General features: G+C 40.2%; 2 protein-coding genes across 2 annotated transcripts; both read left to right on the forward strand.

The window, feature by feature from the left end:
- The first annotated feature begins 8888 nt into the window (after positions 1–8888).
- On the forward strand, positions 8889–11172 carry LOC149298582 (protein ZNRD2-like). Its single transcript, XM_089487422.1, has 3 exons — positions 8889–9029; positions 9118–9202; positions 10853–11172. Exons 1-3 carry the CDS (start codon positions 8970–8972, stop codon positions 11170–11172), a joined length of 465 nt encoding a protein of 154 aa, XP_089343548.1. The 5' UTR covers positions 8889–8969.
- An 8732-nt stretch (positions 11173–19904) lies between these two features.
- LOC149298583 (EH domain-binding protein 1-like protein 1) lies at positions 19905–81303 on the forward strand. The gene is made up of 17 exons (XM_089487326.1): positions 19905–20008; positions 52121–52178; positions 53303–53398; positions 53565–53618; positions 59476–59654; positions 63416–63546; positions 64717–64776; positions 64880–65075; positions 65747–68972; positions 72530–73501; positions 73632–73695; positions 73849–73931; positions 75095–75215; positions 75593–75692; positions 77677–77750; positions 78080–78194; positions 81216–81303. The coding sequence occupies exons 1-17, from the start codon at positions 19905–19907 to the stop codon at positions 81301–81303; spliced, it is 5721 nt and encodes a 1906-aa protein (XP_089343452.1).
- The last annotated feature ends 62876 nt before the right edge of the window (positions 81304–144179 follow it).

The raw sequence follows: 144179 nt of genomic DNA on the forward strand, positions 1-144179 counted from the left end.
ATTGTGAGGATCACGTGCAGGCGCTACATCCATCTCAGTACATCCCTGCAACTTCTGCAGACTCTCCTCCTGTGTCAAGGTACGGCGGGGAGACTACAGACCAAGTAGCAACCTTAGTGTCTTCTTCCTGCACAGAAATCTGCGGACAAGACCTTTGTGACAAGTCCTGTGCTAGAATATGTTTAGTTAAAGTATATCCAAAGGGTCATCCAGAAAGGTCTCTTAAAGCTTATGCCATCCTAGATGACCAGAGCAATCGATCCCTTGCAAGATCGGAAATCTTTGATCTTTTCAACTTAAAGGGAGACGCCTACCCTTACACTTTGGGTACATGCAGCGGCATTACAGAGGTCTCTGGAAGAAGAGCCAGTGGACTCATATTATCTTCTCTCAAGGGCGATCTGGAGTTCCCTTTACCTACACTTGTCGAGTGCAACCAGATCCCATCCAATAAAGAAGAGATTCCCACACCGGAAGCTGCTCTTCACCATCCTCATCTGAGGGCTATAGCTAAAGAGTTGCCTAGCCTTTGACAAGAATACAGATATCCTACTTCTCCTGGGCAGAGACATTCTCAGAGTACACAAGGTACGTCAACAAATTAATGGACCACATGATGCTCCATTCGCCCAACACCTTGATCTAGGTTGGGTTATCATAGGCAATGTCTGTACAGGCAAAATGAAGATACCCACCAAGATTTCTTCCTTCAAAACACACATATTGCCAGATGGCCGCAACACCTATCTTGAACCATGCCCACACCACTACTTGGTGAAGAAGAAATACAATGACAGTAAGTGGCAGAGCCACAACCAAGATAATATGATCCCCCTTCAATCCTGGGATAATACCCTTGGATCAATGGTGTTTAATTCTACCAGTGATGACAACAAACTGGCACTCGCAAGAGAAGACAGGGAATTTCTCAGACTTATGGATAAAGAGTTCTGTCAGGATGATGCCAAAAGCTGGGTAGCACCCCTACCTTTGCGTTTTCCAAGAGAGAAGCTACCTAAAAACCTACAGCAAGCAGCTGCCAGATTTTCTTCTTTAAAACACACAGTGAAGACAAAACCGGAGATGGAAAAACACCTTTTTGACTTCACACAGAGCGTATTCGACAGAGACCACGCCGAACCTGCACCACCATTAAAAGAAGGAGAAAAAAGCTGGTACCTTCCATCCTTTGGCATGTATCATCCTCGCAAGCCAAACCACATTAAAATGGTCCTCGATTCCAGTGCTCAACATCAAAGTGTTTCTCTCAACAACCAGCTTCTTACTGGGCCTAACCTAAACAGCCTCATAGGTGTCCTAATCCACTTCAGACAAGAGCCTGTTGCAGTAATGGGTGACATCCAACAAATGTTCCGCTGTTTTATTGTCAAAGAGGATAATAGGAACTACTTCAGGTTTCTATGGCACAAAGACAACAACGGCGAGAAGGAAGTCATTGATTCCAGGATGAAGGTGCATGTCTTCGGCAACAGCCCTTCTCCTGCGGTGGCCATCGACGGATTGAGAAGGACAGCCCAAAGAGGAGAAAAGGAGTAGGGATCTGATGCCCCTATAATTCTGGCCCCAGCTACACTACTCACCCAAAAGGTCGGGACTGCTGCATTTCCTCTTGGGAACTTTGATTGTAGCAATATTTTCAGACGCCAATGGCAACAGGTACAACATCTGTCTAATGTATTTTTGCATCGTTGGAGGAACGAATACTTGCACATGCTTCAGAGCCGTCACAAACGGCAGACATCTAAACCTGACCTTCAGGTAGGTGACCTTGTCCTTTTGAAGGAGAATGAAATTCATCTCAACGAATGGCCAATGGGTGTTATCACTCAGGTCATGCCCAGTGGTGATGGGAAAACCCGCAAGGTAAAAGTCAAGGTGACTAAGGGAGGTGCTAAACACTGTTTCTTCCGGCCAATCACCAAACTAGTACTTCTTCTGCCAAGGGAAGAAATCACTTGACAGTCTATTTCCCAGGTCTCAGCTGGACGGAAAGCATTTATGAACTGCCAGCTGTGTCACTCAAGAGCATTCTTGGAACATTCCATACACTGGAGTATAACATGGGTTGGTGGAAGTTTTGGCCTAGTGCGGCTTCCCTAACTTGAAGTTCTGTTCCACTTGTTAGGGTTCTGAATCCTGTCATCTTGGACTATGGCTCACATCCTAGATACAGGACATTTGAGACTTTCGGCTCAACTTCATGTTTATTCTGTTTATAATTGTATTATTATATGTTCTTCCACTCTGCATTCCTCGTTGCAACATTTCTTTCACTTGTGGACTTTAATAGTTAGATAATTTTGAAATCTAAAGATTTCAGGTGGGGAGTGTCATGTCTCATGACTCATGGTTTATTTTGCATTTTTCTTTATATGCTGTTTGCTACTGGCTATTATGTTATTTGTCCCTGCTGGGCTCCCTTAGTCAGGTTGTATCCAGCTAACCCCTCCCCTTTCCGGTTCATTCTGGTGCTGATCATTATACTGTCTGTTAGCAGCTGTTTTATGTGATTTGTTAGCAAGAACTACTGTCTTTTCACCTGCATATCTGTACATATTTACAAGGATCCTCTTCTACATGTCAGTTTTGCTGAGTTGACACTGTCTGCTAAACTTTCATTGTGTGAGTCCTGGTCAATACAGACTTAGCAGTTGGTCTCAGGAACCCATATCTCACAGCTTTGTCAGTGAGGCAGAATATGGCATAAACCATGAAAATCATATTCTTTTTATCTCTGTGCAAACACCATAAAAAGAATAACTTACTGAGGATACCAGAGTAATGAAACTGGTGGAAATGGTGCACAATGCTACACCTTGGACACTATATATTTACCGGCATAAGAAAAGGATTAAACTAGGGCTGCAACTAACGATTATTTTAATAATCGATTAGTTGGCCGATTATTTTTTCGATTAATCGGATAAAAAAAAACAATATGCAAACTTTTCGTTTATTTAAAATTTAATGAACTGGATGTTAAAAAAACAACTTAAAATTTACATTAACATTCTTATTTTGTTACGAGAACCCAAACACAATATTTATCAAACTAGTTTTAATACCTAAACCACTCACTTTGCACCCTGCACCCAGCACTTTGCACCCCTCACCCAGCACCCAACACTTTGCACCCAGCACTTTGCACCCAGCACTTTGCACTTTGCACCCAGCACTTTTCACCCAGCCCTGGCACTTTGCACCCAGCACTTTGCACTGTGCCCCCAGCACTTTGCACTGTGCCCCTGCACCCAGTCTCCAACTCTGCCCTGCACCCAGCCTTGCCCCCACATTCTGCCCTGCCCCCACACTCACACCCTGCCCCCACACTCTGCCATGCACCCACACTCACACCCTGCCCTGCATCCCCCCACCCCCACTCTGCCCTGCACCCACACTCACACCCTGCATCCCTTCCCCCACTCTGCCCTGCACCCAGTCTCCTGCCCTGCCCCCCACCCCCACTCTGCCCTGGCCCCCCACCCAGCCCTGCACCCACACTCACACCCTGCATCCCCACCCCCACCCTGCACCCAGTCTCCAACTCTGCCCTGCACCCAGCCTTGCCCCCACATTCTGCCCTGCCCCCACGCTCACACCCTGCCCCCACACTCTGCCATGCACCCACACTCACACCCTGCCCTGCATCCCCCCACCCCCACTCTGCCCTGCACCCACACTCACACCCTGCATCCCTTCCCCCACTCTGCCCTGCAACCAGTCTCCTGCCCTGCCCCCACTCTGCCCTGGCCCCCCACCCAGCCCTGCACCCACACTCACACCCTGCATCCCCACCCCCACCCTGCCCTGCACCCAGTCTCCTACCCTGGCCTGCCCCTCCACCCCCACTCTGCCCTGCACCCACACTCACACCCTGCCCTGCATCCCCTGAAACCCCACCTCCACTCTGCCGTGGACCCCCACCTCCACTCTGCCGTGCACCCCCACCTCCACTCTGCCATGCACCCACACATTCGCACAGAGCGATTCGCACATAGACATTCGCACATAGACATAAAGAATACTTACCTCCACTACGGACTCGTTCCACTTCCAACCTTCAAGTTTAAAACTTTATTGAACTCTTGATTGAAGCGCGTCACATCCGTCACGTAGCTAAAAGAAGGCGGAGACTGCAGAGCGTGTAGCAGAAGCGGGGAACGCTCGCGGAGGTAAGTAAAAGGAGCCGAGTGCTCCAACAACGAAACACTCGATTTCCGTTATCGATTATTATCGATTTTATCGATTCATTGTTTAAGCCCTAGATTAAACAATCCGCTTTAGAAGTGATGGCTTAATGGCCAATTACATAGAAAAATATATCAAAACATCATAGTGCAACATCTCATGAAAAGAAAACAGTCTGCGATAAGAGTTATAGAAAATACAGACGCGCTTTTTCATGAGTTAGCAGAAGACCATCAGGTTTTTGTATACCCCATGAAGTAATACTCAATTCCAACACAAAAGTATAAGGAGTCCTTACATATAAAACACCAATCAATGCCCCAAAATGAAGGTAACAATACATGACTAATCCTACCTTCCCTATATGAAAGCTTGGTAGTCTATCAGTGATTCCCATATATAAGAATCATACCCAACTATCCATAAAAAAGGACAGATGTGTTATTTGGCATGTGCAACCATGCTATTTCACCATAATCCCCATGTAAAATAATTATAGCCATATTTCCATCAGAAAAATCTCCAGTGTGTTCCTTGCCATGATATTGCACCCATAATCCCCATGTTGAAAAATATCCATATTCTTATCAGAAAAAGGCCAGATATATGATTTAGCATGTGTATCCATGATATTCCACGCATAATCCCTTTATATGAAAATAATTATACCAATTTACTTATAAGAAACACATCAAATATGTTACTGGGCACGTGTAACCATGATATTCCACCCATAATCCCCATGTAAAAAATATCTATAACTATATTCCTATCAGAAACAGGTCAATTGTGTTATTTAGCATGTGTAACTATAATATTCCACCCATAATCCCCATGTAAAAAAAAAATGATACCCATATTCTTATCAGAAATGGGTCAATTGTGTTACTTAGCATGTGTAACTATAATATTCCACACATAATCCCCATGTTTAAAATATATATTCCCATATTGTGCCAATCAAAACAGGTCAAATATGGTGTTGCACATACATGTACCATATTAAATAAATATTTTGATTACATAACATTTTTCTATTATGTCTATAGAATTTACCATGATTCTGTTATAAAACTGTATATATTTCAGCAAGTAAATAGTTAAACATTTGCAGCTTCTTTTTGCAATGTATTCATTGCAACTTAGTATCAAGAACTACCTAAAACAGGGGCGTCCAACATGCGGCCCGCGAGACCTCGAGGTGCGGCCCGTGTAAGATCGGCAGCCAGGGCAACCGATCTTACACGAGCCGCACCTCAAGCCCTGCTACTTACTTGTGGGAGGGTCTTCTGGACTGCACAGAGGAAGCGGAGTTCACGTGACATCCTACTTCCTCTGTGCTTTAGCAGAGAAAGCAGAGGGAGGCCGCGTCCCCTGCTGAAGTCTGTGAGCGGCATTGAGGAGCTGCAGAGCAGGTAAGGGGGTGGGGAGGGTGTTTGAATGAGTGTGTGTGATTGAGGGAATGAATCTGTGAATTAATGATTATATGAATAAATGAGTGTGTGTGTGTGTGTGATAGCATGGATGTGTAAGTGCTGGAACCTAGGCATTGCTGTTAGCAATCACACTCCTATCATGCCAAGTCAGCCAGTACATGCTGAAACCTGGCCAGCTGCCCCCCTTGTGTAGTGATGCTGCCAGCAGTATGGGGTCTGCACTTACAGCCACCCTGTACCAGCGTGTATTGGCTGACTTGGCATTATAGAACCTAGGCTGTTAGCAATCACAGTCCCATCATGCCTAGGTTCCAGCATTTACTGGATGGATGTGGAAGTGCTGGAACCTAGGCATGATGGGACTGTGACTACTGTTAGCAATCACACTCCTATCATGCCAAGTCAGCCAGTACATGCTGAAACCTAGCTGGCTGCCCCCCTTGTGTATTGATGCTGCCAGCAGTATGGGGTCTGCACTTACAGCCACCCTGTACCAGCACGTATTGGCTGACTTGGGATGATAGGAGTGTGATTGCTAACATCTAACAGCAATCTGCTAACAGCAATCACAGTCCCATCATGCCTAGGTACCAGCATTTACTGGTTGCCTGGGTATGATAGGAGTGTGATTGCTGTTAGCAATCACACTCCTATCATGCCAAGTCATAATTTTGTCCAATTGTGTGTTACCTACTTTTATTAAACATGTGAGTTTTTATTATTATTTTTAAAGGTGGGGGTCATTTTCGTTTTTGGCTAAGTGAACCCTGAATGTTTTGGTCCAGAATTTTCATTTTAGTTCATCCCTAGAATAAATCTAGGGAATCCTGAATTTGTAGTCGCAAAACTTTCAAGGCCCAGAAATCAGTGAGAGGAAGAGTAAAGGTTTTGTGTCATTTTTTGTCATATTTTTTGTCACAGTGAAAAATGAGTGCGGCCCGCGCATGTATACAATTCTGAAGTGGCCCACTGCAGAAAAAACCTGGACACCCCTGACCTAAAAGAACCTACTTTCATTTACCATGAGTGTAAAATGTGTACCGACACCTATTGATAGTGCTGAGCATTGCAGCCAATCATCCCAATATGCTGTTTAGTACGTCCCCTTTTGTCCTTCCACACATTGTAGTATTTTAGTGTGACTAATCAATGATCAGTGACCAAATGTATAACTAATCAGCTATCAGATAGTAAATAAAATTGCAATAAAAAATACAAAATAATAAAAGCCTTATTTTTATTCATATGTGCTGTGGTTTTTCTTTTTACTGTATGAACTAGATAACCCCCTTTAGGAGCACAGCATTGACTGTGACTGGGTCTCCACAAGAAACAAACATTAACCTCTTCAAGCCGGCAGTTAATTGCATTTGCATCAAAAACACGATTGTGACATTGCATGAGGTAAATGCTGCAGGCTCGTTTTCATCAAGTAATCATGGAGCAGAGAATGGTCAGAGCCGGTCTCCACGCTTGCGAGGGGACCAGAGATAACATTATCCGTATCCATTCGATCCCCCACCGGTGAACCACTGATTGAGGGATTAACAATGCACGATCACTCTTATGGTCCTGTCAGTGTAGTAGGGTTTTGTTCGAGCATGGGACGGAATTCTGACATTTAAAAATGACTTGATAGTTAAAGCTGCATTCACAGCATTTAAACAAGCGCACCAAGAAGCTTGTCAACACACCGTAGAAGGCTACGGAAAACATCCTATCGGCTTCTACGCGCGGCAACCCCGAGGCGGAATTGATACATAGTTCTTCCGGTTTATGCTGACTTGTTGTCGAGGGAGCCTTTTTTGGGTAACACAGAAAGAGCGTCTCCTTCCGCTTGTGTTTTCAGCATGGCTTTACAGGGTAAGAAACATTTTCTTAATGTATTAATGAGATACGATGGGATAGCAATGCGTCGCTTATAAGTATTATCATTAATGATTGAGATTAAACGATACACACGAGGCGATAAAACTCGGTAAGATGCAGTTCCCTGAACAGTTGTGCACACAATATTAAGCAATACAAATATAAAGTGCAATTTATTATTCTGCGAAATATTCGCTGTGGGAATAGCCATACGATTGTACAAAAAAACGCGATTTCTAAAAATATAACAATCTAAACAATCTCTATTCCATCACTATCACACATTCTGAAACCATATTGGAGCGTTACTGGTTTATTTCTGTTACTTTTAGTGTTCAAACAACAAAAATATGGCAATTGGTATATGTTGTAAAGGTTTTTTTTGCTTACTATGTATGGTATTCCTGTTAATGCACCTTGCAACTTATTTAAAATAGAATGATTTATAAACCCCACTGCAACTTTCAGAATAACAATATTAATTTATTTAAATAAATACAAATGTTTCATTTGGCGATTTATTTTTTATTTTTTTTATGTATCAAAATTACTGTACTCTATCATTTAACATTAAAGTAGGACATGCTATCATCCTATAATGCTCAGGCAACATGCTGGAAACTGGGCATGGTAGGAGTGAGATTGCCAGGACATGCTGGAATCTGGCTATACCTGGGCACGATAGGAGTGTAATTGCTGTTAGCAAACATATTTAATATAGCAATCACACTCCTATCATGCACAAGCAGCCAATGCATGCTGAAACCTTGTGTATTGATGCTGCCAGCACAGATAAAATGCTGCCCTGCAGGATGTGGTCTCCACATCACTTACAGCCGCCATGTGCCCCCCCCCTTACACATCTATGCTTTTACACACATTCATAAACACAAATTAATTTACTCATTCAGATCCTCATTCATTCCATCATTTAGAGATACTCATTCATTCTCTCAATCACGCATACTGTTTCATACATTTTCCCCCACCCCGTTAACCAGATTTTCTGGTGCCGTTCGCAGACTTCGGCAGGGGCTGCTGCTTCTCTCAATTGTTCCGCCCAGGGGAAGCAGGAATGGAGAAGAGTCTTGTGACGTGAGAGAAATTTGCGTGACTCCGCTGGGTTCTTGCTTCCCCTGGACAGAACAAGAGATGTTACTCGCACAGTGTTAACAACGCAGAGGGAAGCGGCAGCAATTGCTCCCCAGCCCGCAACCTAGATGGAGGTTGATTGGTTGTTTTCAGAGGAGTTTTTTTTCGGCCGATATGTTTCAGCCACCGATATTTTGGTGTATCCCTACTATCCAGAGATGATTTGATTTCTACATGGCACATCTGGCAGAAATATTTTTTCCATCTCTTCCAGGTGGTGATGATGATTCGTGGTCTCCGTCTGAGTCAGACTTGAAGATTATAAGAGCACGACGGGAACGCCAAGATCAGATTAGTCGTCTAATGGGTGATTACCTGTTAAAGGGATATAAGATGCTTGGAGAGGGCTGTGATACATGCGGGGTGAGTGTTTGCTTTTGAAGAAAATCTAGAACTTTGGATAATATGCAAATATGAATAACTAACTTTCTCCCCTAACCTTTGTCCACAGACTATCTTGTTACAGGACAGACAGAAAAAGTTGCTTTGTGTTTCATGCCAAGAGCTTGATTCTGACACTGAAAAAGACAATCCAGGTGAGAACATTTGAATCAGGTATCCTTTTAACTTATTCCTTAACTAATGCATGTATGGCTCAATTTCTTTTCGTATCATGATAAAATGAACCTCTCTATTTATTGTTTTTGCTAGAGTCAACTTCCCAAAAAAATAACTACCAATAAAAAATATATTCCTGGCTACGGTTTGAGTAGTTTAACAATAGTAGTAATGATTTTTAATGTGCTGCATTAGTTGGCAAATGTGTTAACTTCAGCACAGCTTTGTTCCCTTGAATTTAGCAGAGTAAGTGGAACAGCATCCTTTAACCCTGACTCCAGGGCTGGTGGTGAAGCTAAGGGGAATTTGAAAAGTCTACCCTTAATAAGGCTTCCATTCCATACTAATATAATTCATAGCCAGTGGAGTTGGGCACACATACCGTATTGGCTCGAATATAGGCCGCACCCTAAAAGTTTGGTGCTTTTTTAAAGAAAAAGATTTGCAATAGATATGCTGCCACTCTGTGTCCCCCCCCTGGAGGTATGCTGCCACTCTGCCCCCCCCCCTCGAGATATGCTGCCACTCTGCCCTCCCCCCATCGAGATATGCTGCCACTCTGGCCCCCCCCCCCCCCCCCCCCCCCGACTTACCAGAGCAGACTCCCGGGTGTCTTGCGGGGCCGGCGTGGGACATCTACTCAGCGGAAGTGCCGGCACCGGAAGTTGTATACACGTATTGCGTAGATGTCCCCCGCCAGCCCCGCAAGACACCCGGGAGTCTGCTCTGGTAAGTCTTGGGGGCAGAGGTAAAACGCATCGTGCGGACGTTCACCGCCTGCGGCGATGCACGTACACAACCTCTGCTGCCGGCACGTCTGCACGATGTGCTTTAACAATCTTCCTTGCCGGGAATTCCTACGAGGGGAGGCTGTTTGAGCGTATCGGATAGTAGGATGCAGGTCCCCTGCACCCCTGTGGGGGATCTGTATCCTAACCCTGCTGCCTGCCCGGAACTGCATGTCCCGGGCGTCGGGCGCTAGACCCCGAATATAGGCTGCACCCCCACTTTAAAGACTTAAAGCTGGGGGAAAAAGTGCGGCCTATATTCGGGCCAATACGGTAATTAACAGACATTGCTAGTCATGTTTTGATGCCAATGTGGCATATTTTGCTTCTTTAACATTTTTAATTTTTGCTTATGCATAACTACAAACCACAGCCTTTCCTGTATATATACAGATTATTTCCCCACTCGATTTTTTTTCAATGCTAAGTCAAACTTGAAAAAATAATGTCCAAAGTATTCCTGCACATACTTATGCTACAATCAGTAAAGCAACCAAACAAAGCTTTATTAGGGCAAAATAAATGTTTTCACTCTTCAGAAGTCTCAGTACACTAATAGTTTTTTTTTCTGTTTGTTGCTGTCTGATGATCAGAGTGGCAGCATAGAACGCCATTGATGGCAATGTTTTTTTTGTGTGTTTTTTTTCTTCTTCTTCTGAACAGCTTAATAAAACTCACGTGCCTTGATATCTGATAATTCAATGCAGTCCACAAAACATGTACTTTACATGCCTGAGGAAACTGTCTACCTTCACCATCTAATCTTAATAATGAATAATATGCGGATAAATTGTGTTTTGGCCAACTCATTTTTCTATTTATTTTCTATTTATTTTGCAGCCCTGAACCATCAGGCAGCTTTGTCTCAGGTGAGAGAGCATCAGATGTCTCTACAGCCTTGCCATGATAATACTCCTGCTCCACAGCTCCAGGCTCCACCCATTCCTAAGAGTACTTCAGATCACGTAGCCTCTAGCTCGGATCCGATGCATACAACCCCTGATCCCATACAAACTGCTGAATCTGCTCTTCTGGACAAGATGTGTTGGGCGTCTCAGCAGTTGCAAGGGACTCCCTCTGTGGAATACAGCTCTCAGCTTTGTGCTTTGATTGGCTCTTGTGCACAGAGCTTACGTCATGTCAGAGACCTCCACAACTAAATGCTTTAAATGCACACAGTATTTCCCCCATACTGTTCTTTTTTCTTAATAGTGTTAATTATATAGACAGGAGTATAGCGAAAATGCTTCCTGTGCTTATCTTGATGCTATGGTTTCTGATTGATTTTGTTCTAGCTAGCCTTTTACAGCTCCATATTTGTAGGGCCAGTTATGACTTGGCCTGCTGCAAACGATACTTTGCAGAAGTATTCCGAATGTTCTGTACAAGCTAGTGGGATCATGTAGGGCAGCACTGATTTTTTTTTTTTTTACTGAATGCCTGCAAGCTGACATATTCAGTAACCATCCCTGAATACAGGAGTCATCTAGTCACCCGATTATAAGAGAGATGCAGGTGAATGCACTCTTCGAGCGATCAGTCAGCAGGGGAATGTTGTGGCAGGTCCCAACTTGTGTGGGGACTCAATAAACAAACTACCCCTTTCCCTGAAGCTGCCTGTGGTTTACCGGCAGTTTTGAGCCTACAGAATTGCTCCGTGGGAATGATCGATGGCTTGGGGTGGTTATGCTGGTCTGCCTACCTGGGCAGGTAGCAGCAGCAGTGACCCCGCGATCACCATTTCTTTGGATGACGTACCTGGTACGTCATGGAACGGCTTGTACCTTGTCCGCATGAAGTACCAGGTACGTCTGTGGTCGCAAAGGGGTTAAAATCAATAATAATAATAATGCAGGTCATTTCAAAATGGACTATCATATCTAAACTGCAAATCTTTGTTGCTGACCCCTGGCTACTTTGACCTAGCCACTTCCAAGGTTTGGTCTCGGCGGTCACTAAGATTTCCTGCCTGGGATCTGGATGTAATTTTGTCCCGGATGGTGTCGGCTCTGTTTTCCCAAGACATCTCCCTTCATTTCCTCATCTTTAAGCCAGAAAATTCTGAAGTTCAGTTCGTGTTTCCCTGTGTCTACCTCTGGACTTTGGAACTTAGGTGGTGTAATTTCACCTGGATCAATAGATTTATTTGCCCACTTTCTGCCTTCTTCCAAATAATAGTAAGAAGTAAGAAAGTCTCCATCCTTTGGACATCAAGGGAAATGGTCTAAAAGGTCTCTTAGAGCTACAATCAGGATTGTCTCTACAGTAAGGGAGGCTTATATATCATCAGGCCTTGGCCCTCGGTCTTAGTCACTCTACATGTTCCTTTTCTAGGTGCTGGGCACTAAAACATACCCCATTACACCTTGATCTATGAAGCAAACCTCACTATGTGAGCAGCAGCAATATTACTGTATTACATCATGGTTGTTGGATAAGCCTTGTTTGAGGAACTGCAGGGGGCTCCCTCCCTACCCCTGGCCTGCATTTGCAGTTTGTAGACCTATGTTCTAGTCAAATGTACCGAAAACCTGTATACGCAACATGACATAACACAAGCTCACATGCTACAGCTCAACAAGCAGTCTGAATAATCATTAATATTGGAGTTACTCCCAAGCAGATGCATGTGTATGCAAATAAAATGCTTCAACTTTAACCCCTTGATGACAATTGCCGGTCCGGGCACGTCACCGAAAATCGTGACGATTATGACAATTGACGTGCCAGGACCGGCACGTCTTTAAACGGGTGAAAAAATCGATCCGTGATCGATTTTTTTCACTCAAACGGTGTTGCTCTAATGCCTCGACATCGAGGCATTGAGCAACACCAAAAAAAACATTCCCGGCCCCCCCCGATCGCTCCTAGGAGCAAATAAAAAAACATGTTTGAAAGACTGCACGTCTTTCAAACATGGCGGCGCCCGCCGCCGAAAAACGGGTTTAGGAAGCGATCGCGAGTCGCTTCCTTTGCTTAGCTGGTGTTGCTAAGATGCCTCAGTATCGAGGCATCTTTGCAACACCTGTTTAGCAAAGGAAGCGACCCGCGATCGCTTCCTAAATGCTTAACTTACCTTCCCGGTACCGGCGTCTTCAAAACACACGCGGTGTTTCAAGATGGCGGCGCCCATCAAGCCGGGGGCGGAGCCTGCTGTCATCATCGGGTGGGGGGGGTGTTGCTGGATGTCATGGACATCCAGTGAATAACACCCCTAGTGGTCAGATCACTCATAAGAGTGATCATGATTTGCTAAATCAAAGGCAATGTTTTCTAAACATTGCCTTTGATCAGTATTGGATCTGCCCCCCTCCTTCACTTGCTTCTAGTGAGGGAGAGAGACAGATCAGTGTGTTTTCAGGTATTCTCAATAATATATATATATATATTGATCCAAAGGCTCTTATAAGAGCCACCCATTTAATATTAACCCCTTCATTGCCATTGATCACTGCATAAACAGTGATCTTGCATAGTGGCAATTGTTTTGGGGTTCTTTTTTTTTACATTTTTTTTTAGGGTTTTTTTAATTTTTTTTATTAGAGCCATTAACCCTTTCCTTCCCCACTATTTTTGCTGCAATTGTTGCCATGCAGCGGTATACGGCTGAGGAGGCATGTTCCAAATTTGGCCCTTTTGCCCCCAAACAATCTGACAAACCCATGCATGTGGGGTATCAATGTACTCAGGAGACGTTGCTGAACACATATCGGGTGTTGTGGGACAGTGACATATACCAGGAGCTGTAATTTTACACCTGAAGTACAAAGTATGTTTAAAAAACAGCAAAAACAATTACTATCACAAACTTTGACAAGGGTTGGTGGTAGGATTAGTGCATGGAAAGGGTTAAACTATCAGCATCTAAAATACCCTGGGGTGTCTAGTTTTCAAAAATATATGGTTTGGTGGGGTAAATTTAATTTGCTGGCTTCAAAGATGCCCCAAATACCACATGGAGACAAAATTACCAGATTCAGAGAAAAATGGTTTTGAATTAGCAAAACGCTACTTGTACTTATTGCCCCATAACGTGTAGAAGAAAGCAAAATAACATAAAAACATTGGGTATTTCTAAACTCGGGACAAATAGTAGAATCTATTTAGCAGGTTTTTTCAGTAGTTTTTTATGATGAATAAAAGATTTTTCAAATAAAAGTGAGAAATTTTTTTTTTTTTTTCAATTTTTCGTCATATTTTATTATTTTTATTATAGAAAATTACATCATATATAAAAAATTATGGTGTCTGAAGAAAGCCCTTCTTGTCCTGAAAAAAACAATATATAACTTGTGTGGGTTTAGTAAATGGGTTAAGAGAAAATTACAGCTAAACACAAACACCGCAGAAACGATAAAACAGCCATTGTCACGAAGGGTACAAAAAATAGAATCAGCCTTTGTCATGAAGGGGTTAAACTCACGTAAAGTAGTCTGTAAAACTTCATCTTGGCAGGAATTAACTACAACCCTACTCATAATGTTTTTAAACGGTGGATTGGAACATTGCTGAACCGTGTGCAGGCACTAGGTGGTGCTAGTTAAGTCAACATATCCAAAACACCTTCTGCACAACTAACAGGCATTTTTGATGTGAATGAAACTTTTATTAGAAGTATGTGCGGAGGTTTTTATTTTACCCAGCCACCTCACCATCTCATCTCAGAGGCTATGCGTGTGAAGTATTTCCGTAATTAAGAGATGCAGCTGAATAAATCACTTTGGCAGTGATTGGTGTCAAAATGGCTGCATAAAAAGTGTCAAAATGCTATATATTTTTCAATTTTTGTTTTTTTTTCTGAAAGGGGGGGCTATTTTTATCACTCTCCTCCTCCTGATCTGTTTGTGGTGATCACAATGTGATCAGCACGCCGGGCTCTGTAGTTCTGCATTGCTGATTGCAATAATTACAATCAGCCAGCAGCAGGAGCAATGGGAGACCCTGCTGAGGCTCTCCTGTCCTCAGGTGAGCTTCCGATGGGTGCCATCAGTGACACGTCCTGGAAGGGATTGTCCAATCAAGTGATCGGTCATTCCCTGAGTGACGCAGTACTGGCACTTGTGGTGAGCGCCACTACTCCCGATCAGTAGGCATGACGCCAGCCATACTAGCTTCTGCAGCCAGAGGAAAGTCCAGGCTGCCATGTCCCTGCCGCAGCAACAAAGTCAGGACTTGCTTGTACGTCCCAATGGGCTTCATTCCACAAGTTTTGAGGATGTACAGGTACCTCTAAGGACCTAAAGTGAATAACACATATGCAGTGTTTGAAATCTATGTTTGTAAGCATTGAATAGTTCTGTGTTCTGATGATTTGCCGGGAGACGTGGAACTGTGATGCATTATTTCCCATTCTCGTACAAGCAGTTTTCCCGTTTGACCAGTGATCTTTTCAGCCGTGGTTAACCCTAAACAGCATTTTTTTTCATTTGTAATTGGTATTAGTGTTGGTAATTAGTAAGGAATTTTTTAGGATTGAAAGAGAGAGAGCGCACAGTCCCCAGTGACAACACCCAGTACCTTCGCAAAGATGAACCCAAATATGATAGGCTTTTTAAAAATTGTCCGCTTATTACTCACTTACAAACAAAATTTGCAGAGGCGTATAACCCCACCACACAAACAATTGTATTGATTAATTACTTATGAAGTACAAAGAGAGATACTCTATGTATAGAGTAAAATGTTATTCATTCTTTGAGATTGCCAGTGGATACACCATGATAAGGCTGGCACCTTCTGGTCCCATGCCCCCAAACATACATACTAGCATACACACTTACGCCCATTTACATTTGTTCCTCTATCCCACTTCAATGCTCTATCACACCTCACATATCACAGATCAAACCATTACCTTGCCTGGAGCTTGTCTTTATGGCTTTTATGCCTAGTTTTCTACTTGTGTGAACAGCAATGCACAAACCACAGGTTTGTGTGACATTGCATTATGTGGCCCCACTGTGCTTCAGCCTCCTTGAGTGTTTGAATCATTTTGCACCAGCCATGAGGGCAATTCCCCACTTGCACAAGCCACTCCTGGGATACACACACACCTTCTGAGTATACGAGGGCAAGGAATGCCCCCTTCACCCACCAAGTTCCCCTGGCTACCTCTTCCCACTCCTGTATTCAGGATTTCACCTGCACTGCACCCCTCCTGTGGAATTCCCGTTCCCTCAGACTTTATGCCTTGTATGCAAAACCTCTCTGAAAACCCACCTGTTCAGGGAAGCGTACAACATTCCTTCCCAGTATTCCCAACCATCATCATAATCAGACCATCTGAATAGTCAACAGCTTCAACACATCGTCGGAACCAGATCAACTCATCCCCATCCAAGCAGTCCTCTCCTATTGTCTCCCTTTCCCCTCAACCACTGACTAGATTGTAAGCTCGCAAGAGCAGGGCCCTCTTCTCCTTTGCACCAGTTTGTTATTGTATGTGTTTCTAAATTGTTCTTCTGACTGTAACAGCGCTGTGGAGTCTGCAGGCGCTTTATAACTAAATGTAATTGTTAACCTTAGACCTTGCTTACACCTTAATGAATAAAACGAGCCACTTGTATGTGGATAATTATTACCTTTGTTCAATCTCTCTTTCTCTGAACATTGTGGCTTGGGGTACCATAATGCGAAAGGTGAGTAGGGATGAGATAGAGGGAACTTAAAGGATCAGGGATATGTGGAGGGGCAGGTCAGAGCAGAGGGCACAGCATGTATTAGAGCAGATGGGGGCAGGAAGGGGCTGGAGGATCAAAAGGGAGGTGCACTGGTGGGCCAGAGCAGAAGTGGTGGAAAGGGGTAGGTCAGACGAGAGAGGGGCAGAAAGGGGCTGGGAGGATCAGGGGGAGGTATAGGGTGAGGTCAGAGCAGGAAGTGAAGATCTGAGCAGAGGTGCTGAGGGCAGCAGAGGGACACAAAGGGAACAGCAGATACTTGCTCTCCTGGAAGCTGAAATGACTTTAAACCCCACCAAGTGTGACCGACAATTCCCACTGTCATAACCCTATTATACACATTAGATGTGTAAACATTGCAATCTTTGGATGAAGAGTTAACATCAATGCAAAAAGAAATGCATGTATTCACATGCAGTAAAATGCACTTAAGGCCATGCAAAAATGAACTAAAGTATGAGTCTGCACATGCACAGACCATTTAACTACATGCAAATTCATGCATGCGTACTGGAGCTGAAAAACTATAGATCTCTCTTATTTTCCTTCCCCATGCCTGCTCCTGCTAAAAGCTACACATACATGCATTGTAGCACACCACACGTCCACTGCCATACTTGCTACTTGAACCAAAAACAATATCCCGGCTGTAGGTCCCATTTTCCAACTTGAGTAAAAATGAATGTATTTACTTGTAGTAAAATGCAAAACAGACTTCAATATAACAAAACATGTGTACATTTTGTTACTTTTTTTTTCTTTAACCTCACAATAAGCCTACACTAATTGGGGTATGTGTTCAGTATGGTATAGAATGTAGTGACTATAACATGTTTACTTCATGTGTGCTTAACAGCAAACAGTGTTACCGCACTTGAAGATATTACTGCCGTTGCCATTTTAATGACTTCTTAGTTTAAACCATGACATCACCTTGGCCAGTTGTTTGGGACACGCCTTTTCTTAAAGTGGCTAAACCAGCTTTTTCTATAACTTCTCTTTTTCAAGTTACAGCAGGAAAGGAAAAGGAGGGGCCTGGGCTGCAAGCGGCTGTTGCTTACTCCTCCGCTCTGTGACCTGCCTTTAGAAATTCGCCTTTAGGTGCTTCTGTCATTTTGAGTCATCAAGGCAAACTCACATTGGGACCTGCAAACTTTGCTTAGATAGATATCGGTATTCTGCAACTGAGGTGTTGAACTACAGGCCTTTACGAAGGCAAGTAAACCGGGATTTTTGGATATCACAATGTGGAAGCGGGCAGAAATAGTTGATTAAATCACAAAAAAAATTATAGAATACTCCTATTCTGTTTGCGCCTTTTGCTCCCCTGATGTCGCTCGGAATATTTGGTGGTATGAATGTATCACAGTGTGCTAAAGCCAAGCTAAATTAAATTGTATAGATACACATATACATAATGCTATTGGTGAAAATGCCATTTAGTCTAGGACTCCCCTTTTAATGCAAGTTAATTGCTTGTTAATTAGACATGTCTCAATGCATGAGTAAGTCTGTATCTCACAAGAAATGGATTGAGTAGAAATGTGTTATGGGATTAGCATATGTGAATAGTGAATGGACTGACAGTGACTTAGCAACTGTCACATCTAGAAATATCTCACACCTGTTACTGTGTGTTATATACAGTGGCAATGACAGAGGGGACAGCGAGACAGCTGAGCGAAAGGAGATGGGGGAAGCGATTAGAATACAAACCAGCGTAACACATCCAAGGCAGAACAAATACATTGGACCTAGCTTTGGAACTACTTTTCGGGTTAAAGTAGCATCCAGTAATGTTTGTTGGGCCGAATGCTTCTTATCTGCCATCGCTTTCCATGTTATTGTGCCAGTGGATTACTAGAAATATAATTTGTAGTTTATTTTTTACAGACTGTCTAATCCCCTTTGCAGACATATCTGAGCATCTGTCAGTGATTTTGCCATCACAACTAAAATTCTTGCACAGTTAGTGTTTTATTCCTCCGCAAGAGGTCATAGTCTAAAATTAGAGGCTCAGAGGCTTATACTTAAGGAAGTTTTACTTTACCGAGTGGGTGGTAGATAAATGGAATATAGCTCTTAACAAGTTACGCAGTCCATCTTACGGTACATACATTGAAAGTGTGTGACAAAACAAGAATTTACAAAGACCAACTGGTACGTTAGGTAAACAAGGCCCAGCTTGCAAGCTAACAATTTAGGAGGGATGTGTTGCGGAAAGCCATAAGGAGCAGAGAAAGAGATGGTGCCATAGATGAAAGTAGAAAAGAACTAAATTGATCTAGTCTGCATGTCTCGTGGTAACCGAGCACTTCTGACCTATTCAAACTTTGAGGGTTTATTGGAGGTCAACGTTTCTCCAATTTAGCGCTTACAACAAACAATGTATTATCATGAACCACATAATGTTTATAGAACACAGAGATACGCACTGGTCTTAATTATTTTTTTTGGATATATTATGTTTTGAATAAATTGATTACAAATATAAGCAGTTTTATTATTGCATTTGAATACATTTTCCTAGTTCCATAAAGTAACAGTAGAAAACATTTCTGGTAGTTAATCCATCTAACAAATGATCAGACCATCAGTGTTAGTTAATGCTTTTTAGCAAATATACCCTAGGCAGTAAGCACATGTTTTCTTTGACATGTATTTGGTGTGTGCGTTAACCGTGTATATTAGTATGTTGGACCGATATATAATGCATGTGGCTTGACTCATGCACATACACAACCACTTGAATTCATACACATCTAGTCACACCCTCTCTCCTCCCTCTGCCTTGACAGAAGTTTTACTTCTGTAAAAGCAAAGGGGAACAGACCACATCGCGCAAAGTACGATAGAGAACGAGACAGAGGTCTAAGAAAAAGAAAGCCGAATTAGGAAAGAGACAGCTAGTTATTAAAACAAATACAGAAGTGACTAGAGGGGAAAAGCTGAGTGAAGTAGCCCAGAGGTTCAGTTCAGGAAGAAAGAGTGAGAGAGCATCAGACAGGAATAAATTAGACTGCCAGGCAGTGACAGTTTGCATGACTGTATAGAATGACATGCAAACACAGAAATAGTGAGACAGCCTAAGTAGACATACAGGAAGGGAGAGGCAAAGAGAAAGCGCAAGACTGAGTAACCAGTCTGGACTGAGAGCGTTTCGTGCTGTCCCATAATCATGCTGGATTGTACAAGAGAAATTCACTGAGACAGCCATGACTTCGGTATGGAAGAGACTGCAACGTACTGGAAAGAGAGCGTCCCGCTTTCAATTCGTGGCCTCTTACCAGGAACTGATATTAGAGTGCACCCAGAAATGGTGAGATAGGCGATTGAAATATGGAAAAACTGTTACGATATGTGTATGAGCGTGACTGAATAATGTTATTGCGATTAGCGTGTCCTTTTCGTAGGTCCTTTTCACGAAGGACGATTTTCCGACCAATTCAATTTGACGTCTCCGTGTGTGAGTTCTGAAGTCATAAGATCACTTTGTAGGCAGTATGCGTTGCGAAACCTCTCTGTGTTCACGGTCTAAGAAATGTCTGAACTTACTCGAAGTTGTCTCTACGTCACATTTAAGACGTCTTTCCTCAGACCGGAATGTCATATAAATTGCCCTCTCTCTGTAAGGGTGTCTCTGCGTGAGATGTCGCGATATGGAATGTCGCACCTATGAACGCTCTCCTCTTGGAAGGTGTTCGTTTATTCGCTTTTATGTGGCTTTACGTTATAACGTTTCTTGAATTGTTCGTTTATATGAATGGAGTGGGATTGTTGAAAGCGTTCGGCAAACGTTGACTATGCTTATTATACCCCACCAACGTGGTTGCCAATAGCATATTTTAATTATATATTAAGTATGTGACCCTTAATGAGAGGCAATTAATGGCGTTTGTATGGCCTTGCTGTGTGAGATAAGAAAAATGGCCATTATTGGTTTCGCTTAAAAATTATCACTACCAGACCAGCACCATTCAATTGCTAAATGTTTGTTTTGGTCCTGAAACACAATTTAGTTTAGTTATACCAAAAAAGGCAGGAACTCTATGCCTCAGTACCCATCCTAATTATTCCACTTCTGCAACAGCTTCTCTGTCAAGGCCTCAAAGCACAAAGCACTATATTTATTAATACACAGCACCTAAAATAGCATTTGCCCATTATCCTTATGCAATAAAGCCAAGGGGTGGGGGGGGGTCTCCATCTTTGAACAAGCTAATGTGCCGGTGCTGCCATTTATTTAAAGAAAATAAAATAAAATGCATAAGTAAATGTAAACATTATTTAGAGAACAGCTGCTATTTATTTACTCCTAACAACCAGAGTTCCAATGAATTCTCCGTTGCATTTCCAAACCACCAGTCCGATGTGTAAATGTGGCACTGACAAATGTACTTTTTGGCTTTTGCAACTTTTATGACTCACTTTAGAGCAGGGCCCTTTATTTAGGAATTAATGCTTTAAGTTTTAAGCTGCTATTCTTCAAATCAGAAGCTATGATCCAAATCCGTTATCCTTAACCCTCCACTTCCCCAGTAATCAAATTCAAATGTTACCTATATATTTAGAACTTCACTGCAGTTTTCATAGAAGTTAAATGGAACATTTTATAATGTACTGTCATGGTTTAAAATGGACAGGGTCCCATATTATGTTAAAACATAAGACCCTCTTAACAAAGGCAACCAAGGAGGGAAGCGCTAGATTTGGACTAAGCGGAGAACTCCGGAACATTTTGATACTTACAGGTTCAGAATGGTCCACTAGGAAAATGCCTGGTGGGCCACTGGCCAACGCTACTAGAGTGTCCACCTTTAAAGTGCCAGGGCTGCGTCATCATCCCTAGTCTGGCCCTGGGCACTTCTCATGAAGCCGTTTGGCCACCAAAGTTAATTTTTCTGTGTTATTGTGGTCAAAAACACTTTCACATTAGTTTTTTGAACAGGTCATGTGGAAGACCACAAACATTCACCAAAATGTTTTCAGCTGCATTGATATACCGTATTTGCTCGATTATAAGACGACCCCCCAAAATCTGAATATTAACTTAGGAAAAAAGAAAAAGCCTGAATATAAGATGACCCTAAAGGAAAAAAGTTTTACCAGTAAATGTTAATTCATGTAAACTATTTTTTTAAATAAAAGCTATGATTGAGAAAAATATTTTTTTTGTTTTTATTTCCTTGTATTTTCCAACCTGTCCCCCAGTTACGCACATCTGCCCCCAGGCTTGCCACACCAATATGGCACTGTGGCCCATGATATGCCTTTTAACCCTCTATATGCCACTGTGCCCCATGGTATGCCTTTTGACCCCCTATGTGCCACTCTGCCTCCAGAAATGCCTTATACCCCTTAGGGGGTTAAAATGCATATTATGGGGCAGAGTGGCATATAGGGAGGTATAATGAGGTATAAGGCATTCCAGGAGGCAGAGTGGCATTAAGGGAGTTAAAAGGCATTGTATAGAGCACTCTGCCTCCAGAAATGCCTTATACCCCTATATGCCACTCTGGCATTTAGGGGGTTAAAAGGCATATTATGGGGCAGAGTGGCATATAGGGAGGTATAAGGCATTTCAGGAGGCAGAGTGCTCTATTAAATGCCCCCTTAACGCCACTCTGCCTCCTGAAATGCCTTATACCTCCCTATAAGCCACTCTGCCCCATAATATGCCTTTTAACCCCCTAAGTGCCAGAGTGGCATATAGGGGTATAAGGCATTCCAGAAATGCCCTATGCCCCCATTTAACACACACACACACACACTTACTTTCTTACCGGTGCTTCCAATTTCCTGCTGTATTGCCGGGGCAGCGGGTTGACGTCTCCTTCCGCTGCAGGCGGAAGGAGGTGGAGTTGGCAGCGGGGGTTGTCTGCGTCCGTCGCGCATACCTTCCCCGGCTGTCAGAGATCAGAGTTCCCCGCACCGGTGCAGTCGGGGAAGGTATGCGCGACGGACGCAGACAACCCCCGCTGCTAGCCACACCTCCTTCCGGCTGCAGCAGACGTTGTCTACGCGGATCGCGTAGACGTCAACCCGCTGCCCCGGCAATACAGCAGGAAGCACCGGTAAGTGTGTGTGGGGGGGTGTTAAAGGGGGGGGGGAACAGGAGGATCCAGGTCCCCTGCAGCGGTGCAGGGGATCTGGATCTTAGTCTCATAATCAAACCTCTATTTGAGGTCTGATTAGAAGACGACCCCGATTAGAAGACGAGGGGTATTTTTCAGAGCATTTGCTCTGAAAAAAACCTCGTCTTATAATCGAGCAAATACGGTAATTGTTTTTCTCTAAGCTCATTATCGTGTATATATTAGGGATAAGTGAATCCTTTAAAAGACCTACTTGATAATATTTATCTTTTCTATGTTTATATGGGGCTGATTGTCTACTTGCAACTACTTGAGGTTGGTCAATTTTTAGAAGACAGGTAGCCCAGGCTCCTAAAGTGTTACGTTATCTGATTTTTTATAGTTGTTCATGAAGAACAGGCTTCCTGATTAGCTCCTAGCTCCTAACTTATAACTTAGTCCTGTGTTGTTAGATTTGTATTTTAAATGTTTATATTAAAATGTTTGGTTTTCTGCTTCATACTTCCGGTACACATAACATCTGTATACACTTTGTTATTATGTATCTGTTGCGTTTAAGTGTATTAAGTGTATTACACCTTTGTATTATCCTATAAATACAGATTTTTGTCATGCTAAGGCGCATACAAAATCTTCGTGGGGCACATGGGCTCCCAATTAAGAAGCCTGCAGTAGTTATTGCATGAGTTCCATTTTATCTTGACCTACTGCTTTACATGAGCACTCTGCTTCTTAATTTTTAGCCCTCTGCTATGGTTTAAACCTTCACGCCTGCTTGCATCTGATGTTTTGTTTTCAGTTTTCTATCCCATAGTTGTTCTAAAAAGTCATATAGGGCTTCATTTGCCATTTTAAATGGTTTATATGTCAGTACTACTATTCAGGGTTACACTATTTTGTGTATGAGTTTTCAGGAGAGTTTGTAAGATGGTGATGTCTTCAACTCATTGACTTCGTTATACATTATGAAGGTCTAACCCCAATGAGCTCCTGCTACAGGAAGAACCTGACTTTGTAATACATCATAGTTATGTTAATAAGTATCCTTGCCCATTGAACTATGCATTGCTGGAGAAACCTGCCAGTGCTGGCCCTTCATAATAAATATTCTAGTAAGGGAGCTTAAACCACAACTCTCCTGCAAACTCTCATGACATTTCTCCCTTTAGTAAATTAACTACATTTTGTTTTTCAAAATGACATAGTTTTAGAAAATGAATGCATAAAATAGAAGTTTTTTTATTTTTATTTTCAACACGTGGTGATGTTCCAAGGGGAAAAGGTCCACCAACCTTAAATTATGCATTATTTCTGCTTCCAAATCAATGTGCAGCAAAGGCTGGGGTACTGAGAAATTTTGATGTGTGAGCTTTTTCCAAGTGAGTGATATACAGTATATATATATATATATATATATATATATATATATGACTACTTGACTTATGTAATCAGCCTTGCTGTAAGCAGTGGATCCATGTCTTATGTCATTGATGCTGAATGATGCCACTTCAGCCAATGATCTGTTGTTAATTTGCAAATTGAAGTTGGACACTTAACGGTTCAAGTCTCTTTCCAGGAAGCACTTTTACTTTCCTGTATTAAAATACATTTACAATATATGGACACAAGTATTGGGATGCCTGACCATTACACCAACATGGACTTTGATGACATCGCATTCTAAATACATTAATATGCAGTGGGTCGCCCTTTTGCAGCTATAACAGCTTCCTCTCTTTTGATAAGGGTTTCCAAAAGATTTCGGAGAGTTTCTGTGGGAATTTCTGCCCATTCATCCAGTAGAGCATTTGTGAGGAGGCCTTCGTCCCAAAGGTGTTTGATGGACTCTGCAGACCAGTCAGATTCTTCCATACTAAACTCATCCAACCATGTTTTTATGGACCGTGCTTTGTGCCCTGGGATACAGCCATGCTGTTCCCCCAAAATTTTGTATGCTGAAGTGGACAATATGCTTCCAATTTTGTGGAAATGGTTTGGGGGAGGTTTCCATTTATTTATTTATACCTCATGAGAATGCGGTTGTGTGTGGACATTCTATTAGCTGACTACTTTGCATGATGGTTCCCCCTGGCTTTGTCTGTGGTTCCCTTCTTGTCTCCTTAAATATAATGAAGTAGCAGTCCCAGGCTAAACTATGCTATGCGTAAAAAAGTGAAATGCATTAAGCCTACTGAGCAGCCAATGGCTTGATATTAAACTGTGTCCATACACATTATATGACTAAAAGTATGTGGACACCACTCCTACTTATTGAAGTTTTGGTGTATCAGCCACACTCAATAATAACAGGTATATAAAATCAAGCACAATAGGCATGCCATCTCAATAGACAAAAAATGGCAGAAGAATAGGTTATAGAGCCCAGTGACACTGTCATAGGATGCCACAATTTCCATAAGTTAGTTGTTGAATTTTATGCCCTGCTAGACCTGTCCCGGTCCACTGTGAAAGCTATCATTGTGAAGTGGAAGCGTGTAGGAGTAGCAACAGCTCAGCCATGAAGCTGTAGACCATGCATGCACTATAAAAATCGCCAGCCCTCCAATCGAAGGAGAGGATGTCACCGGAACCACCACCATTTTTGCGGGAGTTCACCAGGAGTTCATGTCTGCGGAGATGCGAACAAAAAGAGAAGGAGATGATGCTAGAGAATTAGTGTAGCTGCGAGACACGGAAGAAGTCAGCGGAGAAGATAGGGAACCATTTAGAGAGTGAGAGAGATAGACTGAGAATGTGAGAGAGGTAATGTGTGAGAAAGTGAATATGGGCGACGAACAACGAATTTTGTTTCCGAAATTTAAGAAGCCTGCATTACAGCCTAGAATTAAAATAGATTTGTTGGCAGTTTGTATCATTTGATTTACACAACGTGCCTACCAATTTTGTAAATGCAAAATATTTTTATTTTGAAACAAGAAATAAGAGTAAAAAAATAATAGAAAAATGAGCGTGCATAACTATTTATTTCTTGCAGAAGAAGAGAGGAGGCTGTTATAGCTGCAAAGTTGAGGGCAACACCATGTTAATGCCCATGTTTTATGTATATTTTGAAAAGCAAATTAGTGCATTCAATACTTAATTTTGAACAACAAATAGAATAAAAGGCATTTACAATCAGATTATATTATCTGAATATTATTGACCAATAAGTACACAATACAGAGTAAAATTCAGTGCGTACCATTCTAAAAACACCTATCTAAGGCATTAATATTGGGGATTCTGTCATACGATTTTTTCATATATTGCTTAGCCCACCAATACATCAAAGTACTTTCATTGGGTCCCATGTAATTTTGCATGGCTATATTGCGTACCAAGGAGGCGAATCGTTGTGAGGGCACTGTATTATGAATCACAGAGACTCATTTTATAAGGGGTACAATGCTACACATTATTTTTTTCATTTTAAAACAGGTTTGAAGTCAAACCCAGTGATTATATTCACTAGTTTTGTCATTTGAGCTGTAACAGCTTTGGTTATCACAGAGATCACATGACTGGGTGATAGGCGGAATCAGGTCTCCCAGAAAAGATCTCTGCACTGAGTGTGCCTGTTCATTGTTCTATGGTCTAACAATGGCACTTAAGAAACATTGTTTAACCCCTTAATGACAATTGCCGGTTCTGGCACGGCACGGAAAAACAAGTCGATTATGACAAATGACGTGCCAGAACCGGCACGCCTTTAAACGGGTGCAGAAAGCGATCTACGTTCGCTTTCTGCACCCAAACGGCGTTGCTGTAATGCCTCGACCTCGAGGCATTCAGCAACGCCACGATCGGCACCAGGGGCCATGTCTGGCCCCTCCCCGGGGCGTCAACAACCGCCATACATTGTATGGCGGCGGACGCCCGTTTTAAAAGCGTTTAGGAGGTGATCAACGATCACCTCCTAAACTTAAATGGTGTCGCTGGAATGCCTCGATCAGGAGGCATCCAGCGACACCAAACACTTACCTTTGGATGGGCTGTGACCGCTCCGGAGAGCGGTCACAGCCGCAGCTGCCGGTGATCTTCGCCATCTGCAAGATGGGGGCGGCCCTGGAAAAAAAACAATAAAGGTGAAAAAGTTCGCTAGACGGTCTCCTGACCCTCTAGAGAACTCTGGCTCCACTTGCTGGTTGAATACAGGTACTGCATTCAACCATGCAAGTCAATGGAGCCCAGCTTTCTAATCACAGTGTGATTAGTAAAAATAAATAAAAAAATAAAATAAAATTTATAATAATTAGTAAAAAATAGTAAAAAATTTATAATAATTAGTAAAAAATAGTAAAAAAACCAGTAAAATGTAAAAATAATTTCCCACTGATGTCACTATCAGGGGAACCTTCAAGTTGAAATTTTTTTTTTTTTAAAAAAAGGCAAAAAAAAATAAAATATATATATAAAAAAATATATTTTTATGAGCAAGTCCTAAAATTAGCACATTAGCTTAAAACAATTCTCGCATGGAAAGAGTTAAAATACTGGCATATTAAATGCCCATGGGGTGTCTACTTTAAAAAAATGTATGATTTGATGGGGTAAATTGAATTGGCCGGGTTCAACAATGTCCCAAATAACACGGGGGGAAGGATGGCCACACATCTAATTTCCAATTAGAAAAATGCACACGTACCAAATGTGGCCTTTTAGTTCCCCCAAAAAATGACAAACCCATGCATGTGGGGTATCACTGCGCTCAGGAGATGTTGCTGAACACATATTGGGGTGTCATGTGACAGCGGCATAAACCAGTAAATTCATACATAACGTAGGTGTGTGGGGGAAAAATACACACAAAAAAATACTACTGCAAACTTTGAAAAAATTCTGGTGGTAAAATGTGTGCATGCAAAGAGTTAAAATACCAGAATTTAAAATACCCTGGGGTGTCTAGTTTTCAAAAATATATGGCTTTATTGGCCACACTGAAATGGCCCGGCTCAAAGATGTACCAAATAGGGCATGGGCAGTGGATCCCCAAATGCCAAAGTTCAACATTGAAAAATGCGCATGCCCCAAATGTGGCCCTTTTGCCCCCAAACAACCAGGCAAAATCATTCATGTGAGGTATCGCTGTACTCAGGAGATGTTGCTAAACACATATTGGGGTGTTTTATGATAGTGACATATACCAGAACCTGTTTATTCATACCTAAAGTAAAATGTGTGTGAAAAAACAAATGCAAAAAAAATTACTACCATAAAGTTTGACAAAGGCTGATGGTAGAATTAGTGCTTCAAAAGGGTTAAAATACTAGCATTTGGAATACCCTGGGCTGTCTAGTTTTAAAAAATATATGACTTGATGAGGTAAATTGAATTGGCCGGCTTCAAAGATACCCGAAATGGCACATGGGGGGAAGAATTACCAGATTTGGAAAAAATGGCTTTGAAATAGGAAAACGCTACCTGTACTTTTTGCCCCATAATGTGTAGAAAAAAGCAAAAAAACATAAAAACATTGGGTATTTCTAAACTCAGGACAAATAGTAGAATCTATTTAGCAGGTTTTTTCATTACCTTTTATAGATGAGTAAAAGATTTTTCAACTAAAAGTTAGAAACAGTCATTTTTTTCTAAAATTTTCACCATATTTTATACTTTTTTTAATAGTAAATAATATGATACAATCAAAACAAGCCCTTCTTGTCCTGAAAAAAACAATATATAATGTGTGTGGGTTCAGTAAACGGGAAAGAAGAAAATTACAGCTAAACACGAGCAGCGCAGAAATGTTAAAACGGCCATTGTCACGAAGGGTACAAAAAGTAAAATCACCCTTTGTCACGAAGGGGTTAAGCAATGGCATGGGCCATCATGTTGTACAAAGGTTTCAAGTTATTGCTTACCTATTGTTAGTTTGTTGATTTTTATGGAGTTGGGTCAGCTTTGTAACGGTGGGACAAGGAAAGGAGAGGTATAAGTCAATAAATTAATAAGATATGCACCTATGACTATATATCTCAGCCTCCCTGAGTTAAAATAATCACTATTCAGTTGTAGTGATGGTTAAATCACAACCACACAATCGAAAATAGTTTATCTGGTGAATATATACACCTATCTGCCATAACATCATGACCACCTGCCTAATTTTGTGTAGGTCCCACTTTTGCAGCTAAAACAGCCCTGACCCGCCGAGGCATAAACCCCACGAGACCTCTGAAGGTGTGCTGTAGCATCTGGCACCAATACGTTAGCAGCAGATCCTTTAAGTCCTCTAAGTTGCAACTTGGGTATATGCATTCTGGTGCCATGTAAAAATTATGTAAAATAAAATCAGACCAGACCACCTTCTTCCATTGCTCCCTGGTCCAGTTCTTGTGCTTATGTGACAATTGTAGGTGCTTTCCTCAGTGCACAGGGGTTAGCATGGCCACCCTGACTGGTCTGTGGCTAAGCAGCGCCATACGCAACAAACTGTGATGCACTGTGTGTTCTGACACTTTTCTATCCGAACCAGCTTTAACTTTTTCTTTAGCAATTTCAGCTGTAGTAGTTCATCTGTTGGATTTGACTACACAGGCCACCCATCGCCCACCACGTCCATCAGTTAGCCTTGGCCGCCCATGAGCCTGTCGCTGGTTAACCGCTTTTCCTTCCTTGGACCACTTTTGATAGGTACTGACAACTGCAGGAACACTCCACAAGTGCTGTCGTGTTAGAGATGCTCTGATCCAGTCCTCTAACCATGACAATTTGCCCCTTGTCAAAGTCACTCAGATCCTTATGCTTGCCCATTTTTTCTGCTTCTAACACATGAATTTAGTGGATATGTTCACTTGCTGCCTATTATTATTGACAGATGCCAGGATAACAAGATTATCAGTGTTATTAATTTACCTGTCAGTGGTCATAATGTTACTGCTGATCGGTGTACATCATAGTGGGTCTTTGAGAGAAAGTGTCACTGATTTTAGAAAATGCCTAAGTTTGTTACCATATATATGTACAGAAATTGCATAAATACCGTATTTGCTCGATTATAAGACGACATCCCAAAATCTGAATATTAATTTAGGAAAAAAGAAAAAGCCTGAATATAAGATGACCCTATAGGAAAAAAGTTTTACCAGTAAATGTTAATTCGTGTAAACTATGTGAACAATTGTTTGTTAATAAAAGCTATGATTGAGAAAAATATTTTGTTTTTATTTCCTTTTTTTACAACCTGCCCCCCCAGTTATGCACATCTGCCCCCAGGCTTGCCACTCTGCCCCAGAAATGCCTTATACCCCCTATATGCCACTGTGCCCCATGATATGCCTTTTAACCCTCTAAATGCCACTGGGCCCCATGATACACCTTTTGACCCCATATGTGCCACTCTGCCTCCAGAATTGCCTTATACCCCTATATACCACTCTGGCATATTATGGGGCAGAGTGGCATATAGGGAAGTATAAGGCATTTCAGGAGGCAGAGTGGCGTATAGAGGGTTAAAAGGCATTTCTGGAGGCAGAGTGGCATTAAGGGGGTTAAAATGCATTTCACAGAGCACTCTGCCTCCAGAAATGCCTTATGCCCCCCGTTTAAGACTCCCTCCCCCTCCCTTCTCCAAACTTACCGGTGCTTCTTAGTCCGGGCAGCGTGTAGAGCTGCAGCGGAAGTTGTCTATGCGAATCACGTAGAGCTCTACACGCTGCCCGGACTAAGCACTGGGGACTCAGAAGCACCGGTAAGTTGGGGGGAAGGATCCAGGTTCCCTGCATCTGAGTCCCACACTGCTTAGTCCGGGCAGTGTGTAGAGCTCTACCCGATTCGCGCAGACAACTTCCGCTGCACCTAAGCACCGGGGACTCAGATGCACCAGTAAGTTTGGGGGGGGGGGCATAACACAGGAGGATACAGGTCCCCTGCATCGCTGCGGAGGATCTGGATCTTAGTCTCATAGTCAGACCTATTTGACCCCGATTATAAGACGAATGTTTTTTTTCAGAGCATTTGCTCTGGAAAAAACCTTGTCTTATAATCGAGCAAATACGGTATGTTCAATGTTTTTAATTTTTTTTTCTTTCTTCCCTCTCTCACTCCCTCCCTCATAAATATTATTATCGTCTCTCATTCCCCTCATTTCATAAATCTGTCCCTTCATTCTTCCTCTCTGCCCTTCATACCTTTTATGGATGTTTTTCCCTGATGTTTACACAGTCTGAATTTTTCTTTGGAAGGGAGTGTGTGCAGAGTTGCTAAGCATGTCTCTGGCAGGGGATAGGTTAATGAAATGTTATTTTAAGTCTGTGCCTGGGTAGCATTTAATTGACTGTAATATGTGTCATTCTAATTCCCATCTTTGGTGGCTTCTTTTCTAAGAACAAATATTTATATTTCTAAATTTCTGTTATAATAAAATCCAATAACAAGTACCGGTATTTCATTTTACTGTTCCTTCCAAATCTATTTTAGCATGCAGGGGATTTTTATTCTAATCTCATTAAAGATAAAGGTGATGACACTCATCACCATAATTTCACTTATCTCTTAAACAGAACAAAAAATAATAAAAATAATATTATAAAAATAATAAAATAACTTGCATGCTGACTATGTCCTACCTATGATTTTCTCAATGTGTTTGTTAACTTTATTCTATTCAATAAATTTGTTTTTGGCAGGACTGGATAGTGTACATTGAACATGTGTCTGCCTGCCAAAAATAATTTGGGCTTTTTTAAAACAGCTGCTTGGCTGGATTTACAGTCTGGGGTGGACATTAAAAGCTATCCCTTGATTATACTGCAAGGATTCTGGGACTTGTCATTTTGCAGAGATTGAGAATGTACCTCAAAGCACATCTCCTTGCAACCCCCTCTGAGACAAGTGTTAATCATGCAACCATATTGAAAGCTATATGAGATTACATTGTAATTTAACCTTCATACGCCCAATTAGAATCGGTTGTGTCTCATGTAGGGCTGCAACAACTAATCGATAAAATCGATAATAATCGATTAGTTGAATCGATTATTATCGATTATAAAATGAGGGTTTTTTCAGAGCAAACGCTCTGAAAAATACCCCTCATTATATAATCCGTTTAGTCTGACTCACAGCAGCAGCTCCTACTTACCAGCCCCTCCCTGTAATCACTGTGACAACTTGCCCCGCCCCCTTCCTTCTCCCAGAAGGCCAGAACCACATGGCTGTGACACTCATATAACTGTAAGTATAAAATTAATATTTGGGCTGCTGAAAGTTAGGGGAGGTGGGAGTTAATTTATGGGCAGTTATGGTTAATGGGGTGTTTAGGGTTAATTTAGGGGAAGTTATGGTTAATGGGGTGTTTAGGGGCAGCTATGGTTAATGGGGTGTTTAGGGTTAATTTAGGAGCAGCTGTGGTTAATGGGGTGTTTGGGGTTAATTTGAGGCAGTTGTGGTTAATGGTATGTTTAGGGTTAATTTAGGGGCTGTTGTGGTTGACAGGGTCTTTAGGGTTAATTTAGGGGATGCTGTGGTTAATGGGGTGTTTAGGGTTAATTTAGGGGCAGTTATGGTTAATGGGGTGTTTAGGGTTAATTTAGGGGCAGTTATGGTTAATGGGGTGTTTAGGGTTAATTTAGGGTAGTTGTTTTGATGGGGTATTTATAGTTAATTTAGGGGTAGTTATGGTTAATGGGGTGTTTAGGGTTAATTTAATGATGAGGACTGAGGGTTAATTTGATTAATTTAATAAAGTTAACTTAAGGTGCAGTTAGAGATAAAGGGGGGCCAAACTAAGGGGAATCTAAATCCTGGGGACAGTGAAGATTAACCCAGTACTTATTTAAAAAAGTATGATGTCAGTGTGATGTGAACAGGTCTGTGACTCTATGAGGGCACCATGAGATATCTGGGGGGTATAAGGCATATCAGGGGAGGACGGAGAGACATATCCGAGGGTATAAGGCATATACGGTATATAAGGCATATGTGGGGAGGGCAGTGTGGCATGTCTGGGGAGGACGGAGTGGTGTATCAGGGTGTATAAGGCATATCTGGGGCCACAGTGGCATATCTGGGGGTAGACTGGAGTGGCATATGTGGGGAGGGCAGCGTGGCATGTCTGGGGAGGATGGAGTGGTGTATCAGGGGGTATAAGGCGTATCAGGCACAGTGGCATATGTGGGGGTGGAGTGGCATATGTGGGATGCAGCGTGGAATGGCATATGTGGGAGGCAGTGTGGAGTGGCATATGTGGGAGGCAGCGTGGAATGGTATATGTGGGAGGCAGTGTGGAGTGGCATATGTGGGAGGCAGCGTGGAGTGGTATATGTGGGAGGCAGCGTGGAATGGTATATGTGGGAGGCAGCGTGGCATATGTGGGAGGCAGAGTGGAGTGGTATATGTGGGAGGCAGCGTGGAGTGGCACATATGGGAGGCAGCGTGGAGTGGCATATGTGGGAGGCAGCGTGGAGTGGCATATGTGGGAGGCAGCGTGGAGTGGCATATGTGGGAGGCAGCGTGGAGTGGCATATGTGGGAGGCAGCGTGGAGTGGCATATGTGGGAGGCAGCGTGGCGTGGCATATGTGGGAGGCAGCGTGGCAAGCCTGGGCTCAAACGTGCATAAATTGGGGGGGGCTGGTTGGGAAATAAAGACAAGAAATGTATTTTATCAAAGTTTTTTTTTATTCTGATGTTTGTATTTAACAATTTGTTTATTAAATTATTTTAAATAAATGAAAAATTTACATTCATTTTTTTTATCCGATTAATCGAAAAAATAATCGGCCAACTAATCGATTATGAAAATAATCGTTAGTTGCAGCCCTAGTCTCATGTCAACGTGTAATGAAGTGTATGCTGTTTGTATATGTTCATAACTAAGGAACACCAGCAAATATAGGTGCTGCTTAACATCAAAGCCACATCCAATCCTGGATTGACAAATGCCTGTTGGGCCACTAGGTTTATCTTGACATTTACTTTGATTGTGGCCATACTGATCCAGTACTGCTCCAGTGTATAGCTGCTGCTTCTATGATACAGTTATTACTTAAATACCATAACTACAAGAGCAGCACATATGCGGAAGAGTCATTGCTAAAGAAGGCAAAGTTTTGGAGTAGCCTATTTTAAGAGTTTTTTTTCTGTCTTTTTACAATATGATAAATTATATAATTTCCCAGCACCATACATCAGGATAAAATCTGATTAAAATTCTTTTCAATCCAGCAAAAGACCCTCGAACATGACAGTTCAAAGGAATGTAACTTAAAATATTGAAAAGATGGAGGCTGTGAAATAGGGGCATTTTTGTCATATTATGCAGGGCATGACTTAGGGAAGACAATTTATATTGATCACTAACTTCACCCTCACTACCAAATGACTTTGGTCTGATAGATTTCTGATTTGTATACTCTATCTGTTTTCTATGGTCATGCTGCCACCAGTGCCTGAATAATTGAAATAATGTAACAGAATGTGTTGCTGTGTGTGTGCAGGGATACATTGACATAGGTTGTGATGCAATACATGTGATACTGTAGGAATGTATAATGATGGTTGTATGGTCAGGGTCAGGTGTTGAAAATAAATGCAGAAATAATCTAATAGGGCACTTTAATGCATATATATATATATATATATATGCATGTTCCATTTACATTTTCATTTATGATTCTCAGATTTTTGGGGACAAAACTGTAAGTAAAGAAGGGGTTATATTATGTACTTAGGTGAATAGATGACTTAGATGTGGCATTAAGTTTTTATCTGTTGTTGAAATTTGATTCTGTGGCGATTTGGTGAGACCTCCCCACCAACAGTACATTTCTGTATTTGATGACAAGGATACTAATAATAAAGTCTAACACTGAGCTGGAAATAAAGTTCCTAATTTTGTCCCATCCAAGATTCCCACCAAACTATGTGGCTATTTACACATAGTTAAAGAAACACTAGGCTAAATATAAAAGGAGTTGAATTTGCAACTAAAAATAATTCAGAACGTTTTTACATTATTGCCTTGTTTGTTGCTCTGATTCTCTGTAGTTCATGCATTACCACACCCTAGTCCCTGTAATAATCTGTATTCACACAGTGTTAAACTGAGATATATTAAAGGTTATGGAGTCACAGTTTATCATGGAATGGTGACTCATATAATGCCTGATTATTTCTTACAACAGTGTGCACATAGGGTAAAGTCAAACCTCAATCATGTAATAAATCATTAACAACATCCATATGTGGTACCGCCATTAATATGTATTCATGATTATACCCTCTAATCTTGTTGTAGTGGGTGATTTAGAAAAATAGAATTTGACAGCAAATAAGAACTGTTTAGCCCATCTAGTCTTCCCATTTTCCCTGATCTAAGGGGTTTAAACCCCTGACAGTCTTTGTCCTGGTCCTACAGTGAGGGTAGCTTTATGCCTGTTTAAATTCTCTCACCGTATTAGCCTCTGTCACTTCTGCAAAGAAACTGTTCCATTTATCCACCACCCTCTAACCAGGGGCGCACCTGGAGTATTTGGCACCCAGGGCTGATCCTGTATGTGGCACCCCACATACACAAAAATAATGTTGGCAAGAATATTTATTTCACAAATTTGTAAACTGTATGTCAACTGGAAAGAGTAGAAATTTGAATAAATAAATTATTGACTGCCTGCCTGTGCCAATGCTGCCCCCGAAACAGCCTGTCTGTGCCAACTCTGCCCCTGAAATAGCCTACCTGTGGCAACTCATCCCCTTTAGCAACCTGCCTGTGCCACCACTGCCCTTGAAGCAGCCACCCTGTTCCACCTCTGCCCTGGAAACAGCCTGCCTGTGCCAACTCAGCCCTGGAAGCAGCCTACCTATGCCACCTCTACCCCTTTAGCAGCCTGCCTGTGCCACCTCTGCCCCCCAATCAGCCTGCCTGTCCGTCCCATTTCTGCCCCTAAACACTCACTCACTTTTTTATTTCACTGGTCCGAGGTGTGACAGAGCATCACTGGGTCCATGCAGACATCTATACGGCCAGACAGCTGTCTAGCTTACTGATGTGGCACCCACCCGCTGTGACAAAACTGTTTTCCTGCGCAAGGAAGGCAGGATGCTGGACCGTGTTAGGTGACCGTCGGGCCACCGGGCACCTCTTTGATGAGTGGCACCCAGGGCTGACTGCCTCCCTGCCGCCCTTTAGGTATGCTACTGCCTCCAAATAAAGTAGAACTTCCTTACATTACATCTAAGCCTCTGACCCTCTAGTTTTAGATTTCTCTGTAATGTATAAATATCCTTCTGGAGATGGAGTCTCCTGAACTGTACACAATTCTGAGGCCTGACCAGGGATCTGTAAAATGACATAACCACTTCCCTCTTCTTGCTACTAATGCCTTTCCTTATGCAACCCAATGCTTTATTGTTTGTCTACTTACTTTTAAGTCATCAGAAATGATTACTCCTAAGTGCTTTTCTCCTGTTGTCACTGACAGAACAGCGATCCAATATTCTGTGTTGCATCCCAACTGAACTATTTTACATTTATCAACATTAAACTGCTGCTGCCACACTCTTGACCATTCTTCTAATTAAATACAGGTCCCAATACTGATCCCTGGGGTACCCCATTAGAAACAAGTTCTTCCTCTGAATATACACCATTAACCCCTTCATGACAAAGCCAGTAATGTATGGGCTCACAATGCATTGCATTAGTGACAATGCCCATACATGTACAGGTTGCTTTAAAATTGCTGTAATCGCCGCGAGTGAGGCTAGCCAAGGTAATTGAGAGGGAAGCCCTACCCCCCAAAAGAAATGGCCGCAGCTAAACCGATCAACATTATAAAGGACAAGAGGTTACCCGCTAAGACTTGAAGAAATTAGATTTAGTCTATGACAGTGGAGTGGTTTTTTTACAGTAAGGATAATACGATTATGGAATTCACTGCCTTAAGAGGTGGTGCTAGCAAATACATTAGACGCCTTTAAAGGGGGCCTGTATACTTTTTTAATGAAGCAAAACATAGAGGGCTATGTATGATAGTATAGGATCCAAGGAGAAATCGGATTGCCATTTGGAGTCAAGAAGGATTTTTTTCTCATTGAAAGCACAATTCAAAATTGCTGACATAAGGGGTTTTTTTGTAAACAAGAAATAGGAAAGGGGTGGAGCTTGATGGTTGCAAGTCTTTTCTCATTCTAAACTACTATAAATGACTACTATAAATGACTACACAATGATGGGTAAAATAGCTTAAGAAACGATCAGCAATTGCTTCCTAAGTGTAATCGATGTTGCTGAATATATATATATATCTATATCGAGGCTTTCTGAAGAGCAACCACAAGCGCCATCAGTGAGTGACATTGCTGCCACTCACAAGATGGCGGCACCAACTAAAAGGCTAATAAGTTCACAAAAGGTCTGTTCAGAGCGTCTCCCCTGCAGGTTAAAAACATTCAACCAAGTCGAGGGGTGATGACGTGACGACGCTATGCTGCGTACGTGCGTTTAGGGAGGAGCCGCGAGGTTCAGATGCCGAGATCTCCATAGCCGGTTGTTCCGCCCGGAACCTATAGCGGATACGACGCTGCCAACGCCGACAGAGACGCTTCCAGGGACGCCGCTAGAGACGCCACCATAGTAGCTGCTGTTGCTATACAGCACTACCGCGCCGCACCGAGGCTACCGGCAGCCGCGGTAGTTATCGAAGCGGCTTGCCGGTATAGCTACCGAAGTGGAAGGTAGCTGCGGTAGGTGCGGTTGCGATTGATGTGGCGGACGGCCGTGGATGGGCGCAGAAGCTGCAACGGCCGTCTTTCTCTTTGTGGACGCTGCTGCAGACGCTGGTGTTGCTCCTACAGATACTGGAGAGTGTATTGTGGTTGCCATCATAGCAGGAGCCGCTTTTTACCTTGCTTCAGAGGAGTTGCTGTGCCGTGCTGTGTTGATACTTTTCATAGGAGAAGAAGGTGAAACTTACAGATAAAGAGACGCTTTCATAGAGAGATGTCTGAAGATTCTATATGAGAAGATTCGGTGATGTATATTTGAAATCTTCCTAAGACACATCCATATTAGTGACTAACGGTTGATTTATGATTCACTATCTGGAAATACTGTTTGGAAACTCTATCTTAGTATATTATATCACCATTAATTTATTGAACATTGCTATTGGGGAACATTCTGTTTATACCCTAAGGAAGATAATTGGAACAATAGTATATACTAGTATATACTAAAACTAATTGAGTAGACGGAATACATTTGTAATTTGGAAAATTTCTTGCTGTCTAAATATTGAGGACTTTTTCTCCAAAAGATTGAAGAAGCTGATCTAATAGAGTGAAACCATTGAAAGTTTGACTGGCTCCAAAGTACCGTATTGATCCTATATATAGATTTTCGTAGATTTTTTGAATAATAATCATAAATATACCTGGCCCTCAATAAGGACTCTATTGACATATTACAATACTATCGTTTAATAGCTGGCGAACTGTGTAAAATGGCTACCAGGAAAATGGCCGAACAAAAACTTCTCTCTAAAAGAGACAAAGATAAAGATAGGAAGGATAGACAAGATAGACAAGGAAAAAGGATGTCTAATTTTTTTTCACCACAATCTGACAAAAGTTCAAGAGAACAGTCTCAGATTAATACTCCGGAAAAAGAAACTGAGCATAAAGATCTACAAGAACTTGTTGTGCCTTTACCAATTCAACTGGATATGGAGGATCAGGTGGTAACAACGCAATATATTAAATCGTGTTTTGAACAACAGCTAATTCAAATTAAAAAGGAAATCCAGGATAATACATTAGATCTGAAAAAAGATATTGGTGATATCACACGAAGAGTTAAGAACATGGAAGAAAAGACGACGAACTTAGACTCTATACTACTTACACAAAAGGACTTAATTTCTAAACAGCAGTCCAAATTAAGAGATATGGAGCTGAAAATAGCAGAAATGGAAGATAGAAATAGACGCAATAATTTAAGACTCCGGAATATACCTGAAGATATTACTCAATTAGCTTTGGAGGACTATATAATAAAATTTTTCAAAGAATTAGGGGTTCAAGTAGATGAGGGGGGCAAGGGGTTGGTTAATTATTACAGGTTGGCTAAATCACCATCTGCCCCGCCTAATGCTAATAGAGATGTTATGATAAACTGTAACTCATCTAAATTGAGAGATAATATTCTTAAAGCTATTAGAACCTCTAAGCTTAATGAGGGTCCATATCAAGATATTAAAATATTCCAGGATCTATCATTTCAAACTAGGAAAGATAGGAAGGCCTTTTCTGAGGCTACTTTAATGATGAGAAAACATAATATAAGTTATAAATGGGGGTTCCCAGTTAAAATTATTATATTATTAGATGGTAAAAGGGAAATCTTAGATTCCCCGGAAGCAGCCAAGGAATGGTTAGAAAAGCGGGCATTCTTCTGAGCTGGTTCTTTTTAAGACAGGCGGAAATTAAGGTTCTTTTTTTTTTTTTTTTTTTTTTTTTTTTTTTTTTTTTCCTCTTTCGTGGAAGGCTAAGATAAAAAGAGAAGTATATTAAGTTAATTTAAAATAGAAACACAATAATATAGTTATATACTTATGGGATTGCACAGGTTATTAAAAATAAAATAATTAGGTGGATTCTAAAGGAAATAGAATTTGAAAATAAGGCAGTAATTTGGAATGCCTTATAGACACGTTATATGGTAAGGAGAAATATATTAGGTTAATTTAAAATAGAAACACAATAATACACAAATCATATAGGCACATACCTAAGGGACTGCACATGTTAATAAAATAAATTTGGTGGGCTTTAAAGGAAAAAGAAACTGAAAATAAGGTAGTAAATTGGAATGCCTTATAGACACGTTATAAGTAGAAACTAATATATAGAGCATATAAACTAATCGGAAAGTAGATAAGTTCATTTTTTTTTTTTTTTTTTTTTTTTTTTTTTTTTTTTCCCTCTCGAGCACGAAATGAATAATGAATATATATATCATCTTGGTAGATCATCTTTAGAAATTCACGGTAATTAAAGAATAAGAAGGAATCGGGACTGCTTTACAATAGGACATTCCCTTATAGGAATAGCTCGGTAGCGAGACACATAAGGTATAGAATGGGTTACACTATGTATACATTTAAGCACGTATAATTTAGAGAGATATTGATGTGTGTGTAATATGGTTTATAGAGATTACATGGTATATGTTTTTTTTTTTTTTTTCTCTCTCTCGGACAATGGCCTCGCGACTCTACTTAATATCATATTCTAACGGATCTTGAGTATGATATGTGTTAACCGTGGTTGGGGGATGTATCCACGGATTATAGAAGGGAATGATCTTCTATTTTTAACATTATGTAATGTATATGTCTTCTTTAATGTATATTATGTCTTATATGTATTATTTGAGATGCGCAAGGAAGGAAAATTTAAGAACCAGAGAAATAAGGAATATGGTTAAAATCATCTCTATTAATACCCAGGGCCTGAACTCTCCTAGTAAGCGTTCATTATTATTTGATTATGTTAAAAAAGAAAGAGCTCAGATTATTTTCTTACAAGAGACCCATTGGAAAAGATCAGATTGCAAGAGATTTATCCCTAAGAAGTTTAGCCACGTTTTTCTTTCCTCGATGGAGATAAATAGGAAAAGAGGTGTAGCAATTCTTATTAGTGAAGACCTAGATATAAAAATAATTTATCATGAGGCAGATGAAGAGGCCAGAGTATTAATATTGATAGTGGAGATTCAAGGAGAAATATATACTTTGATAAACGTTTATGCACCTAATGGCTCTTCTAACTCCTTTTTTAAAAATCTTTTTAGGAAAATAGATAAAATAAAACAGGGCAAATTACTTCTAGCTGGGGATTTCAATCGTATAATAGATCCGATACTGGATAAAAAATCTGCTAGAGGTAAGATTTTGGATAGAAATATAAAATCACAGGCGATCCAATTTAAGAAAATCCTTAGAGGTTACGGGCTTTCGGACCTTTGGCGGCTATATCACCCTGAGGAGATGGATTTTACTTGCTTTTCAAAGACTTTTCTCTCCTATTCTAGAATCGATTTATTCTTGGGAGATGATGAGATGATTAAGAAAGTAAAAAAGGTACTCATACAAGAAATAACTTGGTCAGACCATAATGTGATAGTACTTGATTTACTACCTCAAACATGTAAAAAGAGAGTAAATTGGCGCCTAAACGAAAACATACTGCTTAAAAAAGAGAATAGAGAGTATATAGCTGAAATTACAGAGAAATACTTCTTAGAAAATGAAAGGGATGAAGTTACTTTTCCTATTATTTGGTGTGCCTATAAGTGCGTAATTAGAGGCCATCTAATTAAATTAGGTACTATATTAAAGAAAATTAAAGGGGAATCGTTAGCAGACCTCTATTTGAAGTATTATAGACTCTCACAAGAAAACAAGTTTTTACCATCTGAATCTAAAACTAAACAACTGAGTAAGATTCAGAATAATATAAATGAACTTCTTATTGAAGAAAAGAACAAAAATTTATATTATTTAAGAACGAAATGGTATTATAAAAGTAATAGAGCCGATACTCTGTTGACAAACAAATTAAAAGGTAAAAAACAATCTAAACGAATAAATAGGATAAGACAAAATGGAGAGCTATGTCTTACCCCCGAGAAGATAGGGGCTGCCTTTAATAATTATTATAAATCTTTATATAATTTAACAAGCAAAGAACTAGATCAACCTCAGGATTATTTTTTTAATAAAAGATTCCCTAAAATTTCAGAAAAACAATTAAAAATTATTAATAGATCTATTGATATAGTAGAGGTTAAAAAGGTGATATTGGAATTACAATCTAATAAGGCGCCGGGACCAGATGGGTTCAGCAATAAATTCTATAAAATTTATAAGGATCTTTTGGCAGACAAACTTGCTAAAACTTTTAATGAAGCAATGGATAAGGGGAGTTTTCCCTCGGATATGTTGAGGACTAATATAATCCCAATTCTTAAACCTAATAAAGATCCGGAGATCTTATCTAACTATAGGCCAATTTCGTTACTAAACGGGGATATAAAAATATATGCGGCTATTTTAGCAAGAAGGCTAAAAGCAGTAATAGGGGACCTAATTGAGAGAGATCAAACAGGCTTTATCCCTGGCAGATCATCTAAATATAATATTAGGAGAGTTATTGATGTTATAGATATTTCTCAGCGGTTGAATGCCCCCCTTCTGACCCTGTCATTAGACGCTGAGAAGGCTTTTGACAGGGTCAGATGGGATTTTTTAGGGCATACATTGCAGGCATTTGGATTTAGAGGCAATATATATCGAGCAATTATGGCCCTATATACTTGCCCTTTAGCTAGGACAATTGGCCCAGGAATTGATGCGGAATGGTTCGAAATTAAGAATGGCACGAGACAGGGATGTCCCCTTTCTCCACTGCTTTATATATTGACGGTGGAGCCCCTCGCTTATGACATCAGAGAGAATCAGGATATACATGGCTTTAGATTAAAAACACTGGAAACCAAAATTAGCCTTTACGCTGATGACATCCTGGTGATTTTAGGGGAACCTAGAAAATCATTACCAGAATTAATGAGAGTAATTGATGCTTATTCAAAATATTCAGATTATAAACTGAATGTTAATAAAACCACTTTGCTTGTGTGTAATATGAATAAGAACGATATAAGATTTTTGAAGGCTAATTTTGATTTTATTTGGGCTGAGGATAGCTTGGAATATCTGGGTATCAAGATTACGAAGGACCCGAAAAAAGTAATGGAGAAAAATTTTCTGCCCCTTCTGAAAGATACAAATAAATTATTAAATGATTGGAAAAAAAAAGAAATCTCCTGGACTGGTAGGATTAACACTATAAGATCATATATACTGCCTAAATGGACCTATCTGTTTCAAATGTTACCGCTAAAGGTCCCTAAAGCCTGGTTAGGATTGATACAGATGGCGTTTAATAAGTTTATATGGCAGGGCAAAAAACCTAGACTGGGTCTGTCATTGTTATCGAGGAAGGTAAACAATGGGGGCCTTGGATTACCAAACATCACAGACTATTATGAGGCCTGTATGGCTGCCCATCTGATGCTGACTCAGATTAATGAAGCGAAAACGGAAGTATGGTATCAAATTGAGGCAATAGCAACAGGTTTGGAAGGTTTATCTGTTCTCCCGTGGACTATTGGAGCCCTAGATAGAGTTGGCCAGGGGAAATTGGGATCCTTGGTTGTGAAAGATATTTTAGATTCATGGAAAAATACTATGAAGAAATTAGCCCTGTCGAACTGTATGGCAGATTTCCTTCCATTGGAAGTGCTTGAGATCAGTATAGAGGATATCCGACTACAAACATGGAAATGGGTAGGAATCTTGACTATCCAGGATATTTGCTCTGATAAGGGAATTAAATCCTTTTCTCAGATTCAGGAGGAATTTTTACTTCCCTCTAAGGAAGTATTTTCCTATCTTAGAATTAAAGGATTCCTTTCGAAATATGATATATTAAATACTGGTGAAAAATGGTCCCTCCTTAACTCTCTCCATAATATGACACAGACTAAGGGAATGATTACCAAGTGCCTAACTCTTATTAAATCGAGATATAAACATATGCCTGTAAAAGCAATCAAGACGTGGGAGAGAGAATTGAATCGATCTATCTCCTGGGATAGTTGGAAATCTACAATACAAGCAGTTAATAATGAGATTCATTGCTTAAATTTGAGAGAGAATTTTTTTAAGATGTGTTATAGATGGTACCTTGTTCCCACAAGGCTGGTAAAAATGTATGCACACAGTGAGGTAAATTGTTGGAGATGTGGAAATGAAATTGGAAGTTTTATACATATTTGGTGGACTTGCCAATATGTATTCAACCTCTGGAGAAAGGTATTCCAACAGATAAAGCAAATTACAAATGTCTCTTTACCTTTTACACCAGACTGTTTCTTATTACACCTAGATTGGCCAAAAATGTCTAATTTCCATAGAAGCTTAATAACCCATATTTTCGCTTCTACTAAGTTATTGATAGCAAAGAATTGGAAAAGCAAAAAACTGCCTAATTGGGAGGAGATAAAATCTAGTACAATTTACCATTGTAAAATGGAATTGGGCATTATTAAATTAAATGGATTTAACGTAATCAAAATAAGGAAATGGGAAAAAATCTTAAATATATTGGAAATTGGAGTCTAATTGGCCCTGGGCTCTCCTTCCTTTGTTGCATCTCAAAATGTATTTTATTTGTATTGTCTAATGTTCGTCCGATGAATATTTATTATACTCTCGAGAGATGTATTACATTTATGGACTGGAATTTATGTTTTTTCCTTTTATATTGTTTGTTATGTTCTAGTAATGCTTATGTATGGCTACATTATATAAGCATTTTTCTGTGATGTTATAAAAGAATAAAAAATATATATAATAAAAAAAAAAAAAACATTCAACCAAGTCAATGGAGCCCAATGTAGTAAAATACATTTTTAAAATAAAAGTAAAAAAAAAATAAAATTTGGTGACATGTAAAAATAATTCCCCACTGATGTCACATCAAGGAAACCATCCAGTTCAAAAATGTATGATTTGATGGGGTAAATTGTATTGGCCGGGTTCAATCATGTTACAAAAAATACGTGGGTACAGACTGACCAGTGGCCTCCCAAATTTGAAAATATTTGAAACATGTTTTGAAAAATATATGGTTTGATAGGGTAAATTTAATTGGCCAGGTTCAAAGATTTCCCAAATATGATATGGGGGCAGAATTTTCAACATGTCAAAATTCCAAGTTCAAAAACTGAATTGCACAAGCCCAAAATGTGGCCTTTTACCCCCAAAACAACCCAACCCACCCAAGCATGGGTGGTTTTACTGTACTCGGGAGATGTTGCTGAACACATATTGGAGACAGTGACATATACCATGAACTGTATATTAATAAAATGTTGTTTTTTTTAATTACTACAAGAAAGTTTAACTTTAAGGCTGGTGGTAGAATTAGTGCATGGAAAGAGTTAAAATACTAGCACTGAAAGACCCTGTGGTGTCTAGTCTTAGTAAATTGGAGTGACCAGCTTCAAAGATAGGGGCAGAATGACCAGTTTTGAAAAAATGGTTTTGAAATAGCAATATGATGCTTGTTACTCTATAACTTGCAAGAAAACCTAAAAACATTGGGTAATTCTAAACCCAGGACAAATAGTAGAATCCAATTAGCGGGTTTTTTCATTAGCTTAAAATAAAAGTAAGAAAAAGTAAATGAGAGAAGAAAATTACAGCTAAATGTGAGCACAGCAGAAATCTTAAAACCGCCATTGTCGCTAAGGGTACAAAAAATTAAATCAGCCATTGCCAAAAAGGGGTTAATCTTAGTCCTTAAATCAGGGGCGTCCAACGTGCGGCCCTCCAGCTGCTGCAGGACTACATCTCCCATAATGCTCTTTCAGCTAAGGGGCTGGCTGAGGAGTATGGGAGATGTAGTCCTGCAGCAGCTGGAGGGCCGCACGTTGGACGCCCCTGCCTTAAATCATAAAACCCTGTTGTAATTAGCATAGAGTCTGGAGCCCCCATCCAGAACTTCCTATTCCTGCCACCCCCTTAGTGGCATGGTTCCTTTGTCTCATTCTAACACAAAGTGTTACTTGCTCAGCTTATTCAAGATACAGAGTAAGTAAAGTGAATTATGTCAGTGAATATTATAAATAATTTAAACTTGAGCAATTATAGAACCATTTTTTTATGTAGCATATTATCCCTTATTCATATTAATACACCCCCGAGAATGTATACAATAATTCAAAATGTAGTAGGTAATCCATAAAAACAATACTTCCTAGGTTCTTGTGCAAAAGGACGATTTAATGTGCTATCATCAATTAACCTCTAATACAATTTTTCATATATTTCTAATTTAAGCATAGATTTTGTAATACCTGGGAGCTTCTGAGCCTTTCCTTGCGGTACGCAGCCAGGACTGCCCACAGACGTCAGCAAGAAGCCCCGCTGACGTCGGTGGGCGGTCCCGTGATGTCAGTGGGTGGTCCCACTGATGTCGGTGGGCGGTCCTGCTGATGTCAGTGGGCGCGACCTGGAGCATTCTGGTGTTGACACAGAGAACCGGAGAAGCGGTGCTTCACCCGGAGATCGCTGGGTCAAACCCAGAGAGTTCCCAGGGGTACTACATGGGGTACTTTTCACGATTTAAATTCATAGTTTAATAAATAATATTTCCCATCCAGGCATTTAGAGAGAGTTAACCAAAGGAAGACATAGAGTGTAAGAGTAATATAGGTAATATAGAAAATAATACTTAGGAAGGGATGACACTCCCTGTGCCTCTCTATCACCCCGGTATCGTGCTCAGTGGGATGAGGTCCAAGTCTTGACGAAATATTTGCACCTTTGCATTTAAGATATTTTGACCTGGGAATGGCACTCTACTCTTCTGTAATATATTATGTAAAATTGACATATATTTAGAGGCTTGGCTAGCACAATGCATTGATTCAGTTTCACCTCTTTCTTGAAGCAAACCTTCTTACATGTGTGGTATGGCAGATCCTGTTCCATGTAGATGTATAAAAGGAAAAGTTATGTCTCTGTTTTAGTAAAACAAACACCTTTTTGCAAACCAACAATTGCATAATACAAAAATGTTTATATAGGCTCGTGGTTTAAATTGGAATCCCAAAATTCAAATGTCTTTATCTTTATTAGAAAATGGCTTTGCCTTTATAACTTATCTTTAGGAGTGTTGTTATCCAGTTATAGTAATCACAAAGTTCCACTGAGGTTAAATATTTATCAGCCCCCCAAAATACACAAAGGTAACTATAGGCCTTTAATATAACAGACAATTTCATCACTTTAATTAACTCCAGCGGGCGTCCAGTGACTTTCTGTTTTTAGCTTTCCCTCCTTCTATTGCGCTCCTATTGCAGACAGGTCGTGTGGCATTGTGTTGCATGACTGAGCTGTATTGACATTTTACCCTCCTATATAGAGCATTTTCTGTTACCTGCACTTTATGATACACAGGGATGGTAAGCTCATTTTCTAGGCCTGGGGTATTTGATAGGTTAAGCTAACTCTTTCCCTCATCTGTTTTTTTTCTAATTTGAATTTCCCCAGCTATGATCCAGGCTTTTATGGTACTATATGGCAAACGGGCAGCTTGCGTATCAATGGCAGGTTTTCTTTTAAAACTTTTCTCAATAACGAATGGTACAAGTCAAGATTGCCTTCTTTCCCATTTGTTGTATACCATAGCACTGGAACCTTTGACAGTTAATGTTCGAATCAATTCAAAGTTTTCCACATAAAACATTAGGTTTGGGCTCCATCGTCAACCCAGAAATTACTCTTCCCTCACTACTAGAATCACTCAAACGCTTTGGTGTCATACCATGAAATTAAAATAGAAAAAGGCTCCAGGCACTCAAGGGTTCCATCAGGCAGATTTATTAAAGGAGAAAGACAACAATGTTTCGACCTCACGATGAGGTCTTTATCAAGTTGAAATTAAGTCCCAAGCGTTAGGTCTCAGTGTAAACCAGAGGGTAAAACTGAAATTAACCAATTCCTATAATTGTTAATGGAGACATTTGTTTTCCTTTATGTGGGTATTAGACTTCCCAAAACTCCCCAAGTGCTTAACTCGCTTAATTTAAAAAAAATAATAATCTGGAAACAAATTAAGGAGGACTTTTTGAAAGTGTATAATTGCTGCTCTTAAGATAATGGTCTAAATTACATATCTTATGAGCACGGTTCCAGTAAAATGTCCACGTAAGCTCTTACTCGCCATTCAGAACAGGTTTATGGACTTTATTAAAATTTGAGAGAAATTTAGGGTTTCTAAGACCACCTTTGTGTGTTCCCAGATTTAAAGGTGGCCTGGGAGCTCCAAATATTACTTGGCAAGTGTTCTCTCCCAGACTATACTTTTTCATGTGCAGCGAATGTCCTCAATTTGGGTTGCAAATAAGAACTTTTCTTTATACAGTGGCTCAAGTGTGACTTTAAAAAAACTGTTAAACCTTATCTGCCCTACATCCCGTCGACTACTAAATTTGATATAGAGGTGAGAGACAGGGTGGCTCACTGGATCCCAAATTACAGTAGCTACCCCTTTCTCCGCTTTGAAGTTGCTCATAGCTGAAAGCTCTTTCACTCAGTGGTGTCAGGTTTGTATCTTCAGAGTTGGGGGTTTGTTTTGTGTTCATTTGAGCAGTTGCATCACACGTTCAATTTACCACATTTGGAATTCTACAGATATCTGCAAATTTGCCACCTCTTGCAACCTTCTTGGAAACAGAACCTGACTGCAGCAACTGCACTACATCCTATTTTTTTGTTGTGCATTATAGCTCCAAGTGTGTCTGGGACAGTTTCCTGATATTATGCTAGCCTCCTAGATCACCTCCTGGTGGATAAGTTATAGGAATGAGAATTATATAGGAAGTATAGGAATGAGAATTATGGTGAGATTTTCCTATTGAGTCCTGGCAGGAGGCAAACTAATCAATGAAGTCTCTCAATGTAGTTACAATGTTGAGTTACAAAAAAAAACTAGTTTGTAGGCATGGGCGTAGGAACCCCTAAAAATCTGGGGGGGGACAGCATTTTCCCCCATCAGATCCCCACTTTCTCACACTATCTACCCCCCTCCCTACCCTCCCATCTCACACTATCTACCCTCTCCCTACCCCCTCTTCTCACTAGCTACCCTCTCCCTACCCTCCCTTCTCACTATCATGCCAAGTCAGCCAGTACATGCTGGTAAAGGGTGGCTGTATCACACACACACACTCATTCATTCATATACTCATTCCATTCACAGATTCATTCCCTCAATCACGCATACTCATTCAAACACCCTCCCCACCCCCTTACCTGCACTTCAGCTCCCCGATGCCGCTCACAGGCTTCAGCAGAGGGCGCGGCCTCCCTCTGCATTCTCTGGTACTGCACAGAGGAAGCAGGATGTGATGTAATGTCACGTGAACTCTGCTGGGTTCTGGTTCCTCTGTGCAGTACAGAAGACCCTCCCACAGGTAAGTAGCAGGGCTCGAGGTGCGGACCGCATAAGATCGGCAGCCAGGGCATTTGCGGCGTTTCTATTGGGGGGGTTCCTACGGCCCTGGGGGGGATTTCTTAATTATCGGTCCCCCCCGCATGAGTTACTGGGGGGGATCTGTCCCCCCCGGTTCCTACGCCCATGTTTGTAGATGGTATTTAACACCTGCGAGGTGATTAACAAATTCCTCTTGAACTGTTGGAGACAATGTGGACATGAGAGTTCCATGATTCATATTTGGTAGCAATGTCCAAAAGTCAAACCATTATGGTCAAACCTTTTTCAAACCATTAACTTGGTATTGTCTCTTTAACTTCCGTTCTTCCAGAGATTTTGCCTCCTGAATTAGGAAACTAGTTATTCACTTTCTATTAGCAATTAAAATTATCCACTGCCCGTAGATGAAAGTCTGTTGCCCCTCCCACACAGGCTTGTGGAATAATTGTCATCCTGAGGCTAGGTTTTCGCTTGTTTTGTTTTTTTGCTAAAAACGCCCATAAAAACGGCAATTCAGCCACACAGCGTTTTTTTGTGAAAAAACGCTGCAGCCAGATGTTAGCTGTTCTTCAATAGGAATTCGCACAATGGCATATCCACTTGGCGTTTTTCTGTTTGGTGTTTTTTCAGTCCTCTTTGGCGTTTTTCTGCTTTTTTGGGCTCTGTGGCAGTTTTTCAAAATCGCAGCATGTTGACACTCTGGCATTTTTTGCAAGGAAATCTTGGCGTTTTTATCCAATAGAAGTCTATGGGAGAGAAAAAACGCCATGAAAAAGCCATGTGGGTTTTTTGCCTTGGCGTTTTTTATGGCGTTTTTCATCAAGAAAAAAACGCAGGACAAAAACCCAAGTGGAAACCTAGCCTGACATCGAATAAAATTTAGGTTACAGTTAGGGCCATAAATATTTGGAAAGTTACACAGTTTTCATAAGTTTTGCACTGTATGCCATCACAATAAATTGGAAATGCAACAATCAAGATGTGATTGAGGTGCAGCGTTTCAGATTTCATTTAATGGTATTTACATCCAAATAGGCTGAATAGTTTAAGAATTATAGAAATTTACATGTATAATTCCCCATTTTCAGAGACTCATAAGTAATTGGACAATTGACTGAGGTGATGTTTCATGGCCAAGTGTTGACTATTCCCTCATTATTTTATTAACAATTAAGCAGTTAAAACATCTGGAGTTGATTCCAAATGTGGACTTTGCATTTGGAAGCTGTAAACCCTGAATAACAGGTCCAAATAGCTGCCAATAGATCGTAAAATCCTTAGGCTGAAAAGAACCATTAAAGAGATAGCAGAAACATTACGAGTGACTATATCAACAAGTTGGTACATTCTGAAAAAGAAAAATGCACTTCTGAGCACATCCGCACCAAAAAGTTTTGATGACCACGGAGGACAGCTGTAGCTGAAAATAGCTGACTTATTACCTTAGTAAAGTTAAACCTCTTTACACCATCTAGCTATGTGAAGAACACTCTCCAGGAGGAGAGGAGAAAAGTATAGAGAAGGGAAGAAATGGCTCATGATCCGAAGCATATCTCATCATATGTTAAACATGGTGGAGGCATTGTAATGACATGGGTATGTATGGCTGCGAACGGAATTGGATCAGTAGTGTTTATTTATGATAAGACTGCTGACAGAAGCAGAAAGATGAATTCTGCTATACTATCAGCTCAGATTCAGACAAATGCTGCAAAACTAATAGGACAAAGCATACCATGAAAGCAACCGAATACCTTTTCAAGACAAAGAAGTGCAATAGTATTCAACAGCCAAGGCAGTCACTTGACTTGTTAAAGACAAAACTAAAGGCAGAAATACCCACAAATGAGCAGTGACTTAAGACAACTGATTTACAGGTATGGCAACGGTTCACTTGGTTAGAAACACAGATTTTGGTAATGTCTGTGGTTTCCAGACTTCATACAGTCATTTACTACAAATGATTTTCAACTAAGTATTAAGAATGATCATGTTTGTATGTTTGTTAGTTTGTCCAATTACTTTTGGTTCCCTGGAAATGGGGGACTGTGTATGAAAATTGCTGTAATTCCAAACCATTCACCCCATTTGGATGTAAATACCTGATTGCTGCATTTCAAGTTGTGGTGGCATACAGAGCCAACGTTATGAAACTTGGGTCACTGTTAAAATATTTATGGACCTAACTGCATCTACAGTCTGCATTTTTTTAAAAATATTTCTTTGTATCACCTCCCTTTAAATTATTACAATTATTGTTAAAAACAATAAATTATTATTGTTAAATTATCCCTCCTTTCCTTTTGGAAGCTTTGGAAGGGTCATATGAAGAGAAGGGAATCAATTAGATATGCTGTAGTCAGGTACGTCACAAAACCTTGTCCTATAGGTAATGATGTACCTGGTAATGTACCTACTTTAAGGATTACACCCTAATGGGTTTAGTGTGCCAGATCTTAAAAAGCCTTCAAAAACAATCAATAACTCATACAATAACAAACATTGCTGTCCACCAACCCAAAGGTATTACGAAAGTAATAAAATGATAATGTTTTGGCACTTATAAGCCTAACCAAGCTACGCATGTGGGATATTACTCAAGGAAATAAACATAATGTTGCTAAACATAATTGAGTATTTTTAGCAGTGGCTCTTTTCCTGTGATACTAATAGCAAGCAAATGGTTGTCTATTTTAAATCCCTACTTTCCCTATAACAGAATCAACATGTCATTTTTGTGGGTGTACTAAATGAGACAGGAACATTAGGAAATATGGGTCTATTTAATAACCAGAACCCATATGTAATCAGCATATTCAGTCATTTGAAAGGGTTTTGTTGTAGTTTATTAAACAGTGACAAACTGCAAATATGAAGATCTGGCCAATGTAGCTATCTGCAATATATTATACATTTTATAGCACATTCAACTTAGAAGAAAAGAACCATGCATACGTTGTCCCAAAGTAATGCGACTTAGCTTCCAGTGCTTATATAAAAGTGTTTAGAGTACAGTAAAGCTGTTTCTAGCAATCGCTAGATTGCTAGTTAAATTTGAACAGGTATAAATATAAATCTACAGTCCCTTTCATTCTTACACATGACTGTTTAAATTTGAATATTATTTTGCTACATATTTTGTCCTCTCATTTATTTTCATTCCATAATTTTTATGTATACCTCCAAGTGTGAGTAATACATTTCTGGTTTCAATTATTTTCTGTCGTGCCTTTCTCTACTAATTTTTATTTCCCATTTCTTTCTTTAGGCAGCCAGATAAGGTGGTGGTTGTATGGACTCGGAGGAACAGAAGAGTTTCTTCCAAGGTACTAAAATGTGCTATTGGCTTCTTCCTCTTACTTCCTTTATTTCATACACTATACCTTTTACATGTCCCCATTCCTCTCCCTTCTTTTAATGAGTGAACTGTTTTATTCATTCTGAACTAAATAAATCAATTCATCATAATTTATTGATGTTATCAGGAAATCCACACTACCATTTTTATTGTCTACCAAAACATTTACCAGGAACAAAACAGCAATACATTTTTTTAGAGGAGGATGGTGAGCATGTTACCTGGAGCACGATGATGATGGAAGTGAGAGTGAAAGGTGGTGGAGATAAATGGAAATAGAAGTTCTTGGAAAAACACACTTAGCCAATACAGTAGCCGTTGATTATTGATTAAAGGGGTACTTCCTCTTTTGCAACTTTTCTTTGTGAGCTCTTTGATAAACTACCTTCTAGTGCCACTTAGGAAACTGGCTCTTAGATGAAAAGTGGCCTAGGCCTCCAAACTCAGTCCAGATATAAGGGATGGTTCCTTGTTAGGTATTTACCAATTGATTAATTACCCCCACAATGAAAGACACACAGTGGGGAAGGGAGGATGGCCAACAAGCTATTCGTAATTCATTATGGACAAATTAAAGGACAAACAAAGAAATCATAGTCATGTAAAAAAGTGAAATAATAATTCAATAATTAAGAACAGACATTAACGATCCAAATGACAAGCAGAGGGAAATGCAAGAAAGGGAATACTTGTAGAAGAGAGATAACATAGTTCCTGATGTGAGTATGGTAGATCATGCAGTAGAATTAATCCCTTAGTTAACTCCATTTTTAGTGGCACTTAGATGATGAGTGGCACACAGATGGAAAGTGGCTTGTGCCTCAAAAATCAGTCCAGATTATCGTTTGCATGAGATACTGCATATGTGCACATCATACAAATCAAATTGTTTTGTACAAACACGTTTTTGAATAGGGTTTTCAGTGATAATTGTTACTTTTACCAGTGTAGGTAAACCTTAATCTCTCACTGCTGTTTTGTATATTGCCCTGACCCTTTTTCTCTCTGATGTTAACTGGATATTCCAACTACCTGCTTATATATGCAACATCTACTGTGACAAACTTTAATAGTGATTTTATTCTTATTCAGCCTCACAGCTGGCAACCTGGTATTAGGGACCCATTCCGCGGAACTGTTGTTTGGGCTGTTCCTGAAAATGTGGACATCACAGCAACACTATACAGAGTGAGTAAATGGTTATACGGGTAATGAAGAGGGCCGAAAGGGAAAGGGCACAGTGACCGAACAAGAATATAGATAACATGTCACATTGTAAATATGAAAGAAAGTGCTAAAATGAAGAAACAAAAGAGGTGAATCTGTCCTTTAATTGCTTTAACATATTTTGTAGGATCCGCACTCTGATCACTTTGAAGAGAAGGAATGGACATTCCAGATTGAAGGGGTATGTTTGAACCCATTATTTTATCATATCAACCCCCTTTTAGCTACTACCTGTCTCTACATAACAATTTTCAGACAGCAGGGTTTTGGTACACTGATACTAGAAATGATGTGTGTAATTCTGCATTGAGGCGTGCATTACCTTTAGTGATAAAATCAGCAGTGTCTTGCCTGTTGTTGCCTGTACTGGTAGGTTTTTGTCTTCTCCCACCCAAGGCTGTTCATTTCATGGCAGTGCTGGAGAAAAGTTTGGGGGGGGGGGGTGTTAACAGAGAATACCCAAAACATGAAAACCCTGAGCATGTGGGGTATTAGAACACTCAAAGGATTTGGTTAACATGAGTTGGGTTTTTCCAAAAGTGGCACCTAACGTGTGAACAATGTGTCAAAAGGTAAAGGCTTTTGCATTTTTAGGTGATGAAAAAAGAGAAAAGATAAAAAAAATCAGCAAATGTTTTAATGCTGGCACAGTGTTGAACACTGATACCTCTTAAAACCCTTTTTCATGCTGTCTGTATGTTTCCAGGAGCACAAAAAAGATATATATATATATATATATATATATTATGATTTAATTTTGATGTTGTTTAAGTAAACATGTTTTACTTATCTGGTTCTTTGTCATTTATATGTCACAGATTAGTTGAGATTTTCAGTCCTAGGTCTATAGCATTTATAGGAGAGAACTTCATGACGCTGAAAGAAACAAAGAAGTAGTATTAAAATGTATTGTGAAAGTGCAGAGTTAATTATTTTCTGTTCCCTTTTCACTGCCCTGGTCAAAGCAAATGAGAGGGGGTAGAGCAGTAGAAAAAAGCATCTGGAGTAATGAGTGTTGTTTGTAGGCTTAATAGTAAGTTACACAAAGGAAAGAATTAACCCAGCGTCCAGCTCTGTAACTGAGGGTTCTCAAATTCCTGGAGTCGGCACTGGATTTACATTTTAGACACCCTGTCCCCTAAAATATAGACAAACAACTGTATTGTACTGAAAAAAATAAAATTACCGGTAATATTTGTGGGCCCAACTTTATTTTAAGCAAAGTGTGTCCAAATAGAAGTGGATCTAGTGCCATTAATTTTGTATTTCAAAGTACTAAAGTACTTAAAATGTGGCAATGCATATTCCGTGTATACAATAAAGAAGAAATGAGCTGCAGAGAACGGTATAATATCAGGAAATTAGAAACAAGCTTATGTACAGCTGAAAATAATAAAAACAACTGCCCTGATAGCATCATTTTACATTATAGAAAAGCTGGGATTAGCATGACATTTGACATTAAGGATAAAAACAACAACAACCTGGTAATAATCACAATAATACAGCTTTAATGAGGAATTGTCACACCTGAGAGGGTGCGACACTGAAAACCATTGTTTATTAATTTTTATTTTCCAGCTTTAAAATTCACATCCATTAAATGCATTTATTTATTTCCCATCTTTATTAAATTACATATTGTACCAGAATCGTACAGTCTCTAACAGGAAGTCTGGAAATTAGGAAGTAACTCATTTCCTGCACTCTGTGGTTATTGTTTACTGCACATCTAGCACCAGAGATTGTTTATGTCCTTTCCTTGACAATTTATTTTCATGAATATCTGAGAGGGTGGGATGCAGCAGCAAGCTGAAGTGTGAAAACAAACATGATACATATGTTGCATATGGATGCCAGAATAAAGGCTTGGGTTATATGAAAATTACAGTTTTTCGTTAACCCCTTTGTGACCATGTGGACATATGGGTATGTCCTGACTTTGTTGCAGTGGCAGGGATATCTCCCTGTCAGCAGAAGCCATCATCGTGTGTAATGGCGCAAGTACCGGTACGCTGTTATATAAGGAATGCTCAACTGCAGCAGGAGAGACTCTGCAGGGTCTTCTAGACCACTGATGGTAACCAAAAACTTTGCACCCATGCTGTTTAATTTATACTTTTAATACCGGTATATATATATTTATTAGAGAAAACCATAAACATCCTTATTAGGTTCTCGCTTTCTCTCCTCCTTTCCACAATCTGTATTAATTCTCATTATCTCCCTTTCTTACTATCTCTCCCCTATATCTTTATCTCTCCATTTTCTACCTATCTCTTCCCTTTCTCTTTTATATCTCCCATTTCTTTGATCCCTCTTTCTCGATATCACTCCTCTTTTTCTTCCCATCTCTCCTATTTCTTGTTATATCTCCTCCTATTTCACTTTATTTTGCCTTCTATTCCACTTTATCTCTCCCCTTTCTCTTTATTTCCCCCTTTTCTCCCTACCTCTCTTTCTCTTTACCTAATCACTCCATTTTCTTTTTCTCTCTCTCTCTTTTCCCTATCTCTCCTTTTCTTTATCTCTAGTTCTCCTCTTTCTCATATATATCCCCTTTCTCATAATCTCTCCCTTTTCTCCCTACCTCTCATCTTTCTCTTTATCTAAGCACTCCATCTTCCCTTTCTCTGTCTCCTTTCTTTATCTTATCTTTATCACTATCTCTTTTCTTTCTATCTCCCCTCTTTCTCTTTACTTTCCCCTTCGCTCTATCTCTCTGCTCCCTATTATATCTCACCTATATCTTTCTCTATATCTCTCCATTTTCATACTGTCTCTTTTATTTCTCAATAGCGTTGTGCTGGAGCAGTAGACAGAGGTCTGTATGAACATACCCCATGCTTCAGTCATAGGTTCGGTATTACTGACTTAGACAGAGCTGGAATCTCCAATTGCTGGCTGGTCCTGTGCGTTGCGATGAGCAATGCAAGTCTGAGGAGCCCTGCTTGCTGATCACAGTGTCAATATCCATGTTCTCTCAAATAATTTAATGTTCATACTTCCATTTTAGCCATTTGGCTGTTTATATGAATTTGAAACTCAAGACTAATTACCTTATATCAAATCTTAACTGACGTGTCATGATTTGCATACTGTAATTTTAATTATCCGGTATCATTTGGATACATGTCAAGTTAATGTGAGCTAAGATAAGATGTGATGCAGTTAAATTGATTGTTAGGAGGTTAGTAGGTTGAGGTCAACTTAACTTGAGATCAATATTAACTTGAAACCCAAAAAACAGTGGGAAGTGGAATTTATTATGAGCCTCAATACAGTTGTTGATGGTGCAGGCTGTTTTTGTGCACTATATTATATAGTGACTCAATAATTGGAATAAAATACCGAGTATTAGCGAGGAAGCTGAACAATTAAGCATACTATGTAGACTGCTGAAAGTTTACAATTGTGTTCTCAAGCAAACCATGATAAACTATGCGCTGACAGGGCTAATTAAATAATCAAAGAACTGCCCCAAAAAAGAGTAAAGCAGAAGCTGCAGAAATGTTGATATATTCTGTTTCATAAAGAGGAAGCTGTGAATTTAGGGAAATATCTTGAATGAGGAATAGATATTGCTGCAATAAATAAAATAAAATAAAAAAATAACCATTAAGGTTATCACTTAAGGGTAAACAATTCTGTAGTATCTAACAGAACAAGTTCAATGTGCACTTTATAGAAGTGGAAAGAAGTTAAAAAAAATCAACCAAAAGACCCTTAACTTACTTGAACTGCTTGTTTTCTAACTAGAAATGTACATAATGTTACATGAAGCAAAAAGAAGTAACATTCATAGCGTATACCAGGGCTCGACAAATCCCAGGTCGCCATGGCGACAGAGAATTTTATCCTGGCGCCTAGGTGTTTGTCAGTCTCTTACATCCACAGACCAGCACAGCCACTCTGAGCCTGCCCCCGAGCCTGAGATCACTCCCACGGAGTGATCCTGTAGGCTGAAAACACGGTTGCAGGAAAACCAGCAATCGTGTTTTCAGCTGCCACAGGCAGCTTCAGGGAAGGGGGTTGTGTGTCGATGAGAGCGACAGGGCAGCGTTAACCCCTCGCGGCATTTTAGGGGTTAATTCCCATTTTGTACGGGGCTCTGCTGCTGGTGGTTTGCCTGGAAGCCCAGGCAGACCAGCAACAGCAAAAACGAGCCCCCACAAGCCCATTGATGACTTCTGTAGGCATGGAAGCCTACAGCAGTCATCAAAGAGACTCCCCCCCCTGCAATGGATGGTCTATAGACCAGCAATTGCGTCCCAGCTGCCAGAGGCACACACATGAGTGTGGAGACCAGCCCCAATCCTCCCCTGCTGCCCGATTGCTCCATGAGAGCGACAGAGCAGTGTTAACCCCTTCAATGCCACAATTGTGTATGACACATTCGTGGCATTGCAGGGGTTAACATTTGTCCCCACACGCTTGTGGGGACTAAATATCAGTCAATGCTGTGCTCCAATGGAACATCAGCATCGAAAGAGTTAAAAAAAAAAATAAAAAATAAAAAACAGCACTGTCCTGAAAGTCCAGGGTGCTTCCAGGTCAAACGCTGTGAGTTTAGTAAGTGGGCTGATGATGATCAGATCACTCCTGACCAACTGTTAGTTGGCTCCTAACTTTTTTTAGCTGGCGCCTAGATTCACAACAAATTTGTCAAACCCTGGCGTATACTGTGTGTGAGAATATCATATATTGCACTCACAAATGGATTAGATTTTCTAACACTGCAATTAAGTTTTCTCCTGAATGGTAAAAGGCTGCTTTTGGACTTGACTTTAGGAATAGGAGAAGTATAGAAGAAAATAATCTTTAAAGCAATCATAAAGTTGACATTCTTTTATTTCAATACATCCCTAGCTGAGATGTAGCTAAAAGACCATATTGCAGTCAAGAAGTCTGCCCCCAAGACTTACCAGAGCAGAGTCCCGGGTGTATTGGCAAAATGTTATCAATATATTCTGATAGATTACAGAATATATGTATTTTGTTCATTTGTGTGCTGCTCGAATCCCTATGTTTGGACCCCTATCTAGGAAGTTAGTAAGGATCTTCTTACATAAGTTTGTTGGGTCTTCCTTTAATATTTGATAAGTATTATTGTCTTTTAATTGTCGATAAGCCTCTCTAATATAATTACCTCTGGATTGTATTACTATGTCTCTTCCTGGGCTGGAGTTATATCAATTTGCTCATCCTTTTGTGTTATTTTTAATTATTTTTGAAAGGTTCTGTCTGTCATATTTCCGGTCTTACAGATCTTTTAAAACCACTGCTTCAAGCATTTGAATGGGTCCAGATTTAAAATTTGTTGTGTAAAAAAAATAGATATCTTTTTTATATCTGTTCTAATGTATTCATTAGTTTAATTTGTGGGTTTGATTTGTGGTTTAAGAGCATAATAGCGTTAAAACGTGTTAATTTATTAATATCAATAAAAGCTGAAAACAAATTGAATCTATAAATTGGAGCGAATCTTAACCCTTTCCTTAATTCTGTAGTATAGATACTACTGATATTATCAGTACAATCATTAAAAAAAAGTTTTATTAAATAAAAAACAGACATATTGTTTCTTTCATAAATCTATTAGATTTAGCCAACTTTGCACTGAATAACTGGGGCAGTTTTTTTGCCTTCCTTAACCTCTTTGCATAGCAGGACGTACTACAATGCCCTACCATTAAGGACAGAGGACGTAATAGCATTTCCTAAGGGGTTGATCGCCTCCAGCACGTTCTCCTCCGTGATCTGTCGGCTGCATGGCTGATGCTGGATGAGACCACCTCTCGGAGTACTTTTGTTCATGCAATAATTTTTTTAACCAATCACATAAATGGAAACTTTTCATAGACAACAGCAATGTTAAGGAGCATTGCCTTTGTCTCTGTCCTCTGCCCCTACCCATCATTAACTGAAGAGGGTCTGGAGAACAGTATAGTGTAACACATAAGCATCCAAAAACATTTTTCTCTTTCTGTGTACAAAAACTTTTTTCTGTCTCTTATTTCTGCTTTTCATTGCTGCAGGAATCACGTGGACACAAAAAACTTCTGGCAGTTGGCCCTATTGACCTGCGAAAGTTTGCAGCAATATCTTCTGCCCCACGGGAAGTGAAGCTCACACTGTCACCACGATCTGTCAAGGTTGTGTCTGCCATATTGACTGTTACGATTGCTTGCACCCTGTTGCGTGAAGGCAAAGCTACGTAAGTATCAGGCAGAAAATCATTATGCTTGCTCTTCCCTATGGTATAACAATTACTATTGTGGGCCTTAATTAATATTTAATATTGAGGTACATATTTAAAGTTAATCATAATTGATACAATGGTAATAGTTGATGTAGTGCCTCATGTTTTATTAGAAAAGTGTTTACCTAGACTTGCCAATCAGCGTCTGTTGTAATATATGGCATATATATTGGATATATACAATATGGACAAAATATTGGGAAACCTGACCATTACACCAACACAGACTTTTATGACATTGCATTCTAAATACATAGACATTATAGTGGTTGGTCCCCCCTCTGCAGCTATAACAGCTGAAATCTTTGCCCATTCATGCATTAGAGCATTTGTAAGGTCAGGCACTGATGTTGATCGAGAATGCCTGGCTCGCAATTTCAGTTCTAGTTCATCCCAAAGGTGTTTGATGAGGTTGAGGTCATGGCTATGAAGCTGGAAGCATAACATTGTCCAAAATGTCTTGGTATGCTGAAGGGGACAAACTACATATTTATGTCTATGTCATAACAGTCCCTGTTGGTGTAATGGTCAGGACAAAACTTTTGTCCATATAGTGTATCAGGTTCTTAAGAATGGGTCCATAAACCTTTCAATGGAATAGATTCTCTACCTTTGGACTCAAGAGTCAAGTATTTTCAACAACTCTTTTCTTCAATGTTCTTCTTCATTAACCCCTTTTTGACAAGTATGGACTCACAATGCAATGTACGGGCTGCTTTCAAACACCTCCATCGCTGTGATCGGCGGCTTTGCAGCATCCACGGAAGCCTCACAAGTGAGGTTAGCCGTGGGTGATGGGAGAAAAGCCCTCCCTCCCAAAAACATGGCTGCCACCGAACCGATCAACAAAAATGTGGGCCGGCTAAAACGGAACTTAGAAAGCCATGAGCAATCGCTTTTTAAGCGTAATCAATGTTGCTTACATGCCTTTATACCAGGGGTTCTCAAACTGCGGCCCTCCAGCTGCTGCAGGACTACATCTCCCATAATGCTCCTTCAGCTAAGGGGCTGGCCGAGGAGTATGGGAGATGTAGTCCTGCAGCAGCTGGAGGGCCGCAGTTTGAGAACCCCTGCTTTATACTGAGGCATTCAGCAACACATCCCCCCTACCCCGATCTCCTTGTGATTGCTCCGAAGAGCAACCACAAGCACCATCAGTAAGTGGCATTGCTAACACACAGAGGGTCTATCCAGAACTCTCGAGCTCCCTCTGCAGGTTGAATATAGGTACTTTTTGTCATAAAATTTGTGCTATATCTTCACAAAAATTGTCGCATAGAAAGAGTTTAAATAAGGTGACCAGATTTTTAAAATGAAATCCGGGGACATTTTTTTTAATTGGCAAATGGTAAAAAAACTATTTTATAAACATATTTTCTTTAAACTGTATATATGCAGTGTATTTGGTATGTGTTTATGAAGTGATTGTATGACATATACGTTATTTCTCACATTTTGTCCATGAGATAAAAAAATACTTCTTAGAATATTTTGGGCAGATTGAGAGTATCAGGGGCCTGATGCTGAGGATTAAAATAGACAGAATCTAAACTCCCTCAGCTGCCCCCTTGTGTATTGATGCCGCTGGCCCAGATAAAATACTGCCCTGCAGTATGGGATATGTGTATCTGACTAGTTGGTTCCCTTCCATGGGTCTATACATCCCCCATACTGCAGGGCAGCATTTTTATCTGACCTTGTCAGCAATATGTAGAAGTCAATGCCCCATACCCTTGCATGTTGCCTCCCTTTAGTATCTTGTCAGCCATGGGACCCAGATTTGAACCAGGACCTGCTCAACACCCAGATTGGAAGCATAGGACTTACCATCCTAGCCTCAAACAGCCTCCCTGTGACATGCCCCCTCACTTACACATCCATACACATAGTCATTACTTTACTGATTCACAAACACTAATTTACTCATTCATATACTTATTAACTGATACACATTCACTCATTCATATACTCATTCACAGATACTCATTCATTCACTCATTCACAGATACTCATTTATTCCCTCAATCACGCATACTCGTTCATACAAAGTGTACTACAAGTAAGAAACAGTCTTGTCATTAAGGGGTTAATGAGTATAGGTTGAGGGGGAAGAGGCTAGTGACTATGAAAGAGTCTATGGATCCAAGGTTTTAACAGGATGACACTGAAGGCTAGGGGAATCCTAGAACACAATAGATCTTATTTCAAGCACATTCAGATGCTGGGACATATGCTTATATGCTCCTTGCCAGCTCAGGCAACTATAACAGTTAGATTGGTGAATTATGAGCAGGAGGTAAGTCAATAATGACGTTAACAGGTATACCTGACCAGGGATGCTTAGGGATGGCAAGATGTTTAGAAAGACGGGTCTTTTTCCAAGCACATTTACAAAAAAATAGGATTGTCAAATGACTACATGAATGAGTAAGGACTCACTTATTCAGATGAACCTCTTGCTTGGTGCAGTGTGTAACTGTGCTGCTGAACTACCATCACACTGGGAAATAAATAATTGGCACCAAGCACTTCTTTCAAGTATACTCGGAAAGACAGTTTAATGCATGCCACTAAAGATGCAGGTATTTCAGGGCTACAATGCTTCCACCATTAAGTGAAAAGAGACTTTTAACCTACTTATTAAATACTATAAAATAAACAACTCATAATATAGTTGAAAGAACTCACTCCCACTTCTTGATGCAACACGGTGATGTCGACTTGGTGAAGTTATGTACAGCACCAGGACAGCATTGTTCTGTTATTATAAAAGTCCCTTCATAAATCAAAGCTAATATAAAACTACATTAGATCAAACACCAACAAAAAATATATAAAGTCCCACTAAAAGATTAAACTACAAAATCATATCAGAATGGGACTCCATTATACTTTTAGGTCCCCAGTTTATTTTATTAACAAATCCATAGAACAAGATAGACAAGATTCTTGTGGTATGTGGTGATTTACTTTTTTTAGTAAGTAACTGGGTACAGAAACAAGTATACAAAAAGCTGTCAGACTATCAGGTAGCCATTGTTTTTGATTTTATAAATCCAATAAGTCCCTGTGTCAAGGGGCAAACGTTTTTGTGGATCTTCATGATGTATTTGTAACACCAGAGGAACTGCAGAATAACATATGATTGGTCTTTATCCCTCAATGTACTCTGGAAATGTTCTTGACTACTAACCATTGAGGACTGGCATAGATCTTGATTCTACAGTATTTTGTAAAGCAGTTGGCATCTTTATCTCTGGATATTTCTGATTATGTAGAATCACTAAGTAAGTAATATAAATGATCATGCCCAGTTATAGGTTTTTATCCTGTGCAGGACAGGTTCATGTCATGCATGTGGTTCTGGAGCAGCAACCCACTCACATAATTGCTATGAGTGTAGTTAGCTGTGCAATATGTAGCTTAGATAGACATGGTGACATCAATAGGTTGCAATATTTGTACCATTTGCTGTGTCAGTAAATCTCTTTGTGATGAGTGGGCTAACACGGCTATGTCTGCTATTTAGAGTGATGGTTAAGTGTATGTCTGAATGTAAATGTAGAAAATTAATCTCTGTATGAATCTGTTTGCTCATGGATATGTTTTAATATATAGAAATGAAAAAATAGAATGTGTGAAGGTAGAGCTGGAAGCTATGATTTAATATATAACCAATGCTATAATGTATAATTCTTATTATGGTTACTCTATAGTGATGATGACATGCAAAGTGTAGCCAGTCTCCTGAGTCTGAAGCCTTCAGATATCGCTGACTTAGAAGACTTCAATGAAGAGGAAGAAGAGGACAAACGTCGATCAAGTCGTAATTCTATAGGGCCTCGAGGTGAATATATATATATATAGATCTCTGCTGTCCCGGCTCCGCTGAAGTTGCGTGCCCTTGCATGTTAAATCTCGAAAAACAACTCACTAAAGTTCATGCACGTGTCTTCTACTTTATATTTTTTAAGAGACCGTTAAGGGCACGCGATTTCAACTTGAATTTCCTCACCTAAAAGAAGCAAAATGTATCATCTCTGGGGTATTATAGTCCCTAAATAAGCCTCTGCTCAAAGGAGTTAAGATAACTAAAAGACCTTTTGAGGGGCATAAATGCCTCACCCTCTCCTGCCTCGTGACATCCCTGCCTTGTGACAGCCAGCTTAATAAAAAAAAAAAAATCCTTAAAATTCCAGCTTCATATGTGGTACATGGTTGATAAAAATGGCTAAAAATGGCTAGCATGCCAACCATTTACCACTTATGTGGGGCAGTCGTGGACATTTCCTTTCTGCAGTGTAGTGGAGGTTGCAGATTGGCTCTAGAGCAGTCAGCAGCCACCTTACCTGTTCGCAGAGGATGTGTCATGCTTTTAACACTATGTGGAAGATTCACGTCAAAAAGGGGAAGCTTTGCATTTACTGTTTAAGACAAATCAGCAGCATTTCTAACTGCTAACATTCTAAATGTTAAATAAAAACTCTAATATACTTGCTTGCTACCATGGTAAGCAATGTTATAAAGACAAAATGGTGTCAGCATACTGCTGGCTGCTGTTCTGGTAAAACAAAACAAAACTGATCCCTTCTTCACATGGCAGTTGCATCCCCTATTGAGTCGAATAATTCCTATAGCCCTAAATGTAGTCAAGATCCAACTCATATTTGCTACAAGCAATTCATGGGTTAACAAATCCATAAGTTGCTTGCATTTTCAACTCCCATGAACCCGACTCAACTGCAGCAGATTGAATGCATGTTGAGAGTATTTTCTTTAGCGAATAAGGCTCCTAGAATGGCTTGTTTTTGTAATCATGGTTTTCAAAATGTTGTACACCTTCTGTCTATACTTTCTCTTCTCTAGGCTATCACACAAGCATTTGCACTGATTATTTTTCAGGTAACTCCTTTTCCTTTACTTTCCTTTGCCATCTTCCTCTATGATGCTTATTACTACAACATCAGATTTCCATTTTACTGAATGTCATTTATCCCCAACAACAATTCTCTTTCAGATCCCTTGAGGGAATTGAAAACTCTAGCTGAGGAAGAAGATGAGGTCCCCAGCTCAAAAGGTTAGTTACTCTGCATCCGTTAGTTGTCTTCTGGTGCCACATAATAATTTTCAAGCTTTAAGATTCAATTATATTCACTTAAAAAATATTCAATTTTTGCAAGATACCCAAAGGAAGGCTTCTCCTACTCTTCAGTATAATACTGTAACAGGATATTCACGTTCAAACCCAGGAAGAGGACAGGACATAAAGCCCTATCTGGAACAAAAGACCTATAATAAAAACAGTCGGACAGATCTGTCAAGCAGACCTTTAGAAGCACCAACAGGAGGTGGACAGAACCCAAACTACGATGACAGGTGAATAATTCAAAATATGATTTTTCAGCTTGGTAAGACCAGCCCTTTACTTACTGGTACTGTGCAATAGTTAAAATTGTTTACTCCATAATTAAACGTAAGTAATATTACTTTAGGATAAAGCTTGGTCATTATTGGCATATTAAGCTGGTACACATTTTTGCAGACCTCAAAATATCTGATAATTCTTGTCAGATGTCACGTGGCACCATAAGCAGTGTACTCATGGTACTACAATTCAGACTTAATTATAGGAATACATGTTTTCAGATATAAGTTAAGTAATGTATAGGTACGGTTTAAGCCGGTGATTGGATCTATATATCCAAATCATATTACAAAATGTTTGTATTTTGATTTCATTCCTACCTACACATGTCCCATTGTCTTTTATATCTGTTTCATTGACATGGGGGTGTTTTTTTCATCAGTTGCCATGATGCATTTACTTTTTGAAGAAGATCATCCTATAATTTCATAAAAGATTCTGCAATCTAGTAAATTTACGGTACTCTTATTTTCAATAATATACTTAGTGTACCCTCTTCCCTTTAGGTCTTTATTAGTAACAATAGACAGTTACACTGCTATTTTAGAATATATTTATATAGAGTACACACTGTAATCTAAATATATAATAACTTTCCTTTTATTTTGTGTGTTTTTGCCAGATCTAACGAGGTATGGAAGACCCAGGAGGTCAATTCTTGCAATATGCCACATCTCAAAGTGACCCCCACAAAGCAACCTGGGGAAGCAAATCAGCATATGCGGAAAGAGAATGGGAAGGGTGTAGTAGAAGTGAAATGTTTGTCAGATATAGCTCAGATTCCTGAGGTTACATTGAGTGTGAACAAAGATCCAATGAAAGAGGCAGTGAAACAAGAAAAAAACGATGGACAAGTTAATGAGAAGGCTAAGGAGAAAATCAGAGAAAATAGGCTGTTATCAGTAGATAGAGTACATGATGTAAATATCAAAGGGGAAAAACCTCCTGAAACTGTTCAGGTTCCAGAGATTAAAGTAAGAAGAAAGCAAATACTGAAAACAGAAGGAGTTCGAGAAACGAATCTCTGTGAAGCTGTAGAATTTCAAGAGATGACTCAGGCATCAGAAATAGTAAAAAATACTGAGAGAATGGTCAAACCAGACATAGCTCAAGAGACAGCACCAATAGCATTAGACTTCACACACATAATGCCCATATCTGCTAAAAGTGAGCCAGACACAAATATTGCCAAAGAGATAGCTACACAAAACAATGATTCAAAGGGCATTTTAGAGATTGCAGAATTGCAAGGGGTAGCATCAAAGTCTGCTAATGAACAAGAAATAGAGAATTTGTATGGGAGTGCTCACATAGGATTTGTACAAGACCAGAAAACTGTTGCACAAGAAAACATGAACAGTATGACTGAGGAAGTAACAGAGAGTGGAGGTGGGGAAAGCCACATCTCTGAAACATTATCAAAGAAGACAAATTTAGGTGTACACAAAAAAGTTGTCGAACATGAGGAGAGAGAAAAAACACGTAAGACACAGGCATCATTTATAGAAAATGAAATAGAGAAAATGCTAAAATTAACCGAACAAATAATAAATGAAGGGGAAACCAAAAGAGATGAGACAATTCAGGAGAAAGGATCCCCAAATAATAATGATACAGCAAATGAGCATAAGGCTGCAGTCGAGAATGTTCTTAAGGTGGGAGATATGTTGGAATTTTGTAATGTAAGGAAGATGGATGGAAAAGAGGACATAGGGCCATTAGAAATTTCAAGCAATGAACAAGTGATGGGACATGTAACTGAGACAGTGCAGTGCCCTGATCTTGTCATTGATGATAATGTACTGGAAAACATTGGTAAGGAAGAGACTAAAACAGAGGAAAATAAAATGGTGGAAACACCATTTCTCAAAGAAAGGAAAACAGAAAATACAGATAGTGCTGCAGCAGAAAGGGATGCAAAGATAGGGCTGGATCATGACCAGATCACAGAGGAAATCACAGCTCACAAGGTTTTAGAGAGCAGACAAGAGACAGAGAGTGCAACCAAACCTGCATCTCCGAAAATGGATGTGCAGGAAATAAAGAGTATGGAAGAAATGGTTACCATTGAACCATGTAGAGAGAAAGAGACATCTTTCAGAATTGAAGAAACAGCTAAGAGTGTTCAGGACACAGAGAGTGTATCTGAAAATCAATCCTTTGCAGACATGAGCATGCGAGAAGCAACCATGGTGGAGAACAAAACTGAAGAAAATCAAGAGAATACATTTTTGGACAAAATTACAATTCTGGAGGAAGTGGGAATACCAGAAGCAGCTCGGAATACTAAGACTGTAGAGAGTACATCTGAAATTAGACCTTCCTTAGCTTGGGGTATACAGAAAATGATGGCTGGAAAGGATAACACAGAAGACAAATGTGAGCAGGGCACTGAATCTAAAAAAAAAACTAAAGAGCAGGAATTAGTAAAAACTACAGAAATAGCAGAGATTCTACACGTGACAGGGCTTGAATCATCAATAGAAGTTAGAGTAAAGAATGACAAGGTGAATAATTCAACTGACTATGCTATGCTGAAAGTAAAGGCAACAGGGATGGAGGCAGAAAAGTCACAATATATAAAAGCAAATGAATCCATAGTCAAATGTGATGAAAAGGAGGAAAGGGTACATCAAGATAACAGAGTTGAGAGAAGAGCAGTAAATGTAAGCAAGATGGATGAAAAAGAGGACATAGGGCCACTAGAAATTTCAAGCAATGAACAAGTGATGGGACATGTAACTGAGACAGTGCAGTGCCCTGATCTTGTCATTGATGATAATGTACTGGAAAACATTGGTAAGGAAGAGACTATAGCAAAGGAAAATCAAATGGTGGAAACACCATTTCTCAAAGAAAGGAAAACAGAAAATACAGATAGTGCCACAGCAGAAAGGGATGCAAAGATAAGGCTGGATCATGACCAGATCATAGAGGAACTCACAGCTCACAAGGTTTCAAAGAGCAGCCAAGAGATGGATGTGCAGGAAATAAAGAGTATGGAAGAAATGGTTAGCATTGAACCATATAGAGAGAAAGAGACACCTTTCAGAATTGAAGAAACAGCTAAGAGTGTTCAGGACACAGAGATTGTATCTGAAAATCAATCCTTTGCAGACATGAGCATGCAAGAAGCAACCATGGTGGAGAACAAAACTGAAGAAAATCAAGAGCAAGAGAATACATCTTTGGGCAAAATTACAATTCTGGAGGAAGTGGGAATACCAGAAGCAGCTTGGAATACTAAGACTGTAGTGAGTACATCTGAAATTAGACCTTCTTTAGTTTGGGGTATTCAGGATAACACAGAAGACAAATGTGAGCAGGGCACTGAATCTAAAAAAAAAACTAAAGATCAGGAATTAGTGAAAACTACAGAAACTGCAGAGATTGTACAGGTGACAGGGCCTGAATCATCAATAGAAATAGAAAAGGAGGAAAGGGTACATCAAGATAATAGAGTTGAGAGAACAGCAGTAAAAGACGATAATGCTCTCAAGGCACAGACACATCTGACTGGGAAAAACAGTGTGTGTGAGAAAGTGAATATGAACAAGCAAGATGACAATGTTGTCGAGGGAACACACATAATTGTTGATGATAAAGTTAATGAAAGTGTGCCAGAGATAATAGGGGAGCAGGAAGAAGCTCTACCAAACTTTAACAGCCAAGAGTCTGCCCCTTATTTCTGCAGCACCCCACACAGTGTTAGATTGACAGGAATTGAGAATGAGGCAGACAAGAAGTTATCAGAATACAGATTTGCTATATCCTCTCCTGCAACTACTGGATCACAGAGGAGCGCAGAAAAGAAGAGACTGAGCGTGTGCACAGGGCAGGAGGGGGAGGTATGTGAAAGCCCTGAAGTAGCATCATAAGAGACACTCTGAGGGGGAACACCAGAATGATGCTCCTCATATGTTGGATAAATGGGGCAATGTTCTACGGAAATGTGAAAGTGTTGATTATGCACTTGAGTAGATGACTAAGCATGTGGCTGGTGGGAGACAGTATCTCCCATCTATTAACCTCTTACCTAGTAGAACATTGCTACTATGCCCTCCCAGAGTGTTACTAGAGCCTAACAGCAGAGTGTTGGTGTTTCCATGCCTGCAAGAAGTGTTTGCTGTCTTTTTTGATATGACTAGAACTCAACAACAACATCAATCACTTCTACCTTCTGTATAAAGCTTCACTGGTGTAACTTGCATCGTGCTGCCACTTTGCCCTCCTTTCTCTTGGCTGAAAACTGCTGAGTTGCATTTTGCTTTAGTAGCTCTGCAAAGTATCCCCCACACTTTAATCTTTCCAACTAGAACCTGTAAGACCATTGCTTCTGTTTAGTTCATGTGTCTTCCATCATCTATGAAAACAATAATGGGGTGATTTATAAAGGTGCAGCATGTTGCACCATGGTGTAAATCAGGGCAGTTATCAGGAATATTGGGACCCGCTACAGATGATTGTGCCTACCAGCATCACAGCTACTCCTCATGTTCTCGGAGACCACTTATCTTTCCCAATGACCATTTCCATTTTACCTCTCCACATAGTGCCCCTGCCTCTCCTCTCCATAATTCTCTGACACCATCTACCCTAGAGTCCTTACCCCTCTGCCCTCCACCCATATCCACACTGTCTGGCTGGGTTATCTTTGCACTTTGACATTAAATTAAGGGTATATAATGATGGAAGGAGTTCTCCTACCCCCCCCCCCATCCATACACCCCTGCCTCTCCCCCCAGTGCCCATACATCTCTGCCTATCCCCTATCATCATGCCCCTGTGCCTATACATCACTGATGGGGACACAGAGGTATTGGCACAGGGGGGTAGACATGGGAGGGCATAGATGTGTATGTACACAGGGGACCTTACCGGCTGTATTGCTCCGATGGTGACTAAAGATGCCAAAAAGATTAGAAAAAAAAGAAAAGGGTGCAACTCATGTATTACCTTTTGTTGTTAAGTGCCAAAAACAAAAAAAACCTGACAAAATCAACTACCACTTTCTAAATGTCAGTATTACAGATACAGTATCTCAAGGGATTTTAATTCTCTTTACACAAATCTTTATGACACAAACATAATTTTATGCAGATATGGAGCCTTCAAAAATCCCCCCTATTGTTTAATTTTATACAATGTTATGTATAGCATTGCAGTGTTCAGGCATTATTAATAGAGCATGTGCTTTTCTGTCCTGATTGTAGAAATTGCTTAGGTGCTGTCTGCTTTTTATTTGGATCTTGACGTCTCACACTTCCTCTTTGACGTGACTGTTTTGTCTCCTGGTGCTTAAACCTAGTGATTTTGTTCCTGCTGCACCTGCAGAAAACTTTCCTTCACAAAGCAGCCATAGAGTGTAACTTCCACTTTACTAGAACTATTTAATCTTAATTTCTATGTGCTGGGTAGGATATCTCCATATTTGTTTTTCTTCCCCACTAACTAGTCACAAATCTGGTATTCACTTCTATTGGTGGAAATATCTCTGAAATAATTATTATTCCTCGTTAGCTGTTTCAGGCACTTACAAAATTACTCTAAATTCTCGCCAAATTTGTCTGCCTTTTTTCAGTCAGTGCCACCAACACAATTATTCCCTGAAACTTCTCAGAGGTTTGCAGAATATGTCCACCTCCCTCCTGCTGTGCTTGTATGCAGGGGTCATGCTATTAATAAATTAATTAATAAAAATAGAGATTTAAGAAAACATTATACAAGCCTATGTTGCTGTACAAACGATACTTCATATTGATATTATTTATTGTGTTAGATGACATTGTTCATCATGAATGAAATTAATCTGCCATGCTTCATGAAAATATTTTTGTTCATATTCAACCTTTCTTCTTAACTTTCCATGCTTTAGCTTCAGTGTTTCTACTAAAGCATTTTGTAAAAATTACTCCCCCCCACACACAGAAACAGACCATGCTAAATCAAACAGTAACATGAAATTGTTCCTTCCCGAGATCTGCCACAAAAAGAAACTACAGATTATCATTACCTACCGTGTGCAAGAAATTTAGAGGGTTCCCTCAAACATATTACATGCATGCAGCATTAGAGACATCTTAAGGCCGGCCTTGAAATTGCATTTGTGTTTCTAGTTCCGCTGTTCAAATGTTTTAACTTTTAAGCTTTCCTTATATGTGGTCTTACCTTACCATATTATTTACTGTATTCGCATCTTGGCACTAATGTTCTTTATAATGTATTTGCTATGCATTAATAAGATAAATGCAAATGAAGATACAAATACATACAATACATACACTATATGGACAAAACTATTGAGACACCTGACTGTCACACCAACAGGGACTTTGATGACATTGCATTCTAAATACCTAGACATTAATATGTAGTTGGTCCTCTCTTTGTAGCTGAAACAGCTTCCACTCTTCTGGGAAGGATTTCCATATGATCTTGGACACTCAGATGTCCCAATACTTGCCCATGTAGTGCATATGAATTGCTTTATTCTATGCATAAACTCTATATAACAATATATTGCTTTTCTAAATATATATACATACATACATTCATTTTTATCCATCAGGTAGCATTCAATAGCACTGACTCACTTCTGCGATGGTGTCAAGAGGTGACTTCGGGATACCGTGGTGTACGTGTTAATAATTTCACCACCTCCTGGAGAAATGGATTAGCATTTTGTGCAATACTTCATCACTTTCATCCTGACACCATGTAAGTAATATTTTCAGAGAGGATGGACATGCAAAGATGGTGAGATGGGTATAGATGAACATATAGAACTTGAAAAGTGGTATGAAAGATAATCATATAGGATGAAAGCAAGTAAGGGCAGATAATGGGATTTATGCAAGATGTTAAGATGCAATCAGGGGATAAATTGGAGAATTACAGAGTGGGTAATAAAAGAGAGAGGGAGATTTTTTTTCTAAGTCATAGCAAGGTGAGTGGAAGGGAGGGCGTTGAATTGGAGATGGCATAATAACCATGCTTGTAGCAGATCTCATAGAGCACTGAATGATAGTGGTTAATTATGTCATAAGACTATGAATAAATAATTGAGGTAGTATACAGGATGGAAAGACATGTAAAAAATAGGGTTGGATTTGAAAAAAATAGGTTTCCGAATTTAGGTTTGGAGAAAGACGGTTTCTTTTTTTGTTTTTCTCTTCTATTTATGTATAGTGACTATGAAGCTTTGGACCCATTAAACATAAAAGAAAACAACAAGAAAGTAAGTATTTCATCTTGGCCATCAAGTATTGTAGTACCTTATTAGTAGTAGAAAGTAGAAGAATGTTATTGGAATTACTTAAAACATGTTGACACTGGACAAATATGTTGCATTAACTGTGATTTCTGCAGTACTCAAGTTTATACTACATCTCTCTCTTTTCTGCAGGCATATGATAGTTTTGCCGCTCTTGGTATACCTCCTCTTCTTTCCCCCACTGACATGCTTCTTTGCCCTGTTCCTGACAAGCTCATAATTCTAACATATCTCTGTCAGATCAGATCACATTTCATTAGTTCTGAGCCATGTGCAACCTCTGAACCTGAAAGCAATAATGTTCAGATAATTGGCTCTGTTTTACAAAAGCAAGAAATGTCTAACCATGCACATGAGGAACAATCCACTGAAACCACCAAAACACTGATTCAAAGCTCCATCAGTCAGGATACTGTTTGTCTTGAACAATATAAGTCCAAGCCATCTCAACATGAATATGATATACACACTTCCCCACTTAAGGACACTAAGGTAATGAATACTAAGCAAGGGGAAAATAATTCATTTAGGTCTTCCCAAGAAGAAAAGAAAATATCACCGTATTTATCTGAAGAACACAACAAGGTTCAAAATTCCTCCATTCAGCCAGAAAATCCACAGATGACAGTTACAAAGGATACATCAAGATATTCCCCTGAGAAAACCAGGATTCCATTGTGTCACACTGAAGAAAAGTCACAACATTCTCCTGGAAAGCAAGATGTACAGAGCAGTGTAGCAGAAATGCTGCCGAAAAATGTTCCAAACAATATCAAAGAGGACCCTACCATTTCCATGGAAGCCAAAGAAGAATCTGGAACTAATGGCACAATACAGCCTATTACATCAATTTCCCATAAAAATGACTTGCCGAATTCCTCTTCCCATGGGGTTGTCATCCCACCCCCTCGTATTAAGAAAAGACTAAGTGTAAATGGTGGGGGGTCAGAGGGTCACTCCGAGGAAGGAGAAAATGCTGCTTCATCTGCATCAATGCCAGTTCCTCCACCTCGAAAAGGAGGTGGTCTAGGTCATCTTCGTGATGCAGACCTTGTAAAGAAAAGACGATCTATTATTCGGACTCAATCTATTTCTCAAGATGAGGTTAGTTTCCTTCGGTAATTCCCTCCATGTACCTATCCATGTTCCCGGCATTTTCTGCTTTATTTGTCTTTATTGTACACAGCTTTGATATTTCTGCAATAAATCCTGACATTGTTTTTCACATCCACAGGACACAGAGAACACAGAGAGAAGTACTGATATGGGTTCCAGGCCGTCCTCTCAAATTGTAAATGGTTAGAATAAATAGAATGTCACTTTCTGTCCCCCCCCTAACTTTTTCTATAATTCTGCACATACCTTCCTCTTACTACAACTTTCTTTTTACTTAATTTAAGGGTTAACCTCAATTAACATCACACATGAATGTTTTGTTTTATTTCTTACAGAGCCATCTGTTTCCATTCCCATACTTCCTTCCTCAGCTGAAGGTCCTCACACGGAGACTCCAGTAAAAGATGAAGAAACCCTGGTATCTTCTAAGAGCACCTTACTGTGTTTCTATATGTTGTCCATTTGTTTCATTCTTTTCTTTTGTGTGTTTCCATGTATATGTTGTCTAGTATCGGTCTACCTATATAGCTACCCAGGGCCGGCCCAAGACATAATGCCGCCAGGGGCTAAGTTTAAAATGCCCCCACCCCTGCCTACGCCAGGGGTCATTATCTACCCTTCCTTGCCCTCGCTCCCTCCTATCTACCCTACCCCCCCTTTATAATTCACTTACCTTTCAGCAGTCCTGCGGCGAGTCTCGCTGCTCCACCGCGGTGCGCGCTGCTTTACTGCTGAGTGCCGGAAATTACGTCATATTCTGGCGCTCAGCATTACAAGCTGGCACCGAGACCGAGCTAGAGGGCTCTCAGAGAAGAGAGAGGGGCGCCGAGCAGGTACTGACAACTTTGCAAGCAAAAAAAAAGGCGCTTGGGGCAAAGTTCCACCTCTTCAAAAGTGCCGCCTGGGGCAATTGCCCCACTCTGCTCCATGGTAGGGCCGTCCCTGTAGCTACCTTTGTCTTTATATGCCTTGGTTTCTCTCTACTTCCACTATACATCCGTATGCTTAGTATGATCTTTGTTTTTCTAATTTATAAATTACCTATTAAATATTAAAACACCAATTTTAAATCGTTTGTAAAACAAAACACTGGGTCAAACCAAACTTTTTTCACTTTTATATTTATATTAGTATACATATTTGTACCTAAAGCTATCTGTTATAGCTCAGGGGTAGCCAACAGGTCTACAGAAGGAAAAACAAAACTAGATGTTTCTTATCTGCTGTCAGTTTATGTGTTTCCATGTATCCCTCTAGCTGTAAGTCTCATGAAGCTGAGCATGTATATAAGTCACATACATGTGCGTATGTGTCAGTGTGTATCAGGGGCCTGGTCCAATTCAAGTGTTGGCATGAGTTATTTTTATACATCTATCATCTGTCATGGGATGTAGGCCATTATGGGTTAAGGTAAAATAGAACAGTGCCCTACTACTGTCCAAAATATCCCAAGCTCTTAAGGGTGGACTTAAGAAGGTGATCTTAAAATGACCCAATAAGACATGAAGTGCTGGCAATCTTTCCTATCATGCCACTGATTCACTATAATAAGGAATTTAAAATCTTAATTTTCTCACACAGAGTCTTAAAGACACCAGCCAGTATGTTGCCTCTGAACTTGCTGCTCTGGAGAACGAGCAGAAAGTGATCGATGCACGGGCTGCTATAGTGGAAAAAGAACTCCGACAGTTCATGGAAAAGGGTAATGAACTTTGAACCCCACTGCATATAGTAAAAATTTGGGGAGAACTGATAAAAACACAAACACTTGGTCCCTAGTAGAGAAACTAAGGGGGTGGCCCTACTAATTTGAATTGATATTAACTGCAAAAAATGAGGTTTCTCTTATAATCAGAATGTAAATATGAAGCTTTTAATGAAATAGTTAAAATGTACTGTAATAATAAAATATCTGCTATCTGTAGTAGTTGGTTTTATTAAATATGAAAAAGCCAATGAATTCCCTATCCTATAACACTGCACTGAATTATGCTCAACAGCAATATGTGCACCTGAGGTCCCGATAAGTACATGGAAAAACCACAAATATTGTAAGTAATTGTGTTGCACTTGTTGTAGGTACAGATAAGATAGCAGAAGAAATCCTGATCCAAGAGTGGTTCTCACTGGTGAACAGGAAAAATGCCTTGATCCGTCGGCAGGATGAGCTACAGTTACTGTAAGTAGTGGAGCTGAACATGGGTTAATAATATTGCATTGCTAAAGAATGATTAATTATTATGCTGCCCATACATGTACAAGATTTGGAATGTACATTAACATGCTACTGATGCAGCATCGTACTAGCACCTGTCCAGCATGATGACATGGTAACCTTTTAAACAGGATAATGGGCAATCAATTTTAAGGTGTTGGTGGCTAGGTGCCAGTGCAAAGCACAATGCGACTGTATTGAGACTGTAATTTCACATGGGTTAACTCTTGTTTACATGTGTATGGGTAATAACCTCTTAACAACCTATGACGTGCCATGTCACAGGAAAAACAGTCAGTTACCAACTGATGACATGCCTGGCACCGCAAGTCACCTTCTTTGCTTAAACAGTGTTGCTGTAATGCCTCAATGTTGATCAACTATAGTGAACCATTCAGTAACACCAAAAACCCAACATAGGACGCACTGTGACTGCTCCGCTGTCTGGTCACAAGCGCCAAATCTCTCAAGATGGCGGCACCCATTACAAAATAAACAAGTTTCCAAGAGAGTAAAAATACTCTTCAGACCTGATGAAGGGAGGATAACTCTCGAAAGCTTGTCTTTTTAATATTATGTTAGTCCAATAAAAAAGGTATCACCGCATACTCTGCAATACTCTATTTTTTGACATCGTATATATATATATATATATATATATATATATATATATATATATATACAGCAAACATGTAGGATTAAAGGTATAATCCCATTAACCACCAGACAGTTCTATCGCCAGCAATGCCACCCCGACAAAGAGTCACTATTTTGGGGTGATCCCGAGGGAGCGGCGTCAATCCCGGAAAGTCAATCGAGAGCTCAGGGTCCGAAGATGTTATGATCCAAAAAGCGAGGTGATCCGACGTCGGGACCCTGAGCGACAGCGTCGGAAACAACCCTGGGAACAGTCAGCGCAGTAGCAGGGCCAGAGTTCCATAGCCGTGGCTGGGTAAACCCCGGTCCTAAAGATTGGTAATAAAAACAGGGTTCCAGAACAAGCTCCCTCTCTGTAACCACCACCGAGTGGTGCTTAATGTACCCTCAAAAGAGCGACGTGGTGGGGCAAAAGGCATCCATAGGGACACTGTTCCAATGAATTTGCGGCTAGGTCTCAGTCAGGCGCCAAGCAGGGGGAAGGTGGGAGTTCAAGGCATCTTCTATGGTTCTAAATCCTGTGACATGAATTTCTTACTGTCCCTAGTGAGTTTCAAGGGCAATCCCCCTCACCCAGAATTTTGCCTAAGGAACCCACAGGTCACAATGGAACAATGGAAACAAATCATGCTCAGAGTGAAGAGAAGGAATTTGGTAGTATCAAATAAAATTAGTGAAAAAGAAGTGAAAGTTACATAAGTAGGATAATTGTTTTAAATAAAGGAAAACTTAGATTTGGCGCAACAGAGAGTCATCACTAGGACAGTAAAAACTCCAGCAATGTATCCACCTCTCAGTGATACAAGTCAAAACATGGAGGCATTTATCTGCTTAATTGCTGCAGCAGTTAGAAAAGGTAAATAGAATAAAGTAACACAGCCAAGTATTTAAGTAAAATAGATCTCACTTCCTATTTAAAAGGATGATATTCCATTTACCCCGTACTGAAGCATTTATATCAGTTTTTAACATTCTATATACAAAGCATAGAGGAGGGGTCCACATAAGCCAGCACTTGGGGTTGCTTACACGCTTTCCTGAGTAAGGCTTAACAAAAATATACCACTGCAGTAAAGTGATGCAAAACATAACTCGCTGCTTAACATAGTTTTCACAAAGTTTTCACATATCAGTCTGGGTTAATTTGCACAGCAATAGTTAAAATACAAAGATTGATTTATAGAACCGAAGGAGTAGTAATCTTTAGGATTAAAAATACAAAACATCATATTAATGAAGTGCTTTAATTTGTTCTTATCACATCATAGCTTTCTATATTTTCTTTCTTCAGTGCAGAGGAACAGGACCTTGAAAGGCGATTTGAACTCTTGAGCAGAGACCTAAGAGCACTTTTGTGCATTGATGGTAAGTGAAAGAAAGAAAATAACTGAGACATACTGCTAATTGAGGTTAGTAGCTCAAATCCTCCTATCACATCCAGAAGCAGGGAGGTGGACATAACATGAGTAATGGTTGCGTTGGGTGGTTGAATGCATGTAGTGGTATACAAAAAGGGCATGGTCATAATTATTTCATAATGATCTGCACCAGGGGTATTCTTGTTATTAACTGAACCGGTGGTGGAGAAATTGTGTTCAAAATTGAATCTCATTGAGCACAAGGGTTAAGAAGACCAGTCGCTAAAGTGGCCACCATCACAAACACTGATGTATATGATTTTCACTCTTTTCAAGACTGCATGAAGAGTGAAGCGCAAAAGAGACAAGAAAAGCTCCTACTAGATGAATTGGTGTCTCTTGTGGACCAACGTGATGGTCTTGTGAGGGACCTGCATATCAAGGAGAGAAGGTGAAATATTATCAATGAAATATTAGACAGGCAAATCAGCTGCTAGTATCTTCTATTGGTGTATTTTGGTGTGGGGTTAATATTTGCTATTTACCTTGTGTATAACAAGAATCGACAACATTAGTGATACAATTTACATCTGAACCCCATTATTCTGCAATTTACATATGATCATATGTCTATTCTATACTTTAGTTTATAAATCCTCTAGAAAAAGGTGATATTTCGGACTTTGCAAGCAAAGCTATGACTAGTATTTAAACTGTGCAACCAAAGACATAGATGGGGTTTTCATTTTGATTTTGAACAAAAACCCCAATAAGATCATGAAATTGAAATAAAAACAATATTTGTGGGAAAAAGTTTGCATTTTCAGTGGTTTAATATAACTACATAATTACAATAATGGCTAGAATTTCAGCCCTTCATTTCATGCTTTAACTATCTGTGTTGTGCTTGGTACATCCACACTGCAACTGTGATACACTCCTGAACCCAGGGGCGTACCTAGAGCATTTGGCACCTGGGACGGATCCTGTATGTGGCACCCCCCCACACACACTTTAAAACTGCATAGCTTCTACCGTTATATACCGGCGCAGACACTGAAGGTGGTACAGCATAACACTTACTGTTATCATTATATACTGAGGCAGACATTGACGGTGGTACAGCATAACACTTATCACTATATGATGAGGCAGAAATTGACGGTGGTACAGCATAACACCTATCACTATATACTGAGGCAGACATTGACGGTTGTACAGCATAACACCTACCACTATATACTGAGGCAGACAATGACGGTGGTACAACATAACACCTATCACTATATACTGAGGCACACATTGACGGTGGTACAGCGTAATCCCTATCACTATACATTGAGCCAGACATTGACAATAGTGCAGCATACATAACTCCTATCACTATATACTAAGCCAAAACATTGATGTGGTGTAGGCCTACCACTTTATTAGTAGTAGGGATGCACCGAAACGAATTCTGGACTGAAAACGAAAATGCAGCATTTACCTGGCCGAAACCGAATATGACCCCCCCCACACCATAAAAAAAAATCTAACGCTTTTATTTGAAGTAAGTAACACACCAAAATAGGACAAAACAATTAAATAACAATATTAATATATATATATATATATATATATATATATATATATATATATATATATATATATATATGATTGTTAACAGCAATCACATTTCTATCATGCCCAGGCATACCCAGATTCCAGGATGTACTCGCAGACTTGGCATGATAGGAGTATGATTGCCCTATCTACCCCTTCTCACTCCCTTTTGTCCTACCTACCCCTTCTCACTCCCTTCTCCCTATCTACCCCCTATTCCCCCCGTCTCACTCCCTTCTCCCTATCTACCCCCTCCTAACTATCTACCCTCTCCCACTTTGAAGTTCACTTACCTTTCAGGAGTCCTGCGGTGGGGGTGCAAGGCCTCTGTCTCCCCGCTCTGCCACTGTATGGAACAGTATAGAGTGATGGGAGTTATGATGTACTAGAGCATAATTATATAATGAAAAATACATTGGAAATGGTACAGCATAACACCCATCACTCTCACACACTTACCAATCCGCACATATACCAATCCACACACATACCAATCCACACACATACCAATCCACACACATACCAATCCACACATACTAATACACACATACCAATCCACACACATACCAATCCACACACATACCAATCCCCACACATACCAACCCACACACATACCAACCCACACACATACCAATCCACACACATACCAATCCACACACATACCAATCCACACACATACCAATCCACATACACCAATCCACACACATACCAATCCACACACATACCAATCCACACACACACCAATCCACACACACACCAATCCACACACACACCAATCCACACACACACCAATCCACACACACACCAATCCACACACACACCAATCCAGACACACACCAATCCAGACATATACTAATCCACACATACCAATCCATATATACCAATCCACACGTATACCAATCCACACATACCAATCCACACGTATACCAATCCACACGTATACCAATCCACACATACCAATCCACACATACCAATCCACACATACACCAATCCACACATATACCAATCCACACATATACCAATCCACACATATACCAATCCACACATACCAATCCACACATACCAATCCACACATATACCAATCCACTCTCACTCACTGAATGCTTTCTACCTTTCCTCTTTTCTCCTTACAGCTTCTTTTCCTCCTCTTCGCTCCTCTTCTTCAGTTCTTCTGTCTTCTTCCGGGTCAGAGGGCACGGACGGCAGTGGGCGCGGCTTCAGTGTTGTGCGCCGGGATCTGACAAAAAATCCCGGCGCACAGCAGCTGTTGCCGCGCGGATCGCAAGGGAGCGATATCGGAGGTCTTTAACAGACCTCCGGCTCCCTTGAGTGGTTTTAAGCCGGGTTCAAGGGTTGCGAGCCTGCTCCTCCAGCGGTGGACATTACTGTCCGTCTCTGGAGGGGTGCCGGCAAGTTGGCACCCCTCTGATGAGCGGCACCCGGTGCGGACCGCCCCCCCCCCCCCCCCCCGCTAGGTACGCTACTGCCTGAACCCCTACATTTCATGCTTTTTACTTGAAACTATCTGTTTCTACCACATTTGATATTTTCAGACTACTGATATCTGCAGTTGAGTTTCACTGAAATAAAACCATCTTCTCTCAAACAGTGACTTACATTCTGTCCCATCCCTCCTTAACCACCTTATAAAAAGTCCCTCTTCTCCTTTTGCACCAGTGCTTATTATGTTTGTTCATGTTTTTTTGTAATAATGCTACATAATCTACTGCACGTTCTAAATATAATTTAACACAAGGTCTTCATTTCCTTCGGTGCTGATATCTTAGTAGTATCACAATAGAAATAAAACTAATAATTGATTAATCATGATTGTAGAATAATAATTTGCCCTATCTCCTTGTTTCAGAGCTGTGGAGGAGGATGAATACATAGAGAGAAGCCTAGAGCAAAGAAGAAGGAAGCTGAGCAAAAAGGAGAAGTGCCAAATCAGCTGAGGGGTATAAGAGGCAATGTTTAAGGGAGTAGAACAGAAAAGCCTGGCTCCAAAAACATATAATTTAAGTCATTCAAAACCAAACACGACCTGTGCTTACAATAAAATCCATAAGAGACTTATGGTATATGGTAGACTTTATGAAATAAGTAAAAAAAATGTTTTTAGGGACAGTGTGTATCAACATGTTTCATTTGCCTCCTCAATAGCATTCAATTTCAAAGGGCGACACTTAGTAAGAAGGGTACCCAATGCAGAAGCAGAGACACTTCATAAACATAACTTAACCATATTTGCTTCCTGTTATTTCACATGCTGCTAACAACGTAGATTATTATTGTGTGTTTTTCATGGTTGTATAGGTGGCTTCTTGTTATATATACAGTATATATATATACACACACTATATGGACAACTTGCCATTGCCCCCAAAGGGATTTTTAAAACATTGCTAAATAAATGTACATTAATATGTAGTTGGTCCCCCCTTTGCAGCTGTAACAGCTTCCATTCTTTTGGGAAGAGTATTTGTGAGGTCAGGCACTGATGTTGGATGAGAAGTCCTGGCTCGCAATCTCCGTTCCAGTTCATGGTATGTCCCTTTCTTTACACCAAGACATTTTGGACAATGCTATGCTTCCAACTTTGCGGGAACAGAGTGGGGAGGCCCATATTCTATTCCAGCATGACTGTGCACCAGTTCACAAAGCAATGTCCTTATGGACATACCAAACTCATCCAACCACGTATTTATATAGATGGTTGGATGAGTTTGGTATGAAAGAACTTTACTGGCCCACACAGAATCCTGACCTCAACCCCACTGTACACCTTTGGGATGAACTAGAACGGAGATCGCAAGCCAGGCATTCCCGTCCAACATCAGTGCCTGACCTCACAAATGCTCTAATGGATGAATGAGCAAGAATATTCCACAGAAACACTCTAAGATCTAGATTATATCTTAAAAGGGGGTGGCAACTACATATTAATGTCATAAAAGTCCCTGCAGGTGTAGTGGTCACTTTTGTCCATATACTGTATATATATAATGAATGTGTGGATTTTGCAAAAAACATTAGTTGCCTTAATGATATGAATTCCATCAGGAATGTACAGTAATCTTATGTATACTACCAAATTCTGATTTATTATGGCAGGATAGTTTTCTTAAATCCTTTAAAAACTTTATAGAAACAAGACTGAATTTTTCATTTACAGAGCATATTTTTGAGACATGAATTCCCAAATTAACAATTTCTAATTTATTTCATGCACATCTACAGCTACTACTATACAAGTATAAATGTATGGGCTTTAGACAATGATAATCAATGCCTGAAACAGAATGCAACTCTCTTTATGGTATATGTATGCATTTGGTCCTTGGGCAGATATTGTGTTATGGTATACTGCGCTGTCCTTGCACAGTGTGCTTAGAAGAGACCATGATCAATAGTCAAGGAGTTGCTGTGCTTGCAAGAAGTATAAATATTTGAATATAAAATTTGATATTCTTGCTCACTCTTTCTCAATGACAGTTCCCTCACTAGCAAGGAAAGATGTTATTGAATACAGCAGATTTTGTATTTAAAAGCTAACTGCTAAAGGATATGTGATACCATACAGTAATTTGCACTTTGATTAGGAACCAAATCATTTTAACAAGCTGATTGTTTGAATGGCAAATATGTCTTAAGAACATTGTTTGCACTCCTCAAGAAGTTTGTCTTTTTGGCTGGTGCTTTGTTAACATGCTTTATAAACATGGACTCCGTGTCCACATGCCTGCAAAAGCTTCAGTCGATAGACAATAGTTTGGCTATATTCTGGAAGAAAGCAGCATATTCAGTTGCATGCACTCATCTTGATGAGGGATACATACACACAACGCTGTGTATCAACGTGGAGTGACTTTTATTACCATGGTACGAAGGTGAATGAAAAGCTATAAAATATGTGGGATTGCTACTTTTCTTGCTGTGTTAAAGTAAAAAAAAAAAGTAAATAAAAAAAATACAATAAAAACTCAATTAAATAATTTGTGGAGTAATGTTTAAGGTAAATATATTTCATTTGTAAGTTGCAGCAGGAACATGACTGCGTCTGGGTAATTATGTGGCTCTATTAAATAACATGTAGCATATCCTGAAAATAGCCATTGTACAGCACTATGGAATATGATGGCGCTATATAAAACAATAAATAATAATACCATTATAGTGGAACCATTCTAGAAAGGAAAGCCAGTTAAGGATCTAGGGTTAAAATATAGTGACATAATAATGAAGGTTGAAAAAAACGACACTCTTCCATCAAGTTCAGCCTTGCTGTTGATCCAAAGTGTGCAAAAAAAATAAAAACACATATTGAAGTGATTTACAATTGTGCTTGAACTGCTAATCTGATTCTCACAGGATCAATAAGCTATGGCTAATCATGTCTTTATAAAATTACATCCCTATCTATTCTATATTCTTCTTTGCTAAAAAAAAAAAAAATCATCCAATATTTTAAAGGAGCTATTGAATTCGCACAACCTCTTGTTTGATATCAGAAGCCGCTCTTATTCTCTGACAAAACCGTCCTTTTCTGGTAAAGTCTGTCAAATTACCAGTAATGACACACTAATCAGGATGCAAAATAAGATGTAACATTTATTGAGGAAAAACATGTTTTTTAAAGGCAACAGGTCAACGGTGACTTTGGGTAATCACAAAGGATACTAAGTGTTAAGTTAATGTGGCAAAAAATGTGAATCTTAGAAGGCGAGATACAAGGACCAACCAAAATGGCGTCTATGATTTCAATTGGTCATGCAGGCACTGGGGAGATTTACAGGAGTACAGGAAAGGTTATCAGGGCAAGAAACACAACTGTCAAGGGGCTACGATATACAACACACTACAGCAACAACAAAATAGAATAACAGAAACAACATAACAGCAATAATACAGTAACAAGACCGGGCTTGTTATACATATCCTATGAAAAGTGAAGAGAGTGTGATGCCCTGACATCCGTCCCTGTTACCGGTCCCTCATCGGTGGGGATGAAGTCCTGGCAGTGTTATGCGGGACCAAGGACAACACGGATGATGCACCCACTATGCAGAAACGGTAGAGTAGCACAGCACGAAGGGTATAGGCAGAAAGTCCAAGGCAAATAGATGGTACAGGGTCAGCGGCAGAGAGAACGCAATCAGGATATTCCACGGTCGGGGCAGGCAGCATAGGATCAAAGTCAGTACACAAGCCAAGGTCGGGGCAGGCAGCACAGAATCGAAGTCAGTGAGCGTGCCGTGTCGATGCGCACTTCCCTCTGTGTAGTGCCGCGCGCACGTCACACTGTGAGGACGGGTGCACGTCACCGCGCGAGCGCCGCCCGCCAGTGGCAGACCGGCGAGGGACCCCGGCGGACACGGTAGGTATCACGCGCAGGAGTTCATCCATCGCGCTCACAGGGGCATATATCCTCACTCCTGGGGACAGGGAGAATCTGCAACATTACCACACGACGTCCATAAATTATACTAAAAAGGGACAATTTTACCTCTGTATATTCAATAATAGGACCCTACCTTGAATATGCAGCGCCAGTCATGGCACCTGTTCTTAAAAAGTATAGAGTTTGAAAAAGTGCAGAGGTGGGCTACAAAATCAACCCCTTAACGACCAATGACGTGCCAGGCACATCACACAAAAACTTCAGTTTTTGTCATGTTAGCAATTACATTATACAATTTATTTTGAGCTCTGAGAACAAAATAAAGTTTAAAGCAACTTTTTACAGTTTCTGTCTGACATTGTTAACATTGTTGCTAAATTTATTGTTTACAATTATTCCCAAGCCCTTCTTATTTAATGATTTCCCCAAAACAATCCCATTTAACCACTTTACGACCAATGATGTGCCTGGCATTAAACAAGCTTAGGATCTCCGTGCGCTGTCTTTGCTTAAACGTTGAGGCATTCAGCAACACCAAGATCAACAACAGGGTTCCTGTGTACGGGCGTGAACATCCGCCATACACTGTAATGTGGCGGAAGCCCAATTTAAAAGGGGATCAACGCTCATTCCTTAATCTTCTTTCTTTGTCATCATCTCTATGGACAGAACCCGGCAGAAGATGTCACAGCAAGTGCCGATATATTGCCCTCAGTTCACCCCCAAATTTTTTGGACGAACCCAATGTGCAGAGAATGAAAATCATTGCCCAGAAACAAACCAACAAATTGGTCTGAATTGTTTTTGGCCCATTTACACATGTCTATTCAGGACCGTCTCCTTTTTGGAAACATGACCAAAGTACTGATTAGAGGCCACATCATTTCAAATGTATGTAACAAAATAAGGAATGGTAACAAAAGCTTGAGTCTCTCAATACACTAGTGCAGGGGTGTCCAAGTTTTTTCTGTAGTGGGCCACTTCATCAGAATTGTATACGTGCGAGGGCCGCACTCATTTTTCACTGAGAGAAAATACGGCCTTTAATAAAATATGCAGATTTAAAAAAAGTAAATAACACAAAACCTTTACTTTTCCTCTCACTGATTTCTGGGATTTCTGGGCCTACAAATTCAGGATTCTGGATAAGTAAAAATAAAATAGTTCTATTTATTTTAGGGATGCACTAAAATGAAAATTCTGGACCAAAACCGAATATTCAGGGTTCACTTAGCCGAAACTGAAAGTGCCCCCCACACACACTTTTAATAAAAGTAAGTTACACACCAAAATTGTACAAAAAAATTATATATTATGATTGTTAACAGCAATCTCAGGGATACCCAGATTCCAGCATGCACTGGTTGGCTGGGCATTGTATTTTTTGTCCAATTTTAGTGTGTAACCACACTTTTATTAAAAGTAACACACCACAATTGGACAAAAAAAATCAACAATATGACTTGGCATGATAGGAGTGTGATTGCTAACAGCAAACACACTCTTTTTATACCCAGGCAACCAGTGAATGCTGGAACCTAGGCATGATGGGACTGTGATTGCTGTTAGCAGATTGCTGTTAGCTGTTAGCAATCACACTCCTATCATCCCAAGTCAGTCAATACATGCTGGTACAGGGTGGCTGTAAGTGCAGACCCCATACTGCTGGCAGCATCAATACAAAAGGGGGGCAGCTAGCTAGGTTTCAGCATGTACTGGCTGACTTGGCATGATAGGAGTGTGATTGTTAACAACAAACACACTCTTTTTATACCCAGGCAACCAGTAAATGCTGGAACCTAGGCATGATGGGACTGTGATTGCTGTTAGCAGATTGCTGTTAGCTGTTAGCAATCACACTCCTATCATTCCAAGTCAGCCAATACATGCTGGTACAGGTTGACTGTAAGTGCAGACCCCATACTGCTGGCAGCATCAATACACAAGGGGGGCAGCTAGCCAGGTTTCAGCATGTACTGGCTGACTTGGCATGATAGGAGTGTGATTGCTAACAGCAAACACATTCTTTTTATACACAGACAACCAGTAAATGCTGGAACCTAGGCATGATGGGACTGTGATTGCTGTTAGGAGTGTGATTGCTAACAGCTAACAGCAATCTGCTAACAGCAATCACAGTCCCATCATGCCTAGGTTCCAGCATTTACTGGTTGTCTGTGTATAAAAAGAATGTGTTTGCTGTTAGCAATCACACTCCTATCATGCCAAGTCAGCCAGTACATGCTGAAACCTGGCTAGCTGCCCCCCTTGTGTATTGATGCTGCCAGCAGTATGGGGTCTGCACTTACAGTCAACCTGTACCAGCATGTATTGGCTGACTTGGAATGATAGGAGTGTGATTGCTAACAGCTAACAGCAATCTGCTAACAGCAATCACAGTCCCATCATGCCTAGGTTCCAGCATTTACTGGTTGTCTGTGTATATAAAGAATGTGTTTGCTGTTAGCAATCACACTCCTATCATGCCAAGTCAGCCAGTACATGCTGAAACCTGGCTAGCTGCCCCCCTTGTGTATTGATGCTGCCAGCAGTATGGGGTCTGCACTTACAGTCAACCTGTACCAGCATGTATTGGCTGACTTGGAATGATAGGAGTGTGATTGCTAACAGCTAACAGCAATCTGCTATCATCCCAAGTCAGCCAATACGTGCTGATACAGGGTGACTGTAAGTGCAGACCCCATACTGCTGGCAGCATCAATACACAAGGGGGGCAGCTAGCCAGGTTTCAGCATGTACTGGCTGACTTGGCATGATAGGAGTGTGATTGCTAACAGCAAACACACTCTTTTTATACCCAGGCAACCAGTAAATGCTGGAACCTAGGCATGATGAGACTGTGATTGCTGTTAGCAGATTGCTGTTAGCAATCACACTCCTATCATCCCAAGTCAGCCAATACGTGCTGGTACAGGGTGACTGTAAGTGCAGACCCCATACTGCTGGCAGCATCAATACACAAGGGGGTAGTGATGTCCGGATCATGAACGAATCGTTTATTTGATCCGGTTCTTTTTAGTGATCCGGATGAATCGGTTCAGTAGACTGAACGATTCATTTGTAGCGGTTCAGTCTGTGAATCATTCAGCTGTAACCTGATCCTAGATCTGCAGAGCACTCAGACACAGACTCTGGGGTCAGGTTACAGCTCATTAATTCACAGAGGAACGATGACTCATAGAGTCAGAGAGTCGTTCAAAGATTCGAATGATCCGAAGATTCGAATGATCCGAAGACTCGAATGATTCAATGATTCAAATGATTCGAATCTTACAGGGCTCCGGATCTTACAAGGATCCGAATCTTACAGAGATTCAAATCTTACAGAGAATATTACTGATACCATACTTTTATAAATAAATACATTAATAATGTTCACACTGCCCCCAGGATTTAGATTCCCCTAAGTTTGCCCCCCTTTACCTATAAGTGCACCTACAGTTAACTTTATTAAATTAAGTAAATTAACCCTCAGTCATCAGCATAAAATTAACCCTTATACCCCATCAACCATAACTGCCCCTGAAATTAACCGTAAAGATCCCATTAACCATAACAGCCCCTGAAATTAACCCTAAAGACCCCATTAACCCTAATGGCCCCAGAAATTAACCCTAAATACTCCATTAACCATAACTGCCCCTAAATTAATTGCATGTACTCCAGATAAATTACCTAATAAATTGGTATGGTTGATGGGGTCTTTAGTGTTAATTTAGGGGCAGTTATGCTTAATGGGGTGTTTAGGGTTAATTTAGGGGCAGTTATGCTTAATGGGGGCTTTAGTGTTAATTTAGGGGCAGTTATGCTTAATGAGGTGTTTAGGGTTAATTTAGGGGCAGTTATGCTTAATGGGGTCTTTAGTGTTAATTTAGGGGCAGTTATGCTTAATGAGTTGTTTAGGGTTAATTTGGGGGCAGTTATGCTTAATGGGGTGTTTAGGGTTAATTTGGGGGCAGTTATGCTTAATGGGGTGTTAAGGGTTAATTTTAGGGGCATTAACCCCTTAGGGGCCCCCTGAACCCGCCACCAGGGGCGTAACTAGAAACCTCAGGGCCCCGGTGCGAGAATCTGTTAAGGGCCCCCCACCCCCAACCCATCTATCCCTTTCTCACTATCTGCCCTTTCCCTCCCTAACCCACCTTCTCACAATCTCCCCTCTCCCTCCCTAACCCACCTTCTCACAATCTCCCCTCTCCCTCCTTACCCCACCTTCTCACAATCTCCCCTCTCCCTCCCTACCCCACCTTCTCACAATCTCCCCTCTCCCTCCCTACCCCACCTTCTCACAATCTCCCCTCTCCCTCCCTACCCTCTTCTCACAATCTACCCTCTCCTTCCCTACCTGGCTGGCAGAACTGCAGGGCCTGGTCGCAGTCGCAACCCCTGCGACCCCGGTAGTTCCGCCACTGCCCGCCACCCTATGTCAGAATACACCACTGACTCTAAAACTTAAAAACCTTTATTCATATAAGGTAAGAGAACCAATCCAGACATAAAAAAGGCGTTCCCAGGTGTTCCTTATGTGTTAAGGAGACTGTTTTGGACAACCAATTGGTATGTTTGCACTAAATACTAGACTTGTGCATTTGGATTTTCAAATTTACAGAATTTTGGTAAATTTGGTAAATTGTACGAACCCCTGAAAATGAGGGCAGACTCCCCACTAATCAAAAAGCTCAGAAATTCATAGGTTCATATTCTCTCACACTCTTTCTCTGTTTCCCTACCTTCTCTGCCCACCACTTCGGCTTCTGATATCCACTTCCGCATCATCTTCATCTTCTAACTTCTCCCTGAAAATGAATGGGCCGAATGTTTTTTGCACGTCTAGTAAATACTAGAGTATGATAGCTTTATAAAATGTAAGTTCTATAATAGTGAGGCAACCCTATGTGCCACCCTTTACAGAGCTAACTCCAGAATTAAGCATTGATAAAAGTGCTGCATTACTGAGCATGGGAAAGGCATCGATCTATACATAGTGCAGGAATTATATTTTTTAGACTACAGTCCTCAGTGATATGCGTGGTAGTTACATATTGCTCATTCTAGCAAAGTCCTGGAAGTCATGGAGTATGAAACAATAATAACTTACAGAGCACAAGGTTTAGAGTTTTTACGAATGAGTAAGAATCCTCATTATGACAGGGATAGTTGTATATGAAATAACAACCCTGGCAGTAACCATTGATAAAAATACTGCTTTTCTAAGTATAGAAAAGGCATTAACATAAAGAATATAGGTTGGAGCTCTTTACAGATGGGCTAAAGTCTTGAGTGGCCCTTGAGAGGGAGGAGCTTGTAAGTGAGGTCATGCTAGGCTATAAAAGGAAGTACTAGAAAGGTCCCAGCTAGGGTGGCCATTTTTTCCAGGACACATATAATATTATTACTGACCAGCCCAGATATAATGCTGCCCTGCAGTTTGTGGGATGTATAGACTTATGGAAGGAAACCAATTAGTCAGTTATACATCGTCCAGACTACATGGCAGCATTTTATCGGCGCTGGTCAGCAATATTTAAAAATTCTATGTGTCCTGGAAAAAATGGCTGACGTGGTCACCCTAGTCCCAGCACTCTTTGGATAATTTGCCGCAAGGAAATTTTGCCCTCCCTCCCCCTTTTATGTTTTTTTTCTCCTTCGGGTTGATCTAAATGGCTGTGGCTTGGTGCCTTGAGGTCTGACCTCAGCGCAGGAGTTTGCTGTCCGAGGAACAAGTAACTTGTGTGGCACTAGCGCAGTAGCTGAGTGCAGGACTCTACATTGATCATTTTAGGGAATAAATGCAGTTAGCCAGTTTAGGCTACCAATTTGGTGATAAATTAATATGGTTATATTTGTTAAATATACAATTAAATTGTTGCTATCTTTTAATGAACACCATGCCAATTATAAACCAGAAAGCCTCTGTGTATTTATTTATTATAGATAGGTTAATGACATTTTTACATTGCACAATCAATTGCAGGTATAGTGATAGAGGCTCTTTTCAGTGTACACAATTCGTATGATAACTAGGAACAGGGCTGGCCCAAGACAAAATGCCGCCTGGGGCGAAGTTTAAAATGCCCCCCCCCCATTATCTACCCTTCCTCTCCCTCCGTCCCTGCCGCCCCCCCCCCCATTATCTACCCTTCCTCCCTATTATCTACCGTACCCCCCTTTGTGCTTACCAGGGGCGTAACTAGAAGCCTCAGGGCCCGGGTGCGAGAATCTGTTATGGGCCCCCCCCACCCCCCAAAAAACATGATTTTTACACAACAATTTTTTTCCAACAAATTACATATTGAATCATATTTGTCAAATTTTTCTACTTTTTACAACAGAATACCACATTACAATCCCAGGAACCAAAAGTGTTAAAAGGCCAAAATAAATAGCAGGGAATGGACAGAATATTAACTCGGCAGATGTATGAGATAGAATCTTTTGTGATGGGATTGGGAGTACATCGATACACTAAAAAAGTCATGTTACATCTGAAGCCACAATTTAGTGCCACTAATCATTTTTAATAAAATATTCAGATTGAAATAGAGTAAATAACATAAAACCTTTACCTTTCTTCTCACTGATTTCAGGGCCTAGAAAATTTTTGTCCACTGAAGTGACTACAAATTCAGAAAGGGCGTTTTATCTCTGGATAAATAAAAATTACACAGTTCTATTTATTCCCACAGAAAGTAAAATAAAAATTGCCTAACATTAGGGTGCAGTGTTCCCTCCTTCTGACCTTGACCATGGTACTCTCCACCGTAATCATCCCCAGAGTCCCCTTGTCCCTCATTCACTAAACCATACCTCTCTTACTTACTCCCTGTAGTTCATGTATAGATCAAATAGATCAAATAAACAACACATGTAAACAGTACGTTCATGTATAGATCAACTGAATACGACATAAAACCCTGTATTTACAGGTATACATAAATAAGGCTTAAAAAAAAATATAGATCACCCTATCACGTGATATGTGTTCAAATTAAAAAGTGAAAATTAAAAGTAAAAATAATAATAAACAAGACTCCCCTAGCAATGCACTACAGCAACTCGACAAAACACTCCTCAGGATGTTCAAGACCAGACGTAATCAAAGAAAAAGGTGCGCATGTACATAGGGCGTAATCAAAGAAAAAGGGTTGCATGTACATAGGGCCCCTTTTGTACATGCGCCTCTTTTTTTTGAATACATAAATAATGTATGGAAGCATAGCATAGTGGGTATAGATCAACAGAATAACACACAAACCCAGCGTTGCAGGTATAGATTAATTAGAATTCACATAAAAACACGGCATTAAAGGTATAGATGAAACCCCCTAAATTACAGGCATAGATCACAGGTTGCACACCCCAAAACCAGCCCTGGCCTCCACACTGTCCACATAGAACCTGACCAGCACCCAGATAACACACGTAGGGTTTGTCATCTTTGTCCCCAAACAGCCCATCCTGTGCCTGGCTGGATGGGGACAAAGGTGACACTGGGGAGCTGAACTTGTGTGTCTATATATAAGTGTTTATATATGTGTCTAGACAAATATATCTATATAAAAAGAAATCTAGGAATCTCCATTTTTTTAAAGAATTAAAAAAAAAAACTTTATGCAGTTTGTCCCCCTCCACAGACACACACATATATTTATTTTTATGTTTATAATTTAATAATAATTTAATGACATATACACACATACAAATTAATTATTTTTTTTTAAATACATTATTTTACTGACCTACCTACTTCTTCCACTTTGGGGCCCTGATAGATGCAGACTGCTGTATTATTTTTAAACAGGATGTCAGTGAGTGACAACATCTGGTGCTCCAGCAGTCTGTGTGAGGGGGCGGAGCTTTCACCCCTCATGCTGCTCTCATTACACGATCCGGTGCTCCTGCAGTCTGAGCGTGAGGGGGCGGAGCTTTCACCCCTCACGCTGCTCTAATCACTAGGCGGCCGTCGCCAGCTCCGTGGCCCAGCTTGTCTTATTAAAAAAAAAAAAAAAAAAAACAGAAAAAAGATTTTGGGCGGCCCGTGGCTTGGGCCCCCCCTGACTGGAGGAACTCCGTGGCCCGGTCGCAGTCGCGACCCCTGCGACCCCGGTAGTTCCGCCACTGGTGCTTACCTTTCAGCACTCCTGTGGCGAGTCTCCCTGTTCGGTCTCGGTGCCGGCTTGTAATGCTGAGCGGCGGAAATGACGTCATCTTCCAGCGCTCAGCATTACAAGCCGGCACCGAGACCGAACAGGGAGACTTGCCCCAGAGGAGAGAGAGAGGGGTGCCGAGCAGGTACCGTCAACTTGGTAAGCGAAAACCACTTGGCGCCCCTCTCTCCGCTTGGGGCGGCAAAGTGCGGCCCCTTCAAAAGTGCCGCCTGGAGCACTTGCCCCCCTCGGCTCCATTGTCGGGCCGGCCCTGACTAGGAAGCAAAAGGCTATCATCTAAGTGAACTGAAAAAATGATTGCATCACTATAGGTATAAATAGAGATGACCTGTGAAAAAAAATCAGAATTCCTCCTACAGGTAACATATAAATATGGGTAACTACAAAAATGTAAATTAAAATATATTAAAAAGATCTCTGGATATGTTCATACACTTCTTTCATCTATGCTTAATTTTGAAGTTACATTAGGCATACTGCCCTTACTACATATATCAATGTTGAGATCTTCCATGTAGCCTTGGTCTCTTGGGACTAAACCCAAGCGCTCCTGCCAATCTTCAGGTATAATGAGCAAGATTATCCCAACACCAATAGCAGAGGTTCCTAAGAGATTTTCTACAGAAGGGAGATTCCAAGGCATATCCAGAGCTGTGATGAAAAAGATAATTACTAACATGATTTATATTATAAACATTTGCATTGATTATATGAACAACTAATACCAGAGATAAAATATGAATAGAAATACAATTTGCTCCATATCATTGGGAAACAAGATCATAAAGAAGATATCGTGTAACAGGAAACTGTGCAAAAAAGAATATTAAATTAAAAAACTGCATTGTGAAATTTGTGGATTACAATTTTGGTTAGTTACTTTGTAAAAGGAGTGCTACCACTCAAAGTGTTAACAGTAACTATGTAAAAACGTACATATTATTTATGACTATAGAATCATTAAATTATCATATATCAGAAATAATGGCATCACACCTGTGTTTCATCAAAGCAATAGAACCACTAAAGACAAAAGGAAGCATTCTGAGGACAAAAAAACGGGGAATAAATATTAAGCCCTCGTTATATTTTTATACACAAGTGCACTGAAGGCAAAGAGTGGTCACACCAAATATCGATTTGATTTAGATTTTTTTCTTCTGTTCACTCACTTTGCATTTTGTTAAATGATAAAAATATTTTTGAAAGCATTCTTTCTTTACAGCATTTTTCATGCCTGCCTTAAACGTTTGACATTACTGTTTATGTTAGAATTATACTTGTTATTGTGCTTTAGGGAGGCACTACTATCTATTGAGGGCTATTAACATTATAATTTTGCTTGTGTGGTATTCCTATACTTAAAAGTGCTGCTTCCCCAGGTCTCTGTCTTCACACACCCCTCCCACTCCCAGGAACAGGCTGGTCCGGAGAGCAGAGCCACAATTGTCCCCGGGCCAATAAAAAATTCTTCACAAAGGGCCAGTTCCTGGTCAGTAATGGAGGCAAGAATGTACTGGGGTCATGTAAGACAATTGTATGTGACCTTGAGGTTAAAAAAAGCCACAAATAAAGCTGCAAGTGGGATAAGAGGGTGAGTGGGTAAAGGAGGGAGAGGTTATTTAAGTATGTTATAGTGAGAGCATATGTGTAAGTGTGCGTGTTAGCATGAATGTGTAAGTGTGTATGTTAGCATGAATGTGTTAGTGTGTGTGTGTGAAGGAGTATATGGTTGCAGGTTTTGTGTGCTCTGTGTAGTGTTTCTGAAAAGGAACCACAGACTTTACTCCCGCTTTAACTATGACAAGTTAAAACAGCTATGATTATGCAATAAAAATATATCCACCTTACACACATGTAAAAATGTGCCAACATAAGTGGCACATCACAACAATGCATTTATGGAAGATGGCAAAACTTACCCATAGTTACAGCTACACTGAAGAAAACACCCAATGAGACTCCAGGCCCAGGAAAGAAGTGACCTCCAGTTTTCTCCAGGAGCTGAAACACTGATGGAAATTTGGATGGAGTTATACAGAATATTGGTGAATTCATTTCTATGGAACCATGCAGAGATTAATTATATGACAGGATATACCAGCAAACCACATGACCAATGTCAGGCTTTATGCAAGAGCTATATCATACTCCCCAGTATTTCAGATTATCAAATCAGAAAATCTTTGTTAGATAGTGGGACAGAGGTGTGCCTGAGTGATCATTCTAGGTGGGGCCAGACAGGACCACCTACCTACCTTACCTATCTGGCAATCATGCAGGCTCAACATATGGGAGCTGTGATTGAGGTCTCTGCTACAATAGCACGGACATCTATTAATTTTACAGTATGGTGGGACAGTCACGGGAGATCAGAGAATCTCCCCAACTTGCCTATGATCCCCAACTGCTCCCGAAAGTGTCCACTGCACAGTCCCAGCTAGATCTCAGCTACTGTCAGGACTCGGGTGATCAGGTCGGGTAGGAGCCCATGTGAAGGCGATACTTGGGGTTCGGTCTGTAACCCACGGTGCATGATTATGCAAACAAAGACACCACAAGCAGAAATAAGGGTAATACAGTCTAAGCAAGAAACCGGACGGGCACGAAAGGCACACAGCCCGCTTGGAAGGGTACTGAAGGCACACAGCCCACTTGGAAGGGTACGAAAGGCACACAGCCCGCTTGGAAGGGTAAGAAAGGCACACAGCCCGCTTGGAAGGGTAAGAAAGGCACACAGCCCGCTTGGAAGGGTACGAAAGGCACACAGCCCGCTTGGAAGGGTACGAAAGGCACACAGCCCGCTTGGAAGGACACAAAGCAGGGAATCCACTTGGAAGGACACAAAGCAGGTAACCCGGTACAGGTGCAGGGCCACAGCAGAAAGGTCCACAGACTTCAATACAAAGGCCCTGACTGAAGGGCAGGACAGGTTCATAAAGGCAGGGTAATCCAGGTAACAAGGCCCAGCTGGATGTATTGACTAGGGCTCAACCCAGGTAACAAGGCACGCCTGAGTTCTGAGTGCTCCAGAGGGCGGAGGGTGGCCACTAGTGGTAGCAGATTTAAACGCCACAGGTATAAAAAAGCCATGGTTCAGGCAGCGAAAAAGTGGTTCCTAACAGCTACTGTAATAAACCTTGTTACAGTGAGAATCCAGTAAAATTGTATGTTTTGGGGCATTAAACACATTGATGTATTATTTACATAGTTACATAGTTCGTAAGGTTGAACAAAGACCTAAGTCCATCAAGTTCAACCCTTCTACCTAACCTTCCTATTCTTGATCCAAAAGAAGGCAAAAAAAACCCTTATTAAGCTACTTCGAATTCTGCCATCAGGGGGAAAAAAATTCCTTCTTGACTCCAAGAGGCAATCGGATTTCTCCTTGGATCAAGAAGCTCTAAAATATTAATATTATTCTATTTATATCCCTGTATATCGTGCCTTTCTAAGAAAATATCGAGGCCCCTTTTGAAGGTATCTAATGTTTTGGATAACACTACCTCCCTTGGAAGTGAATTCCATACCTTAATTGTCCTCACTGTGAAGAATCCCTTCCTTTGTCGTCTATGAAACCTGCGCTCTTCCAGTCTCAGAGGGTGACCTCTTGTTCTTTGTATATTTCTGTTAATGAACAGGTCACTGAAGAGCTCTTTATATTGGCCCTGCATATATTTATATAATGTTATCATATCCCCTCTGAGACGCCGTTTTTCCAGTGTATATAATTTTAACTTTTTTAGTCTCTCTTCATAACTAGTATCTCCCAATCCCCTTATTAATTTCGTAGCCCTCCTTTGCACTTTTTCTAATTCCATAATGTCCTTTTTAAGGACGGGTGCCCAGAATTGTACCGCATATTCAAGGTGAGGTCTTACCAATGACCTGTACAGAGGCAAGATGATATCCTCCTCCCTTGAATCAATACCTCTTTTTATGCATGCCAAAACCTTATTGGCCCTCGCAGCTGCTTGCTGGCATTGCGCACTGTTGTCAAGTCTGTTGTCAACCGTTATTCCTAAATCCTTCTCATTGGTAGTTTCCCTCAAGGATATTCCATTTAAAGAATAGGGTGCATTTTTATTATTTTTTACCATAATCCATAACTTTGCATTTATCTATGTTAAACATCATCTGCCACTTGCACGCCCAGTCCCCAACTCTGTCTAAATCATCCTACAAAGAAGAAACATCAAGATTAGTCTAAATTACCCGGCCTAATTTTGTGTCATCAGCAAAAACTGTGACATGACTCTCAATGCACCTTGGGAGATCATTTATAAATAAATTAAAAAGAAGAGGACCGAGGACAGACTCCTGAGGCACTCCACTTAACCCCTTCAATCCCAGCCCGGAGCAATTTTGCTATTTTTGCGCTATGTCGGTTCAGAGATTATTCTCTTTTCCTGTGAATAGTGTACCCATGTAAACTATATATTGTTTTTTCAAGGAGAGATAGAGGTTTCTTTTGATACCATAGTTGGATGATTAGCTGAAAATTTAGATTGAGAAATTTAGTAAAAACTAGAGAAAATTAGAAAAAAAACCTGTTTTTGTTACATTTTCCCTCTGAATCCTCACAAAATTAGGTAAAGTGATGGAAAATCCCCTCCAAGGTTATCAATTCAGGTGTCCTGATTTCAGAAATACCTAATTTATATAGATTTTCCATACTTTCCCAGCACCAGGGAGCATACTATAAGGTGTAAATTTTTTGCATAATTTTTATGCCTATGGCTTAACGGGTTTGGGGGTTGTAAACGGGGGCAGAAGGGCTAGATGTTATGCTAGGGCAATGGGATGTAAGGTTTTATAATTATTTTTGTTTTATTATCTTTTTTTATATATATTTTAATATTTTTTATATTATTTTATTTTTTATTTTTTATATATTTTTTTTACACAAAAATGGTAGGGGTCCTCACATCGGATGTGTCCCTGACGCTGCAAGAAGGGCTGGACGTACCGGGACGTCCATAGGGGTTTCTTAATAGGCGTTTTTTGGACGTCCCGGGATTGAAGGGGAAACATCCATTCACGACAACCCTCTGCATTCTATCTTTTAGCCAATTTCTGATCCACATACAGACATTTGCCCCTAAGCCTATTTCTGTTAATTTATAGCGTAGACTTTTTATGCAGAACCGTATCAAAAGTCCAGATAAATCACATCTACATTTTATTAGCTTTATTTAGATTTGGTGTTATTTCAATTTGTTCCAATAAACTTCCTTTATCTGTAGACTAAGAGGTTGATATTTTGGGTAAATTTCCTTGCTGAAGCTCCAAGCTGAACTGATATATTATGACAATGCCATAGACATCCATTAGTCACAAAGTCAGGGTCTGGGTGATTAACCCTAGCTACCAGCTGCTCATAGCCCTATATTAGATGATCGCAGTTTAAATGTGCATACAAGACTATTGTTCCCCCTATATTTTAGAGTACATGTGTGTGAGGGTGTGTCTATGTATAAATGTGTGTGCTACAGTATGCGTGTGTGCTAGTGTCTGTGTTATAGTTAGTGTGTGCTAGTGTGCTAGTTCCTGGAGGCAAGGACCCACTCATCTGTACCTGTCCCCAGGCCAGAAGGTGCCAACCCTCCATTGGTCATATCTCTGCACCTTCTCTGTGTTTTAGAAGGTGCATACTATGGAGGCTATGCTAACTTGATGCAGTTACCACTTGGTTTAAATATGATGTTTGGTGAAATCATAGATCTTACTTGTAACCTGCCAATTGAACAGTGGTGTAGAGGGCTGTGACGGCTTGACAATCTCTGTGTAAGAGCTTGTGAGTGTTATTGTTAGAGCGTGCCTGTGTCCTTGCAATTTGATTTATATGCAAACCTGATGGCAACCTTAAATTGATACATATTAATCTGGCTATTAATCAACTTTTACACTATGACAGACAATGACCTTATAGATCAGGAAGGCTTTGCCCATGATTCTAACAGCATTATTACTATAGCAAGGAAGGAATATATATATATATTCCACAAAATAATTTTAATTCTCTAATAATAAAAAAATGAAAGTTAACTGTAAAAGTAACATAGAAACATAGAATTTGATGGCAGATAATCTGCCCACTTTTCAGTTCTAGTTCTGGTCCCATAGGGAAAATAGCATTATGTTTATCCCATGCATGTTTACATTTCCTTACCTAAGTCTACTGGGTTATCTATTTCTCTCTCAGTAAAGTAAAACTTTATTACATTACATCTAAGCCTCTGACCCTAGTTTTAGACTATGACCTTTTGTTCTAATATTGGTCTTCCTTTCAAATAAGCCTGTGTCCTGTATTTTGGAAAATCCCTTCAAGTTTTTAAATGTTTCTATTACATTTTCTCTTTTCCTCTTTGCTCTAAACTATACATATTATGGTCCCTTAGTCTTTCTTGATAATTTGTATCCTGCATTTGTAATCCTGGCATTTCATTTCCTAGCCATATTCTGAACGCTCTACAATGTGTGAATATCCTTCTGGAGATAGGGTCTCCAGAAAGATATTCTGTCATTTTCATTTTAGAACAGCATGGGCTGCATGTTCCCCTTGGGCACAAACCTTAGCTTCGTCCCTTTTGACTCTAGGTATACTGTGTCCTATCCACCCCTAGAGAGGGCCAGTTCCCCACATTTCCTTCCCCGACCAAACACTACTCAGGCCCCCTTGTCCTATCCAGCCAAACCTTGGCATGGTCTACCCCTATCCCTCTAGGTTGCTTTTGTGGTTTTGGATGTTATTTTTTTGTATATTGTGAAGCTCTTAAAATACAAGAGGTATTAAGAAATAGTGTAAAAATAAACTTTAATATTAAAAATAAACAACTTAATATTAGTGAAGCGGTTTATATTTATTCTTTGTATTTTTCATTTTTTTATTAAATACCAAATTCCATCCCCAGGTGTATTTCTTTAATGTTAATTATGTAAGATATAGGTAAGAATTTTTGGAGGTTGGATATAATTAGGGCTGCAACTAACGATTATTTTAATAATCGATTAGTTGGCCGATTATTTTTTCGATTAATCGATTAATCGGATAAAAAAACCAATATGCAAATTTTTCGTTTATTTAGAATAATTTAATGAACTGGATGTTAAAAAACAACTTAAAATTTACATTAACATTCTTATTTTGTTATGATGTAATAAAAAACTATATTTTCAAAGTACAAGAACCCAAACACAATATTTATGAAACAAAATAACCCCAAACATTCTGAAAAGAGGTGGACTATTACTGTTCAAGAAACTTTGCCCCAGCCCTGGCACTTTGCACCCAGCACTTTGCACCCAGCACTTTGCACCCAGCACTTTGCCCCAGCCCTGGCACTTTGCACCCAGCACTTTGCACCCAGAACTTTGCGCCCAGCCCTGGCACTTTGCGCCCAGCCCTGGCACGTTGTGCCCAGCCCTGGCACGTTGCGCCCAGCCCTGGCACTTTGCACGCAGCACTTTGCACCCACCCCTGGCACTTTGCACCCAGCACTTTGCACCCAGCACTCAGTACTTTGCCTCAGCCCTGGCACTTTGCACCCAGCACTTTGCACCCAGCCCTGGCACTTTGCACCCAGCACTTTGCACTGTGCCCCTGCACCCAGTCTCCAACTCTGCCCTGCACCCAGCCCTGCCCCCACATTCTGCCCTGCCCCCGCACTCACACCCTGCCCCCACACTCACACCCTGCACCCACTCTGCCCTGCACCCACACTCACACCCTGCACCCACTCTGCCCTGCACCCACACTCACACCCAGCCCTGCACCCACACTCACACCCTGCCCTGCACCCACACTCACACCCTGCATCCCCACCCCCACTCTGCCCTGCACCCAGTCTCCTGCCCTGCCCCCACACTCACACCCTGCCCTGCATCCCCACCCCCACTCTGCCCTGCACCCACACTCACACCCTGCCCTGCATCCCCTGAAACCCCACCCCCACCCCCGCGAATCGCTCTGTGCGAATGGAGCCACTCGCACAGAGCCACTCGCACAGAGCCACTCGCACAGAGCGAATCGCTCTGTGCGAATGGAGCCACTCGCACAGAGCGATTCGCACAGACATGAAGAATACTTACCTCCGGAACGCGTCACGTAACTAAAAGAAGGCGGAGACTGCAGAAGCGGGGAACGCTCGCGGAGGTAAGTAAACAACGAATCGATCGCTCGATTAATCGATAACGGAAATCGTCGACAACGATTTCCGTTATCGATTATCGTTTTTTTCGATTCGTTGTTTCAGCCCTAGATATAATCATTCTTAGATTTAGAGTAAACATCTTTAGCATATGTAGATGGAAAGAGGGATAGGTTAGAAAGGTACACTGAAGTGTAGTCAATTTCTTATAAAAGAAAGTTTGGGTAGGACTAATTTTAAATGGTATTTACTGTATATTTTCATTGAGAACATGTGATCCCGATGAAGAGAAAAGACTAAATAACCCATCATAGGGGACTGATACACAGAAAACATACTGAGCTCTTGAAAAACAACACCCTGGGAGAAGAGGAAAAAAGAGGTTTGGGACCCAAAGGGAATACCCTTTTAAAGTAGGAAACTCGGAAAGGATGTATAAGTGACAATTTTCTTTTGATTTTTCTCCCTTTTTCTTTGATTTACCATATATAAATTCAACTACACTTAAGTACTTACAGAAAAAAAGGACAGATGTTCCACAAAGATATTCCAAAGAAGGACTAACTAGGTACTCTGCCTCCTGAACTTTATCTTGAAAGTACACAGCAAGGGGAATCCACCACAGTAACAGGATATTGCAGCTTCCACTTAAACCCCAAAACATCACTGTGTCTTGCAAGCTTAAACAACCAATCAGAAGACGAAAAAGTACCTAAAAGATAAAGACTATTACTAAATATGTAGTAGAATCATACAATTAACCAATGCAATTCTGCCCTCCACTTGATATCATCCCTTTTTCTTCATATCAACTCACTAGCAGGAGATTAACAGTTTGAGTCTGGTAGCATAGCTGCCAATTTTCTGAAATAGACTCAACAACTGGGCTTATGGCCTAGCTGTCAGCAGACAGCTGTGGACAGGCAGCTTACCATGCCTTACCAAGTCAAGCACTATCTATGCCAAAAAAATGGAGGGAAAAGGAAACTTTAAGGGTGTCCACATACATTTAGTTATATAGTATATATTAATTTCCTACAATTTCCTAGATCTCTTTAATTGAATAATTATTTAGCAGGTATGGTACAGCTTCAATGCTTGAGATTTTTATTTTAGACAAGTCATTGAAACACATACCATGCATTAATCAGGACGGCATTGAACCAAGCTTAATATTTTAATTTAAAATAAGTAAATTGTGTTCCTGGTCGTCCTTACGGCAGCACAGTATGGGTTAAATTCTGTTTCCAGGAACAAGACAGACATACACTGAGTTCTTTTTTCTTCTCAAGGTGAAGAGTCTACCTGGAAAGAACAACAGTGTTATCTATGGACTGATTAACCCTCTACAGGTGTGCAGTTTTTCCCACCTATTTGGGTTGCCCCATATGCTCCCTTTGGCCGTGCAGTTCTACCGCCGGGAGTGATATTTAGGGGCGTTTATATTCTGGGATTGGACCTGTTTTACTTATCCAGCTGCTGCTGGCAGACTCTATCCGGGTGTGCAGTTCTACCACCCAGAGTCCTAGCCATCAGGATAGCTCTCACCCAGCTTCCTGCACTCTAGAGGGGAGCAACGCAACATACCGTTTGCAGCAGGTGTTGGACATCTTCCTACTCAGCAATCTACTCCCTGCAGTGTTATGCGGCTTGGTTCTGGAGGCAGGAGGTTTTAAAAATAAAGCTCCTACCTCTGCATTCAGCGTCCCAGCACATCGCCGGGCAGCTGAGCTCTGAGCACATCACAGTGAGTAATCCCTGCTCGGGTAATCAGAGAATCTTTTCCTGCAGGAATGTAATTCAACACAGACTGGCTGCATATGTGTTTCTATTACAGGCTATTATACTTTGTGTGTATATCTTGCTTCCTGGAGGGGGATCTCCTTTAGTATCTGTCTCTGCAGTTTGCTCAGCATTTGTTTTCCTTACATATGCATGTCTATGGATATCTTGCCTTTCTTTGCAGATTTATGGGCAATAATATATGATATTTGATCGTTACTGGTGTCTTTCCTTCTTGATAGATGTCTCTCTCATCTTCATCACGAAGGAAGGCGACTAGGAAGACTAGGCATAGACTTTGTTTGTCTAGTAATCAACCTCTACCAGAGGATTATGAGGAGGATGTCTGTGAATCATGTGCAACACTTGCACCAACAGACGGCTTTCAATCAAAAGCCACAAATTTTTTTTCCTGGTTTCAAGAGAAAATGTCTCAAGTTATAGGTGATATGCTACCACCCGCTAAGAAGAAAAGCATTACAAATAATTCCCCTTCTTCCTCTGACATAGCCGCCAGTTCGGATTCTTCAGATGGGTCTGATTCAGATATTCCTGAAGATTATTTTCTGTTCCACAAAGAAAACACAAACAAACTTATAAAAGCAGTAAAACATGTACTTGAAACTGATCGTTCAATTAAGGGTAAATCGCCCAAGGAAGGCTTGTACTATTTTCCAGTCTCAGATAATAAGTTTTTCCTTATTTAAAGCTGTGTATAAACTAGATCCGGAGCCGACAGAAGCCTGGTACGCTCCTCCAAAGATTGACCTATCAGTGGCAAAACTGGCTAAAAAGTCAGTTTTTCCTTCAGAAGAATCTTCTATGCTGTCCAATCCCATGGACAAAAAAGCGAAAAAATCATACTCAGCAGCTACTGCAGTAGCTAAAACTGCAATGGCAACATTACCTGTGGCAATATCATTGAGAATCTGGTTAAGCCAGCTGTCTAAGGATTTGCAAGATAATGTACTCAGAGAGGAAATTGTTAAAAAAATTCCCATCATGAAGACTGCAGCTGAATTCATGTGTGATGCCCCTCTAGATATGTTACGCTTTTCTTCTAAGAACATGGCCGTCATCAACTCCATAAGAAGAACCTTATGGATAAAAAATTGGACGGGAGATATTTCTTCAAAAAATAATTTCTGTTCGTTGCCATTTTCTCCTGATTCTCATTTCGGGCCAAAACTGAAAGAAATTTTGAAAGAGCTGAACGAAGATAAGGGGGCACATTTTCCTCGTCCTCCTAGGAAGGATAACTACAAATTCAAACAAAGATTCCGAGGTTCTCCTAAGATCAGAAGTAACCCTCAGAAATCATCGGGGTTTAAGAACTTCAGACAAAAGGCATATAATCCTCAAGCTTCCACTTCAGGAAACCACCACAAAAGAAATCTGATTTATGACGCCAGATTACTACCTGTCCAGGTTGGGGGTCGATTAAAACTTTTTTTTCAGGAATGGCACAGAACCAAGACAGGTGGGTTCGCTCAATTATTCGGAATGGCTATTCCATCGAGTTGAAAGAAATGCCAAAAGACAAGTTCGTCCTGAACTATACGAACGATCCCCAATTACTTCCATTAGTACAGGAATTCCTTCACAAGGGCGCCTTGGAGTGGGTCCCCCAGGATCAAACACACACGGGGGTTTTCTCAAGAATGTTTACAGTCCCAAAACCAAATCAATGATGAAGATTGGTGATCGATCGAACATATCTGAACAAATGCATAGATGTGAAGCACTTCAAGATGGAGAATATAAAGTCTGTGTTTCCCATTCTCAGTCTAGGAGATTGGATGGCTACGTTAGATCTTACAGATGCGTATCTACATGTTCCGACAGGAAATATTTGAGAGTACCCATTCAGGTCGATCAACGAATCTGGTTTCTCCAGTTCACGTGTCTTCCATTTGGGATTTCAACGGCACCCAGAGTGTTCACGAAAATCATTATTGTACTGTCAGCAGCACTCCGATTGCAGGGGATATACATCATACCCTATTTAGACGATTGGTGGATCAAAGCGGAATCAGAAGCTCTGTTAACACAGCATGTACAGACAACCATCCAATTCCTTCAAAGACACGGTTTTCTCATAAACTTCAAAAAATCACAACTCACCCCTACACAGTCGATTCGATTCCTCGGGTTCATGATAAATTCCCGAAAGATGAACATTTCTCTCTCCTCGGACAGAATCACGAAACTCAAGAAAGAGGTCTACAATCTAATTCAATCTCCAAAGGTATCCTTTCGTCAAGCCATGAGAACCCTGGGTTGCCTGTCCTCAACAATAGATGCAGTGCCCTGGGCGAAAGCCCATTTGAGACCTCTTCAAAATTGCATTCTGAACAAGTGGAACAGAGATCCTCAGTCATTGGATCATTTCCTCCATATACCGACACAAGTCTGTCAAGATCTAAAGTGGTGGCTAGAACCAGGATGTCTAGTGGTAGTAACAACCGATGCTTCACAAACAGGTTGGGGTGCCCACGTCTATCAAAAATGGCTACAAGGTTCCTGGTCCTCAACAGAAAGATGGTTATCTTCAAACGTAAGAGAACTAAGAGCTGTCAGACTAGCTCTTTTCCAATTGAAATCTTGTCTGATGGGGAAAGAAGTGTTAGTGAGGTCAGACAACCTCCCTATGGTATTTTATCTCAACAAGCAAGGAGGGAAGAAGTCTTCACTGTTGATGAAAGAATGCAAGTTGATTTTCAACTGGGTGGAAGCCAATCTCCAGAGTCTCTCGGCTGTTCATATCAAAGGCACCATAAGCATAAAAGCAGACACCCTCAGCCGTCATGTCATACATCCAGCAGATTTTTCAACAAATAATGAAGTTCGGTCACCCAGAAATAGACGTTTTTGCTTCCAGAGACAACAGGAAGCTGAACCTATTCTGTTCCCTCAACAAGGATCATTGTCCATTTCACCTCGATGGTCTGGCCATAAGTTGGGAGAAGAAATTTGTTTACGCATTTCCTCCACCAGCACTGATCCAAAGGACCTTGGAGAAGGTGAAAAGGGAGAAACCGAAAGCCATCTTAATTCTCCCTTATTGGCCAAGACGGGCATGGTTCACTTTGGCAACACAGCTAGCCAACAACAATGTCTGGATTCTTCCCAACATTCCAGACCTCCTCAAACAAAGAGGAATGCTGCATCAAAATCTTCAGGCCCTAAACTTAGCGGCATGGAAAGTGTCTTAGAATCGCTTAGACAAGAAGGTCTTCCAGATAATGTGCTACTCACTCTGGATAATGCAAATAGACCAAATACAAAAAAATCCTATAACAGAATCTGGGATATGTTTCAAGCTTCATATCCGGATAAAGAAGTCAATCTTCAGATGATTCTTCGTTTCCTGCAAGCCGGCCTTGAAAAAGGTTTAAAAGCTTCTACTTGATGTGTTCAGTTTGCTGCAATTAACCATTTTCTGATGGGGAAATTCACAGGTCACCCGGTAATAAAGAAATTTCTCAAAGGTGTGAAGAATATTACACCTGCAGTATCTAGACCCATACCATCATGGGATTTACCTACAGTCCTCAAACATATTTTCCTGCCTCCGTTAGAACCAATGCAGGATATTGACATAAAATTCTTATCATGGAAAACAGCCTTTTTGGTCGCCATTGCCTCCACCAGACGGATCAGTGAGATACAATCTCTCTCCTGTAAAGAACCATATCTGAGGGATGTGGGAACTGCTCTATGCTTGAGAACCCTACCTGATTTCATTCCCAAAATAAACAAACCAGATAATCTCAACCAAGAAATCATTCTTCCATCTCTTCCGTTATCAGATAATTTTGAAGAACCCTCTCCATTGGACATTAGGAGAGCAGTCTTATGCTATCTAGACAGGTCTCAAGCTTTTAGAAAATCTGAGAATCTCTTCCTTCAATTTGTTGGAAGAAACATGGGTCAAAAGGCCGCAAAAGCGACCATATCCAATTGGATTAACAATGCTATAATCTTCTCATTTTCACAGGAAGGCATGGATCCTCCGCAGAGTTTGAAAGCACACTCCACGAGAGCTACATCTGCTTCATGGGCCGAAGCATGCCAAGTGCCTTTGCAGGAGATCTGTAGAGCTGCAACATGGAAATCTCCATCTACTTATGCAAAACACCACCGTTTGGATTTGTCTCAGAGCTCAGCCTTAGGCAAAAAAGTGCTCGAAAAGGCGAGAGATTACTAATGACTGTGCTGCCGTAGGACGACCAGGAATGTACGAAATTTTCCTTGCTTACCTCGGAAATTTCAGTTCCTGTAGTCCGTAGGCAGCACAGGGATCCTACCCAATAAATTTTTCTTTGCTGCATACGAACTCAGTGTATGTCTGTTCTTGGGGCCTTAAATAGATTGCTCATTAATTATGCTAATTGGACTCTTCTGCCTTGTTCCTGGTAACGGAACTTAACCCATACTGTGCTGCCTACGGACTACAGGAAATTACATTTCCGAGGTAAGCAAGGAAAATTTGTACGTTGTTATTTAACCTTTGTAAGAAAAAAAATCACAAAATACCTGTAGTATTACCAAAAAATCTATTTCCTTTTTTTTTAAAAAAACTCAGAGCAATAAAAAGTGCAGCTACCACTTCCTGTGATGCCTTTAAATTGACACATTTGGTAAGAATGTATTAATTAACACATGTCACGATAATAGCAATCTCATGTGCCATTTCCCCAACGCCAGCCTGTCTTACCTCTTTTACTGCATTTATGGCTGCAGCAGAAAGTGCAAAAGTCCAACCAACCAGAGCTGCTTCTTTCAAAGATTTTTCTCTCAAATGATATGACATTATCACCACACCTGCTATGCAGCAAATAACGCCAACAACCTGCAGAAGGTGTGATGCAAACCAAGGAATAGCAAAAGGGTTGGGAGGAAGCAGCAAAATAAAATAGGTGTATGTTATATATAGACACTAAAATTCTTAATAACATTGTCAATGAGGAACCAGCAAATTAATTCTAGTGATGGGAAGTTCGGATCATTAAAGTGAATCGGATCATTTCGATTAGTTCACTGAAATGATCCGATTCATGATCCGAATCTTCGGATCACTCAGTGTGACTCACAGGAGTTACTGTTTTCCAGTAACTCCGTGCAGGCACACTAACGATTGGCCCCGCCCCTTTCATTATGAATCCTCCCCCCTGCCTCCAGTGATGTCAATGAAGGCAGAGAGTCGTTCAAAGATTCGGATCTTACAGGGATCCGAATCTTACAGTGATCCGGATCACTGTAAGATCCGGATCACTGTAAGATCCGGATCATTGTAAGATCTGGATCTTTGAACGACTCTCTGCCTTCATTGCGATTCTAATCATTCAGAGAATATCACCATACTGTTATAAATAAAACATTAATAATCACTGCCCCCAGGATTTACATTGCCCTTTACCTGCAACTGCACCTTAAGATAACTTTATTAAATTAATTAAATTAACCCTCACTATTAAATTAACCCTAAACACCCCATCAACCATGTCTGCCCCTAAAATTAACCCTTAACACCCCATCAACCATGACTGCCCCTAAAATTAACCCTTAACACCCCATTAAGCATAACTGCCCCCAAATTAACCCTAAACACCCCATTAAGCATAACTGTCCACAAATTAACACTAAAGACCCCATTAAGTATAACTGCCCCTAAATTAACACTGAAGACCCCATTAAGCATAACTGCCCCTAAATTAACCCTAAACACCCCATTAAGCATAACTGCCCCAAATTAACACTAAAGACCCCATTAAGCATAACTGCCCCCAAATTAACCCTAAACACCCCATTAAGCATAACTGCCCCCAAATTAACCCTAAACACCTCATTAAGTATAAATGCCCCTAAATTAACACTAAAGACCCCATTAAGCATAACTGCCCCCAAATTAACCCTAAACACCTAATTAAGCATAACTGCCCCTAAATTAACACTAAAGACCCCATTAAGCATAACTGCCCCTAAATTAACACTAAAGACCCCATCAAACATACCAATTTATTAGGTAATTTATCTGGAGTACATGCAATTAATTCAGGGGCAGTTATGGTTAATGGAGTATTTAGGGTTAATTTCAGGGGCCGTTATGGTTAATGGGGTCTTTAGGGTTAATTTCAGGGGCCGTTATGGTTAATGGGATCTTTACGGTTAATTTCAGGGGCAGTTATTGTTGATGGGGTATAAGGGTTAATTTTATGGTGATGACTGAGGGTTAATTTAATTAATTTAATAAAGTTAACTGTAGGTACAGTTATAGGTAAAGAGGGGCAAACTCTGGGGAATCTAAATCCTGGGGGCAGTGTGAACATTATTAATGTATTTATTTATAAAAGTATGGTATCAGTAATATTCTCTGAATGATTCGAATCTCTGTAAGATTCGGATCCTTGTAAGATCCGGATCCCTGTAAGATTCGAATCATTTGAATCTTCGGATCATTCGACTCTTCGGATCATTCGACTCTTCGGATCATTCGACTCTTCGGATCATTCGACTCTTTGAACGACTCTCTGACTCTATGAGTCATCGTTCCTCTGTGAATTAATGAGCTGCAACCTGACGCCAGAGTCTGTGTCTGAGTGCTCTGCAGATGACTCACAGCTCTAGGATCAGGTTACAGCTGCATGATTCACAGACTGAACCGCTACAAATGAATCGTTCAGTCTACTGAACCATTCATCCGGATCACTAAAAAGAACCGGATCAAATGAACGATTCGTTCATGATCCGGACATCACTAATTAATTCAGCCTTAACCTGTACAACTGTCAGGAAAATCTATCTTATTGCACTCTCTGATGCTAAATTCAAATTTAGGCACCAGACTTTTTTTATAATCTAGGAGCATTTTAGTCCATAGAATCGTAAAATGCCTGCAGGGAACAAAAGAGAGTTCTGAAAAATATCCCTCCACTATATAGCTACACCACCGAGGCTTTTTATCCCTCCAACACATGCAATAACGTCATTTAATATATCCACCATAATTGTATAATAATAATTCTTCCATGGCCTGAATTAAAGCTATTCTTTTCCCTGATGAAAATACTGTATACATATTTTTTTTGCTCCCTGGTATGTGTATTCAGTGGTGAGTCTAGGGTTAAAGATGCCCAGGTGCAGTATTTCTTTAGTGCATCCTCCCCATAACTAACACACATTAACACACTCTCTTACACCACACACACACACATATATATATATATATATATATATATATATATATATATATATAGTATGTATACACACCATTTACTTACATATATATATATATATATAAGCATTGCTAAATACTGTAATGTAAGTCAACTCACACAAGTCTTGTCATGGTACCTCTTGATACTTTGCCTACACTAAACACTTACTCCAGCTTCTCATACTTGGTATCCTAGTGCTAAAGCTGACATGGTAATACAGAGCAGAGGAAAGATTAAGCAGAGAACATTGATTGTGTTACCTACTCTGGTCCCCATAAATTGTTCCCTTAGAACAGTCCAGGAGAGGAGATAGCACAAAGCTTTGCTACAGGAGTACAGTGTTGCTACCACTGGGGCACACAGTTTATGCAGGGCCATAACATAGAGAAAGAATGTTAGCAATGAGAAGCTGCACAGAGGAAATATTCTTTTTATGATTGACAGAGGAGTGAGAGAGTGAAGACCAAGGGTTTTCCAGCTGAAGCAGAGAGCAGGCGATGAGGAAGGTAAAAAGGGCAAAGAGAGAGGGAGTATAATTAGATTATGTCATGACATTAAGAATATATATAACAACACCTAATAAAGTGTATCTACTAATATGAGATAATCCTATGAGATTTGAAAATCCTGTGAAAATAAAACCTAATTGTAATTTCAAACTAACAATTCAGGTAGAATTAAGATTAATCCAAGTGTGTCATTAAAATACACAGATTTAGATCTTACTGACATTTATTCAAACAACAGTATAGATAGAAGATCCAGCTCCACAAATAAGGGTTTAAAAAATTCAAAATTTAATTAGACCAGTTAAAACATGATAGACAAAAAAGAGAAAAAAAGAGATGTGCTCAAGTGATTGAGAAAAAATACGCCAACACGTTTCAAACCTTACGGTTCTTAACCCCTTGATGACAATTGCCGGTCCGGGCACGTCACGGAAATTAATGTCGATAACGACAAATGACGTGCCGGTCCGAAACGGCGTTGCTGTAATGCCTCGACCTCGAGGCATTCAGCAACGCCATTATCGGCACAAAGGGGCCATCTCTGGCCCCTCCCCGGGGCGTCAACATCCGCCATACTTTGTATGGCGGCGGATGCCTGTTTTAAAAACTTAAATGGTGTCGCTGGAATGCCTCGATCAGGAGGCATCCAGCGACACCAAACACTTACCTGGGGATGGACTGTGACCGCTCCGGAGAGCAGTCACAGCCGCAGCTGCCGGTGATCTTCGCCATCTGCACGGGAAAATTCAATAAAGAAAAACAATAAAGTCTAAAAAGTTCGCTAGACGGTCTCCTGACCCTCTAGAGAACTCTGGCTCCACTTGCAGGTTGAATATAGGTAAATACATAATGGTAACACAACAAATTTAGAAGTAATAGACATAGAATGCGTTTACCCCCCTAAAAGGGGAGGAGATTGGTCCCGTGCTCTTCGCCTAAGGGAGACTTTTCGGATTTTATGCCTTGACACGAGATTTCCTTTGGGCATGAATTATAGAAATGACCTAGCATATATTTATTAAGCTTTATATATAATACATTATTATTATTAAGTTGAATCTTTTTCATTTGTTATACATACCGGAATCATCACCTGGTGTAGAATTTCCATGTGTACCATGATTTGTATCAATTGCACCCGCTCCCTTGATTTGTTTTTGATTTGATTTGTATCAATTGCACCCGCTCCCTGTGTTGACTAATTATGGGTTAACGAGGGGTCGTGAGCATAGATCAATCTCTAGACAAAGTAATTTATATATAAGGTGCAGTAGCAGCAACATACATTTAAGCCATGATTAAGAACCGTAAGGTTTGAAACGCGTTGGCGTATTTTTTCTCAATCACTTGAGCACATCTCTTTTTTTCTTTTTTTTTGTCTATCATGTTTTAACTGGCCTAATTAAATTTTGAATTTTTAAACCCTTATTTGTGGAGCTGGATCTTCTATCTATACTGTTATTTGGATTAACCGAAGATATGGCTCGGCCTTCTATCCCGTGCTCCCTGCAATTTGAAGCGTCTCTGCAAAACATCTAAATGGTGAGCTGGAGTTATCTTTGTTTTTTGTTAAATTTTTCTCTATAGACATTTATTCACATTCACTTATATATATAAGTATAGGTATATAGCTCTGTGCTTTCATTGGAGTAGATACTATCACATGAAATTTGTAATTGCAAACCTAAATATATTAAATATGCTTAAACCAAAGCTACATTACGCTAGCATAACTGTAAACAATGCTCTAAAATTACAGGGTCAGATGCAATATAAAAAATACTCAGTGGGATCTAGTCACGATTTTCCCTGCCCCGATCCTTACGTACCAGTTACCTGTTCATGCTACCTGCCCAAGTTACCGTTTACCTGCCTGTGATCTCAGCCTGTTTATTGGACTTCTCTGGCCTGTTTGACTTTGTTCCTGAATTATTCTCTGGCTCTGATGCTGCAGTCTGCCCTGTAACCTCTGCTAATTTACGCTTCATCCCAATTTACGGTTGCCCTTCACCTCCTGTGTTCCACATTCTACCCTCGTTGACCTGTACTGGTAGTCTAATCTAGCTCTCTTTTTATGGATGACTGCAGTTTGTGGCCATTCCAACCCACAGTTCCTCCTCCTGGTAAGGTCCTGATAGATGTTGGTAAATAAGTTAAATAACTTGCCTACTAAAATGAGGGCCGTTAATGTGAGAAAATACACTAAGCTTTGTTTACTAAATCTTGAGTTACTATGAAGTTGCAGTCCAGCTATTTTTTTCCAAATATTTATATTATTTTAATGTATTATCCATACTAAATATTGGACTATACATGTGGAAATGGTATCAAAAGAAAGCGTTAACTTCACTTGAAAAAACAATATATAATTTGTGTGGGTACACATAAATCATGGTTAAAGATTAGAAGTAAAAGGTTTTAGGGTACATAAAGAAGTGACTTTAACAAGGTAGCTGGATGTTTCTATTCTCTTCCCTCAAACCTATAAGCAAGGGAAGGGGAGTTAAAGGGACTTTCCATGAAACTAAACCCAACTGCATGGAGATGAAAGCTAAATAACTCCATCCCACCACACAGGGTAAGGATGAATTGTCAAGCATCCTGCCTGTTCATTATTTCCATTAACACATGGAGGATAACCATGCGGCTATACTCATGCCTGCCAGTTTCAATGTACACTATTTAACGGATAGGAAAATGCAGCAGAATATGAAATGTATTCCTTATATATGCATACCATTTGATGAACCAATAACTTGTTCCATGCTGATTAACATAGTGTATTAAAAATGCATAATAAGGATTACCTGATAGGATTCTTTCCAACTGCCCACAATACTGTTATGCAGAGGAGAAAACACAGACCAGTTACAGTTTCACAAAGCCAGGCCAACAATAGAGGATTTGCTCCACTGTGCACTGTCACCAATGCTGTATGTGTGCCTCCACCCCACAGAGCAGCAGAGATAAGTGCCGCCATTAAGAGATGCATTGTTCCACACCATAGACTTGTACTTGTACGCTCTACAGAGACAAAGTGAACAAAAAATCAGAAGAAATTATTTGTCATATTTTTGCTGATATACAATGTGCACCTATTGATGATGATATCAGTTACCACTTGATCAACTGAAACATTTGCCTGGTTTTATTTTTAAATGGGATACCATGAATTTTAGAACTATATAACCTTGAGTAAATACGGTATACAAGGAAATACATTGTCATATAGTTTTATTAATGTAATGAGAAAAGCACAGAAAAGGGTAAGCATCATAAGGTAAGCAAAAGTCCTAAGCATCACGGTATCAAACACGTTCAAAATCACACGTCAGAATTAGCCTTCAGGATTATAATCCTTTTAGAGGTTTTTTTTATTCACATGTAATGGAAAGGCGCCATTGTGTACAACTAAGATATCTGCAGGAAAAATATGGAAAACAAAAACTAAAGTTATTTAGAGGAATTTCATTTTGGAGCTGGTAAAATACACACAATGTAACTGGACTTTTTACTGAAATATTCTCTTTACATTTATGTGTGTGAGTATTGTATGTATGGATTCTCAAAGATTCATGTTTCGCTGAAAATCTTTTAGAACATTTTTCTGTACACTAGGCAAAAAAAAGAATAGATTTGACAAATAACTGTCATGTTTCACCCATTTATCAGTCAAGTTACTATACATTACCCTTTTGCCAATTGTAGCCTACGTTTTGCACCATGCCAACAATGCCAAAGCGTTTCTCTTAAATTCTGTAAGGTTTTGACAATAATAAGTTTGTACATGCTATCACTACATATATGTGTGAACAACCTAGTGGCTTTTCAAATTCCATATTTTAGGTTTCTCAGTAGCACAGATGAAATGCAATACCATTCATATACTTAAAATAACTATTAATACAATGAGAAAAAAACAAATACAAATTCACAAATACATCTGAATTTAGAGCGCATTAAACAAAACAATGTCTTACAAGGAAAGTACAATATACGCCAATTTTATTTTGTGCAGTAGGGTAATTTGACTACATACAACTTGATAACAACAAAATTCAACAGAACTAAAAAAAAAAAAACTAATGCAGTAGGCAACACATCCACAGTGCTGATTAAATGTACAGTTTGTTAAGTCCCAAGTAAACACTAAACATAGAATAGCCTTTCAAACGAAGCTCATTCATGAACCGGATATTAAACATGTTCCATAGATAAGTAATCAAAGATTCTCAAAGACCAGATTTTGGTCATAAGGCATTTATTTGATTTAAGGATCACTTAGTCATTCTGCTGTAAAATACTGCTAATTGTAACTAAAGTATTATTTTTGTGTACTATTTTCTAGAAATGTTCTGTATAAAACTGCCACTCACCAGTATCTTTGCCCTCATTCAGTGTTTGAGCTTCAGTGGGTATCTCAGGGTATATTTTTGAGTTGAATATCTTCATGCTGTCCCTCTCCATAATTGTTTTGCACACTGCACACTTTCCTGGTCTTCTCGTCTCTTCAATAGGTCTATGTTGTTGTTGTATGTCACACTATACTTTGCCTCCTGACTTTATGTGTATTTCCACTCTTTTTTTATCTCTGCTAATCATTCCAATCTTCAAAAAAAAGGATCATTGCAAGATTAGATGATTAATGAGTAAGCACAAACAGGTTGTAGGTGTTTGTTAGTAAAGTTGAAGGCTTGAGTCAAGCCATATCTTAATCTAAGCATCTTAGTAAGCACTTTCAATTAACTGGTAGCCTAGTTTTTTAGGTTGATGGGTTTTTTCATCTTCAAATCTGATTTTTCACTATAGGACTTTGTACTGTATGCACATAATTATGTTGAGTACTAGAATTCTAGACTTATATCCCAAGTAATCATTTATATTACTAATAGATACATGCAGATACAGAATATATAAATACATTGCCTTGGTATAACATTAGAGGTAGGCAGCGTTGTTAAGGATGGAGGCTCGTGTCAAACCATATCATAATCTAAGAATTTTAGTAAGCACCTTCAATTAACTGGTAGCCTAATTTTGTTTAGGGCGATGGGTTTTTTTTCATCTTCAAATCTGATTGTTGACTATAGGGCTTTGTACCCTATGCATATGAATTTAATTCTAGAGGGTTTTAAGACCAATGACTTGATTAGCACAGTGGGGCAGCAAATTTAAAAGGTTTGGGAAAAGAAAATTAGTCTGGCAGCAGTGTTTAGGATGGACACATGAATATGGACAGAAGGCTTAATTAGTTTGAGAAGAAACTGTTTCGGAAAATGATGTCATGAATTGCTAAACACTTTAAGGTTATTTGGTAGCAGACTGCACCAGACCCTGATTTTAATACATCACTAAACTTGCCCTTTCCTTGGTCTGATTTGAGACCACTCTCACATGAAATGCACTTTTATGTCCATTCGTGGGCACTTATTTCATGGAACTAAAGAGTTTGCATCATCCCTGTATGGCATTAGATGTTTATAAAGTTATTGTACAATAAATGACCTATAAGTTGGAACTGGAAATTTGCAGTAAAATGAATAAACTATGACTGCTCAATGTACCTTGTTCTCTTGTTCCTCTGTTTTCTATTATTTTAGTCTCTCCTCACTTTTATTTGTTTATTTTCTGTATCCTTTTTCTTTGATCAACAAAATATGAAGATGGTTTTTTTTCGTAATTATAAATGCACATCCCTGTTTACGCCCCCGAGAGCAACCATTAAAAAAATGTGGTATCCCTAGGAAGTACCGAGTTCACCATGGCAGTTCTGCCATTTTGGTATTCATACTAGTTTTCTTCAAATTGAGCAGTGCTATTTAGAATTCACTGGTTTTGTAGAAGTTGCTGGCTTCTTCCTTCCACTAAAGATCCTGAAGGATCCTTGGAGTCTTCTGTTTGTCAGTTGAATTGCAACAATAGAACAATCTTCTGACGACATCATAAAAATTGTATATTTGTTTATTGTTATTCTATTCTATTATTCCTGCTGGATAGTTTTCATTCCTGGATGATGTCTTCAGAAGATTGTTCTATTGTTGCAATTCAACTTGGTACTGTATACTAGAACCCTGCACGGGACTGCTTTTTTAAACCCGCTCCCGCCTGCTCCCGCTGTTTTTAATCCCGCCCGCTCCCACAATGTGGGTGTTCCGCTCCTGCCCGCTCCCACCACATTTGTGGCCAATCACGCCCGCTCCCGCCACATTTGTGGCCAATCACGCCCGTCTCCTTACCTGATTTCCCGCGCAGTCCCGCAAGGCTGCCCTCGAGTGGTTCCCTCACAGCGTCTCTTCTCTTGCTCCGCCCAAGAACAAGGCGGAGTCACAGGAAGTTACGTCACATCACGTGACTCCGCCTTGTTCCTGGGCGGAGCAAGATAGGAGACACTGTAATGGAGCAGCGAGAAGGCAGCCTTGCGGGACTGTGCGGGATTACCGGGACCCGCAGGTACAGTGCCTGACCGCCTGCTCCCGCCCGCAGCCCCAGCAAGACCGCCCGCGCTCGCAAGTTTTTCGTAGGGTCCCGCCTCCCAAAGCAGTCCTCTACTGTATACTACATTTCTTGGTGGTATCCTAAGTAGTACCTGCTTCTCTACATATTGCCTGTTCATGTTTTATAATATTTAGAGCTTTTATTTGCTTTTCCCCATCCTTCTGCATAAAGTAGGCATCGGGTGCGCACCCCTCCAGAGACGGACTATAATGTCCACCACTAGAGGAGCAGGCTCGGTTGGCGAGATCAAAGAGCTCGCTATAATGGCTATCACTCAAGGGAGACGGAGGTCTGTTAATAATTGGGATGCGCACGGGCAACTGATGCTGTGCGTCGGGATTTTATGTCATATCACTGCGCACAAAACTGAAATAACGCCCGAAAGAAGACAGAATAAGAAGAGCCATAAAGAAGAACGAAAAGGAGGAGGTAGAGGAGGAAAAGTGACAGAGGAAATGTAGGGAGAGAGAGAGAGGGAGAGCATTAATAAGTGTGTGAGAGTGATAGGGGTTATGCTGTACCATTGTCAGTGTCTTGTTCAGTGTACAGTGGTGGGGGTATGCTGTACTACCATCAGTGTTTGGCTCAGTATGTAGTATATACTGAGCCAGACATTATGAATTGGATTAACAATACAAAAGGATACAGACACCACTAAAATAAGGAATACACATTGTCTTGATTATATTATCTCCCAGACCTTAGTGTGTTGTGTGTAAACGGTTAGGAAATAAGGCAGTAATAAAATACATTTTTATTAATAACACATAAAAGGATAACATTAACTCAGGGGTAGGGTGACTCTAGGAGCCGTCACAGTCCCAAAATGTAGGAACCCCAAATCTGTTTCCGAGCTCCACAGTCTTTAGAGTCTCTTATGATTTGGATAAGGTGACACTGCTTACCAGGGCCCATAGTCTGCAGGAAGGAGGCTGGCATTCAGTCCCCTCCAGGAGCCCATGGCACGGAGGCTTTCATGACATTTGGCTGTACCATGGTCAATGTGTGCCTTAGTATATAATGGTAACAGTAATGATGTACCACCTTCAACAATATCTGTCTATATAATGATAGCAGTTATCTTGTACCACCATCAGTGTCTGCCTCAGTATATAATGATAGCAGTTAGGCAGTTTTGAAGTGTCTGTGTGGGAGGGGGGGTGCCACAGTATATTTATGATACAGTGTATCATAAAGAAAGAGAAACCCTTATTGCCAAATTTGGGTTTATATGGGCTAGCCATTCGGTCAATCATGTGGGAGTTAAAATTTGTTCAGACCCATCCACAATTGAGTAATTTCCTTTCTTTAACAAACTAAACTAATAAACTTCTTAAAGAATGGAAGTTAGTGGAATTTTCATGGTGAAAATGCTGGTCATATATATTTAGAATGATCCCATTAAAAATCCCAGGTAGATATTAGATTGTTTGTCTAATATCAGCATTACGAATTTAGGGACCTCTCTGGCCAGTTCAGTAGAATGAGTGCAGCCTTGGATCTGTCAAGTGGGACCAGCAGCGATCCCCAGATACGTAGCGCAAGGCAACTGGTATGTTGGGCCCCATGACGGCCCTCCGACACAGGGCAGTCGTTGGTGCAGGCAGGATTCCCAGGCTTACTCTGTCTTAAAACGCAGCGTATCTTATAGCAGCGATATTGTTTTCCTCCCAGTGGGTAAATTTCACTGGGGATTTTAAAGTTAAAGCCTGGATGGCTTAAGATTTAGTCTGTGGGCAAAGAACAGTGTTGTTTCACAGCTGCCCTGTTCTGCTGCACTCCAGAAGTCTAAGGGATACATTTTCCTAAAAAAGTACGAATCTAAATAATCAAATACCGTATTTGCTCAATTATAAGACGACCCTGATTATAAGACGACCCCCCAAAAACTGAATATTAATTTAGGAAAAAAAGAAAAAGCATATGTTTTGCCCATATGGTACTATGTAGCTAACCGTGTGGGTTGCAGTGAGCAAAAGTTTCATTACTGAATAGCCATTGGATGTATGGAACACGTTTAAGATGGCATTTTTCATTGCAGTGAGCTTTATAATACTGTATTTGCTCGATTATAAGACGACCCTGATTATAAGACGAGTTTTACCAGTAAATGTTAATTCATGTAAACTATTAAATTTTTTAATAAAAGCTATGATTGAGAAAAATATTTTTTTGTTTTTATTTCCTTGTATTTTCCAACCTGCCCCCCAGTTACGCACATCTGCCCCCAGGCTTGCCACTCCAATATGGCACTGTGGCCCATGATATGCCTTTTAACCCTCTATATGCCACTGTGCCCCATGATATGCCTTTTAACCCCCCTATGTGCCACTCTGCCTCCAGAAATGCCTTATACCCCTATATCCCATTCTGGCATTTAGGGGGTTAAAAGGCATATTATGGGGCAGAGTGGCATATAGGGAGGTATAAGGCATTTCAGGAGGCAGAGTGGCGTATAGAGGGTTAAAAGGCATTTATGGAGGCAGAGTGGCATTTAGGGGGTTAAAAGGCATTGTATAGAGCACTCTGCGTCCAGAAATGCCTTATACCCCTATATCCCATTCTGGCATTTAGGGGGTTAAAAGGCATATTATGGGGCAGAGTGGCATATAGGGAGGTATAAGGCATTTCAGGAGGCAGAGTGGCGTATAGAGGGTTAAAAGGCATTTCTGGAGGCAGAGTGGCATTTAGGGGGTTAAAAGGCATTGTATAGAGCACTCTGCCTCCAGAAATGCCTTATACCCCTATATGCCACTCTGGCATTTAGGAGGTTAAAAGGCATATTATGGGACAGAGTGGCATATAGGGAGGTATAAGGCATTTCAGGAGGCAGAGTGGCGTTAAGGGGGTTAAAAGGCATTTCACAGAGCACTCTGCCTCCAGAAATGCCCTATGTCCCCATTTAACACCCCCCCCCACACACACACACACACACACACACTTACCGGTGCTTCCAATTTCCTGTTGTATTGCCGGGGCAGCGGGTCGACGTCTGCGCGATTCGCTGCAGCCGGAAGGAGGTGGAGTTGGCAGCGGGGGTTTGTCTGCGTCCATCGCACAGACCTTCCCCGGCTGTCAGAGATCAGAGTTCCCCGCACCAGTGCGGCACCGGCACCGGTGCGGGGAACTCTGATCTCTGACAGTCGGGGAAGGTCTGCGCGATGGACGCAGACAACCCCCGCTGCTAGCCACACCTCCTTCCGGCTGCAGTCTAAGTTGTCTACGCGGATTGTGTAGACGTCAACCCGCTGCCCCGGCAATACAGCAGGAAATTGGAAGCACCGGTAAGTGTGTGTGGGGTGGTGGTGGTGGGGATGTTAAATGGGGGGGGGGGACAGAAGGATCCAGGTCCCCTGCAGCGGTGCGGGGGATCTGGATTTTAGTCTCATAGTCAGACCTCTATTAGAAGACGAGGGGTATTTTTCATTTGCTCTGAAAAAAAACTCGTCTTATAATCGAGCAAATACGGTAATTGCTGCGCTGCTGGAGATATATTTGGGCAATAGCAAAGCTGATATATCAGTAAAAGACCAGATCAATGACTAATAATAAGTGCCTCTGTTGTCTATAGAAACCATCTAGTGTCCTAGAATAGCCAGGAAAACTAAGTATTGCAGTTTTGATCCATTTGACCTCCAGAAACTTGCTGATTCCCTGGAGGCCAAAAACTGCTCCCAATTTGCCCTTGGTTTTGCTCTGTTTAGAGGCTGTGTTGGTGCTCCAGGATCAACGTAGCAAAATTCTATGTACTGCAACAGAAAGAGCCATTGTTTTGGGATGAATTTCACCACATACCATACGTAGGTCTGGTATAAATTCTGGTATGTCTTATAGAGAATCCAGAATGGTGCAGATCTCCTTCTTAACCTCCTCGTTCAACAGTTTGATCCATATCCTGAGGGCACAAGAAGTATCTGTAAGTTTAATGTTCGGGAGGAGAGCCATATTCTCATTGTGGACCAGGATGTAGGACAACAGCCGGATAGCACTGGTGGGAAGTGCTAAGGTAAAGGAACATATGAATGCTGGAATGATGAGCTCTTGCACTGGAGAGATTCAAATAACCAAGCAAAAAATCGAGGAAATTAAGGTGTTGATAAATATCTAATTGATTGCCCAGTGGAAACAGAAGATGAAGCAGGTGGCAGCAATCACAACCTGATTGGTAGGTTGAAAGCCTTCTGGTGGCTACACAGGTCACCACTTTGAATCCTGGTGTAACTGTGACAGAAAACCACTGCTAGTTAACAAGCAGCATCTGCTGTAGTGTAATCTTGAATCCTTACATTTTTCTCAGGTTTACTTTTCTTCTGGAGAGCAAATCACACTAAGTGTCCCATCATGTGGTAGAATAGTATTGGCACCCAAACAGGAGAATTTTCCAAAATCTAAGTCTTTTTTCAAATTTTGCACCCACCACACAAAAGGCTACTAAAATATTCTCTCCTATTTGCCTCTGAGTCTGGCAGTCTGCAAAGCGACCTTCCTCTGTGCGTCTTGCAGTCAGTGCCGCACCATTTGTGATGTCATATCTGGTGTGGCGCTGACTGTCAGACGCAGAGAGGAAGACCACACTGCTGACTGCTAGACTCAATATAGCGATAAATATTTTTGTATGAATATGAAAGGGGTATGCTAAGGGAAGGGAAGGCAAATAATGGTGGGTAGGTATGAAAATGATGAAAAGTTATGTTAGGAGGGATTAAGATGGAGGGGAATGATTGTGATATGGGGTAATGAAGGTAGGGGATGGCAATGTTGGTGGTTGTAGGGTAATGATAGTGGTGGGAGCTGTGAATTATGATGTGGTGGTATGATGACAGCTCTAAACATACACACATAGATGCATAAACACGTGTTCATTTTACACATAGATACACAAACAGCCACTCTAGCACCCATACATATGAACATATACACACCAGATCTACCACCTTACACCTACATGCACGCACACACTCTTACAACATACACTTACACATGCATGCATACATACATACACAGCCACTCCAACACTACAACAACACAACATTTCCACACACACACACCTCTCCACCATTTGCACATACACACACAGAATTAAACACCTTACACATAAATATATAAACAAGTTAATGGACATTGAGGGAACATTCCTTGATGTTTTATTTAATTGACCAACAAACTGAAAAAATCGAAACAAAATATATAACTTTAAATATTGCATTTATATTTGCATTTTATTAAAACATGGCAAAATTATCTTGAAATAATTTTAGGTTTACATTTGCACAAGCATTCAGCGCACACATACTTTTGCAACAGGAAAAACATTTGCACAACATAAGATTTCTACAGACACATTAAAAAAAGGGAACATTGTTTGTGCATTTAGTCTAGAGTGCCATCCTTTGTATTCCTCACTTAGAAGCCATAAACTCCATATCTACAAGACACTCGCCTGATTACCCATCATCTCTTACCCATATTTTTGTGATTATCAGAAATTAAGAAAATCTTTTACAGAGAAGGGCGGGGGAGACCCTTCCTTCTCCGAGCAATAGCTAATTTAACAGCTAGAAATAAATGAATTACGGTACTAAATGTCTCTGTGCCTTGAGTAGATATGATAATTTGAGTATTTTTGTCCAAATCTGATTAATCTCTGGCATGACCCCCATATATGGAGTAAACCCTCTTTGCCCACCAACACTGGCAGGAGGGAGAAATGGCAGAACAAAAAAATCATAGTCTAAAACTGGAGGGCCGGAGGTTTAGTTGTAATTTAAGGACGTTTTACTTTACTGAGAGAGTGGTAGATAACTGGAACATCCTTCCATTAGAAGTGGTAGAGGCTAAAACGGTAAGGGAATTTAAATTATGCATGGGGCAGGCATAAAGCTATATAAGATCAAAGACTGCTTAACTTAGAGTTCATGAAGTGATTATCCAAAAACATTATGAATTCATTGCATTTCCAAGATTGATCTAAAAAAAGACGTGTATTTTTAAAAGGCACAGACTTCAGAATGAACTGCAGTATTGAAAGGTAAAGTGATTGTGTAATAAAGTGAACGGCATTATTTGTGTTATATTGATAACCAGAAAAAGATTATACCAATAAGAGCAGTAACGGTGTACGAACTTACAATTAATGAAAATAATATACGAAACCTTTGGGGCAAATATCCATCACAAATAATTTCACGCAAATAAAAAATACATGTTTTTGTCCTTATATAAAACAAGGAAAATATGATATGTCATTCAAATGGCAGCCTCGGTGATGATGATATTAATCCAGAAGAGGAGCATGTTTCTTTTCTTTGGAATTATAACCAATTACAAATTAGACGTGTGCATTAAGTTTCATACAAATTGCAAATGACTCTTATGTAGCAAAAAGCTCAGAATTTCGGTCCAAAATTTGTGAGTTCACATTCATTCATACTCTCTCACACCCCTATTCTCGTTCACTCTCTCACACTCTCTAAATGTTTCCTTACCTTCTCTGCCGACCACTTCTGCATCTGCTGATTGCTTCTGCTTCCACATCTTTAACTTCTATGTTCTATCTTCTCCCTTTTCTTCTCCATTCTATCTTCAATCCGGTATCTTCTTTCTTACCCAGCATCTCAACATACATAACCCTGAGGGAATTTACACCAAAAGGACGGCACTTGCGGTGACGTCCTCCCCAATCTTTCAACCGAGGAAGAGGAGATCACCGAAAGCCCCTGAGGCAGATTGAAGACTGAAGATAGATAAGAGAAGATAGAAGATGCAGAAGTGGTCGGCAGAAACCGAAGTGGTCGGCAGAAGTAATCGGCAGAGACATTTAAACATTTAGAGATTGTGAGAGAGTGAACGAGAATGAGTGTGTGAAAGAGTGAGCGAGCATGTGAGTGAGGGTGAATATGGGCACCGGGCAATTAATTTTGGCTGAACCGAATGGGCAATGGACAAAATTTGTTGTCCCAAAATGAATTGGCCAAAACCAAACCAATAACTAAATGGTGGAATTGGGAATTGGATGACTGCTCTATGAAATTGATTAATATCCTAGTTGATTACAACAATACAAAATTACAAGAGCTAAACAACATCATCCATGATAACATCTAAGTATGTATACCAATCAAGTGAAATTTCATGAATTAGAGATAAAGTTATCCAGTAATAACCATAAATTGGAGGATGAAACCCTTGAGAGAATACAATGAAAGTTCCTACAAGACAAAAGGGACTATGATCATATCCTTTTACAAAAAGGAGCCTACAACAAAGGAAATCAATGTCTTCCCCCTCAATAGTTCAAAGCAGAATATAAAGCAGTCCATCTAAATCTCTAACACCTTCACAAACATTATATAAAATATAAAAAACATCACAAAGAAGTCATACATTAGAAGAAGAAAAAGACAACAGGGATAAGTCAAAAAGCCGAAGGACTTATCAGCAAGATACCACAATGGTAGGAGCAAGGATGAAAACACACAGAAAGATGTAATGTCTTAAAGTCTTAAAACTGTCCTCAATTAATTTAACAAAATATGTACTAACATTGTTATCATGAGGACAATCTTTTTCTCTGACAATCAACAACTTTGATTACTTTAATACTTTGATTGATGTTATTAATAGTTTAATAGGCAGCTAACCAGGCAGAAGAAGGAACTGTGGATCAAGAGTGATTGAAGTAAAAGCTGGCCAGGATATACGTACGTAGAGACTAACACCTTTACACAAATGTGTAATTACATGATTTAGAATGCTTATTACTTGAACAAGGACCTGTAATGAAGCAAAATCAACATGTTACACGTATATCATTGTATAAAACTTCCACATTGAATCCAGTTCATATATGCGGTAAATGTGAAAACATGTTCCAACAGTATGTGGAAAGAAATCTAGAACAATTAGTTTTTAAAAAAAAAAGTAAATATATAAATACTAGAAACTTAACAAAAGGTGAACAGTTGGCTTTAAAAATATGTATCAGAGAATTATGACATAATTATAAAACAATTATATAAGGGAGGCAAGATCATGTTTATGGATCTGCTAATGTATACAAATGATGCTCGAAGACAATTAAATTACACCAAAGCATATACCAAATTATTAATGGACTCTATTTTTATTTTGGAATTCCAGATAAAGGAATAAAAGCCATTTTTTTTATTTTCAGATTATTCCTCAGAATTTATAACAGAGACTATATAATTGTTTTGGTTTCATAAATATTTTGTATTTGATAATACATTTTAGACGTGGTGCAGCTATGGGTACTGGCTTTGCACCATCGTAGGCAAATTTATTTATAAATTATTGGGAATATACAGAATTATTGATAAAACATTTTTTTTTACTATTTACAAAATGCATTTACAAATGTACTATTCATCTTTTATAGTGGAATGATTTAAAAAAATCTAAAACAAAGATTGTATGAGAGAAACTATACCAAATGAGAAACAAGAGTCTAAGAAGCAGAAAACAGATATTTAATTTGTTTTTTTCTTAAATCAAAGATTTTATTATTTTGTGTTGTTATAACATAACAAGGGAGAAAAAAGGGGGGGGCGGGGAAGAACAGAAAGAAAAAAGGGGGGGACAAAAAGGGGGGGGCAGCGAGCAGTCACAGAAACACAATGAGTCCCTGACGCAGCAGGGGAAGCACAAGGTCATGTCAGCAAACAGTAAAACAGCCCCATATCACTGCCGGACCGCCCATCCAACACCCAGGGCCGTCAGGCCGGTACGAGTGGAGTAGAGGGGTTCAACACATATTGTGACCAGTAAAACCACGTCCGCCTATGCCTTTCACCCAACCGGTCAGAACTGGCCACCAACTCCTCCAAAGCCCGAATGCTCTCAACCCTCAACACCCAATCCCTAAACGATGGAGGGGAAACAGAACCCCAATGTAAGGGAAGCAAGGCCTTGGCCGCATCCAGCAAATGTCTGACCACCGACTTCTTATACACGGAAACAGGAAGGGAGGTGTGATGAAGCAGATAACAGGCAGGCTCAAAAGGGGGCGGGGAATCAGTGAAATTTGGGAGAACGCTCTGGATAGCACTCCAAAAAGGGACAACAAGGGGACAGTCCCACCAAATATGAAGGACCGACCCCACCGACGCACCACACCGCCAACAAACATCTGAAAGATCAGGAAACATGGCGCGCAGGCGCGAGGGGGTCCGGTACCACCTCGTGAGCAACTTATAGGATAATTCCTGAGATCTAGTGCTTAGGGAACAACCATGTGTCAATGTTTCCCCATTGCGCTCTAGTAAGCGAAACATCAAGTTCTGATTCCCACCTCCCCACATAAGTCGGCAAGGTAGGTACCCCCGCATTCAGAAGCAGACTATACAGCAGAGAAATCCCATGAGAGGGCAAAGCATCCTTCAAATATAACGCCTCAAAAGGGGTGGGATCCCTGTCGAGATTGTGCTTTTGCGGGATGGAGGCAATATATCCCCGAAGTTGCAAATATTGCAGAGCAAGGACCGCAGTCGGGACAGCACCCCGCAGAAGGTCGGACAAGGGCCGGATCGTACGACAGTGCATATAAGACCACAGCGTTGGGTCCTCGTCCAGAGCCGACAACAAGAAAGGCCCACCGGATAGGTCAGGGGGAAAATCAGGATTGTGGCGCAACGGAGTCAGAGGCGAAGGATATGTTAAGATCCCGAACTTACGGGAAGCAGAATGGAGAACCCGCAGGGACGCCAAAATAAAAGGATTCCCTCCCGCCTGCCTCCGAGCCACAGATGGCTCAATCCAGGGGAGCGCTCTCAGAGGCACCAACGCAGAGTCAGCCTCCAGGGACACCCACAGCTTGTGGGCCGGACCATAACTAAGATATTTAATTTGAGTACAGATTATAGGTCACAATATACTCAAATAACTAGTATAATTAAAAATAATTTTACAGTGCTCAAACCTGATCCCATACATATAAAAATATCTTAGCAGAGGAAATAAGAACCAAAACATTACGTACATGGTTATCACCAAATTTATTTGTAAGAGATAACAAACTGAGTCATAGGAATTGGTGAAAGACAATAGGTATGTACATATGTGGTGGTAGGTGTATATGTTGTCAATATGTTAAAAAGTTTAAATCAACTATTACTTTTTAATAAATTCAGTTTGTGAATTGTAACACATAATACTATATGTGGTATACCTCATAACGTGTAAACAATGTTCAATGCAAAATGCAGGATGTACCATTAGACCCTCATAACAAGAGAACTCTTAAAAGATATTACGAAAAACAGCATTACCTCAACAGTCAAACATTTTCAGAGTTGCTGTAAAGGTCATAAAAATATTTTGAATTTCAAGCCATAGAAAAGATAGTAAGTTCTAAAAGAGGAGGTAATAAACAATAAGTAAGATAATAGGGAATTATTCTGGATTTTTTAAATTGGCTACCAGACAATCAAAATGTATTAACCATAAGTGGGACTTATGGAAACACGTGAAGCAGGTTCTCTGCTCTTGCGGCTGGTATGTTTTTGTTATTATTTGTTATGCTTCATATTTTGATACTACATATTTTTAATACTGGGCTACAATGTCGCTTGATTGTTTTGTTTTTCTGGAGTGCCAGCGTCTTATTGACTGTCTTGTTTCTTAGTTGGAGCGGGTGTTCCATTTGGGCTTGAGCACCCTTGGAAAGACCTTTGTGCACCATTCAAATAATGAACCTATGGTCTGAGCTGGCACTCTGCTTGATAAATGGGACTTAAACTACATATTTATTAATGATAATTGTGTAATCAGATAAATCATCAATATGAATCCATCAATTGTATCCATTTTTTAATGTAATGGGTATAGGAGGTTATTCCATATGCTGTATACCATGTATGTTGCTGTTTAAACCTTGCACTTTGGGTAAACATTATTTAAGACCAGAAATTATCCAGTTAGTATGCGTACTGCTGCACGGGAGATCAGGCTGTCTTTTCACATGGTACAACTGACCGACTACTTGTAACAGCTAACGGCACCAGCGCCCGTAAGCCGTTATGTAAGGAATGTCCAATAACTTGATCAGGTGGGAGACGTCACTGCTGATATCAACCTGCAGATAATAGAGGACAGGACTTGTCCATCACACACTTTATGGAGACTTGCTTGGTGATCACAGTGTGATCAGTGCAGTGGGGTCATTTATTTAAAGAAAATCGCTAAAAATAATAAAATAAAAAATAAACAAAGTGAGCTAAGTGATGTCATTGTCAATGTGACAAAATTGTCATTAACACATATTGGAAAGGATGAAAAAAGGATGTGTAATTTGTGTGGGTACATAAAGCACAGAAAATGGTAAAAATGCCACAGGTAATGGGGGCAACACCATGCTGGAAGAGATGTGTCCATGGCTTCAACGGTATAAGGATGTAGGTGCAGAAAAGCTCTTGAAAGATTTTTTCACATATTTTTGTATTCTGTTTAGTGGTGAAAAGATGAGTTTTTTATCTGATAATTTAAAATCGGCAGCGAGATGCACCCTGATGTGGTTAGGGCCGCATATTTGCATGGTCGATCCACCATGGACCCCCTAAGTGAGTGTTTACCTGGGCGGACCGCACCCCCTTAGTTACGCTACTGATCTGATAAATACTGGGGATTTGGTCACACTATATGGCCATATGCTGCTAAGCTCATCGCTATGTCAAAGTACCACCATTTCAGTGAGTCCTATCTAATTTTAAATAGCTATCTTGCTTATTAACCCACTGAGATTGTAATGTAATTTAAAGCTTTCCCTGGACACCATTATGAGGCACCTTTGTGGCAGGTACTACAAATATAAAGAATGGGGAGCACACCATAAAATGCATAAACATTCAAATTTCGAGGTACTGCTGAAATAGGGTGACCCATGTTTTCCAGGACACACCAAGCAAATTCTATTTAACCCCTTCGCGACCTTTGCCGGTTCAGGACCGTCATGACATGAAGGTCACTAAATGACCTTTGACGGTCCTGAACCGTCAAAAAGTAAAATAAGCTTAGAAAGTGACCAACGATCACTTTCTTCGCTTAAACGGCGTTACTGTAATGCCTCGATGTCGAGGCATTCAGTAACGCCGAGATCGGCATCGGGGGCCATGTCGGCGGACGCCCGTTTTAAAAACGTTTAGGAGGCGATCAACGATCACCTCCTAAACTTAAATGGTGTCGCTGGAATGCCTCGATGAGGAGGCATCCAGCGACACCAAACACTTACCTCTGGATGGACTGTGACCACAGCCACCGCTACCAGTGATCTTCACCATCAGCAAGATGGCGGCGGCCCGGGAAAAAAAAAATAAAGATGAAAAAGTTCGCTAGACGGTCTCCAGACCCTCTAGAGAACTCTGGCTCCACTTGCAGGTTGAATACAGGTACATACACGTCATTTGTTAAAACGGGTAAAAAAAATCGATCTGTGATCGATTTTTTTACCCAAGCGGCGTTGCTGTAATGCCTCGACCTCGAGGCATTCAGCAACGCCATGATCGGAATCAGGGGCCATGTCTGGCTCCTCCCCGGGGCGTCAACAACCGCCATACATTGTATGGCGGCGGACGCCCGTTTTAAAAACGTTTAGGAGGCGATCAACGATCACCTCCTAAACTTAAATGGTGTCGCTGGAATGCCTCGATGAGGAGGCATCCAGCGACACCAAACACTTACCTCTGGATGGACTGTGACCACAGCCACCGCTACCAGTGATCTTCACCATCAGCAAGATGGCGGCGGCCCGGGAAAAAAAAAATAAAGATGAAAAAGTTCGCTAGACGGTCTCCAGACCCTCTAGAGAACTCTGGCTCCACTTGCAGGTTGAATACAGGTACATACACGTCATTTGTTAAAACGGGTAAAAAAAATCGATCTGTGATCGATTTTTTTACCCAAGCGGCGTTGCTGTAATGCCTCGACCTCGAGGCATTCAGCAACGCCATGATCGGAATCAGGGGCCATGTCTGGCTCCTCCCCGGGGCATCAACATCTGTCTCGTTTTAAAAGCGTTTAGGAGGCGATCAACGATCACCTCCTAAACTTAAATGGTGTCGCTGGAATGCCTCGATCAGGAGGCATCCAGCGACACCAAACACTTACCTCTGGGTGGGCTGTGACCGCTCCGGAGAGCGGTCACAGCCGCAGCTGCCGGTGTTCTTCGCCATCAACTAGATGGCGGCCGCCCTGTAAAAGAAACAAACAAGTTTTTAAAGTTTGCTAGATGGTCTAGAGAACTCTGGCTCCACTTGCAGGTTGAATACAGGTACTGCATTCAACCATGCAAGTCAATGGAGCCCAGCTTTCTAATCACAATGTGATTAGTAAAATATAAAAAAAAAAAAAAATATGGAAAAAATTAAAAGTGCTAACATTTAAAAATAATTATGCAGTGATGTCACTAGATGAACCATCCAGCAAAATGTGTAAAAAAAATATAAAAAAAAAAAAAGTATTAAAAAAATAAAATAAAAAAATAAAGTTTATTATTTTGAGCAAGTGCTAAAATTTCTCAAAAATCTCAACAAAGAGTTAAAATAAAAGCACTTCAAATACCCAAGGGGTGTCTGATATAAAAAAAAATGGCTGATGGGGTAAATTGGAGTGGCTGAGCTCAAAGATAGGGCATAGGTACAGACTTTCCAAAATGGACAAAAAAAGCGCACTTCCCAAATGTGGCATTTTAAATCTCAAACAACACGACAAACTCATGCATGTTGGGTATCACTGCACTCAGGAGATATTCCTGAACACACATTGGGGTGTTTGACAGTGACATATACCAGAACCTGTATATCTATAACTAAAGTACAATTTGTGTGAAAAAAAATAAAAAAAAATTACTATTACAAAGTTTGACAAAGTGTAGTTGTATAATTGGTGCATGGAAAGGGTTAAAATAACAGCATTTGGAATACCCTGGGGTGTCTAGTTTTCAAAAATATATGGTTTGAGTTAACCGGCTTCAAAGATGTTCCAAAGAGTAGATGGAGACAGAATGACCAGATTTGTTAAAAAAGATTTGGAAATCATAAAACGCTGCTTGTACTTATTGCCCTATAACTTACAAAAAACAGCAAAAAAACATAAAAACATTGGGTATTTCTAAACTCAGGACAAGTAGTAGAATCTATTTAGCTAGTTTTTTTACTTGCTTTTTTAGGTGAGTAAAAGATTTTTCAAATAAAAGTCATAAAATGTGTTTTTTTTTCAATTTTTCACCATTTTTTTTTATTTTTTTTATAGTAAATAAGATGATACGATCAAAATAATGGTATCTGAAGAAAGCCCATCTTGTCCTGAAAAAAACAATATATAACTTATGTGGGTACACTAAATGGGTGAGGAGAAAATTACAGCTGAACACAAGCACCACAAAAGTATTAAAACAGCCTCGGTCCCACAGGGTACAAAACGAAAAATGAGCCCGGTCCTTAAGGGGTTAAAAGAACTTATCTAATTTTACATGACTATATTGCTTACCAAGGAGCTAAATCAGTGGGACTGTGCTGCCTTTTAAACCACTGAGACTCTCATGCTCTTTTCATGTGAGTAAGTGTCCTTCTATGGGCTGCTGTATCTCCTGTTGACAGTTTGAGGCTTTTAGCACTCTAACGAGTGTTAGAGTGAATCATTCTAGATCCTTTAGGCAGATTAAATTTGGTACACCAGTCCCAAGTAGGCCGAAGTCTTCTTGCTCCTAGTGAGAAATACTACCAGCTCCATGGAGTAGCAGTACTAGTGTACATTATGGCCTTAGTAGTCGTAAAATCTCCTGCAGCAAAGTAAGATAGAATTTTAGTTACTACGAAGGTTTTAAGGAAGGATCATGTGAGTGTGCCTTGGTTGATCAAAGGCCAAAATTGTGTGTAAGCTATTCTATGGTGAAGCACAGAATAACACTACCACCAGTGCCACCACTACTGCAAGCACTGCTAGTCCTGTAATGATTCTAACAACTTCCATCTATCCCAAAAATGTAGTGTAAGATCAACTATATTTGCTTGAATATAAGACAAGTTTTTTTTTTCAGAGTAAATACTCTCAGACAGCGCTGCAGGGAACCTGGATCCTCCTCTCTGGCAAACTCCGCTGCTGCTGGCACTTCTGTTGGGGCTTCTATGATGTGCTCCACTTTTTGCTGCCTTCCACTCGTGCAGACGATCGACGGCAGCCCCCACTAGACACCCGGGAGTTTGAAGCACAGGGGACAAGTGTCGGGATGCATTGATAAGTCTGGGGGGGCAGAGTGGCATATAGGGGGTATACAGCATTTCTGCAGAGCAGAGTTGCATAAAGGGGGTATAAGGCATATCGGGTTGCAGAGTTGCATATAGGGGGCAGAGTGGCATATAGGGGGTATAAGGTATATCTGGGAGGTAGAGTGGCATATTAGGGAAACAGAGTGGCATATAGGGGGGTATAGGGCATTTCTGGGGGCAGAGTGGCATATAAGGGGGTATAGGGCATATCTGGGGGGCAGTGACAAGCCTGGGGCAGATGTGCATAGCTGGGGGCAGGTTGGCAAATAAAAGGAAATAAAAACAAAAATGCATTTTTCTCAATCATAGTTTTTATTAAATATGAAAAAAATAGTTTACATGTGAATTAATATTTACTAGTAAAACTTTTTTTCCTAATGGCTCCCCCCCCCCTAAATTAATATTTACATTTTGGGGGTCATCTTATAATCAGGGCCGTCTTATAATCGAGCAAATACGGTATTTTTGGTCCAGAAGAAAGTGAATAAGAAGAGGGCTGGATGTGTCTTTCTGCCAGGGCTTGTCTGTTGCCTACAGCAGCTCTATAACCTTGTTACTAATTTAGCTCTATACTCTGTGGTTGGATTGGTCTGTTGCTAGTGTCTTCCCAGTGCCCTAGTGCTGCTGCCGCTCTATCACTTCCTTATTCTGGGGTGCTTGGGGGTGGCAAAATATACTAACCCTTGGTTCACCCTTAATGTCCTGTTGTAAAATACTGCAGCTTATTCAGCATGTTCTTTTAAATATATTTAAGATTGTATGTAATATTGCTCTCCAACACGGGTTATAGATCTACCCAGTGAGATTTTCCATTAGTTCTCTACTGACATCCAATAGCCACTAAGTTATATCACTGTGAACAATAAAAGGCAAACTAAATGTCGTTATGCACAAGAGAGTATTTTTATTCACTGTGAAATATTTTTTTGAAAAAAAAAATGTCAGGGATAATATTGACAATGTTATTTACAGTGCATTCTCTGCTTAGTTCCTTCCTTAGTTCCTTTCCTGTAGAAAAAAATAATGTAGGTCTTGAAAGCAATTTTTTTGCAGTTTCCCACTATACATAATGTTCTCCCCTTTTCCTTTTATAACTTCATTCCATAGGGATTATTACTAGACTTACTGATTTCATTGTAACACACTAGAAGACCCACATTAAAATATTGGCCAGGCCTAAACAAAGATTTTAGCAGAGGCTTCCCCAGTAGGATTGACGTTATAAGTAGTCAAGGTTCTGAAAGAGCAGCATAGGAAATAAGAAGAAAGATATAGGGGTTGCAGTGTTATTTTAAGGGCTTAATAGGTAGGGGTCAGTAGTTTATATTTTTTTCTGGAGGCTATGGGGGGGGGCTGACACAGTGGGTCATAAAGAGTTATGGGAGAAGAAAATTAGTCTGGCAGGAGTGTTAATAATGTATTGGAACAATGAAAGGTGGATGAGGGGAAAGTTAGGGGATACCCAGCGGTCAGTAGCAGCCCCCCTCATGATCCCAGCATCCATAGCAATGCTGGAACGCGCATCATTGATGACGTACCTGGTACGTCCCGGTCTGTGGGTGACACCCAACCAGGAAGTACCAGGTAAGTCACCGGTACGGAAGGGGTTAAAGAGCATCCATCCAGTGCCTTCCACTTTGACATGCTGTAATTATTATTGCTCCTGAAGCTACTGCATCCTTTACAATATGGAATTTCCCATAGGTGCATCCCAAGCTGATGTTCTATAACTTTCTGAATCAATGTACGTTACATTTTAATATTCAACCCCAAGCCTTTGGGCCAAGTGGCTTAATTATATGCTGCCTGTGCACAAGAATAAATTACGGAAGCCTTGGTTAAGGGATTTATTCACACTTCTTACCCGAATACAGGGTTTGTGCTAAAAAGGTGGCTCCTTTAGACCTTGTATCGACTACCATTGTTTAAACTATTAATAACAAATGTACAGTCATTACAAAATTAGACATTTGGAGAGCTTACAATCTAATACCCATGAATGGACGACTACCTTCAATAATATGAACAGGCATTATTAATACCTTGTCATGCCATTTGGTCCTTGTAATGGCCAGCGGTCTTCACTGATATCTCTAAGGGGATGCAAGAGCACATGATTGACTAGAGGATATTCTTGTGCACTCAAGCAAGCCATATTGTGAGCATGTCAAGAAGTGTGAATTTTAAAATGTTTTTGGGTTACATTAGTCTGCCTCTGGACTCAGTATGGACCCCATCCAGCTTTTAAAGCCATTCAGCGTGTTTCACCAGATAATATAATAGCTTTAGCAAAAAAAAAAGCATCTTAAAATTATTAGCTCCTGCTGGGATCAGCAGTATCATTTATGGCATACAAATATGCCAACAAAGCCTGTAAAAAGGCGATTAAAGTGGCTAAATTGGAAAATGAGAAACTAATTGCCAAGGAGAGTAGTTAGTGATGGCAGAGAGAAAGCTGACATCTTAAATACATTTTTTTTCTTCTGTTTATGTCAAGGAAACCAATGACGGAGCCCCTGCTAATTTTAAGGAAACATTACAGCAAACATCGGGTTGGCCGACACAAGAAAACGTGCTCAAGCAATTAAATACTTTTAAGGTAGACAAGGCCCACGAACCAGACTCGGGAGCCAGCCAACTCTTCGTGTTCGTCTTCATCTTCAGAGTGAAAAAAAATCTTTGTATTCCATGAATATTCACCCGCACCTCTGTTCAGTTTGCTGAATATTCGTGTACATTCTTCGTGTTCCTTTTTGCCGTTTTTTTAAAAAGGGGTTAATATGGGGTTAACGCTGTAACTGTACGCAGCAGCTTTGGCGCCATGATTTTAATGTATGGTATGTAGTACCAACTCTATTGGTTGCCAGCAGGGGTCTCCTCTGCCATCAACCAATGAAGGGCAGCTGCAATGGGTTTTTTTGGGACTTGCTATATCTTCCCAAAAAACTTGACATGGAAAGAGTTAAAGTAAAAGAATTTCAAACACCGAAGGGGTGTCTAATTTTTTTAAAAAAACTAAATGGTTTGTTGGGGTAAATTGGAGTGGCCAGACTGACCAAATAGGGGGAAAAAAGTGCACTTCCCAAATGTGGCCTTTTAGCCCCCAAACACCAGACAAACCCATGCATGGATGGTATCACTCTAATCGGGAGATGTTGCTGAACACATATTGGGGTGTTGTTTAATAGTGACGTATACCTGGAGCTATAAATTTATACCTGAAGTACAATTTGTGTGAAAAAAATACTACCACAAATTTTGGCAAAGGCTGGTGGGAGAATCTCATGCATGGAAAGGGTTAAAATACTAGCATTTTAAATACCTTGGGATATCTAGTTTTCAAAAATATATGGCTTGACTGGGTAAATTCAATTAGCCGGCTTCAAAGATGGCCCAAACATGGGGGCAGTAGGACCAGATGTAAAAGTTCCAAGTTAAAAAATGCGCACTTCCTAAATGTGGCATTTTACCTCCCAAACAACCCGACGAACCCATGTATCACTGTACTCAGGAGATATTGCTGAACACGTATTGGGGTCTTGTTTGAAAGTGACGTATACCAGGAGCTGTAAATCCATACCTGAAGCACATTTTTTGTGATAAAAAAACACAAAATAAATTACTACCGCAAAGTTTGAAAAAGGGTGGTAGTAGAATTAGTGCATGGAAAGGGTTGAAATACCTTGAGGTGTCTTGTTTTCAGAAATTTATGGTTTGATGGGGTAAATTGCATTTGTCGGCTTCAAAGATACCCGAAATAGTACATGGGACAGAATGACCAGATTTGGAAAAAATGGTTTTGAAATAGCAAAATGCTACTTGTACTTATTGCCCCAAAAAACATAAAAACATTGGGTCTTTCTAAACTCAGGACAAATAGTAGAATCTATTTAACAGGTTTTTTCATTAGCATTGTTGGATGAGTAAAAGATTTTTCAAATATATTTTTATCATATTTTTTTTATAAGAAATAAGATATGATAAAAAATGGTATCTGAAGAAAGCCCTTCTTGTCAATATATACCTTGTGTGGGTACACTAAATGGGTGAGGAGAAAATTACATCTAAACATGAGCACCGCGAAAGTGTGAAAACAGTCTTGGTCCCAAAGGATAAAAAAAAGTAAGAAAACAGCCTGGTCCTTAAGGGGTCTGTCCTGGGTCCTCTTTTTTAATTTGTTGATCTCCCAAGCTGCATTTAGAGCCATGTTAGTTTTTGCCGACACAAAATTAGGCAGGGTAATTGAGACTAATCTTGATGTTTCTTCTTTGCAGGAAGATTTAGACAGAGTTGGGGACTGGGCATGCAAGTGGCACATGAGGTTCAACATAGAGAAATGCAAAGTTATGCATTATGGTAAACATAATAACAATGCAAACTGTATGAATGGAATATCCCTGGGGAAAACTACCAATGAGAAGGATTTAGGAATAATGGTAGACAACAGACTTGGCAACAGTGCAAAATGCACAATGCCAGCAAGCAGCTGCAAGGGCCAAAAAGGTTTTGGTATGCATAAAACAAGGTATTGATTCACAGGAGGAGGATATCATCTTGCCTCTTTACAGGTCAATGGTAAGACCTCACCTTGAATATGCGGTACAATTCTGGGCACTGGTCCTTAAAAAGGACATTATGAAACTAGAAAAAGTGCAAAGGAGGGCTTCAAAATTAATAAGGGGATTAGAAGATACTAGTTGTGAAGGGAGACTAAAAAAGTTAAAATTATATAGAAAACGGCGTCTTAGAGGGGTTATGATAACATTATATAAATATATGCAGGGCCAATATAAAGAGCTCTTTAGTGACTTGTTCAGTAACAGAAACGTACAACGAACAAGAGGTCACCCTCTCAGACTGGAAGAGCGGAGATTTCATAAATGACAAAAATATGCAATTAACTGCTAAGGGAGGTGATGTTATCAAATACATTAGATGCCTTCAAGAGGGGTATTTTTTAAAAAGGCATGACATAATTAATATTTTAGAGCTTCTTGATCCAAGGAGAAATCAGATTGCCTTTTGGAGTCAAGAAGGGATTTTTCCCCCTGATGGCAGAATTCGAAGTAGCTTAATTAGGGTTTTTTTGCCTTCTTTTGGATCAAGAGCAGGAAGGTTAGGTAGAAGGGTTGAACTAAATGGACTTAAGTCTTCTTTCAATCTTATGTAATATGTTAATATGTAGTTGTATCCCAGCCCTTCTACGCAGAGGAGCCAAACCTTACAACTGATCCTCTGAAGTGATTGCTGATTCTAAATTGTTGAAAAAGGTTTTCCTCTTTTCCACTATTGATGTACCCTCATCTATAACTCTCCTCACAATAAATTCTTCTGAACTTGTTGTGGGAGTCATACTCTCTCAAAGGAATGGTAAAACAAATCCATGGTTGGTGCTATTTTTCAAAGCAGTTTTATCGACATTGGTCACTGTGAACTTCTAGCAATTAAATTGGCCTTGGAAGAATGAAGACGTCTGTTAGACGGGAGGGAGGCTTCAAACTCCAATACCTGGAAGGAGGTAAATGGTTAAATTCTCATCAGGCCAGGTGGACCTTCATTTCCAGACATTGTGAATCCTGAGCATCACATGTTTCTCTCCTACAATCCATCATCCTGCCACAACACATTGTGTTCAAGAGTTCCATCAAGAAATGAAAATGGCCCAAAGTAAGGTTTTTTACTTTCTAGATGTTTAGCATGTCCATTCTAACCTGTGTCCTGCCATTCTTCATTGGGCACATTCCTCTCTGTTTGCTAGTTAAAAACACAGTTAGAAGACATATCTTTAAATTTCAAACCTGTTTTGGTACCCCACTCTCATAAAAGGTGTCTAAGCTTTTACCTTTTTCTGTTCCATTCGCGCTTGCCATAAGGGCTTTTGTACCCCATGCCAGTACTAAATAGCCCATGCCCTCACATGTTCATGGACCATGCACTCACCTTTTCATGGACTTGATTATCTATTTATTCCCTTCTTCTAATTCATTGTAATTGTTGTTGTTGTGGCAGACAGATTTCTTGAACGGGAACTTTCCACTCCTTTTTCTAAATTACCCTCAGCATCTTGACCTTCATAAACATGTTTAGTTGTCTCTATGGAGTTCCAGAGTAGATTGAAGAAGGTTCTCAGTTTATATTTAAATTCTGGAAGCTCTGTCATAGTTTGATGTCTCCTTTGATGCATAGTATTCACAGTATGACAGTAAACCTGAAGGAGCCATCCAAAGCCTTGAACAATAAGTAATGTTTCTAATCGATAAAGAGCATGATAATTGGTCCTGCCAGCTGAATTTTCTTATAACTTCTCTTTTCACAATTCTATTCTGTGCATGTCTTTCTTTGTTGCCCTTGTTGGTGATCTTTGGGTGTGCTTCTTTGTTGAAGCACACTCCAGTTTTTTACTTTGTCTATTCCTAAGACTGCTTGATTGAAGCAGTTAAGTCCCGTAGCCACCTGGAGGTTAGTGACTGTTATAGGCCCTAAGACATACAGTTGAGTGAAAAATAAAGTACACCCTCTTTGAATTCTATGGTTATCAGGACAACAATCATCTGTTCACCAGCAGGTCTAAAAAATAGGTAAAAACAACCTAAGATGAACAATACATGAGATATTACACCGTGTCATGATGTATTCAACAAAAATAATGCCAAAATGGAGAAGCCATGTATGAAAGTACACCTTATGATTATATATCTTGTAAAACCACCTTTAACTTGGAAGTAATCATTTTCTGTATGACTTTATCAGTCTCTCACACCGTTGTGGAGGAATATTGGCCCATTCTTCTTTACAATGTTGCTTCATATCATTTAGGTTTGTGGGCTTTATGTATAGCTCTTTTTAGGTCCCACCACAGCATTTCAATCAAGTTGAGATCTGGCCTTGAAACTCCTTAATTCTATTATTTTCAGCTTGGGATCATTGTCCTGTTGCATGATCCAATGTCGACTGAGCTTTAGCTGTTAGACAGATGGCCTCACATTTGACAAATTTGGTATACAGAGGAGTTCATGGTCAACTCAATGACTGCAAGGTTTCCATGTCCTGTGGCTGCTAAACAAGCCCAAATCATCACCCCTCCACCACTGTACTTCACAGCTGGTATAAGGTGTTTGTACTGATAAGCTGTGTTTGTTTTTTACAAAAACGTGGCACTGTGCATTATGGCCAAATATCTCCACAATTGTGTTAACACACACCTTAATGCTCCAGTCCAGCAGACTGCTAAAACCCCAGCTTTTATAGCGGTGGTCACAATTGCTGATTATCAAATAATCAAGGGCAATTGATTAACAAAACCTGTCTACTATTTAGCATCATAGTTCCCATGGGAATAGTAAGGGTATACTTAGTTTTTTACACATGGCTTCTCCATGTTGGCTTTATTTCTGTTGAATAAATCATGACACAGTGTAATATGGCATGTGTTGTTGTTCATCTGAGGTTGTATTTACCCAATCTTTAACCCCTTCAATCCCCTATAGACGTACCGGGACGTCCAAAAAACGCCCACAAAGAAACCCCTATGGACGTCCCGGTACGTCCAGCCCTTCGTGCAGCGTCAGGGACACATCCCTGCCGCTGCACGGGAGACCAGGCTGTCGTTTGACAGCCTGGACTCCCCACTGACAGCAGAAGCCGGCTTTGCCGGCTTTCTGCTGTCCGATCGCCCGTAACAGCTTCCGGCATGAAAGCCGGTAAGCTGTTACCGGTAAACTGCCCGATCGCGCGATCGCGCAGTTGCAAACGCGCGATCGGGCATTCCCTTCGGGGTTACGTCACTGCTGACGTAACCCGGAAGGTCATCGGAGGACAGGATATCCCCTGCGGGGATATCCTGCCCTCCGATGAGGCACAGAGACGCTGCGATCTCTATGCAGGTCTGTGAGGACCTGTATAGAGATCACAGTGTGATCGGTGCAGGGGGATCGCGGGGAGGGGAGTGAGAAACCATCTCTCTCACTCTCCCTCCCGTCCTGTAGGGGAAAAGCAGAAAAAAACTAAACGGTTATTCATTTAAAAATAATATTAAATAAATCATTAAAATATTAATATAAATAATACAAAAAAAAATTATGTGGGCTGTGATGTCATTGTGACATCACTGACATGTTCAGGAGGTCCCTAGGAGGACCTCTAACCATTACTGTGTAAAAATAATATATAAAAAATAAAAAAAAATGTAAAAAAATTAAAATAAAATAAAAATAAAAAAAATATATATAAAAAAAGATAATACAAAAATTATTAAAAATCCTTACTTCCCATTGCCCTAGCATAACATCTAGCCAGTATAACCCCCCTGCCCCCGTTCACAACCCCCAAACCCGTTAAGCCATAGGCATAAAAATTATACAAAATTGTACACCTAATAGAACGCTCCCTGGTGCTGGGAAAGTCTGGAAAATCTATATAAATTAGGTATTTCTGAAATCAGGACACCTGAATTGATAAACTTGGAGGGGATTTTCCATCACTTTACCTAATTTTGTGAGGATTCAGAGGGAAAATGTAAAAAAAATTAGTTTATTTTTCTAATCTTCGCTAGTTTTTACTAAATTTCTCATTCTAAATTTTCAGCTAATCACCCAACTATGGTATCAAACGAAAGCTCTATCTCTCCTTGAAAAAACAATATATAGTTTACATGGGTACACTATTCACAGGAAAAGAGAATCATCGCTAAACCGACATACCCCAAAAATGGCAAAATTGCTCTGGGCTTTGAGGTACCAAAACCCCCTGGGATTGAAGGGGTTAAACCCGCTAAGGAACAGATGATTGTTATTATGTCCTGATGTGTAAAGCCACATAGAATTCAAAGTGGGTTTACTTTCTTTTTCCAAAAAAATAGCAACGTTAGTGATGACAGGGGTACCCTTGCCATTAGTGATTAGCATTAACCGTACTGCTTGTATGACCTGATACCTGATTTGGTAAACCGTATTGAAAAACACTGCTTTTGTGATGAACATAAGCTAACACATCTCATTGTGTTATATAGAGTTGATCTTTCATAAATGTTGGTATCTGACATATAGACATAAGTAGGTCTGAAATGTGGGCTATGCACAGTCAGTTTTAGAATGGTGATTATGTGGGCTTCCAGAATTTCCTCTGTGACTTCAATGTGCTTTGTTAAGTATTGTATTTTTATTCCATACAAATATTTTATTATTTAATTACTTAAGTATATTGTATAATCACATCAGCAGTTTTTTCATCTTTCATTTGTGGGCAAATTTATGAAGAATTTCTGTTATGGAGCTTTGAACTTGCTGACCCACATTAGACACAGGAAAATACTGAATTTGGGTTCAGCTCACACTATATTTTATTTGATCCATCCTCAATGTCTACGTACAGCCAGAATGAATAGTGATATGCAGACAGACTTAAGAACAGCTTAGGAGAATGGGACTGGTCTGAGAAATCTTATTTTTGAGCCATGCTCCTTTACTCATACAGTACTGTTATGGTGTGGTGGCTATGATCTGATGCACTGTATTATTGTGTCCAGACTGAAATGGTAAGGTTTTACACTATGATAACACCCTAACTTGAACAATGTTCTCCCCCTTTCTGTACTACCTTACCCACAATATATGCCTCTTCCTTAACAAATGGAGAGGTCATATATGAGTCACACATTTTTAGGCGGTTACTTTTGGTGGGAAATGTGTAGATCTCGGGGGATTTTCTGGAGAGAGTAAACTTCTAAATTTTGCATTTTTTCTGAAGTAGACAGGTTTTCACCAAGCACAAAAAATCCACAAAAGGGGAGGGCACAACCTAAGAGGCATTAAATGAATTCAATTCAGATTCTCGGGTTGCTGCCAGAATAATAAATACCAATAAATACATGAAACACAACAAGAATTCAGCAAAAAACACCAACCTAAGTCTGCCACTTTTTGCTTAGTCTGCCACTCAATTATTATTATTATTATCTTTTATTTATATAGCACCAACAGTTTATGCAGAGCTTAATACAATACATAAATTCAAGGTGTATTGCTCACAAGCTTACAATCTTGAGGGCACTCAAGCAATATAAAGCATTCTCTGGACACCATTAATGAGGCACTTGTGTGGCAGAGGTGCTGCTCAGTCCCCAGGTTTGGTCAGAACCTCAAACTATGCACAGCACAAATTTTGGGTTATCATAAAGTGGTATGGCGGTAAGCAGAATGTCTGGATACAGAGAGCACCCGACCCCATAAAGCATAGTGTTTTTAGCGATCAAACTCTTTTTCTGCCACCCCCTCCCTGTTATTTCTTTCTCTCTGTTTCTGCCTCATTGTCTCAGGCTTCCTGACACTCTCAGGATGTGACAGTGACAGGCTTATGGGGTGGGCTGCCGGTGAGGAAATTGTGGTCACTCGCATTGTACAAGGACATATGTGAGAGTCACACAAGGAGGTAAGAATAACTAGACCATGACCATCTTTGTTAGGTAAATGATCATAGCAGTAACGCATGTAACCTTAGCAAATGAGCTTGGTTAAAAAAAGTGGGTTTTTTTCTGCGTGAGAATGTTACACTGTAATAGGTAGAACAGTGTCAAAGATCTATGTGGACTTTAATGCATTGGTCTTTCTGCAGGTAAAGGAACAAAATGCATAGTTTTCTTCAGTTAAACCACTATGCAGAAAAGACAGGTCTCTTCTGTATGCGTTTTATTACTTTAAATGTGATTCAGTGCCACAGGAAGGCCAAAGGACCTGCTTCTATTGCTATGCTAGCAAAGGTTGGCTGACATCTTGTATCCCTATGTAATGCTACAGGATGAAGTACACATCCATAACTCAAATTATGTTGTCTGTTATGCCACAATCAATAAAAGGACTAGTCAAAGCTCTTATTCTCTTTAACCCTCTTGTTGGAGAGATAGTCTAAAATTTTTGGACTGTCGTGGGCGATGGGAAAAATATTGTTTTTTATTATTCCGTCATGTTGCGTTAAGATAGAAAATCTATTTTGCACAATTTTGTCAAGAGGTTGTACAGTTGTTGACAGTAAAAAGTCATGAGAGCATAGAATTTAGAACTTCCTGTTTCCCGTTTTTGTTGATCGACAAGGGGCAAATAAAAACTAATGAAGACACAGGCAATTTTGCATTGTAGTTACAAAAAAATGATTTCCTGACCCAAAAGCTGCACAGGGCTCACGCCTATGACCATAGTAAATAACTTAGCAACCCTTTTTGTAAATAACACTTTCATCTGGTGAGTCTAAAATCGCCTTTCATCTTATCGCAAATGATTACTAATTATAGTTAGGTTCATAAAATACTTAACTAAAAAAAATTGATGTGTGTTTGCGTTTTCATCCTGGAACTAAAGTAATTGAAATAAGTATGGTTTCTGGATTGCTGTATGCCAAAATTAAGACATCCAGCTGATACGTCTCTATGCTACCATGTATGAGTAGAAGCAGACTCATTTCTTTCCTATAATAGACTTTGTACAATGAATAATTGAGGGTGGAAAAGGGGAGATTAATTTCTCCATTCTGTCGGACCATTGTATAAATGTGTGTAGGAGGGGGAAGAGCGCTCTCTGTATTAGCTCCATTGTATTAGCCATTTGGTTAAATTGAAAGACTGGCTGACTTCTGTCTGTTTCAAAGTACTAGCAGTGCAATGAGGTCATCGCTCTTTGTCTGCATGCGTTGAACAGAAATAATCTAAATTTAGGGTATTTTAAAGTGACAGGAATGTTTAATTAGCAGTGGTACTGATGTCATATGTAGCAAGGCAGGGTAGGGTAACCTCATGCCACCAATATTGTGAGCGTAATTTG

This window comes from Sceloporus occidentalis, unplaced genomic scaffold, assembly GCF_023333645.1.
Source record: "Sceloporus occidentalis isolate IW3139 unplaced genomic scaffold, rSceOcc1.0.p SCAF_32, whole genome shotgun sequence".
NCBI classification, from domain to species: Eukaryota; Metazoa; Chordata; class Lepidosauria; order Squamata; family Phrynosomatidae; genus Sceloporus; species Sceloporus occidentalis.

Bases quoted from the DNA above. Each gene is read 5' to 3' on its own strand.
- LOC149298582 (XM_089487422.1), top strand. From the start codon at position 8,970: ATGGGTGATTACCTGTTAAAGGGATATAAGATGCTTGGAGAGGGCTGT. The intron at 9,030-9,117 runs GTGAGTGTTTGC...CTTTGTCCACAG, and splicing joins AGGGCTGTGATACATGCGGG to ACTATCTTGTTACAGGACAG. The intron at 9,203-10,852 runs GTGAGAACATTT...TTTATTTTGCAG, and splicing joins CACTGAAAAAGACAATCCAG to CCCTGAACCATCAGGCAGCT.
- LOC149298583 (XM_089487326.1), top strand. From the start codon at position 19,905: ATGACTTCGGTATGGAAGAGACTGCAACGTACTGGAAAGAGAGCGTCC. The intron at 73,502-73,631 runs GTTAGTTTCCTT...TCACATCCACAG, and splicing joins AATCTATTTCTCAAGATGAG to GACACAGAGAACACAGAGAG. The intron at 77,751-78,079 runs GTAAGTGAAAGA...ACTCTTTTCAAG, and splicing joins AGCACTTTTGTGCATTGATG to ACTGCATGAAGAGTGAAGCG.